General features: G+C 40.0%; 5 protein-coding genes and 2 pseudogenes across 8 annotated transcripts; 5 read left to right on the top strand and 2 right to left on the bottom strand.

The window, feature by feature from the left end:
* Positions 1-14,481: 14,481 nt before the first annotated feature.
* Positions 14,482-16,217, bottom strand: LOC148863022 (glutathione S-transferase U17-like). Its single transcript, XM_088974901.1, has 2 exons — positions 15,347-16,217; positions 14,482-15,083 (listed from the first exon to the last, which is right to left on the bottom strand). The coding sequence occupies exons 1-2, from the start codon at positions 15,668-15,670 to the stop codon at positions 14,700-14,702; spliced, it is 708 nt and encodes a 235-aa protein (XP_088831027.1). The 5' UTR covers positions 15,671-16,217; the 3' UTR covers positions 14,482-14,699.
* Positions 16,218-29,567: 13,350 nt separating this feature from the next.
* On the bottom strand, positions 29,568-31,122 carry LOC148863021 (putative sugar phosphate/phosphate translocator At4g32390 pseudogene; annotated as a pseudogene). Its single transcript, XR_016110526.1, has one exon. The product of XR_016110526.1 is annotated as a putative sugar phosphate/phosphate translocator At4g32390 pseudogene (transcript).
* Positions 31,123-34,851: 3,729 nt separating this feature from the next.
* LOC148863020 (protein EARLY FLOWERING 5-like) lies at positions 34,852-58,214 on the top strand. Its single transcript, XM_088980304.1, has 9 exons — positions 34,852-35,322; positions 36,995-37,088; positions 54,115-54,200; positions 55,864-55,913; positions 56,048-56,117; positions 56,206-56,287; positions 56,374-56,777; positions 56,922-57,455; positions 57,555-58,214. Exons 1-9 carry the CDS (start codon positions 35,242-35,244, stop codon positions 57,777-57,779), a joined length of 1,626 nt encoding a protein of 541 aa, XP_088836430.1. The 5' UTR covers positions 34,852-35,241; the 3' UTR covers positions 57,780-58,214.
* A 2,415-nt stretch (positions 58,215-60,629) lies between these two features.
* On the top strand, positions 60,630-68,775 carry LOC148863019 (HIPL1 protein-like). 3 transcript variants are annotated; one of them, XM_088980912.1, is made up of 8 exons: positions 60,766-60,896; positions 61,495-61,725; positions 61,835-61,992; positions 64,181-64,978; positions 65,062-65,278; positions 66,402-66,580; positions 67,867-68,108; positions 68,229-68,775. In XM_088980912.1, exons 2-8 carry the CDS (start codon positions 61,635-61,637, stop codon positions 68,632-68,634), a joined length of 2,091 nt encoding a protein of 696 aa, XP_088837038.1. In that variant the 5' UTR covers positions 60,766-60,896; positions 61,495-61,634; the 3' UTR covers positions 68,635-68,775. The 3 variants fall into 3 exon arrangements, with proteins under 3 accessions (XP_088837037.1, XP_088837038.1, XP_088837039.1); XM_088980913.1 differs by lacking the exon at positions 60,766-60,896 and adding an exon at positions 60,944-61,015; XM_088980911.1 differs by having other exon boundaries at positions 60,630-61,725.
* A 15,171-nt stretch (positions 68,776-83,946) lies between these two features.
* On the top strand, positions 83,947-101,646 carry LOC148863017 (beta-glucuronosyltransferase GlcAT14B-like). Its single transcript, XM_088977922.1, has 4 exons — positions 83,947-85,094; positions 85,210-85,285; positions 85,382-85,497; positions 100,693-101,646. Exons 1-4 carry the CDS (start codon positions 84,518-84,520, stop codon positions 101,205-101,207), a joined length of 1,284 nt encoding a protein of 427 aa, XP_088834048.1. The 5' UTR covers positions 83,947-84,517; the 3' UTR covers positions 101,208-101,646.
* Positions 90,529-91,804, top strand: LOC148863018 (uncharacterized). The gene is made up of 2 exons (XM_088977923.1): positions 90,529-91,079; positions 91,153-91,804. The coding sequence occupies exons 1-2, from the start codon at positions 90,654-90,656 to the stop codon at positions 91,744-91,746; spliced, it is 1,020 nt and encodes a 339-aa protein (XP_088834049.1). The 5' UTR covers positions 90,529-90,653; the 3' UTR covers positions 91,747-91,804.
* A 1,618-nt stretch (positions 101,647-103,264) lies between the features above and the next one.
* Positions 103,265-104,682, top strand: LOC148863016 (AAA-ATPase At3g28580 pseudogene; annotated as a pseudogene).
* Positions 104,683-126,775: the final 22,093 nt, after the last annotated feature.

Genomic DNA, 126,775 nt, shown 5'->3' with positions numbered 1-126,775 from the left:
AAATGCCCAACCAAACAGTGAGCATTTCTTCAGTAATAGATTTCAAACAGTGAGCATTTCAGACATCGGTTCCAAACACCTACTAGATACACCATAGGTCTTGATACTCTTTAGCATGTGACGTTTTGCTTGGTTTTCGTGTTGTTGCTCCATGCATCTTATATTCCATCATCCTGTGTAAATTGTTCGCTTTAGTAACAAGATGAGACTTTCTACTTGCTAGGGGCATTTTTGAAATAAAAATTTATTTTCAGAGATCACGTGATTGATATATAAACGGTTTCTAACGGCAGGTGGAGTAACTATTATGGGAGTTGTATGGGTAAATGACTCAAAAATTAAAAATACTAGGATAATTAAATTGCATTATTTGAATTCTAAACTTCTAATAAATATGACACTTTTTTATTTGAATTCTAAACTTCTAATAAATATGTATTTAAATCTAATTCCGTTAAACTAATGTTATAGTAAAAGATAAAATTACAAAATGCCTATATTTTGACCAACTCTTTTTTCACTGTTCATCTTTTATTTTTGGACTTCGGACCAATGTTTTAAAAACCAGCTTGGAAACAGAACTGTTCTAGCCACCGGTTTTTGGGTCAACGATTCAACTGTTTGGGTTAAATAGTTCAAACGGTTTAAATATTGTAACTACTGATATGTTATCTTATCCATTAGATTGGAATATTAGGGTAAAATGCATATATATATATAAGAGAAAAAAAAAGGTTTGACTGTTTGAGAATGAGAGATGTGAGAAGTTGTCGATGGCTGAGAGAGTTTAGAAGAGAGAGAGAAGAAGAAGAAGAAGAAGAAGAAGAAGAAGGAAAGGAGGAGGTCACTTGCATGCTACAGCGATGATGACGACAATGGTGATGAAAGTAGATCTTCTCTCTCTCTTTCTCTCTCTCTCTCTCTCTCTAGTAGATCTCAGATCTGAGAGATCTTCTTCTCTTTTTATTCTTGCTCTAACTTAATAAATTGCAAATTGTTCTTCGGGTCGAATGGTTCAATAGTCAAATCATCTGGGTCTTCATTGACTAGATCAACGGTTTTTTACCAAAGAGGCAAAGAATGGGTTTGGGGTAAAACCAAGGTTCAAAGTATCATTACATATCGGCTCGTATCGGTCAATACGTATCATTTTGGGACCCTTTCGATATGCCCCTACAGTGGGTGTATCGGGGGGTCTGACCGGTTCAGGGGATGGAGGGGTCCTAAAACGGCTTTCCTAAACCAGATTTGAAAAAAATAAAAAAAAAAGTAAAAAAACAAGTATCAAAATGCCTGATACGCCCCTACTGGCGTATCGATATTTTGAACTTTGGGTAAAATAGAACCAGTTGTCTGAACGGTTTTCGATCCAAATGGTCTAACCATCTGGGTCAACGATGGTTTGAAAACATTGCTTTGGACAGTAAGTTCATCCCCGTCTATATAGTCTCTTTTTAAACCGGATTTGAAAAAAAAAACTACTGATATTGCTCGATACATTCTTTGTAGGGGCGTATTGGAAAGCTCCCGATACGATACGTATTGATATTTTAAACCTTGATTTTTTTAGATGGTTACTTTGATGCCTTTAGATTGGTCCAAAGTCCAAATTAAATGAGTAGTGAAAAAAAAAAACTCAAAACATCGGCATTTTTTGTAGTTTTACTCTTCAATTTAACATTAGTCTACGAAGTTGAATTTAAATGCATATTTTTGAACATTTAAAAGTTTAGGCTGTAAAGTAAGGCTGTCCCCAAAGTTTAGGCCGGTACATTTGACAATTCAAGTATTCGGTTAGGTTTCTAATATTTCATTACATTCAGGTACTAGCACATTTGAAAATTCAGGTAATAAAGATCGGTTAGGTGCCTAAAATTTATTATTTAAGAGTCGAGGTTCATATTACTTGACTGAGTTGACTCGATTTGGAATTTGGCGAATCAAGCTTTAATTGTTCGCACATAGCTTGATTTGTGTCCACAGTTAATGCAAAATAAATCTTATCTGTTCGGATTTCCTGTGCACGAGAACTTTGTCCATGTCTACTTACAATATACTATCCCTGTGAATTTGGAATATTTCCCTGATGTTTTTTATGTGTGATTGCAATAATCGTGGGCAGGAGATCCGGACTCAATTCTTTAGGCCCTTAATAACTTATTTTCCATTTGTCATAAAAATTTATTATTAAAAAAATATTAGAACATTTTTTTTTTGAGAAATACAGATAGATCCGATGCAGATGTTTTATTGTTAGTGCAGAATTATAAACATTTAAAATGTCAAAAACTCTTACTCTACACACCAATGGATTTGGCACCCACCCCAACTGTACTTTGGGCCTAAATATTCTGACCCTGGGCTGAACTTTCATTCTCCCAAAAGTTTGTCTCCGTAACTTTCTCCTATCAACTTTGGGGATAGTATCAATTTAGCATCTTAAGTGTTACTGCAGTATTAAACTTTTGAAATCTATCAATGGTAAGTGGTATATAAAATGATGCAAATGCCCTTTTGACATCATTTAATTTTCTTTACATGGAAGAAGACAATGAACTGTGCATCATTTAAATAAATACTTTTACTACCCTTAAAGACATCTGACAATCATGTTACGTACCTAAATGAAGTCAAAACACGAGTCAGATCCTCTCGTTTGGCTTGGAGCGTATCTCACTCAGTCTCTCTAGATATAAAAATGGTTCCGAGGGACCAAAATTTCTCTGAAGTCGCAGAACTCAATACTTCAATTTTCTTCTGCATTTCTCTCTCTTTAGACGTCTGACCATGGTGTCTCTAACCTATGTGGCATCCGATCTCGTCCCACTCTTAAATGGCACCGCTAACGCCATCGTCGTCGCCGATTATATCTGCAACCAGTTTAGTGACGTGTAGAATAATTTCACAGATGCAGCTCATGCCGTCGACAATAGTTACCAGCTCTTCTCGACCTACCTCGTCTTCGCTATGCAACTAGGCTTCGCCATGCTCTATGCCGGCTCAGTTCACGCCAAGAACACCGTGAACATAATGCTCACCAACGTGTTCAATGCAGTCGTCGGTAATCTATTTTACTATCTCTTTGGGTTTGCCTTTGCCTTTGGTTTTCCTTCCAACCGCTTTCATCAGTCGTCACTTCTTCGGCATGAAGGTGTTCCCGTCAGAGTTGTTCGATTACAATAACTTCCTGTATCAATGGGCTTTTGTCGTCGCTGCTGCCGGGATGAAAATCTATACCATATAGACTGGGAAGACTATAATTATCTGGCATCTTCAATCCTAGAATATGACACCACTTGCTAGATTCATCATCGTCTCCGGTGATTCCAGCGGAAATTTCCGTGCAAACAGGAACGTATGTAGTATGGTTGCGAATAGTTTTTGAACTATTCCAGGCTCCACCATTACCATATCTTAATCTGTCATGCCTGAGAGAATTATGAGTTCTGCTCTCACTTCCGATACTCCATATGTATGGGATGCCCGCCTTGGCTCCATCTCTAGTTCACATTCGTGAGGGTCGTCGGAAATCGGAATGGATGACTTAACAAGAAAAGACACCACGAAAGGGCAGGTGATAAGTGTAAGAGGGATCGACGTGGATGTAGATATTAAAGAGGGCCTTTGGTTTCTGCTTGCTGGGTTGTTGCTAGGTTTGGTTTGGTGGAAGTAGAGTTCCCAAAATGGGGCCAAGGGGAGAGGGTGGTGGTTAGGAAGAGCACTTGATCATTCTTGGGGTTACTCTAGTTTAGTTTCAAGTTGAAGGAAGAAGACAATGAACAGCGTCTTCTTTAAATGGGTAATTTTGGAATTTCAGAATGTTATAAATCACATGTGACATCACGTGCATCAGTTAATTGACAGACTACTAATGGCCGGTATTACATTGACAGTTTTCGAAAGTTCGGGCACTATAGTAACACGTTTTGAAGTTCAGGTACTAAAGTGAAAGTTTCTTCAAAAGTTATTTATCCACCAAGAAAATTATTCGGGAACCAAAATCCTATTGGCTAGCTCTTCCCCTTCTAAAAATGTATTTTCACCCCTTCTTGTCGACTCAAAATCTAGTGCGTTTGGAATCGAAGAGATTTTCTCTAAAATTTTGACATGTCATTTGATGCTTAACTAACCGTCACCTACAAATGATTGAAACTTTATGACTGACAAAATTTGTTTAAAATAAAAATTTGATAAGATACAAAATCTTTATAAACAAAAACTAAGTGGGTGTTTGGCATTGATGTCGTTTTCTGAGAAAATAGCATCATGTAGGCGCCACATAAAAAAAGCAATGCTTCAAAAAAACATCTTATTTGGTACCATTTTTCCATAAAAAAATGTTGCTTCATACCATGCCTTGGAAATCAGGAAAGTGTGGTCTGAAGCAATGCCAAATTTTATGTTTTCTCAAAAAACAGCTCGTTGTTGCCAACAGTGCAATGATGTGGCATCAACTTGGGTGTTGGATAATATGACCAATGCTGAAAACGGTTCTACAACACTAGTACCAAATAAAACCATTGTTGCTTTCCCAAAAAACAGCCTTTGTGGCAGCACCGCTTGAAAAAATGGTGCTTATAACTCACACATGCCTAGCACCATTTTCATGAGAAAACTGTGCAGTGTTCCTAGCACCATGCCAAACACCTACTATGTGCCTATTTGGCATTGATGTCGTTGCTCCATAAAACGGCAACACATCATCACCACATTGAAAAAAACAGTACTCCAGGAAATGCCTGTTTGTTTGGAACCGTTTTTCCATAAAAAATAGTGCTCCAAGCCACACCTTGGAAATCGGGAAAGTGTGACTTAGAGAACCGCTGAATTTGGAGTTTCCTAGAGCTGAAGCTCATTGTTGTGGCACTAGATAATAGGTACCAGTGCTGAAAACGTTTTCTGGAACATTGGTACCAAATAGAAAATGTTGTTATTACTCCAGAAATGTCCTGCCTAACAACAACATTTCCAAACAAAAAAAAACACCATTTTCTGAGAAAATGGTGCTTACAACCAACACATCAGCAACACCATTAACTACATCATCGATGCCAAACATATGCCAAGTAAATACTGACAGAATACCCCATACTCGAGAGTCCTCACGTTCCTAGACTCAATCTTTGCTCCCCAAACCATTAACGACAACAAGCTTTCATCAACGGTGTTCAAACAGCAATAGAGCAGCAACCATGGATTTTAACGACAACGACAAACATCAAAGAGTGATTAAGGCTTAAGGGCGAACTACTGTGTCTAAGCTTTTTTGTCCTTCCTTCTTGAAAGACATTTTCTTTTGCCTAGATTATATATTCTGATGAAACAAAGCTCCCAATCTCCAATTCTATTTCTAATCTTTGAAAACCCCAAAATACATAAGCCATAAAGGGAGAACGAAAAAGCTAATGAACCCACCATTGATTTGTATCCAAAATACTTGTAATAGCACTTTTCCATACTAAAATTTGAAACCCTAGAATCTATTTAAAATAGAAATTTTGAGAGTGTTATGACACATTGACATGCAGAGGCTAACGTGGTCTTTTGCTCTAGGACAGCTGGTAGAGAGTAGCATAATTGAAAAGTTTGTTACAACAGAAATATTCCATGTGCATCATTAGCAATCATTAGCCTTTTTATTTTGTCTTTTCAATTTCAGTTGTAATGGACATCAAGCCTGAGCTCTATATATGTATCCAACCACAACTGAATGGGTATGAGAGATTTACCTTCCAACAAAACTACCTTTGTTTATTTTCCTTTTGAGAGTCGTGCCTGGCACTATAGCTTGAGGGAAGAAGCCAACCTTGTCCCGGCGATGGGAGGAGATCGATATCAATCTGGTATCAGAGCCAGACATCCCATCAGGAGAGGAGATGTTGAGTCTTGAAGATCGATATCAATCTGGAACGTCTGGGTCCTCCACCTCCGGTAGGAGGGAATCCAAAATTGAACACCAATCGATCTGTCTCAGAAGGTGCAGCAGACAGAGGCAACGAAATGGAAGCTTCTAACAGGACGGGGGGGGGGGGGGGGGGGGAGGGGAGATCAAAGGTGGAACTCCCCAAGTTCAGCGGGAAAAATCTCGATGGTTGGTTGGTGTTGTTGCAACAATAATTTTCTCTACAAGGCATCACCGAAGACCAATGGATTCAGATCTCTAGCTTGGGCTTTGAAGGAAGAGTAGTGGAGTGGTATTGCTGGTTCATTGAGCACTATCCACAACCCTCTTGGGATCAGTTTGTGGATGCACTGGATCATCGATACAATGGCGTATAGGGGACTAATATAGCAGGGAGACTCTTCAAACTAGCTCAGACCACCTCGGTACAGGAGTATATGGATTAGTTCCAAATCCTATCTAGTCGGGTTAAAGGACTGAACGAAGAATACCTTATGGGTTTGCTTCATTTCTGGCCTAAAGCCTGAAGTCTAAGCTGGAGGGGAGAAGTTCGAACCCACCTCTCTCACCCGAGCATTTCGCTTGGCCTTACTAGAGGAAGAAGAGTGGACAGTCAAGCGCCGACAAGTACGTGGTGAACCACTGAAATCAAAACCTCTAATAATAAATTCCTCTACTATCACTAAACCAGTTCTAGAAATCAAAAGGTTGACTCCGACAAAAGCATGGGATAGGAAGGAGCATGGCCATTGTTACCACTGTGACGAAAAATATGTCCCTAGCCACCATTGCAAGACTCAACGGTTGTATTGGGTTATAGGACTAATGGAGGGAGAAGACCCAAGCGATGAAGTTGAGGAAGATCCAAACGAAGGGGAGGTGTCAATTCCAGAAATATCCCTCTATGCAATCTTAGGGTCCAGTTCTCCAAAAACCATGTGACTCTAAGGACCGATAAACCAGCAACCAATAACAATGTTGGTGAATACAGGATCCACCACAATTTCTTGGATCCAAGGATAGCGAAGAAGGCAAGAGTGATTCCAGTGACACAAAAACAGTTCAAAGTGTTGGTCGCCAATGGAGAAAAGATACAAGGGATCGGGAAATGCCCACAGGTACCATTCAAAACTCAAGGAACCACCATAATAACTGACTTCTATCTACTCTCCCTACATGGCTACGATGCAGTATTGAGGGCCCGATGGTTAGAGACACCGGGACTAGTTATATGGGATTTCTCGTCTTTGTCCCTACAATTTGAAGATAGCCAAGGTCACCACACCTTGAAGGGATTACAGACACAACCCCCTCGCATGATTGAGGCCGCCAAGGCTGCTAAGGATGTTGAGAAGGGAGCCCTTCTGTTCTTGATTCAGCTAAAAGGAGGAGAGGAATATCAGATGAACCCAGAACCTCAAATTCAAAAGCTATTGGAAGAATATCAGGATGTGTTTGCTGAACCCATAGGACTTTCCCCTCCACGGCCAAGACCGGTCCTTTTTCATCCCTTGTTCTTTTGGTCAGGAAGAAGCATGGTGGGTGGAGAATGTGTGTAGATTACAGAGCCCTAAACCAAGTGACCGTGAATGACAAATTCCCAATGCCAGTAGTAGACGAACTCCTGGATGAACTACAAGGAGTTGTAATTTTTTCAAAGATGGACCAGAGGTCGGGTTATCATCAAATTAGAGTCAAACCCGAGGATGTTCCAAAGACAACCTTCCGCACAAATGAAGACCATTACGAGTACTTGGTTATGCCCTTTGGGCTATCTAATGCCCCCTTAACCTTCCAATCTCTTATGAATTCCATCTTCAGAGATTTTCTTAGAAAATATGTGCTGGTTTTTTTTATGATATCTTAATTTACAGTAAATCTTGAGAGGACCATGTTGACACTTGAAGAAGGTAGTGGAAGTTCTCAAAGAACACCAACTACATGCAAGAAGAAGCAAATGTCAGTTCGAGGTTGAAAGGATCAAGTATCTAGGCCACATAATATCACCATTGGGGGTAGAAGTAGACCCAGCTAAGATTGAAGATGCTCTTCACTGGCCCACACCCAAGGGAGTTAAAGGCCTTAGAGGTTTCCTGTGTCTCACTCGTTACTGTAGAAGGTTCATCCAGAACTATGGCATCCTAACCAAACCCTAACACAATTGCTTAAAAAGGGAGGATGGAGATGGAGTGATGAAGCCGAGGAAGCTTTCAGGAAACTCAAGAGAATCATGACTGCAACCCCGGTACTAGCTCTCCCCAACTATCAAGAACCATTTACAGTGGAGACTAATGCTAGTGGAATTGGAATAGGATTTGTTCTCTCTCAGCAAGGGCATCCAATAGCCTTCTTTAGCAAAGCACTACATGGAAAGTATTAGTCCTTGTCAACATATGATCAAGAATTGCTAGCATTAGTGACAGCAGTGTAGAAGTGGAAGTCCTATCTCCTGGGTCAAAGGTTTAAAATTTTGACAGACCACAGGAGTTTAAAGCATATTTTAGAGCAAAAGATTACAACTCCAAACCAGTAAAGACTTATTAGCAAACTTCTGGGTTTTGATTATGAAGTTTGCTACAGAAAAGGGTCAGACAATTCAATTGTAGATGCTCTATCATGCAAAGAAGCAGGGGAAGTAATGGCCATATCTGCTCTAGTTCCAAGCTGAATTGAAGAGCTCAAGAGAGAGATAGTAAAAGATGAACATCTATAGAAGATGATATCAGACGTAGCCAGGGAGCCCATAGAAAAATATTCAATTAAAAATGGGCTGCTTTGGAAGGGGGAGAAGCTAGTAATCAGTCCAAATTCAATATTTACAAGGAGACAATTTGAGGAAGCCCTCTCAACCCCAGGGGGAGGACATTCAGGGTACTACAACACCCTACAAAGATTAAGGAAAATTTGTTGTTGGAAAGGCTATCGAGCTGAAGTTAAATATTGGGTAAAGGAGTGTGAAATCTGCTAGAGAAACAAAGTAGAAAACCTACCGTGCCCTGAACTGCTACAACCTCTACCCATTCCAAAACAAGCATGGTCTGAACTCTCAATGGATTTCATTGAAGGCTTACCCTCTTCCAATTGGAAAACTACCATTTGGGTAGTTGTGGACCGATTAACTAAGTTTGCACACTTCATTGCCTTAGCCCACCCTTTCTCTGCTTCTGACCTGACCAAGGTATTCATCCAAGAAATTTTCAGATTACATGGAATGCCCAAGACAATTGTAAGTGATTGAGACCCTCTCTTCACCAGCAACTTTTGGAGAGAAATTTTCAAACTTCAGGGAACACAGCTACATATGAGCTCTTCATACCACCCTCAGACAGATGGGGAGACAGAGGTCCTTAATAGGACTTTGGAAACCTACCTTAGATGCTACACCAGTGAACAACCATAGAATTGGAGTAGATGGTTGCCTTTAGCAGAAGGGTGGTATAACACCACTTTTCATTCTGCCACCAAAACCACCCCTTTTTAGGCACTATATAGATATCCCCCCACCGAACTTGATCTCCTACATCCCAGGAACAACTCAAGCACCAGTAGTGGAGGCTGAATTACAGGAAAGGGAAAGGGTTCTACAAAAACTTAAACTGAATTTACTCTTTGCCCAAGACAGAATGAAGAAAATGGCACATCAGAAGAGAACAGAAAGGAATTTTAACATCGGAGATTGGGTATACTTGAGGCAGCAACCTTATCGGTAGAGCACAGTGGAAGTTCGTAAGTCTCAAAAGCTAGCAACTCGTTTTTACGGACCATTCAAAATAATAGAGAAAATTGGTCCAATTGCATATTGCCTGGCGTTACCAGAAGGCTGCCATTTACATCCTGTTTTCCATGCGTCTTGGTTAAAGGCTAAGGTTGGAGACAGCTCTCATGCCCAAGCCACTCTTCCACCACTAACAGCTGACGGCACACTCCAACCCCAACCAGCTGCAATTATTGACAAAATATTGAAACGACAAGACAACAAGGCAGTAACAGAGGTACTAGTGCAATGGCAAGGAACCCCGACAATAGATTTGACTTGGGAAATACTCACGGAACTGCAACAGAAATTTCCTCAGTCTAGCCTTGAGGACAAGGCTGCTTTCGAAGGGGGAGGGAGTGTTACAACACATTGACATGCAGAGGCTAACGTGGTCATTTGCTCTAGGACAGCCGGTGGAGAGTAACAGAATTGCAAAGTTTGTTAGAGCATAAATATTTCCTGTGCATCATTAACAATCATCAGCCTTTTTATTTTGTCTTTTCCATTTCGGTTGTAACAGCCATCAAGTCTGAGCTCTATATATGTATCTGATGTAACCGTTTTCGGCCACGTACCAATGTTTTGTGATGTAAAATTTTTTGGCTAAGTACCTCATTATTTGACCTGGTGGTGGCGTGCCTTAGTGATGAGCTACTTGGTGGTGAACTGCCTACTAGCGAATTGCTCAGTGGAGAACTGTCTGGGGGCAAACTGCCTGGTGGCGAATTTCCCGGTGGTGAACTGTCTGGTGGCGAACTGCCTGGTGGCGAGCTGCCTGGTGGCGAACTGCTTGGTGGTGAACTGCCTGGTGGCGAACTGCTTGGTTGCGAACTGCCTAGTGGCGAACTGCCTGGTGGCGAACTGCCTACTAGGCGGCCGGTGACTTAGAGAATGTTGGAGCTCCCTGGTGCGACGCAATCCGACTGCCCTCAGCATGAGGTGGTCTTCTTTCCTTTGTAGGCTGCTGGAGCTGAGGGACCTGTGAGAACTTCATCTTTTCCTCCTCTTTGTAGGTGACGGAAGCTGAGAGACCTGCTAGAACTCCATCTTTTCCTCCTCTTTGTAGGTGGCGGGAGCTGAGGGACCTCCGAGAACTCCATCTTTTCCTCCTCTTTGTAGGTGGCGAGAGCTGAAGGACCTGCGAGAACTGAATCAGAGGTCCCGGGAGTATTTTCCCGGTGGGGGCTCTCCGACGCTTAAATTAGCACTCTTATTGTAGAGAGCTTTGAAGATAATATGAGAGAGCTAGAGAGCAGGGGTTACTTCCCTTTTTTCATCCCCCTCCCCTTTGGGGGGTGAGGTCTTTATATATCGGAGTCCTCGCGGGTTAGGTGGGTGAAAAGCCTCCAAACGGTAAGACTCGTCGCATCCTGTCAGAACTGGGGTACGGTGGTGAACTTCTCGAGGTCGTCAGACTGGCGTTGGTGTCAGGCGGCCAGGTCGGCGCCTGGGCCGGGTTGTCAAGGGGGCACCTGCGTCAGTCGGCGGGTCAGTGTCTAGGCCAGGTCATCAGGTCAGCGCCTGTGTCAGTCGGCGAGTCAGTGTCTAGACCAGGTCGTCAAGCTGGCGCTTGTGTCAGTCGGCAGTTCATTGTCTAGACCAGGTTTGTCGATGGGCGCCTTATGGGCGGCTTGGCCGGATCATGCGCTAGGCGGGTCCAGGTCGACCAGGTCGTGCAAACCGCACGCAGTTCGCGCAAGCCGTGCGCAGTTCGCGCAGGACGTGCGTAGCTCACGCAGACCGCACGTAGTTCGCGGGCCGCGCATAGTTCGCGCAGGCCGCGCGCGCACCGCGTAGGTCGCGTGTGCCGCGCGCAGGTCGCGCAGGCGCGCGTCAGGCCCTGCGCAAGTCACGCCAGGCCGGCCAGACTGGTGCCCGGGTGGGTCACCAACTTCGTAAGTTTGTTGTTGGGTGTTTTCCTAGTTGTCACGAGGTGCCACGTGTCACAATTTCACTAGAGGGCCAAATCTGCCCTCATCAATAGCCCCCCACTCCCGAGCTGATAGTAACTCAGCGAAGGGAGTAGATTTCTTTTGGCCCGTAAGTCGATGAGCTAGTAAGTGCTGATCCAATTACTAGTGTGGCCCGTAGGCTTTGGGAGCGACTCGTAGTCTACTCTTCTTTGACTTTTGCCCGTGCCGAAGAGGTGACCGGGTCTTTAAGTAGTAATGTGGCTTGTAGGCTTTGGGAGTGACCAGTGGTCTACTCTTTTCTAACTTCGCCCGTGCCGGAGAGGCGACCAGGTCTTTAAGTAGTAATGTGGCCCGTAGGCTTTGGGAGTGACCAATGGTCTACTCTTTTCTAACTTTGCCCGTGCTGGAGAAGCGACCGGGTTTTAAGTTGTAATGTGGCCCGTAGGCTTTGGGAGTGACCAGTGGTCTACTCTTTTCTAACTTTGCCCGTGCCGGAGAGGTGATCGGGTTTTAAGTAGTAATGTGGCCCGTAGGCTTTGGGAGTGACCAGTGGTCTACTCTTTTCTAACTTTGCCCATGCCGGAGAGGCGATCGGGTCTTAAGTAGTAATGTGGCCCATAGGCTTGGCCTGCATCAGCTTCGTAATGCCGGTCACCTACTCCTACAAGAAGCTACTAGGGGCTCGACCTTTGGGGGCAGCACTACTAACTTTAGGTTGCCAGCTCACACGGGAGCCTTGGAAGGCTCGACCGGTAAGGGCGCCTATGTAGTCAGTTGGCCGCCAACTCCCGCGAAAGCCACGAAGAGCTCATCTTTGTAGGGGGGACCTTGCAGAGAGGACTGATGTGGCATTATCTGAATTAAAAGTAAGGTTGGTAGAGCTACTTAGTCCGTTAGCTCCCAGCATAGTCTCTGGGTTCATAAAAAACGTAAACTATAAAGCGATAGCTTCAATTTCTAAAAAGTGAGGACTTAGCTTTTGCAAGATGAGAACTTAGCTTTTGTAGGATGAGAACTTAGCTTTTTGTAGCGCGTTCCCACAGACGGCGCCAATTGATGTAACTGTTTTCGGCCACGTACCAATGTTTTGTGATGTAGAATTTTTTTGGCTAAGTACCTCGTTATTTGACCCAGTAGTGGCATGCCTTAGTGATGAGCTACTTGGTGGTGAACTGCCTACTGGCGAACAGCCTGGTGGCGAGCTCCCTGGTGGTGAACTGCTTGGTGGCGAACTACCTGGTGGCGAACTGCCCGGTGGCGAGCTGCTCAGTGGCGAACTGCCTGGTGGCGAGCTGCCTACTAGGCGGCCGGTGACTTAGAGAATGCTGGAGCTCCCTAGTGCGGCGCAATCCGACTGCCCTCAGCATGAGGTGGTCTTCTTTCCTTTGTAGGCTGCGGGAGCTGAGGGACCTGCGAGAACTTCATCTTTTCCTCCTCTTTGTAGGTGGCGGGAGCTGAGGGACCTCCGAGAACTTCATCTTTTCCTCCTCTTTGTAGGCGGCGGGAGCTGAAGGACCTGCGAGAACTGAATCAGAGGTCCCGGGGGTATTTTCCCGGTGGGGGCTCTCCGACGCTTAAGTTAGCACTCTTATTGTAGAAAGCTTTGAAGATAATATGAGAGAGCTAGAGAGCAGGGGTTACTTCCCTTTTTTCATCCCCCTCCCCTTTGGGGGGTGAGGTCTTTATATACCGGAGTCCTCGCGGGTTAGGTGGGTGAAAAGCCTCCAAACGGTAAGACTCCTCGCATCCTGTCAGAACCGGGGTACGGTGGTGAACTTCTCGAGGTCGTCAGGCTGGCGCTTGTGTTAGGCGGCCAGGTCGGCGCCTTGGCCGGGTTGTTAAGGGGGCGCCTGTGTCAATCGGCGGGTCAGTGTCTAGGCCAGGTCGTCAAGTCGGCGCTTGTGTCAGTCGGCGGGTCAGTGTCTAGACCAGGTCGTCAAGCTGGCGCCTGTGTCAGTCGGCGGGTCAGTGTCTAGACTAGGTTTGTCGGTGGGTGCCTTATGGGCGGCTTGGCCGGATCATGCGCTAGGTTGGTCCAAGTCGACCAGGTCGTGCAGGCCGCACGCAATTTGCGCAGGCCGCGCACAATTCAGGTAGGCCGCGTGCCAGGCTGCGCGTAGGTCGCGCTAGGTCGGCGAGACTGGTGCCTGAGTGGGTCACCAACTTCGTAAATTTGTTGTTGGGTGTTTTCCTAGTTGTCACGAGGTGCCACGTGTCACAATTTCACTGGAGGGCCAAATCTGCACTCATCAATATCCAACCACAATCCAATGGGTATGAGATTTATCTTCCAACAAAACTATCTTTGTTTATTTTCCTTCTGAGATCCATGCCTGGCACTATAGCTCGAGGGAAGAAACCGACCTCGTCCCGGCGACGGGAAGAAGCCGACCTCGTCCTGGCACCAAGAAAGAAAATCTCGTGTATGACTGTTTAGATAGATTTTTTATTAAAAGAATATCTTTGGAGCTATTGTTTTTACATGCAGAAGCTTCGTGTGGAGGAAGAAGAAGACGCCTCGTGTCTTCCAAATCCAAAGCCAGAACAAATATATTGCAGAAGCCTCGTGTGGAGGAAGAAGAAGACGCCCATTAATGGTTGGGCGAGCAGGGTTTGTGTTTTATTTGGACTGAGAACATGAGCGTTTTTTCTGATTTAGAATGTGAGGGTTTGTCTTGCAGATCCAAAGGCACAACCGTGAGGAAGGGTTTGTCGTCCGATTAATGGTTGGGGAAGAAGGTTGAGAACGTGAGAGTTTCGATGTAGGGGACGAAGAGAAAATCCCTTCGAGTCCAGACGGAGATCACTGGATCCGGAGTGCTTCTGACTTATCCGAGATAAAAGATTCACAATCGAATGTTAATTGTTAAAGCATAATGAATTCAATCTAAGTGTTCCAGACAGAAAAATCCCAATCCAAAAGTGTTTAGCTTTATTAGGAGACAGCAACCGATCGAGTACCACTTTCCCATTCAAGTAAGAACGATGCCCATTAATGGAGACAGCTAGGAGGATGTGAAACCATTAAAGCAAAGCGCGGTTGCAACTGACTAGCTAGGACGAGAAATTAATAGTTCAGAACCTAAACATGACCCCAGTTTTTCGGTCTAGTATCTCAGCTAGTATGTTACCCGTTGATTAATTTAGTTGGAAGGACAGGCTTATTGAACAGCATTTTAGCGAATTCCATCAGTTTCTCGGTCTGGGGCATCACATCCTTCACGGCAACATCCGAACAAAACCGCTCTGCCCATCCCACCAGCGCAGGCATCTTTTCTTCGTCGAGCAGCTTTATGCCATTGGTCTTCTCGACCACCTTGAGCCACGCCAAGAAACAGCCTAAAGCTATATCAAGGTATCCAATATGCTCCCCACCAAAGAACCCCTTGCCTCTGCTACACTTTCCGAATGCCTCCTCCAACAACGCCAACCCCTCGCACACTTGGCCTATTGCCGCTGCCTTGGCATCCTCTCCCTGCGCTTTTGGTATCCCAGATAGCGAAGGAAACCACTGCACCAACCCAACGACGTTATTTATATATATATATATATATATATATATTAATAGAACTTGCGTGACATGACATAAAGGAGAAACAAATTAAGATATGAAAAAATGGAAAGCGTACTGCATGCGGAGTTCAAATCAGCCCACCACAATACATCCCGCCCGTGTATTCTGAACATCTCGCAATGATGATATCATCATTTCTAGTATCATTAGGAGATGTTCTCAATACACGGCAGGGATTTATTCTCATGCATGCGGCGTACCTTATCGTCGATGTAGGCAGCCCAGAAGCGGGCTATGGCGCGATCGTATGAGTCGGAAGGGAGGATAGGGGGTCCAGAGGACCAGACCTCATCGATGTACTGAACAATGACGAGGGACTCGCAGATGGGCTTGTCGGAATGGATGAGAACTGGGATTTTCTTGTAGACAGGGTTGGATTGGAGGAGGAGCTGGCTTTTGGAGCCAAATGTCTCCTGGAGGAACTCGTAGTCGACGGACTTTATGTTAAGGGCGATCCTTGCCCGCATCACGAACGGGCTCGGCCATGCACCCAAAAGTTTGACGTCGCTCCCGCCTGCGGCCATCGAGGAACTAACTGCTGCTTGCTTGAGAATATATTGAGGATATTTGTTTGTTGAGGCGCTGATCAGCTTTAGCAAGTCAGTCAGTCTGTCTCGGTATGTGGATATAAATAGATGAGTCTGCTGTTAGATAAGAAAGTGGTTTTGGAGCTCCGGGCCTCTAGTTGTAGAACCAAACTAACTGACTATTCATCCCAAAGTCCCAGACATGGTTGGAAGTTTCAACGGGCTATTTTTGTTTTTGTAAATCATAAGTACCTCCCTGGCCGGCTCCCGGCAGTCCGGATGAGCTGGAGATAAAGTTATATACACCCGGCTGAACTATCTATCACGATTGAACACACCATGCTCATTATGGGCTCAATCTGGGATCAAGCTGTACTAAACACTGGCATAGCATATTCAACCATGATAGATAATTCAGCCTGGGTTGATCTTTGAACCAGTTAGTTGTTGGGCATTTATTCCGGTCCAGAGATTGCCGTGGCCGCTCGTCGCCACTTGAAGAGTTTGGTGGTTTATGTGGTGGAAATTGAGACAGGGCATTGGTGTAAAGTTTCAGACTAGACATGCATTAAATATTTTTGGAACTACTGAAGGACCACGGTGGTTGTATCTCATGATTTCATCCACCAACAATTATCGAACCGCAAATGAATATTACAGTGCTGATAGACTACGGCATCAATTCTCGGCGTTTCATGTGTGTAGAACTGCGAATGCAGCTAGTGCTCCCGTGCAAACCTACCTGATGGTTGAATGGATTAGCCAGAGGGCCCTTCTAAAATATGGTGTAAAGTAGGCGGTTTCAGATCAGCTACTAATACAAGGCGTAATTAATGTCCCAATCGGCCACTACAGCGTTTATTGGAATATTTCTTCATGAATTACAAGGGAAATGTGTTTTCGATGAATTGGGTTCTCCTGCCAATAAAATGCCTTTTAAAACCCTACCAATATGATCTGACACTACATATCTCAATCTCATACATGTTAGGTCCTGCTTATATGGTTATGGTGGGTCTCAATCTTTACTCGGGATTTTTAATTCACTTTTTCTACCCATTTTTTATCCATCATAAACTGGAGCCACATCTTTATTATGAATTGAGAGATGTATGGATTCAATTCACAATGGGTAGAGAGTGGGTAGGAAAAGTGAGTAGGAAATCTGAGACATGGTAAGATGTGTGGTGTCAGACCATGTTGCTAGGGTGTTGGGATGCATTTTCTTGGCAGAAGATCCCAATTTATTTTAAATGTGAGGTTGCAATTGCTTGTTGGGACATGATTAATAGTTTTGTTGGTAGCATATCCCAAACCAGTAGGGATGCAAATGGATCGAATGGAATTCGAATCTGATCTGACATTGTTCATGTTAGATTCAATCCGATCTGATAGGATTCGATTTGAATTTGAATCATATGAGTAAGTCAGATCTTTAGATGTGATCCCATCCGACTTGTTTTTTTTTTAATTAATAAATTAATAAAAGAAAAATAAAATATACTAATTTAAATAAAAATAAAAAATAATACAGTATTTTTTAATTATTTTATCATATATATAATATTTTTTATAAAAAATAAATCATATACAAAATTTATAAAAATATAATATAAAAAATATATTTATATATAAATAAATAACATATATATATTTTATATTTATAAATATATAATATATATCATATCAAATAGTGGGAGTAATCCAAATCCAATTCAATCCGAACATCCAAATAGGATGGTCCAAAATCGACCAAGTGGAATCGGATCGGATCCGACAATCCGATCCATTTGCACACCTACGTGGTCAGGCATAAGAAAAGGGCAAAAGTAAAAAAGGGCCCATCATATATTTCATGAAAGTTGGGACATAGGGGTATTCAAATTAAAAAGCATTTTCCAGATTCAGAAGAAATAGCCAAGTCGGTACATGACAAACAGCCCCACCAACTCAATGATCTAGAATAGAGGTGTAACGAGCCAAGCCCAAATGAATTTTGGCATGTCTTGGCTTGATTCGATTAAAATACTATTATTGAAATTCGAACTTGAATTTAATTCAAATTATATTTTTTCGAAGTCAGTTTGATCAAATATTATTAAGGTCGAATTCAACTTGAAAGCTTGAAAATGAAAGTAAGGCAGCATTGGAAGTTTCATAGAAGATAAAAAATGGAAGTATGATGCTTCCTTTTTCTTAAGCTGGCGATGATCTCACTTTTCAAAGAAATCTTGATGTGGCGGTGTACATGTAGTTGAGCCAGTGACTGGCTAGAAGGGCAACTGACCAATTAAGCCAACTGATAATCGTCTACCACTGTGGTGTTTGGAAGGATGCTTGCGTTTTTCACCGGAGTAAGTAAAGTTTTTTTTATAGGAAAATTTCTTATCAGTATCCTATATTTTGGCTTGAGTGACAATTTGGTATTTGAACTTTAAAATGCAATAATTTAGTATCTGAACTTTCAAAATGTAATAATCCAATATGCAAACTTTCAAAATATGACAATTCAATATCTGTCATTAATAACCAGTCTGTTAATCAGTCGTTAAGTAACATCTGAAAAGTCAAAATTGTCCTTTGAATGCCATCTAATTCTCTTTATCAAATATCCAAACGTTGACAAAAAGCTGAGTAGTCATAAATCCTAGCCTCTTCTATTCAAAAAAGTTTGTGACTGTTTAGAAGAATCTAGAATTTGGAACTGTTCATTTTATTGTCAATGTTTGGATGGTTGATAAAGAGAATTATATGGTATTCTTAGGGCATTTCCGACTTTTCAAATATCACGTACTAGCTGATTAACGGACTGATTAACGACAGATACTGGATTATCACATTTTGAAGGTTCGGGTACTGGGTTGTTACATTTTAAAGTTTGGTACCAAATTATCACTCGAGCCAAAGTACAAGGTACCGTTCGGGAATTTTCCCATTTTTTATAGGAATCAACCCCATGTCTCTGCTACAACTAGCAAAAAAAAAATCCTAGAAATAGAAATAAAAGTATGTTTTTCTTTCTGAAAGCATCATTTATTTTGTTTCACAAATAAAGTTATTTCCTGAACAATATTGAAATTAAAATTAATGTTTATTATTTTGTGAAAACATATATTCATAAGCATTTTTCTTTTATTGCTGATGTGACATATTTCAAAAATAAGAAAACAAAATAAGCATTTTGTTTTTTTTCCCCACCAAAGAGTACATATATTTAGTTTTTTTGGTAAGCAACACAACTATTTAGTTGAAGTATACAAATTCCTTCCCACCATTATGCTCTATCAAGAGCCTTTTGTTTACTAAAATGCAAGTCTTTATCCCAGATTTAAAATATGAAAATGATAAATGAATAACAAATAAATAAATTAAGATGAAACTTTAGGGGGGGGTGACAACATAGTTGGTTTTGTTTTGGTAAACAAAAACCACTGCTACATTTGATGGTTTAAGAAAACACGGGCTATTTTTGTTTTTGTAAATCATAAGTACCTGCCTGGCCGGCTCCCGGCTGGATTGATCTTTGAACCGGTTAAGGTCAGCTTGGGAGGAATATAAATACAAATATGTACGATGCATTAGTTGTTGGACATTTATTTCGGTCCAGAGATTGCCGTTGCCGCTCGTCGCCACTCGAAGAGTTTGGTGGTTTATGTGGTGGAAATTGAGACAGGGCATTGGTGTAAAATTTCAGACGAGCCGTGCATTAAATATTTTTAGAACTACGAAGATCCTGATGGACCACGGTGGTTGTATCACATGATATCATCCACCAACAATTATCGAACCGCAAATGAATATTACAGTGCTGATAGACTACGGCATCAATTCTCTGAATTCTCGGTATTTCATGTGTGTAGAATTGCGAACCTACCTGATGGTTGAATGGATAGGCCCAAGGGCCCTTCTAAAATATGGTGTAAAGTTGGCGATTTCAGATCAGCTACTAATACAAGGTGTCCTTAACGTCCTAATCGGCCACTACAGCCTCAGCCTCTATTGGGAATATTTCTTCATGAATGACAAGGGAAATGTCTTGAATTGGGTTCTCCGGTCGATAAAATGCCTTTTAAAACCCTACCAATATAATCGGACACTAAGTATCTCAATTTGTAGGTCCTACTTTTATGGTTATGATGAACCTCAATATTATGGTGAGATGCATGGTGTCAGATCATGTTGGTAGGGTGTTGGGACATATTTTGTTGGTAGAATATTCTAATTTATTTTAAATGTGAGGTTGCAATTGTTTGTTGGGACATAGATGGAGGGTGATTTAGCCCAACCTCGTAGCATGGGTACACGTGGGCGTGACCTTGTTCAAGTGATGATTCAGCGTGACAGCACAGCAAGCGTAGCCGCAACTCGGGGGGAAGGTCCCACTAAGTTCAGCCCGTCAATTCGATGGGATAGGCTATTCGTCGGGAGCCGCCTGGCCTGCACCTTCTCCCCGAGGCTAAGGCACCCCAAGCTGCCTCCGAGCTCGGGGCCCCTTGACCTTTCCTAATACCCGAGCTCCTCCCAGTGAATCTTAGGCCACTCCCAGATAGGAACACCCCGATCCGCCTCTAGGCACCCCGAGGTGAAGACACCTCGAGCCAGATAGAATGGCATAACTTGCCACAGGCAGCTCGCCGCTTGCGGGATAGCCCGACACAGGGTAACTCGCGAAAGAGCAGTTCGGCATATCAGATTAAAACTTGGGTCTTGTTTGCTTTTTGGTAAGTTATTTACCTAGGTAGTTAACTAGGTAAGTTTTTCTTGAGAAACACTTATTCTTGAGTAAGTGCATTTACACATATTTTTTTATTTCTCATGTAAATAGAGCAATGACTATTTTAGCTATAAAAATCTATTATTAAAAATGGCATTTTTGTCCCATTCAAGTGTTGATAGCTTTCCTTTAGGTGGAAAAGTTATTTACCCATCCAAGAGATGGATAACCCAGGAAAATAGGTCTCCACATAAATCTGAAAAAAGAACATAGGATTCTTGGTCAATGGGAACCAAAATCCCATTGACCAACTTTCCTCCTCTCAAAATCTGAAAAAAGAATGCCCCCTTAAGCTTTATTTCTAGACATTTAATTGGATAAATGATTGATTATTAAAAGAAAATATAAATTAAAAATAAAGAAAAATAAAAAACGCAATTTGATAGCGGGTGCGTCTGGAAGTATAATAAAAGGAAACTTAAAAAAGAACCCAATTCATCAAAATCTTTGGTGAAGCTCTCCCCAATAAGAATATTCTTGTGACAACCAATAGCAATTACCATTCAAAGTCCACCAACTCACACCCAACATCTCATAAACCCTTGTATTGCAATAATGCCCATCTCAATTTGCAAAACTGCTCACTATAAGATACCCTGTATCCTGTGCAACTATAAGAAAAAACGTTTTCCCCCCCGGCGGGTATGGAGGTCTATGCCGGCAGAAATTTATGATCGCCTAAAATTGCATCCTAATTCCCAAATATGTTCTACGTGCAATTGTTACTTCTTAGTTACAATGTGCGTTTTTGGGTTCAGCTTTAACTTTCCTTCAATATGGAAGTGGCTAGTGAGCCTGATCCAGAAAAGAAAAACAAGAACCTGGAAAACTGTCTTCTAACTGTATCATCAGTTTAATTCCAACCTCCTCATCAGCTTGCTAGGTTGGCTTCTTTTGTGCCTCCGGCTTCAAAGCTTGCAATTTTCTGTCGTTATAGAAGCATACGCCAATAAATGCAATACCGTACCTGATGGAGGCCCATCCCAAGGCCCATCTCACTCCTAGGGGCGGAAGTTCCTAGGATAAGGCCAAGAGTCCAAGATAATTCAAGAATTCAAGAATTATCAAAATTCAAGAATTCAAGATCCATCAAGAATCCAAAGAATTCAAGATCCATCAAGAATCCAAAGAATTCAAGACTCATCAAGAATTCAAAGAATCCAAGACTCATCAAGAATTCAAGAATTCTAGATAATCCAAGATTCATGCATGGATAAGATCAAGGGAGATCGGACGGGGGAGATCAAGTCAAGAAGAGTTCGATCCTATCTACAAGTTTGAGATGTTTAGATCAAATCTAATTTCTTTTCCTAGTTCTTTTATAATTTCTCAATGTATTATAAATACTGCTATTTCCCATAATTATTAATCAATTCCATACTTCAGATTTTCAGAATTTCTTCAAGTTCTCTTCTTCCTATTTTTCGCTGCATTTTTCTCTCTCCTAGAGAAATCAGTGTTTTCGCTAGGTGCTAGCGGACGCCCGGTGCTTGCATAGCCAGCTCCGGTTCTCATTGCTTCCACGCTGCGTCAGGTGGTATCAGAGCAGAGAATTCGCCCAGTCATGTCCAACCCAAACGGTAGCAGTCGCTACCCACCCCGTGACGGAGATCAGGGGTTCCCAGCTGTTTGGAGAGCAATCGAAGAGCAGCGTACAGCCACACGTAACATCGAACAGCAGTTGGCAAAGGTGACTGAACAATTGCAAACCTTGTTACGGGAGGTTGTCCCACGAATCCAGGAAAATCCACAGCAGATCGCAGGAGACGACCACGACAGACCATCCGTCGCTACTGCGTCCCGACGTCCAGTTCTTGATGACGACAGCGATGATGATTTCGAATTTGGTGGTTCTCCAATTCTTCCCGGCAACGACAAAAATGGTAGAAATTGGCACAATCAAGGTAATTTCAACCCCCGTAGGAATAATGATGAATTTAAACTCAAGGTAGATATTCCTACTTTTAGTGGAGATCTTGGTATAGAGGGACTTTTGGATTGGATCACAGAAGTCGATAGGTTCTTTGATTACATGGAAATACCAGAGGAACGAAGGGTAAAATTAGTAGCTTTCTGATTAAAGGGAGGCGCATCTGTTTGGTGGGAACGGATGAGAGAGACCCGAATGAGAGAAGGAAGGGGTCCTGTTCAAACCTGGAGGCGCATGAAACAATTAATTAGAGGTAGATTTTTACCTCCTGACTATGAACAATATATGTTTGAATCTTATCAGAGGTGTGCGCAGGGTCCTCATAGTGTTAATGAATATACATCTGAATTTTTGAGATTAGCTAAAAGAAATCAATTATCTGAAAGTGATAACCAGCAGGCAGCCCGTTATCTAAGCAGTTTAAGACCGTCTATCAGAGATAAAATTGGTGTACAGATGGTTCTTAGTGTGCAGGAAGCAAGGAACCTAGCCTTGAAAGCAGAATTAATGTTCCAGGACAAGGCACGTAGTGATAATTATCGCATGTACAGCGGGAGCGACAACAGACCGGCAACTATCGACAGGAACAAGTCAGTTCCAGCAGCACAACCTTCTCACCCGGCATGTACAAGTAACGCCGGTAAGGCTACTACAGGAGGACATACTCGAGGTAATCCTTCCAACCCTCCTAAACCCAATAACCCTTATGCAAAGCCTGCTCCTATTAAATGTTTTAAATGTAATGAGGTTGGACATAGATCCAATGACTGTCCCAAGAGGAAGGCAGTTAATATGGTAGAAAGGGAAGAGGAAGAAGATATTGAGGAAGATGTATATTGTGGACCTGATGGGGAGGATGAAGATGGTCCATATGAACATGAGGAGTATACTTGTGTGGTAAGAAAATTAATGTTGTCCTAGAAAAATAAGGATACTTCTCAACGGCACAGATTATTTCGTACCAGATGTACTGTCAAGGGAAAATTATTTAATTTAATTATTGACAGTGGTAGTCAAGAAAATATTATTTGTAGGGATGTCATCCAACAATTACAGCTGGTTCCTGAAAAACATCCCAACCCATACACAATTGGGTGGATCAAGGAAGGAGGCGGCGTACGAGTGGAAGAACGCTACAAGGTACCTTTTTCAATTGGTAAGTACCATGATGAAGCATATTGTGATATTATAGATATGGATGCTTGCCATATTTTATTAGGGAGGCCTTGGCAATTTGATACAGATGCAAGGCACATGGGTAGGAAGAATACCTACCAACTTGAAAAAGAAGGTACACGCTATACTTTGTTATCCATTGTAGAAAAAAATGTTACAAAGGCACATGAGAAAAATTTCCTTACCATCACCCATCATCATGCTGAATTTGTTAAAGAATGTAAGGATACTCATGAGATACATTTGTTAGTAGTAAAAGGAGAAGATGTTAATGATGAAAATACAATTCCAGCTGAAATACAGGGACTACTGGATGAATTTAATGATGTAGTTCCAGAGGAGTTACCAAATGAACTCCCTCCCATGAGAGATATACAACACCATATTGATTTTGTTCCAGGTGCTAGTCTACCTAACCTCCCACATTACAGGATGAGTCCCAAGGAGAATGAAATTTCACGTGAAAAGGTAGAAGAATTATTGAAAAAGGGACACATTCAAATCAGCATGAGTCCTTGTGCAGTACCTGCCTTATTAACACCTAAGAAGGATGGCAGTTGGAGAATGTGTGTCGACAGCAGGGCCATTAACAAGATCACCATTGGGTACAAATTTTCCATTCCTCGGCTGGACGACATGCTGGATCAACTAGGCGGAGCTGTAGTTTTCTCAAAAATAGATCTCAGGAGTGGTTGGTTATGCCCTTTGGACTAACCAACGCACCCAGCACTTTCATGAGACTGATGAACCAGGTATTGCGCCCCTTCATTGGTAAATTTGTGGTAGTCTATTTTGATGATATTTTGATATACAACAAATCTATCACTGAGCATGTGGGACATATTAGGGAGGTCCTAAAAACATTGAGGGAAAATAAATTATATGCTAATTTGAAGAAATGCATCTTTATGAATGATAATTTATTATTCCTAGGATTTATTATAAGCAAGGATGGTGTGAAAGTAGATGAGGAAAAGGTGAAAGCCATTAGGGAGTGGCCGACCCCATCCACTGTCACAGATGTCAGGCGATTTCGTGGGTTGGCAACCTTCTATAGGCATTTTATTAAGAATTTTAGTAGTATCATGGCTCCCATTACTGAATGCTTGAAAAATGGGAAATTTCAATGGGGAGAAGAACACGATCAAAGTTTTGCTCTCATAAAAGAAAAGTTATGTACTGCTCATGTTCTTGCCTTACCTGATTTCAATAAATTATTTGAAGTTGAATGTGACACCAGTGGAGTTGGCATAGGGGCTGTATTGTCCCAAGAGAAAAGACCCATTGCCTTCTTTAGTGAAAAATTATGTGAAGCCAGGAGAAAGTGGTCTACTTATGACAAGGAGTTTTATGCTGTGATAAGAGCCTTGAAAACATGGGAACACTATCTAATTGCAAAAGAATTTATTCTCTATACCGACCACCAGGCCCTAAAATATCTTAGTGGGCAAAAGCAATTAAGAAGTGATTTACATGCCAGATGGTCTGCTTTCCTAGACAAGTTCCCATATGAAATTGTGTATAAGACAGGACAGAAAAATAAAGTGGCTGATGCACTTACTAGGCGTGTAGCTCTCATCAAGACCCTCAGTGTTGAGATCATGGGTTTTGAGTGCCTAAAAGACTTATATGCCCGAGATGAAGACTTCCAACAGGTATGGGAGAAATGTGTGAATAAGCAGCCAGCGGAAGACTTCTTTATTTATGACGGGTTTCTTATGAAAGGGGAACAGCTGTGTATCCCTTGCACCTCCCTCCGCGAAAAGATCATCAGGGATTTGCATGGGGGTGGAATAGCAGGACACTTGGGAAGGGACAAAACAATAGAAGCTGTTAAGGGGCGATATTACTGGCCGAAATTGAGAAGGGACGTCTCTACCATCGTAAGTAGGTGCTTTGTTTGTCAGACAGCTAAGGGACAAACCCAGAACACAGGTCTCTACATGCCCCTACCCGTTCCTACTGCTATATGGGAAGACTTGTCCATGGATTTTGTTCTCGGCTTGCCAAAGACCCAGAGGAACATGGACTCCGTCTTCGTGGTGGTTGATAGGTTCTCAAAAATGGCTCACTTCCTCCCATGCAAGAAAACTGCAGATGCATCCGCAACAACCAAATTATTTTTCAGGGAGATTGTTCGCTTACATGGGGTACCCAAGACCATCACTTCAGATCGTGACACACGGTTCCTTAGTCACTTTTGGATGACCCTGTGGAGGTTGTTTGATTCATCACTTAATTTCAGTAGTACAGCCCATCCGCAGACAGATGGACAAACAGAAGTGGTAAATCGAACCTTAGGGAATTTAATTCGCAGCATATGCCGGGAATGGCCGAAACAGTGGGATTTCGCCATAGCCCAGGCCGAGTTCGCCTATAACAATGTAGTGCATAGTTCTACAGACAGATCCCCATTCTCCATCGTGTACATGAAGGTCCCTAACCATGCACTGGATTTAGTGAAACTACCCAAGGTACCCAGTGCCAGTATCTCAGCAGAACAGATGGCAGAACAAATCCGGTCCGTCCAAGACGCCGTGAAGCAGAAGCTAGAACAATCCAACGCCAAGTACAAGATGGCCGCAGACAAACATCGCTGACCTCAAGTGTTTGATGTAGGTGATGAGGTTATGGTCTTCTTAAGGAAGGAAAGAATTCCCGTAGGTACCTACAACAAGTTGAAGCCTCGGAAGTATGGTCCATACAAGATCGTGAAGAAGATTAATGATAATGCCTATATAGTGGACCTGCCAGATCATATGGGCATATCCAAGACCTTCAACGTTGATGACCTTCACCGGTACCTGCCAGACATAACACTTGTCTATCCTCATCACGACTCGGGGTCAAGTTCTCTCCAAGTGGGGGAGAATGATGGAGGCCCACTATCGGATTAGATAGTGGGGGTAATCTGAATCCAATCCAATCCAATCCAATTCGAATATCCAAACAGAATGGTCCAAATTTGACCAAATAGAATCGGATCGGATCCGACAATCCGATCCATTTGCACCCTACGTGATCAGGCATAAGAAAAGGGCAAAAGAAAAAGGGGCCCATCATATATTTCAGGGAAGTTGGGACATATACTGAGGAACTTGCAAACAACAACGTGGCAAACCAGAAAACAAACAAAGCAAATTCACCAAAAGAGCTAACGAAGTAACAAGCAAACCAACAAGAAACAATGACCAATAGAAACCACACATACTAGAGACTAAAAGGGAAAACACTACCAAGCCAAACCTAAAACCCTACGACAGAACGACACCAGCAACCACAAATACAGAAGAAAAGACTAAGGTTGCATTTGACATTCTTTTAGCAGCAAAAAAGAGAAAACTTCTACAACAAATTAAGCAACAGCAACAGAATCAACAGAAAATAAGCTTAAGAAGCCCCAGCTCCATCACCCATGAGGTCCTCGTCCAACACATCTAATTAGAGCGAACTAAGAGCTGAATTCACCCACAGGCCTAACAAATATGAGCCCAGATTTCCTATTCACTTTTTCTACCCACTTTCTACTCGTCGTGAATTGTAGTCACACATCTCTCAATTCATAATAGAGATGTGTGGCTCCAATTCACGACGGGTAGAAAGTGGGTAGAAAAAGTGAGTAGGAAATCCCAAGTAGACAAATATAGGCCTTTATGTGTTGCAATATGGGCAGCATGATTAGCAGAACGCTTCACATGCGAGAAACAAACATTAAAGTCACTTAGCCAAATAAACTCGGATATTGATGAGGGCGGATTTGGCCCTCCAGTGAAATTGTGACACCTGGCACCTCATGCAAACCAAGTGCAGCCTCTAGACAACTGGGCAGCTCGGGAAGCTGGGCAGAGCTTGCCACAACTTGCCACTTATAGACAACTCAGCATGGCTCGCCACAGGCAGCTCGGCAGAGCTCACCACAAGCAACTCGGCATAGCTTGGGGAGCCCGATATAGCTAGGGGCAGCTCGGCATAGGCAGCTAGCCACTCCGTAGGCAGCCTGACGTCTTACGAAGAGATCGCCACTTAGGGGTAGCTCGACACTTGGGCAGCTCTGCGTATCGCAGGAAGATCTCCTGCCTGATAACCATACCTGACAGATCCAGAGATCTGTGCCCATGTCTCTCGCTAGGTGGCGTCGTGCCTGCTAGTCCTGAGAGCTGTCCCTTGACTGGCAGGGCCATACTCTGTAGCACCCACCTGCACCCGCCACCTATGCTCTGGCAGTAACGGCTGCGACAGAGAGACAGGCAGTTATGCCTTACTTGACAGAGGCTGTTACGCCTGATTTGACAGGACACCACTATATAAGGACTCTGACCCCCAAAGACAAGGGGGAGAGAGGGAAAAAAGGATGGTAACCCCTGCTCTCTTGCTCTCTCATTTCTCTCCAAAGCTTTCTATAATCAGAATGCTAACTTAGGCATCGGAGAGTCCTCGCCGGGAAAATACCCTCGGGTCCTCTGATTCAGTTCTCGTAGGTTCCTCAGCTCCCGCCGCCTACAAAGAGGAGGAAAAGATGGAGTTCTCACAGGTCACTCAACTCCCGTCGCCTACAAAGGAGAGGAAATCACCTCATGCAAAGGGCAGTTGGGTTGCGCTACACCAGGGAGCTCCACCATCCCCTGAGTTACATGCCACCTAGGAGCAGGTCAAATGACTAATCCACCCAAGTAGCTCACTGCTAGGGAGCTCATCACCGGGTAGCTCACCACTAGGGAGCTCGTCACCAAGTAGCTCACCACCGGGCAGTTCACCACCAGGGAGCTCCATCATCCCCTGAGTTACATGCCACCTGAAAGCAAGTCAAATGACGAGGTACTTAGCAAAAAAAAAAAAATTGATACATCGCAAAAATTGTTACGTGACTAGAAACAGTTACATCAGATACCATGTGAAAGAACTGTTGGTAAGGTCCCTGAATATGTTTTTATTCTCTAACATTACTTGAGAGAGATTCACTTCTTTTTCCAATTTGATTTTATCTCTTCAAAAACTGCAGGGTTTCCACCTTCTGAGGAGAGAGCCAAAACAGGACCTCGTGGACATGGGTTGGTTACTCATCAAGAGAAATTTAGGCTCCGTTTGGGAAGAATACAAATACAAATATTTATAGTACAAAATCTTGTATAGTGTATTTATAAACCTTGTATTTGTAACCTCTCCTGGCTCAATTTGGAAAGTACAAAATACATACAAAATGCAAGGTTTTGTTCTACATGTGTGCATTTGTATTCCTTTCAAACTAAGCCTTAAAAGCAATTTCTTAAATGCAAATTAAAAAACAATAAAAAAGAAAGTTACAAAAAAAAAATTTTCAATTTCGTATTCCAATTTAGGATAGTGCACTAAGTCCTAAATCTACCATAAGCATGATTTTGTACTACTTGATATTTTTACTAGTTAAGAAAAGAAATATAAAAAGGTTTCTCTATAATCTTTCTCTTGTGATATTTAGATTAAAACTTGGGTCTTGTTCGCTTTTTGGTAAGTTATTTACCTAGGTAGTTAACTAGGTAAGTTTTTCTTGAGAAACACTTATTCTTGAGTAAGTGCATTTACACATATTTTTTTATTTCTCATGTAAATAGGGCAATGACTATTTTAGCTATAAAAATCTATTATTAAAAATGGCATTTTTGTCCCATTCAAGTGTTGATAGCTTTCCTTTAGGTGGAAAAGTTATTTACCCACCCAAGAGATGGATAACCCAGGAAAATAGGTCTCCACATAAATCTGAAAAAAGAACATAGGATTCTTGGTCAATGGGAACCAAAATCCCATTGACCAACTTTCCCCCTCTCAAAATCTGAAAAAAGAATGCCCCCTTAAGCTTTATTTCTAGACATTTAATTGGATAAATGATTGATTATTAAAAGAAAATATAAATTAAAAATAAAGAAAAATAAAAAACGCAATTTGATAGCGGGTGCGTCTGGAAGTATAATAAAAGGAAACTTAAAAAAGAACCCAATTCATCAAAATCTTTGGTGAAGCTCTCCCCAATAAGAATATTCTTGTGACAACCAATAGCAATTACCATTCAAAGTCCACCAACTCACACCCAACATCTCATAAACCCTTGTATTGCAATAATGCCCATCTCAATTTGCAAAACTGCTCACTATAAGATACCCTGTATCCTGTGCAACTATAAGAAAAAACGTTTTCCCCCCGGCGGGTATGGAGGTCTATGCCGGCAGAAATTTATGATCGCCTAAAATTGCATCCTAATTCCCAAATATGTTCTACGTGCAATTGTTACTACTTAGTTATGTGCGTTTTTGGGTTCAGCTTTAACTTTAACTTTCCTTCAATATGGAAGTGGCTAGTGAGCCTGATCCAGAAAAGAAAAACAAGAACCTGGAAAACTGTCTTCTGCCTGTATCATCAGTTTAATTCCAACCTCCTCATCAGCTTGCTGGGTTGGCTTCTTCTGTGCCTCCGGCTTCAAAGCCTGCAATTTTCTGTGGTTATAGAAGCATACACCGATAAATGCAATAACGTACCCAAATAGATTAACAGAAGTAATCGTTTTCCTGGTAACCAACAAAGAGAAGGCAATGAGAAGCCAATCCTTAACAACACTAGCCACATTCATCGCGAGCGCCGAGCTTTCACCAGCTAGTAGCAGAAAGACTGCCAGGTTGAGCGCGGCTACACAGAAAGAGTTGGACAATAAGATTGGGAAATCAAGAAGCAACGACGACGATTCTGTAAGAAGGGGGAATTCCACATAGAACCAGGGGATGGAGAGAAAAGCAAGGCAACATGGCGCCACATAGAAAAGAGATGTTATGGGATTCAGATTGATCCCTTTGGACGTAAGAAGAGCTTGAGTCAGGACCAATCGAGTCGCTTCAAGTGCAATGGCGGAAAGCTGAAGGTAGACGCCCCAGGTATTGAAGTGGGCTTCACCATAGGCAGCAATGGCAACACCGACTGATACAACGATCATATTAGCCATGACATGAGGGCTGAAAGCTTCTTTGTTGAGGCTGATGCTTATGGAGTATACAGCCACAGGCAATAGGGCCTTGAGCATTTGGATGAATGAGAGGGAGAGATAAATATAAGAAGAGTTGGAGAAGCAGAGGCTCAAGGAATACAGAGCAGCAATGGGCATGACAGAGGAGACGTAGATGTCTCTGGGCATGGAGACAGAGTCGACCAGTTGGAAGACTCGAACGAGGAGGAAAGCTAGGATGGAACAGACAGACATGTAGACCATGGCGAGGGAGATGGGGAATGGCCAGTTGTGAAGCTCTGGATCGAGAATGTACTTGTTGTAGATGATAACAGTGAAGCTTAGGAAGATCCAAATGGTAATGTGGTCGTAAGACAGTAGAACCTTGTCAACTGTGTTTGAGTTTAGACCCATCTTAGGAGACTCTGGTAGTTGCAATTGCAGCCTTGCAGGGATGGAGATTGAAAGAGGGATGGGATTGATAGATATTCAATTGAGTTGATGAGGGAGGAGAGTTTGTCAGAGGTTACAGACATGGGACAAAGATGGTGCACCAGCTTTAATGGATCACTAGTTCTTAAAACAAGAAAGCAGAAAACATGTTCTTGATTGTGTAATGCATCTTTTTTTCTCTCTCTCTCTCTCTCTAAAACTGAAACTAATAACAGGTTGTTGGATTTTTGGGTTCAAAAAACATGCTTTCTCAAATTAAAGATTCCGACCCAATTAATGGATATTAGGCCTCCCGTTTGGTTCGTGGGAATAGGGGTCTTGAAAGGGAATCGGAATGGACTATTTTGGTTGGGCGGATCCAGAATCCCATTCTCGTTGTTGCTGGAATGGCATTCTCCCATTTGAGGGAATGGTCATTCCCTGAAATCCCATTCCCACTGATTCCCATTTCCATTATCTCATTTTTGTTTGAACCAAACAGATTATGGGAATGGATTATTCTGATTTCGATTCCGATTCTGACTGCAAACTAAATAGACCCTTAATTCATTTTTCTTCTTTTATTTATACTCTAAACCCAAATAAATCCATTTAAACTTGGATAGGTATAATTCATGGAAGCAAAGTTGAACCAAAACTTGTAAAGGGTGCACAACAATAATCATTTTGGAGAGAAACCCCCTGATATAATCGACTATAACTCAGAACTATTTATGTGAACCACACAAAACCAAAATGCAAGTCTTTAGCTCAGATTTTAAATATAGGAATAAATAAAAATGAAACATAACATTTGATGGTCAGATCAGAACAGAACCCACCCAAATTGAAGCAAACTGCAAACGAGTTTCTGGCAAATTTAATGATACTTGCAAAATTTAAGCTTATTGTTTCCCATGTGCATCTACTTTGACGTGTATCCAGTCAAGGATATCAATGTTAGGGAAGGGACAGCTCTACTGGCTACTGCTCATCTGATCGTATTTAATACTACATAAATCCCACTGATGTCAAGAGTTAATATGTTCTTTGCTCAATTTGGAAGAATTCATATATATATATATATATATAGTATAAATAATACAAAATACAAGGTTTTGCATTCTATATGATTGTATTTGTATTACTTGCAAACTGAGCCTTTACACTTTCTATATCATCCTCAATTTGCAATCATCTTTTTTTTTTCTATGAAAAGAGAGAGATTGTACACAGCGCGCAGGGTAAAGTCCAACACCTAAATACAAGTTAAACTCAGCAACACAAACCTTGTTAAGTACCCAAGGTTAGCCAACCAGTCAGCAGTAGCACGCCCCACAGGCATCCCACCGTGCATTGGGAATATCTTCCCATCACAAGCATGGGAGATGTTCCTAGTGCACGGAGGGAATGGGCTGTGCAGCGTGCTCTGTGGGCAGCCAATCCAATCACCAATTAACGTCTCTATAGACCTGTAGCGCCTGCCCCACAGTACATCTCAATCATATATTAGGAACATCTTTCAATAACAAGTAGGGGAAATGTTTCTAATGCACCCTGAGATGTGCATATAGGGCACCAATGTAAATCCTCTGAAAGTGACTGAGCTTGTTCAACGGCAGATTTCAAAGCATTAAGGCTTGGCATTCTAAGGAAGTTGGTCTCGACCTTTTAAACCAGTGATATACTTGAATCCCCTTCAATAAAAATTCTGTTTCAAAGCTGCCCAACCTTGGCCATGTTTATGGAACATCTTCTAATATCCTTTTTTTTTTTTTTGTCGATATTTGAATGCCCAAACCCAAAGTAGCGTAAAATGCTAACTTAGGAGTCAAAAGAAAGACCCTTTCTATTGTAAAAGATCTTTTCCAGGAATTTTCAAAACTTCTACTCATGCATCAAATAATCACTTGAGCACCATTAAGCATTCAAAAGTGGGTCAAGACAGACTATACTTCAATTATCTTGATTAAATCCATTCCTTTTTTGTCAAATTAATGTACATACTGTGGAATATGAGCATAATAAATGTGTTTTTTTCTTTCGCAAAATCTACAAAGAAAGATCGGTATAAATACATGATTTTTTTATAAAGAAGTTTAATACACGTGGTATGTTCATTTTCAAACTTGCAAGGTTAAATTAAGAGATTCTATGCTTACCTAGACATATTACGATAAAATAAACGGATATATTATCTAATCATCATCATCTATGTCTTATCCCAACTGTATATGGACTCAGCTACATTCTTGTTTGTCATTTTGTTTCATTTAATGCCATTATCCAAAAAAAGTATATCATATATATCATATATAATATTAGTATAAGGGAAAGATTTAAGATGGCTTTATATAATCAAATTTAACTTTTTATGATGTGTACTAAATACCCACTTTATAATAATATAGATGCATGTTTTAGTGAGTGTGGATCTTATGCATAAAAAACATTATAAATTATAAATACATTTTTTTTGGGCATGTGTTCATGCAGTTTTATCCGCTGTACTGTATGTGGAGCTAGTGATATGTACAAGTAGATAACTCGCCTATTGGTATGTTTGAACTTGCACAGTTGCACCAACTGGCTTACTGGTAAAGTCACTAACTGATTGTAGGAGTGGCGTGGGGTCTAGTCCTGCCTTCACCAGGATTAGGGAGTTTACGGGTTTGGGGGAATTAGGGCTGCAAATTTTATCCTTTTGTCTGAATTTAAATTTGATCCCATCAAGGGTGATTTGAATTCGATCTATTTATAATTGGACCAAATATGGATCCACCCTATAATTGTTTAATTATTCTGTTTTTACTAAATTGTCACATGTTCAAGCTTCATACAAGTTATTTTTTATTCATTTTATTCATTCAGATAGAATATAAAAGTCATTTTTAGTTCATCTTATTAATAATATGATATCATGATCATTTTTTAGTTTAATTTATTTTACTAGTCGATATTAATTGAAAGTTGATACGATTCTCATATAAATCCAATAGATGATACCCAAATTGAATTCAAATATAAATAAATCAAATTTATACCTACCTATATCCAATTTACTTGGATATATATTATCTCAATTTGATAGCTGTTTTATTCATGTCCGCCATAAAATGCAAATGCAAATGAGAGATTAAATGGTGGTGGATCCCATACACTTTATGTTTATTGCGGAGCAAAATGATTAGTCCCACAATCAATAAAACAGCTACCGAATTCAGCTAATGCAGTGAATGTATAGTGGGCCATAGAAATATCTCAAATGATACCGCCACAGTCAATAAAACAGCTATGGAATTCATATGGTGGGCCACAGAAATCAATGATAACGCCAAACATCAGTCATGAAGTACATATAGCCTACAACCATTTAATCTCTCATTTATCATTTATAACCAGCATTGGGCATTATCATTTGTTCCAAAGCTTGTTATACAGCCATCGTGTAACCAAGATTTAAAATATTGATATGTCCGATATATCAGCAGGGGGTTTATCGGGTGATATTGATACTGTTTTTTTTTTTATTTTATTTTTCAAAATTGGTTCAGAGAGGCCGCTTTAAGGCTCCTCCAGTCTCTAAATTAGTCAAAATCCTAATACGCCTACTGTAGAAGTATATCGGGACATCTCGAAATTATACATATTGGCCTATGTATCGATACTTTGAACCTTGCATATAACTAATCTAAAACGCAATATAATACATAATACATACCTTTATACTAGGATAAAAAAAGTCTATACATAAAGTATAGTAGATACTTGGATAGATGGGATACAAAAATTGTATAGAACGGATGGGCTCAAGTTGGGCTTTGTACATCCTGATGCCTGAATCCAAGCCCAACTAAAATCAAGGTTTAACATGTTTTTAAACTGAGCCCATGCAAGAGCTCAGGTTGAGCCCATCCAATTGACAGCTCGAACCGCTGAGGGTGGATCATGATTCCCCCCAAATTCCCCAACACCGGACCGGAGTGCAGATAGCCCCGGAGGACCGGAGGTGGACTGCAGATCATTGATCATACGATACAAAGTGCTGTAGCCTCGGTTCCGGATCAAAACCGCCCTAATTACGAAGCGAAACTCGTCTTCCTCAGGACTCGAAAAAGCTTGCCTAACTGTCCTGTCACCCTCCAGGCTCCCGAGTCTAGACTCATCAGGAGGGAGAAGCGAGCGAATTGCCAGAAGAAAACGCACAGAAAAAGAATAATACATCGCTTCATCTTCGTTTTTGTTGTTTTCCTTGCGTTCTCCCGTCGAATTTGAGATCCGAAGGAACGAAGATGAAGACCACCAAGGGAGGGAAGGTCATGAACCCTACCGACGCCTATCGGAAGGAGCTTCGCAAGAAGGAGTTGAAGAGGGTAAAAGTCGCACCTTTTTTCTTTTTCCTAGGGTTCCTGTTTCTACATTTATAGTTGTTGTTAATCCCTTTTCTAGTTCGTTCTCATCACCTGTAAAACGAATTCTGTGATTTGTTTTGCATTGCAAATGATTATTTCACAGAATCATTGTTTGTCAATTGCCATTCGCGTCATCTTGCTAGATAAATTGCCGAATAAAGGGTTATTGTTTTTTATTGATTTAAATGATACTTAACACCATAATGTACTTTGGGATTTTATTAATTTTGCCAAAGAGGTGTACATTAATTTTCATACTTACATAGCTATGCAATTGCCTTTTTTTTTTTTTGTAGTTATTCTTTTCTTTCCCCTATTTAACTTTGAGGTAGGGAGAGGGTAAGAATGCAACCTTAGTTGAGTAATTAACCTTGGAAGTTACGTGAAAGGTTTCATCTCATCAACTAGTTGCGGTCCAGATCATTTCTGTTCTGCATATCATGTTAATGTTCACGATTCAGTTTTGTTGCCAATGGAGAATTTCTTGTTTTTTTAATTAATTTATTTTTAGTTTTATTTTCATCTCGTTCCTTTTCTTTTGAGTGCCATTATATGTGGGTTCGGCTTTACATAATTAAGTTCCACTAAAGAGCATCTGCAGAATATACTTCTCCACCTTGATTATGTTCACTATTTTCCTTTTCACGATTAATATCTGGTCTCTCAGGGTCAGGGACCATTACAAGAACTTTCCAGAGTATAGCAATATAGAAAGGTCCCAGAATACAAGGAACATCAACCCTCTGTTTTAACACATCCAGCTATAGTTTAGCCCAAAAAGGAGAAGGCCTATCAGCTACCTGTTTTGCCAGAGTGTCTGCCTGTCCATTTGCTGTCTTTGTAGTCCACCCAAAGGTAGAGTTAAAGCTCTTAGCCAGTAAATCAATCTCCCTGAATTCAAATCTATACTTCCATGGTTCTGACTTTACTTGCTTAGCCCAAGAGATGATCAACAGTGAGTCCCCTTCCACTTCCAACTCTCTAGCTTCTAATTATACTGCTAATTTCAAACCTTGCCAGAGTGCCATTATCTCTGCCTGAACCGAGTCTCCATACACGATTGGTCCCGAGAATAGAGCCACAATTTCTCCATGATGATTTCTGAAAACTCCCCCTATTCCAGCCCTCCCTGGGTCCCCAAAGGAGCTGCCATCACAGTTCAGCTTCAATTTATTTGGCCCTGGAGGTTTCCAATCCATCTTGATTATTTCTTTATGCATTTCCATTTGTGCCACTTTCTTCCATTTTCTTATTATGTCATTTGTTGAGAACAGAGGTCCAAGTCTGAGAGCAACCACTTTGTGCAAGAAAATGCCAAAAGTTAGGTCTATATCCCAGCCACCACTCCCAAGGCCCCAGAAATTGGGGCCAAGATTGGGTAATGACCCTTTTATTAATATATGATCCCATTTTAGCTTTAGGCATCAAAGTTGCTCCAAATTTAATGGTTATAGGCCACTTTACCTACTTGTGGTTGCAGAAAATGGTTTGCTTCCACTGAATGTTCATTTTGTCTTGTCTTCTTCTGCCAATATTTTGTATTTTGTCCTTTACCATATCACTGCATGCTTTTAAATACGTGACACTCAACTTCATTTGTTTTACTTATATTTACTCATCTTTCTTGTAACAGAACAAAAAAGAAAGAAGGAAAGTCAGAGAGGTTGGAATCCTGAAGAAGGACCCTGAAACAATCAGACAACAGATTGAGAAGCTGGAGATGATGAGTATGTTTCAATCTTCTTCTGTCATTTATTTTTCCATACCATTGCCCAGTAACTTGTCTCCAAGGTAAAATTGTTTATTTTTCTGCCCTTCAGAAATAGTTATGAACTCTCATGTATTGTTATTTCATTAGCGCTATTGGGTCTTAGAGAGACCTCTCTTTTCTTTGTTTATTTTGTAGTGAATGCATGAATGTAAGGGAATGCTATCTGAGTTACTAATGCCTCACAACATCTGCTCTGTGTGTTTCTTGCATGCTACTTAAAAGTGATTTGCTATGTATACTTTTTATTCACTAGAAGTTCTATATATGCATCTCTTGTGGCTGCATCAAGATCTAGAATAAGTAGGTACAATTTGTCGTTTAGAAGGAGATGAAGGAGGAAAGGAGTTAGGTTGACAGGTTTTGTTTTATTATGTAGAGGGTGTGCTTTTCTTTATTAGTAACACACCAATTTATTACTATTAAGGGAAGGAGGGATAATGGTAGGTACCGCCTACCTCGGTAGTCTCTTCAAGGGAGATCACCTCCTTGAATAGAGAAGATAGGAAGGGAAGAAGAAGTTTATTTCTATATTCCTTTATTACATGATTGCTGGCCTTCTATAATGGTCTACTGAGCTGATCATGAGGATCAGATATTCTCATGTGCAGGTGTAACCAACTCTGGCACTGAATCATCTGTAACGAATATAATATAATAGTTTCATATTTATGCATCTCGGGTATCGGGTACCGGATACCCTAAAGTCAAAACCCAAACCCTATAGGGTTTTAATCTAAAATCCCAAACCTTATAGGGTTTTGATAAACGGGTCCTATTAGGGTTGGGACGGGTCAGATACCCGAAAATTCCTGTGAAATTGCCATTCCTAGTTGCTGGTTGAGCACCCTTGACCTCCGGGCGAATGTCATCCTGTAATCCCCCAAGGAAACAACCTAACAGAGCTGGTTCTGGCCATCCGAAAACACGGGAGGGCAACTTCTCAAACTCCAACTAATACTCCATTACTGCCGGTTTGTTTAAGTTGAGTAAGCTATTCGTGCTAGTTCTCGAAGGCAGTAGGGCCGAACCTGATGTAGAGCGCCTCCGTGAACTCCAAACACATTACTTGAGGATGAGAACGGCGATGCCACTGGAACCAGAGTATTGCATCACCGTCAAGATGGATGGAAGCGATGGATACTCGCTGATGGGCCGGAACCTCATGGTACTCAAAGTACCACTCTACCTTGAAAATCCAAGGGATAGGGTCACTGCTGGAATACTTGGGAAAGTCAATCTTGGTGACCTTTCCTAGAAAAGGTGACTCCCCTCTTCCCCTTTATAGTTGGAGTCTTCCATATCCCCTTCTCGGCGGCTGGACTTCCCTGTTTGATGCTGGGAAGCCATGGCAGCCATGGAAGCTCGAATCTCTTTCAGCTCAAAAACCACCTGATGCAGGCTCAACTCAATCTGGTTGACCCTGTCGTCGACCGCATCTGCAGCATTGGGAACCTCGTCGGCTCTGGTACCAACTGGTAGGTATTGCCTACCTCGGTAGTCTTTTTGATGGAGACTCACCTCCTTGAATAGAGAAGATAGGAAGGGAAGAAGAAGTTTATTTCTATATTCCATTTCTTACATATTGCTGGCCTTATATAATGGCCTACTGAGCTCTAATCATGAGGATCAGATATTCTCATGTGCAGGCGTAACCAACTCTGGCACCAAATCATCTGTAACGGTTGGTGGTCCCTTCTGTCTTGTAACGAACCGGCGTGAAATGAGTGGCTTCTCTCTGGATCCGTCGTGGGCTGCTGGGCCTGGGCTCGAGTGGACTGGAATGGTCGTAACAAATAACTACACAAAGAAGTGCGCCAAGAACCCCAAATAGGCTAGCCAATGCTACCTACCCTTCCCCATCTATGTTTTAATTTTCAAGTTAAACTGCTTTCTCCTTGAAAATTAATCCCTCAAAACAATTGGTTCCTGTTAACCTATCTTGCCAAAACATCAGCCATACTATTGGCTGATCTGAGTGTCCATTTAAATGTTACACCCAGTTTCCCTGTCAGTTTTGTTATTGCCCCTATTGCTTGCCTATGGATTCAAGGGCTATGCTGTTTTAAATGAACTTGGACCATCATAACCTTAGAATCTCCCTCTACCTCTATATTCCTATAGTTTAGAAATCTTTCTAGTCTACGCCTGTGTAGCATAGCCAACAATTCCTCCCTTATTGAAACTCCATGACCAATAAGGCCCAAGAATAAGGCTATTACACTCCTATTAGTCTTCCATCCCCTGAAGCTCCTATTGCCCAAACAGTATACATCAATATTTAACTTGATGATGTTGCCCTCTGGAGGTAAACAAGTACTGTTGCTGATTGTTCTTTGTGCTGAAGATTGTGCTAGCACTTGCCAATTCCTTATAATGTCATCAACAGAAAAGTGGTAAAATGCCTCTTAAGTTTTTACCCAATGGGCCACCCTCACGGATATGTTCTCAATTAGTGGTGAAATTCCTTATTCACCATACCATCCCCAACACCGCTGCCCATAATATCTTACCTCTTCTCTTCCTTGATGATAAGAAAAAAGTATTGCATATCCACTGGAGAGAACTCCCAGATAGTGGATACAAAAGAACAAGAGATTAGTAAATTTTAGGTAGTTTTACAGTTTGTGTTTTTTTTTTTTTTTTTGATCATCAAAGGAAACCTTTATTTGAAATTGGATTTAAGAAGTTTTACAACAATGTGTATGGAACAAGAAGTCCCACACAAATACATATTTCTGTCCCTTTTACAATGCAACCCAAAACAATTGTTGCCTCAAAGCCCCTTGTTTAGCAAGATAATCAGCTAGCCCATTTGCACTCCTTCTAACCCATTTGAATTCTGCTTTTATCTCCCTTGCAACCTTTTCCACTTCCCTTATCACTTGTTTGAAGGTCCACGGAGTAGTTCTGTTGTTATTAGCCCAAGAGATGATCACCTTGGAATCCCCTTCAACCTCAATTTTCCTCATTCCTAGTTGCTTGGCTATCTTCAATCCTTGTAGCAATGCCATTACCTCAGCTTTTAGAGAGTTGCCCATTCCAATAGGTCCAGAGAATAATGCTAATATTCTCCCTTCAGAATTTCTGATTACTCCCCCGATACCTGACAATCCCGGATTTCCAAATGAACTTCCATCAAAATTCAGTTTAATTCTATTACCATTTGGAGGTTTCCATTCCAACCTTACTCTCTCTTTCACTCTTGAAGACTGTGCTACTTCTATCCAAGATCTTATAATGTCTGTGACTGAGAACTCTTGGAATATATGCAAAGAACTTACCCAATGGGCTACTTCAACTTTGATTGTGTCAATCACCTCCTCCGTGGTTCTACTCTTTTCTAAGAATATTCTGTTATTCCTTTCTTCCCATATCACTCAACAAATAGCTGCCTTTGTAGCTTTCCACATAACCTTCCCTCTTTTCTTTGATTGCCTCAAAAAGTCACGGTTAAAAAGACCTGCCACATGTTGAGGGGAAACCCACCTGCAACCAAAGAGAAGACGAAAAGAATCCCAAACATGATGCACAAAAGAACAAGATAAAAAAAGGTGTGTCAAGGTCTCACCACTTTCCTTACAAAGGGAGCACATGTGAGGAGAAAGGCAAGCAAAAGGCCTTCTTTTCTGCAGCATATTTGATGAGTTACCGCTCACCTCGGAAGCCCCTTCGAGGGTGGCTTAACCTCTTGAAACAGAAGATGGGAGGGAAAGGGGAAAGGTAGGAAGAAAATGACTCAGAGAAAGAGATGAAAGGGATATTCATTCACGCCACTTATTACATGATCAGGGCCTTATATAGCTGGCCTACATGTATGCAATCATGGAGAGAATATCTTCTGGTGGCAGTGTAACTAACTCTGGGAGACTCTGCCGCGTGCCACGTGTTAGAATGTTAGAGTGATGTTCGGCTGATAAGAGTTCTTATTAGCCCATACTTATGTTTATCTTATCTTGTAATTGGGCTTGTGCTAATGGGCCTAATCCTGTTTAATGTTTTAAGTCATCTGGGTGTCCCATCACTAATCAGGGGCATCCCAGTAATTTCTTGTACTTTGTACTACATTCATATATAAATAATAGCATGGTCGACTGACTAGTACAGTTCGACATTCACTGCATTTCAGAGTTTCTCTTCTCTCCTTTGCTACTTCGAGTACAGCTCCTAAGTTTGCATGGTATCAGAGCAAGTTCGAACCTAGGGTTTCAGTAGGCGCACTCTCTTCTCTTGCTGTCTTTTCATCTTCTCTCTTCTTTTTCTGGGTTGCTGCAGTAAAGATCTAGGGGTGTAAGAGAGTAAAGCAAGTTTGAACCTAGGGTTTCTCTTGGTTGTAGGACTCAAGGGAAGTAAGACCCAGAAGTAGATGTCCTACTAGGTTGTTTCCAGTAAGTAGTAGCTATTTGGCTACTAAGAGAGGTCTGTATAGGACAGACCTAGTTGAGGACTGATTTCAACAGTCCTAGCACTAGCCGAAAGGGGGAGAGCTTCCTCTACAGTTGCAGCTTCGGTGCTCCAGCAAGACTTGCGCAGAACAGTGCCCTATTTTCAGGTTGGTTACCAGCCCTACTTTAGCCCTGCACAACACAGTGGTAAAGACTTACATTGCACAGTTGCAGCCTTGATTTTTTACTTGTTCACAGGATAGTGTGCTACCAGCACTGTGAACACTTCTACCAGCACTGTGAACACTGTGAACAACTCTAGGACTGAAGTCAGGATGTCCTCACTATCCGGTGAAGTTTCCTCTAGAGATAACAGACCTGTCGCAAGATCCTCAAACCTGGAAAACCCTAATCTGCACAGTTTACATATTACAAGTGTGCTGTTGGATGAGTATAACTTCAGAGAGTGGTCCGTCTCAGCAAGGCTATTCGTTACCTCTTGTGAACTCACGGGCTATTTGGATGGAGACAAGAAAGAACCAGAGGTTGGCAGTCCTGAATACATTGTGTGGCGCAAGGAAAATGCCACGATCATGTCTTGGTTGTTGGCCTCCATGACTCCTCGGGTGGCCAGAACTGTTCATCATTTCCCTACAACCACTAAAATTTGGGAGAAAGTATCCAAGACATACGGCCAGAAAAAGAACAATGCTAGAATCTACAGGCTGAACCAAGATATTGCAGCCCTATGGCAAGGAGACATGTCCGTGGCAACATACTTTGCAACACTGGAAGGCCTCTGGGAAGAGCTTGACCATCACTTGATTTTGGATTGGGAAAATGCCAAGGATAAGGAGAGGCATGACAAGCAGATTGAGGAGAGCAGAGCCTTCAAGTTTCTGGCGGGCCTAGACCCTGTATATGAAGGTATAAGGTCACAGATTCTAAGGAGAAATGAATTACCTGAGCTTCACCATGTCTACTACCTGGTGAGGAATGAAGAAGTAAGGAGAAAGGAGATGCAAGTTGACTCCCAGACACAATCCACAGAACTATCTGGAGAACATTTAGCCCTAGTCTCCACTAAGGGAAATAGATTTTTAGACAAGAAGTCCCTCAAGTGTACCCATTGTGGTGGTGAGAAACACACAAAGGAGAAATGTTGGGTCTTGTACCCTCATCTGAAGCCAGCTGCTCTGAGAAAGGACAAAAAGCAACATAAGGGCCACACAACAAGTGGGAATCTTGCCACCAACAACAGCAGTGACAACTCACAGAGTACTCAGACAGTGTCCTCTTCCACCACAAGGCAGGCTGCCGACTCCTCTGGACCAAGTACTTTGGGCTTCATAGCTAGTGAGGTAGAGGTTCTCAGCCGAGCATTTGCCCGTCTGAAGAACAATCATTTAGCTTCCACATCTCTTGCCAAATCAGGTACAACCTCTGCATTTAGTGCAACTAGTTCCATTAATTCTACCTCTTGGGTAATTGATTCCGGAGCCACTGACCATATGACACATATGTCCTCATTATTCTCTTCGTATCATTTGTTGTATGGCCAGGATAAGATGAGAGTAGCTGATGGGTCTCTCTCTACCATCTTTGGAAAGGGGGTGATTGACCTAAGCAAGGATCTCTCTCTTAAATCAGTCCTACATGTTCCTAGTCTTACCTCAAATTTGTTGTCTGTTTCAAAGCTTACAAAAAATTTGAAATGCAGTATAACTTTTTTTCCTTCTCATTGTGTCTTCTAGGACAGATTGACGAGGAGAACGATTGGGAGTGGTCATGAGTATAGGGGCCTCTACTATTTTGATGCAGATATCAACTCAGCCCTTCAAGCTTCTGCTACTACTAGTCCGGAAAGTGTGGAGTCAATAGCTAGGCTGCACCTGTGGCATGCTAGGCTAGGTCATTTGTCTTTTTCTTCTTTAGCAATGTTGTTTCCCGAATTATGTAAGGGCATTCCAAATCAGAGTTTAATTTGTGATGTGTGTCAAATGTCAAAACAATGCAGATCAATGTATCCAGTTTCTAGTATTGAAATTCAAGCCCCTTTTGATTTGGTCCATTCTGATGTTTGGGGTCCTTCACCCATTGTTTCCATTGATGGCTTCCGTTACTTTATCAGTTTTATTGACCATTGTTCTCGGTGCACTTGGATTTATCTGTTAAAAGGACGATGAAGTTCCACGGATAACTATGATGTTTTGCAAGATGGTTGAAACACAATTTGATAAGAAGATTAAGCAATTCCGTTCAGACAATGCAGCTGAATACTTTGAAAGATCCCTGAGCTCATTCATGGAAGATGCAGGCATGTTACACCAATCATCGCGTGCTTACACCCCTCAGCAAAATGGGGCTGCTGAGCGCAAGAACAGGCACCTATTGGAGACAGCTCGAGCTCTGCTTTTCTAGCATAATGTGCCCAAGCAATATTGGTTTCAAGCTGTTCTCACTGCATCATACCTGATAAATCGGATGCCATCTAAGGTACTAGGTATGAAGACTCCTTTCTTTGTTTTGTGTCCCACTCTTCTAGAATTTCCTCTTCCTCCACGGGTTTTTGGTTGTACATGCTTCATACATGTGAAGGATCCAAAGCAAACCAAGTTGGATCCCAAGGCTACAAAGGGAATATTTTTGGGGTACTCTCCTACACAAAAGGGGTACAAATGTTATGATCCTGTCTCCAAGAAAAAGTATGTCACCAGAGATGTAGTCTTTTTTGAGTCTCAACCCTATTTCCAGTCTTCTCAGAATCCTCTTCAGGGGGAGACTAGTGGGTTGGAAGAGGATTCTCATTCCCACTTCTTTTTTGTTCCCTTTACATCACCTTCCACTACTCCTAGCTGTGACATTCCGGGTCAACCTAGTGATGCTCCCATTGTGCCAGTTACTTCTCCTGATATAGCAGATGCTCTTGAAGGTTCCAGTAGGCAAGAGAAAGAGATACTTACATACAGCAGAAGGAAGAAGGGCCCTCAACCTCATGATCGCAACCAGTTGAACTCAGATCAATCTGTCTCTACAATCCAAGGTAATTCTGATTCACTCAATTCAGATTTGGATCTTCCTATTGCTCTCCGTAAGCCTGTTCGTTCTTGTACCACTCGACATCTCATAGCTGATTATGTTTCTTATTCACACTTATCCCCTGCCTATCATTCCTTTGTGTTTGCCCTTTCCTCTGTATGTGTCCCTTCAAGGTACTCAGAGGCGGCATCTGATCCAAGGTGGAAAGAAGCCATGAATGAAGAAATGAAAGCCCTAATGAAGGCAAGAACGTGGGAATTGGTGGACCTGCCAGAGGGGAAAGGCACTGTTGGGTGCAAGTGGGTATTCACAGTAAAGCACAGGGAAGATGGGTTAATTGAGAGGTACAAGGCCAGACTTGTGGCAAAGGGATTTACACAAAAGGAAGGAATTGACTACAAGGAAACCTTTGCCCTAGTAGCAAAGCTCAATACAATTAGGGTTCTACTGTCACTAGCAGCAAAATTCTCTTGGGAACTCCATCAGCTGGATGTGAAGAATGCCTTCCTAAATGGTGATCTTCATGAAGAGGTATTCATGGAACCCCCACCTGGATATGATGTTGGAAAGAAGGTGTGTAAACTAAGGAAAGCATTATATGGTTTGAAGCAGTCTCCCCGGGCATGGTTTGAGAGACTTTGTATGGCCATGAAGAAAGTGGGGTACACTTAGAGCAGTGCAAATCATACATTGTTTACAAGGAGACAGGATGACAAACTTACAACACTCATTTTTTATGTGGATGATATGGTGATTACTGGAAATGATGTGAAAGAGATGAAGAGGCTGAAGGAGTTCTTAGCTTCAGAATTTGAGATCAAAGACCTGGGAAATCTAAGATATTTTCTTGGGATTGAAGTTGCTAGATCAAGATAAGGAATCTACATATGTCAACGAAAATATGTGCTAGATCTCCTAGAGGAAACATGCATGATGGGGTGCAGGCCAGCAGACACTCCAATAGAACCGAACCATGGATTACAAGAATCAATGGGTGAGGAATACTGTGATAAAGAAAGGTACCAAAAATTGGTAGGAAAATTGATATACTTATCCCTTACTCGACCACACATTGCTTATGCAGTGCATGTTGTCAGTCAATTCATGCACTCACCAAAGACCCCTCATATGAGAGCAGTGGAAAGAATTCTCAGATACTTGAAGACTTGCCCAGGGAAAGGAATTCTATTCAGGAAAAACAACAGACTTGAAATTGAAGCCTACATTGATGCTGATTGGGCTGGGTCTGTTGGAGACAGAAAAGCAACCTCAGGTTACTGTACATTCTTGGGAGGAAACCTAGTCACATGGCGCAGTAAGAAGCAAAATGTTGTGGCTAGATCAAGTGCAGAAGCAGAATACCGAGCTATGGCACACGGTGTTGCTGAACTCTTATGGCTCATAACTCTTCTTAATGAGCTTGGTATCAAAACTGAGGGTCCTCTTAGGCTGTATTGTGATAATAAAGCTGCCATCAACATTGCCAACAATCCCGTGCAGCATGACAGGACAAAACATATTGAAATTGACCGACACTTTGTCAGAGAAAGAATTATTTCAGGAGAACTCTGTGTGCCTTATACTCCATCAGAGATGCAGATTGCAGATGTATTAACTAAAGGGTTGTTAACAACAAAGTTCAGGGACTTACTTGGCAAGCTAAACATGATTGATATCCATGCTTAGCTTGAGGGGGAGTGTTAGAATGTTAGAGTGATGTTCGGCTGATAAGAGTTCTTATTAGCCCATACTTATGTTTATCTTATCTTGTAACTGGGCCTGTGCTAATGGGCCTAATCTTGTTTAATGTTTTAAGTCATCTGGGTGTCCCATCACTAATCAGGGGCATCCCAGTAATTTCTTGTACTTTGTACTACATTCATATATAAATAATAGCATGGTCGACTGACTAGTACAGTTTGACATTCACTGCGTTTCAGAGTTTCTCTTCTCTCCTTTGCTACTTCGAGTACAACTCCTAAGTTTACACCACGTTAGCCTCTCTGTCTTCTAGTGAAATGCTGCTCGGTGGTGGCCTTCTCCACTCCTATAGTTGGGTTCGGAGGGAGTGTTTAGGTCCCAACAATATCACACACATTAACCTTACCAAGGAAAATTTCCCAACAAAAGGTTTGAATTTTTGGGGGGATAGGCTTACTCCAAATTTTTTTTATAGGGAAGTTCCCCAGCCGAGTTACTAGGTGAGGCAAGGACATTAAAGAAAGAGGAACAAGAGAAGAGGCCATCTGTGGAGCCTTTCCAAATTCCGGAATCTTCCAAGGACGGGTCCAAAAGGACTTGTCCGAGAATATCCAGCAAGTGAATTAAAGATGCACATTCATTTTCCCTCAGACTCCTTTTGAAACCTAGATTCCAATTGATCCCACTTGGGCCAAGGTTACCCAAAAGACTTATTGTTTTCCCTTTTAAGTTTGACAAAGAGTATAGGCCAGGAAAAAAGTCTTTGAGTGGACTATTTCCCACCCTAAGATCTTCTCAGAAACGAACTTTATTCCCCTGGCCCACATCAAACCGAATGGAATTAAGGAAAGATGGGTAAATTTCATGGATAGCTTTCCAAGGAGAACAAGAGGATACATGAGGGGCGCCTTTTGCATCCCAACCATTCCCATCCAAACCATGGATACTCGCAATGACTTTGTGCCACAATCTATCTCTCTCAAAAGGGAACCTCCACAACCATTTTCCTAACAGAGTTGAGTTCCTAAGTGAAATATTTCCTATTCCCAAACCCCCTTTATCCTTGGGATTTCTAACTTGATTCCAATTTATCAGGTGATCCTTCCTCTCCTCTCCTAGATCCCAAAGGAAATCTCTCATGTATTTTTCTAACCTCCTTGCCACTCTACAGGGTATTCTAAAGGTTGAGAGGAAGTAAACAGGGAGGTTTGCCAACGTGGCTTTGATCAGTGTTATCCTTCCACCAAGAGAGATGTAATTCCTCCTCCAAAGAGCTAGCTTCCTGGCAAATCTTTCAATGACTGGCTTCCAAAAATCTTCTGACCTAGGATTACCACCTAAAGGTAACCCCAAATAGCTAGTTGGCCAACTTCTAATCTCACACCCCAAAATCTTTGCAAATCTATTAAGTTCCCCTTCCTCCAAATTGATCCCTACGATGCCTGTTTTGGTCCAATTAATCCTTAAACATGTTATCCTCACAAAGTTATCCAATAGCCTCTTTAGATTCACCACACCTTCCTCGTTACCACCCTCACAAAAGAAGATTGTGTCATATGCAAATTGGAGGTGGGTAACAACCTCTTAATTTCTACCTATCCTCCACCCCCTGAACAACCCTTGGGAGCCGGCTTTTGCCACTGTTAGAATGCTCGAGTCAGGGGTATTTTGGTCATTCTGGATTATCTGCTTGAGAGTGAAAGGTCTATTGTATCTGAGTTTAAGTTATGTGTCCCATCTTCTATGAGGGACAAAATGGTCTTTCCTGTAACTCTATGTTTTTTAATAAATACAAGTGGGTCAGCTAGGGGAGAGTGATTTAGACTCTCTTCTAGTCTGACCGAACCTTTCTTTCTTCTTCTTCTTCTTCTTCTTTCTCTTTTCTTTCTTCTTCTCTACTTCAACCTAGAATCTGCTAGAGTTTACTAACATAGTATCAGAGCTGTAAGGTCGTATCATCATTTCTTTCTTGCTGCTGTTCTCTTTCTGGGTTTGCCGCCAACTTTCACAGTCATCTTCTTCCTTTTCGACTGACCTGAGTGGAGGTTCGATAAGGGGCTGAAAAGGAGCTGTCGTTTTGTGGGCCTGGAGGTGAGGATGCCTCCGGTCGTTGTTGTGGTGGTCGTTGGAGTGGTATACTAAACCCTCTATTCAGTATCGAAGAGGGCTGAATGTGGACAGGTATGAACACTACTGTTGTTTGTCCAAGGGACTGTGAATGTTTCTTTTTTGTTTCAAAAGTTGGTTGTGGTGGTGGTGCTCAGTGTGACTGATATGCATCTCAGTCGTGTTCCTCTGCATTTCTCTTCGTATGTATGTTGAAAGAAGAGTTGTCGACTGCTGAAGTTCACAACAGCAGTAGATTGGTGGTGGTTGTGTCGTGGTGATTGGTGTATCTATGTTTCAAAAATATTTAAAAGTGATCTCCTATACCTTGTGTGTAATCAGTTCTGCAGTGTGTAGCCCAAGTGTTTGATGTGAGGACTGAGTGATTTCAGTCTTAGTGTGTTGATGGTGAATGGTTCTGCAGTGTGCAGCCCAGGTGTTTGATGTGAAGACTGAGTGATTTCAGTCTTAGTGTGTTGATGGTGAATGGTTTTGCAGTGTGCAGCCCAGGTGTTTGATGTGAAGACTGAGTGATTTCAGCCTTAGTGTGTGGTGTGTAATGTGTATTTAAAGAAGCTGGAATTGGTGGTGTTATAAGTGAGATAAGTCTTGTGAAAGAGTGTGAGGTTATGTTGTATATTTGAAGGTAAAATAATTAAGATGGCTTCATTTGAAAATGGGAATGATAACAAAACAAGTGTCATGCTTTCTCCAGACTATCTAAGTGTTCAAATGACATCCATCAAGTTGAATGGTGAGAATTATGTACCATGGGCAAAATCTGTGGAGGTGTTCTTGAAGGCCAAGAAAAAGGTAAAACATGTAAGAGAGGAGAAACCTCCCTCTAATTCCCCTGGGTTCAGTGACTGGGAACAAGTAGATGCACAGATAATGACATGGCTCTGGAACAGCATGGAACCAAAGATTAGTGTGAACTTCATGTTCCTAGATACAGCTAAGGAAATCTGGGATCATGCTAAGAAGTTGTACTCTGGACAAGACAATACAACTAGGGTGTATTAGTTGTACCAAGAGTATTTCAATTTGAAGCAAGGGAGTCAAAGCTTAGAAGAGTACTATGCAAGTTTGAGGAACATTCGTAATGAGCTTAATGTGTATCATCCTCTAACATCAGATGTTCAAATCCAACAACAGCAACGTGAGCAGCTTGATGTGACAAGGTTCTTGTGGGGTTGAAGGCTGAGTATGAGCCTGTCAGAGCACAAATATTGGGAGGATCTGCTCTTCCCTCACTTGAAGAAGTTTTTGCTCGTCTTAAGAGGACATCCATTGAGTTGGTAGAACATTCTTCTCTCTCTGACAGATCTGGTTTGGTAGTGACTAAAGGGGGTGGTCGTGGAAATAGAAGTGGTGGTGTCAGGAGTGGACTCTCAAGCAACCGTGGTGGTCACATGTTTAGCAGGGCTAGTGGTCGGACTGGAGGTCGAGACTCAGGGGGAGGTCGGGGAAGAGGAAGGAGTTATACTCAGAGAAAGTGTACACATTGTGGTTTAGAGGGGCACACAGTTAATTTTTGCTATGATTTGCGTGGTACACCCAACAATTGGGCTAACCATGCTAGGACTAAGGGTAGTGACACAATTACTGAAAGTCAGCAAAGGTTGAAGAAATTCTTACAGAATCACTTCAATACGAAAGATCTGGGGAAGCTGAAATATTTCCTGGGAATAGAGGTTGCGAGGTCAAAACATGGGATCAACCTATGTCAGAGAAAATATGTTCTTGATCTACTTGAAGAAACAGGGTCGTTAGGTGCTAAACTAGCAAAGACTCCTATGGAACTCAATGCCAAGCTGAGTGTTGATGCCGGTGAAGAGTTTGATGATCCTGGAAGATACAGAAGGTTGGTGGGCAAATTGAACTACCTGACCATTACCTGACCAGATATATCATTTGCTATGAGTGTGGTGAGCCAGTTTATGCAACATCCTCGGGTTCCTCACTGGGAAGCTGTTCTGAGAATTGTTAGGTACCTAAAAGGTGCTCCAGGTCGTGGTTTGTTATACCAAAGTGGAGGAACTCTTGAGATAGTAGGGTATACAGATGCTGACTGGGCTGGTTCTATATTAGACAGGAGATCAACTACAGGGTATTGTACCTTCCTTGGTGGCAATCTTGTAACTTGGAAGAGCAAGAAACAAACAGTGGTGGCAAGAAGTAGTGCAGAAGCAGAGTACAGGGCTATGGCTCATACCACATGTGAACTAGAATGGCTGAAGAACTTGCTTCAAGAGATGGGATTCTCAATTGACAAACCCATGAAATTATACTGTGATAACCAAGCTGCTGTTCACATCTCTTCCAATCCCGTCTTTCATGAGAGAACTAAGCATATCGAGGTTGATTGTCACTTTGTAAGAGATAAAGTAATAAGTGGGGTGATAACCACATCTTATGTGAGCTCAGGAAATCAGTGGGCAGATCTCCTCACAAAGGGATTGTCTCGGGGAAGAATAGATTACATTTGTAACAAGCTGGGACTATATGATATATATTCTCCAGCTTGAGGGGGAGTGTTAGAATGCTCGAGTCAGGGGTATTTTGGTCATTCTGTATTATCTGCTTGAGAGTGAAAGGTCTATTGTATTTGAGTTTAAGTTATGTGTCCCATCTTCTATGAGGGACAAAATGGTCTTTCCTGTAACTCTATGTTTTTGAATAAATACAAGTGGGTCAGCTAGGGGAGAGTGATTTAGACTCTCTTCTAGTCTGGCCGAACCCTTCTTTCTTCTTCTTCTTTCTCTTTTCTTTCTTCTTCTCTACTTCAACCTAGAATCTGCTAGAGTTTACTAACAGCCACCATTCTACTTAACACCTCAGCTACTACAGTAAAGAGAAAGGGAGATAAGGGGTCTCCTTGCCTAATTCCTCTCTCTGCCGGAAAGAAATCCCTCACTACTCCATTAATAAGAATTGAGTAATGGGCAGAATTCAGACATCCTCTGATCCAAGATCTCCACTTAGTTCCAAAGCCTTCTCTTTTACAGTTTGTTCTACAATGAAGGCACATTTTGGGAGATAAGCAACAAAAAAGCCTTCTCTTTTGCAGGTTATTAGTGGTATTTATCTTCATTTGTACTACTTCCCAACAGAAAATCCTCACCTTTGGGATCTGTTGGCTTTTGAGGGTGTGCTCTAGGTATCTGTTGAATTTTGAGGTTTGGTTTCCTCGACATTTTTCTTTTTGTTCTTTTTGATCCATTTTTATTAACCTTTATTTTTTGTTTAGAATTAAAAGGAAAATTAAAACATTTGTAAGGCCAGCTATGCTGTATGGAGCAGTGTTGGGTGGTCAAGAAACAACAAATCCAAAAAATAAGTATGGTAGAAATGTGTATGGTGAGATGGATGAATGGAAAAACTAGAAAAGGTAGGGTCAGAAATGAACTGATTCAAAAGAACCTAGGAGTAGCTTCAATAGGTGATAAAATGAGAGAATGTAGACCAAAATGGTTAGGTCACGTGCATAGAAGACCTTTACAGCACCCATCAGAAAAAGTGATCTGCTACAAGTTGAAGGGGCTAGAAGGGGTAGGGATAGATCAAAAAGGACATGGGTAGAAGTAGTAAGAAATGATTTAAGCACCAATTATTTAACAATGAAATTGAATTAAATAGGATGGATTTTTATTTTTTTTTTTGGTAAGGAAACAAAATTCATGTAGCCAATCCCATATAGTTGGGATAAGGCTTGGATGATGATGACAATGATTTTTGTTTGGATTCTTATCGTTGTGCTTTTACTAATTACAGGAGTAAAGTGATCAATGTCAAAAATGACGTATTGTAGTAGTCATAAGGTGGGATTTAAATTTTACTGAAATTGTTAAATATTGGGTTTTCTTTTGGGTTGTTGCTAGAATAAGATCTATAGAGCAGAAAACTTCGCTAATTTTAGTTGAAAATAGAGACATATAAGGGGTAGACATAATTTGTTAAGCTAGTTTAAGAAAATTAACAAACTATTTCTCTTGTTTAATTGTTTTGCCAATTTTGGTGGAAAAAGTGTAGAAATGGAATGTTTACTGTGAAGTCTTTTTATCTGGCACTGGTGAAGGATCAACTGGTTTCAGATCAAGTGGAGGGGGTTTGGACAGAATATTAACTGCAGATCACTTAAAAAGTAGAGGTCTCAGCTTGGCAAATTACTGTGTTTTATGCTGCTCAGATGAGGAGACAGTTCTCCATCTGTTCTACACCTGTAAGGTTGCAAACTTTATTTGGAAATTATACTCTTTACTATTTGGGGTCAGAGCATTTCAGCCAAGATCAACAGCAGAACTCTTCTCAGCCTTGTCAAGTATCAGAAGTAGCAGGAAAGCAAAAGATAATATGGAGTGGAGCTGCAAACCTTTTGTTGTTTGCTGGGTATCTGGAATGGAAAAAACAGAAGAGTATTCAAAGGTAAATCTAAAAATATTGAAACACTTGTAGTTCTGGTGGGGAAACTAGTGGTGGGTTGGGCTTGGGGTGCTCCCAGAATTTGCTCAAATCAGTAAATCAGATATGGGGGAGAATTTTTGGAATGCTCTTGAAATTCATTTGTAATGCCTTTCAGTTTCCAGTTTGTAGTTTTAAAGTTGTTATATATGATGAGGTGCCACCTTCTCACCTCTCAGATTGTATTTCTTTCTTTTGTTTAATGAAGTTTCTATTTTTACTCTTCAAAAAGAAGTTTTGGTACTGAAATATCAAATTTTCTATTTTGAGTCTTGTCAAAACCTAGTTCAAAATTCCAACTTCAAACCTAGTTTGAGACAACCTGAGTTCAGTTAACAAAGATATTTTTTTGACTCATTCTTCGGTAGAGACATGACCTTGGATTTGATAGTTCTGGGGAACACAATTTCTGCTATTCACCCCACAGTTGGAATAAGGTAGATAGTGATATGATGGTAATTATGTATGAGCTAAGTTTATTTAATAGAAAAGAATAGAAAGGGTGAGATGCCCAAAGGTTCAGGAAGTATTAAAAGAGAAATCCACAAAAGGTTTCTGAGCAGATTAAGGTGGTCAATGTCACAGCTTCTGGAATAATGAGGGAATATTGGATGTTGTGTCCACTCCCACTATGAGCTTACTTGTTTATTTACTTTTCGATGCAAAGGAAGCATGCTACAATAATCAGGTGTATTCCTTCCCACAAAATCATCCTTGATCACCATACAAGATTGTGTGGAGTGCCCTGGGGCTAATCCAATTGTTGACCAATTAGCTGGACCGGATTTGTGATGAGGTCCACCACTTGATTGCCCTGATGCCCTCTTTGAGCTTGAGGTGGAAAGGTATTTGGTTTTAGTATCAAAAGCTTAAGTTATATAATAGTTTTAGATTTTTCTTCACAAAAGGACTTTGACTTCTAGAATTTGATCTATTTGTCCTTCGACTTAATGACAGAATGGTAAATGCTGGAACTACTTTTCTTTGCCCTAGACACGTAAGCACAAACATACGTGTCTATATACACATGTCATATGTTTATGTGCTTGTGCATGTGTGTAAACAAACAATCATTGGAAGGAAATTTAAAACTCTATTCCAAGTTTTTAAGTATGAACGGGTACATATCTTCAAATATTTAAGGGTAGTTTGCAATAAAAGCATATTTTTCACCATCCATATGCTTTGTTCTTTATATTTGATTAATCACTTTATGTTCAAAATTCGAATAGGTTGCTTAGCTAGGGAGTTTCCTTTGTTGTAATAACTGATGTGTATTGTCAATTGATGCAGAGGCAGATGGTGCTCTTGACAAGGCAAGGAAGCACAAAAAAAGGCAACTTGAGGACACACTGAGCCTTGTTTTAAAGAAGAGGAAGGTAATACAGAATTTTATGCATTGATTTGCAATTTCATTTGGTTTAAAGGAAGGCTGATGCTTCACATTTTTTAAGTTTTAAGTTAGTGGTTTCCTGATCCATCATTTTATCAGAAGCAGTTATGTGATGGAACAGAATCACCCATTTGCAAGAGCCTTTTCTTCATTTCATGATATTCAAGTGTTAAATATCTTAGTTGCTTACCAAAAAATATACCTCAGTTTATCTTTTTATTAAAAGCTTAAAAAAAATTTGGCAATGCAGAAAGGAAGAGAGATTTCCAGGTGGGGCTGGGGTTTGCTAACCTAAGGGAGAACTTCTCAGATACATTTTTGTTTTAAACACAACAATGATTTCTTTCTCAGATACATTGGTTTTAATGATTAAATGTGTAGTGTCCAGAAACAGTGGGCACAGTCGTACCACCTAAGATATTGACTATATGTTAGGTTTGACAAGTTCTGATATAAAAGGGCCGTCTGACATGGTTTTTAGGATACAAAATAGAAAAAGTGGACTAGAAGGTTTAAAATAACCATGTCAGAATGATTTCCTTTGCATCCAAAAAAGGAATAGTATGATTGGGAAAAAGGACCTATACTTTGTTGTAGAAAGGACCCTGATTAGAACAAGGAAGTAAGTCATAGATGGGCATTGTGTACCAGAAAAATTAGAAGTTTGAAAAGTTTTCTGGATATAATGTGAGGGAAAAGGATAAATGGCTTTAAGCAATTTAAGAATAGTGCGTGGTTTGAGGCGACATTCTATAAATGTATAGTGAGAGGATGGCAAGGTTGTATGAACTTATCGTGACACAGACAGGTGCTTTGATACAGCTGGTTACCTCCCACATGATTCAATCTGAGTTCTGAGCATAGATTTTGGTCTTACTACAAGTCCTTAGGTTGATGCACTCTGTGTTACAATAGAGTGGTTAGGGTAGTGCATATTTTCATTGGATGGCATAGACATTGGGATCTTGGTGACTACATCAGAGGGGTTAGATTGCTCACATCCAGGGTTGACATCATATTCAAGTGATTCCCTGGCCATCCAGTTCATTGGTAGATGACATGGCAAGTGGGTTGTGAGGAGTTGCTTCTATTAGGTTGTTTGAACAAGTCTTTTACGAGTTTGTTTATTCTTTGCAGTGCTGATAGCCTCTTCTAGAGGTTTCTTTGGTCAAGTTCCTTGTCTTTGGAGTCTTGAAGATTGTTTTTGCAGTTTGCAGAATTCCCCCACCCCCCATCTCTCTCTCTCTCTCTCTCTCTCTCTCCCCCCCCCCCCCCAGTATTGTTTCACCTATTAGTTATCCATTAAAAGATTCCTATATATGCATATGTTGGTAGCATTTATTGATATATGATAATGAGCCAATTGTACTATGAGGACTTGTTTATGGAAGTTGAATTATCTCCCCAGAGCTTTTCATGGATGACCCATTTCTTCCTTTTTGGATTGTTGATTTTTTTTTGTTTAAGCAATTGTTATCAAGAAAACAGATAATTAGTAGCATTTGGATTTGATATATATATATATATATATATATATATATCATAATAAGGATCCTCTCTAGGAGCGCTCACACCTGGACCAGCATTTGCATTTGTAATCGATTACCAAACTGTGTGTGATAGAGTCAATATTGTTTGCTCTTGTACAGGACTATGAAGAGAAATTGAGAGAAAAGGGTGAGACACCAGTTATGTTTAGGTAGGGAATATTATAGCATTTTTCTTATTTGTAATAACATTTTATGTATTGGGTGCTGATTTAGCTTTAAAATTTAATATCTCATATATGATTCCTTTATTCCCAAACTATCATTTCTATGTCTTTTGCTGCAGCCACTTAGGTCCTCCTCATAGACGGACAACTGCGGAAGAAGAAGAAAGAGTGAAACATCCAAAACCAGAGGTATTTCAGGCCTTATTCATGTCAAATGATAATATTATACCTTCCCATCTGCTTACTTTGAGTAGCATTAATCAATTCATGGTTTCAGGATTCTGTCTATTATCATCCAACACTAAACCCTACAGGGGCACCACCTCCTGGAAAGCCTCCCATGTACAAGTCATCTATAGGTTATTTAACTTTGCTTGAACATTTGACAATGTTGTTTTCATTGTCACTGTTGTATAAATTATCTGTGTTGTTTTTGTTACTTCAGGGCCTAGGATTCCCTTGCCAGCAGCTTCATCAAGTAGTACAGCATCATCATCGAAGTCAGAGACAGAGGATGATGCTTTAGTAGTACCTCCTCCACCCCCTCCACCCTTGCCAAATGCTGATGAATTGGGTTCTAAAGATGGTTCTGTTCTGCCTTCATCTTTGCCTTTACCTCCTCCACCTCCAATGCCACCAAAGCCTGCTGCAGTGGATTTAGGTACTAACTTGCCCCCACCACCTCTTGGCCCCTCACCTAAAGAAAAAGTGGCAGTTCAAACTCAGCTTCCTCCTGCTCCACCAATCCAACAACCTACTCAGCCACCTCCACCAGGCACCAGTGGAAGCATGAGGGAAAAAGGTCAAACTGGAGCATCAAATGTCTCAGATATCAAGGAGTTGGATAAGGTAATCTCTCTTGGTTGGTTTTGGATAACAATCCTATACCAAATGAAAATGCGACAGAACTCGTATATATTGACACTCCATTTTTATTTCTTACTTATGTGTAGGTATATTCTATTTAGCTATCTGTTTGCTCTTTCCTTGCAGATACGACCTGTGCTCCCCCCACCTCCGCCACCACCTGGTTTGCCGCCACAATTGGGTAATCACCAACCTAAAGGCGCAGTTTCTGAGCCTGATGCCAGTATTTCTACGGGGAACAGTGATGTCCCTAAGATGATTCCACCTCCACCACCCCCAAAGCCACAAGCTGCAGTGCCTAGACCTGCCTTGATTCCTACTTTACAGCCTGATGTATTACCCCCAGGTATTTCACGATTCCCACCACCTCCTCCACCTCCAGATGTGCAGTCTTCACTATCTGGCCTTGGTCTTCCTGGCAGGCCTGCCCCACCCGGAATGGCCATCCCACCAATTCCAAGGCCGCCTTTTGGTCCACCACCTGGACCACCTCCAATGATGAGACCACCACTCCCACCTAGCTCTCTTCCTACCTTACGGGAAGATGATAATGCTGCAACTAGACCTTCTGTACCTCAGAAGCCATCTTATGTCAAGTCAGCAGCATCAACAGTTGTGAAGAGGCCACTAGCACAGCATACCCCAGAACTTACAGCTATGGTGAGTCTTGATCCTTTGTTATGGCACTAGGCCCAAAGTACAGGTACTAATCGGGAATTTTCCCTGGTTTTAATGACCCTTAATGTTATTATGAATTAGGTTCCTGCATCTGTACGAGTGAAGAGAGAGACTGCTGTTCCAAAAGCAAAACCAAAGCCATCATTGTCAACAGGGGCAGCAGTTACCCATGCAGCAGTAGTTCCTTCCATTCCTCAGAAGTCAGAATTGGTAAACAATTTATCGGCACCAAAGACACAGAGCATTGACGACTCATATATGGCATTTTTGGAGGACATGAAGGCTTTAGGTGCACTTGATGGCTGAGCTATACTTGTAGCTGGTGAGAAATTGCAGGGAGCACTGAGTGAAGAAACATGGAATGAAAAAAGAAATCGGGCGAGGGCTCTTGTAATGAATTGAGGGTCTTCATTAGTTACTGCTTTAGTTAGCCTTGATCGCCTTATCTAAGTGTGCCTCCCTTGTGCCATTGGGGCTGTTTTTTATTGCTTCCCAAGGATGGTGGCTGTTTCCATGTAATGATTGACCATAAATTTTACCTGGCCCAACTTGGAAAATGCATTACTTGAGTTGAGAGGAAGCTCATACATACAACTGCTACTTGTTTTCTCTTATATGTGATTTTACACTCTTTTCCAGGTTTCAGGCGAGGATATTGATGTAAATTAAATAATGTCCAATTATTTTACTCTAGTGGCCTTTTTTTTTTAAGAAAAAGAGAAGCAACTTCATTGATGATCAGAATATTTAAGCTGTATATGGTAGTTGGTAGTCCTGTTGCTTATGTACTTATCTTTCCTTTGCAAGCTACATATGCTAGAATATGAGCGGCTTGATTAGTAAACCTATTTACATGAATAAAATAAGTAGAACTGAAGTTTTGTAGTAGTTTAGTAGTATGATGCACATAGATATGTTCTATCCATTCAAAAGGCTTCCTGCTGTGAGAAAAAATCTACTAAACTTTTTGAGTCACTGTATACTGTGATACTAGGTATATCCATATGTGAAGCTACTTTGAGACCTGCGACAAGTGATTTCATTTCTTCATCGTAGCTAGACGTTGCCCGGCAAGGTGAACCTTCTGCAAGGGTTTCTCTTGTGGTGAGTTTGATGATGAATGCCCTTCCTGCATTTACCTGTACATGGATCAAAAGATCCATCGATATGTAAAGTGTGCATATTTGTGGATGTAGAGCTTGACCCCGTGGTAGTATATTGGATTTGGCTTTGCAATGGTTCACTATATTTGTCAGCTTTTACTATCACTTCTTGTGGATGCCATAAGATGTTCCCAAACACATTTATTTCTTGCTTTCCATTTGAAGTAGAAAATCAGGCAGCCTCTCCCAAATAGCTGTGAAAGACTTGTTGGCTTATCTGATATTGCTTTTATTGAGTTTAGCCATCCTATGGACAGGTTTAGACTTTGCTCTCTCTCGATTAAGTCCAATTTGTGCATGGCACCAAATTGTTCTGGCATTGGTGCAGGTAAAGAATAGATGACTTGTCTCCACTTCTTGTCGGCAGAATACACATTTTAACTCAGGAAGCCAGGCTTTGCGTTTCTCTTTTGTGAGGACCCCATTCCAAAGGAGTTTTCATGCAAAGATTTAGAAGCAAGGTGGTATTTTCGTATGGGGAAGTTAGCAGTTAGTTGCCTGTAACATGAACTTATTTTCAATTCCCCTTATGGAGTTTTCTTCCAAATGACCATGTCAGAATCTAGCTCTGGGTTAGGTTGTATCTCTAAGATTTTTTTAATATAGTTGGGGTCGAAGAACTCTAGAGGCCTTGGTCCCACATTCTGTGTAATATTAACCTCTCTGGATATGGATTGGATATAATATGTAAATATTGCTGTTCTAGCTATTAGTAGAGATAGAGATGTAGGCAAGGTTAAAAGTATCTTTGATTGTAGGCCTGTGACTGGCAGGACCCTACTTATCCGGCTGAATTAGGGAAATATCAAACAGTCCTCTTTGTATCTCTCTGCGCTCCTTGTATTTGAGGAAAATCAAATCCCTAGTCTTAACTATCTAATAAATAGGGGTTGGGATTGGTATTTTACAGATTAGCTTGGTTGGAGAGAGTTATTCACTCAATATGAAATTGCATGAACCCATAGTGTTGCCGCAGTAAAACGACGTCAGGCCACTGAAGTCCAAAGTAGCCGTAATGAGCATTCGCTTTTTGATCTTTGTAGGGAGACTGTGACTAGTACCACCACTGAATTGCTGCCCCTCTGGCATTTAAAAGGGTAGTGGGCCGTTGGCCGACGAGCCAGTTGCCAGTGACGATAGCTCTGACTCTATACATGCATCATAATCATAAGGGAAATTGTCTACTCATGAGTTTTCATGAAAAAAAAGTAAAAATTCAAAAAGTATTTTTAATTATAAAATATATAAAAACGTAAAAATTACAAAAAATTTTAAAATTTTTAAATAAAATAAAAAATATTTTCAAATTATAAAAGCTATAAAAATTGAAAAACAAAAGCAAAAAATAAAAATTGTAGAAAAAACATCAAAAATTATAAAAAACACAGAATATGCAAATAAATAACAAAAAATACAGGAAAATTATAGATTGTAAAAAATAGAAAAATGTGAAAAACAGAAATTATAAAAAATATTAGAAATTATAACAAAACACTAAAAATGCAAAAAGAAAATTGAAAACTGAAAAAAGACAAAAAAAACTTGAATAATATAAAGATTGGATAATGGTGCACCTTTTTCCTCTAAGGGCCTGTTCGTTTGCTTTGAAGTCTGACATCTGAAAGTGTAATAATTACATTAAGAGGTATATTTCTTTCCTCTGAATGCAGAAAATGTTCTTCTAAATTCTGAAAATTATCAAATATCCATTTTGATCCCATATATGAGAGTTTTTGTTTGTTTTTTTTTTTTTTTTATCATTAGAAAACAAGAAGTTATATGATCACACTTTAAGAGATAAGAGATAAGAAGAAACAAGCAACCATTTTTCTCTTAAAATCAAAAGATTCATCTTAATAGATAAGAATTAAGAGGAAGCGAATAGGCCCTAACTCATTTGAAGGTAATTTAATCATAAAAATTGTTATTTATGACAAGCCTAATTGCTCTTACTCAATTGATGCATTATAACAGAGCATATCCAAATCCAACCACACAATGTCATCTTTTCTGGAACTGGAAGGAAGGATGACGACCTCTTCTTAAATAGATTATAGATTATCTAAACAAGGGGGAGAGTCGAGAGATGCTATATAATATACAGGAGACAGGTTCTTTGATTCTTTCCTACCAAAAAATGAAAGCCAACTTCCAATTTCAGCTTGACCAACATGCATCTCTGTGATTCTTTCTTTATGAAGGGATGACTATGAACCATTACCATCAGTGTTGTCAGTGTTCTCATCTTTCTTCGCTTTAGGTAGGTTTTGTTTAGAAGAGCCATGTTTTCTAACTTTTTCTCGAAGACTGAAAGTTTGAAACAAGAACGAGTAAACGAATGAACAGTCCAACGACAAGCTGACTATTTAATAAATTCGGGTTAGACGACCATTTACCTCAATGTCTGAATTAGAAATTCTATTATATTGAGTTGTTGTTTTCTGTTTCTGAACTCCACTCCCCGGTTCCTTACCACCGCTATTAATTTATTTAAATTAATCCGCACCAGACATTGAAAGAAGACTCCACCATCACCAAGTTGATACTTGAGGGTCAACACTCTCGTCTGTCAATGGAGACCTTTATTTTATTTTGATAGATATAAACCTTTAAAATTTAAGCAATAAAACACTCACTATCCCCTTGTTTTCAGATTTTTTTTCCATATAAAATCTGCACTCTCTTTCAGCCATGGAGTACGTAGAAATTAAAAATTTAATGGAGAAATATACATGCGAAATTAATTTAAGACAGGCACGGGAAGATGAACAAAGGTTTGTGGGTACTGGGTAGCTATTAATCCAAGATGACATTGAAATCCTGGAAGGATTTGGATCTGCTATAATTTTATTTTGTAGGTGCCGCCGGTCAATTGTGCATGTGGAAAGCAGGAAAATTATTGAATTCCTGAGTTTCTTAATCCCCCATTGGAGAAGATACAAAAGTGGATTGTAGTTGTTGGCGTTTCCTCTTTGTCTCTGTGCAGGCTGCGGAAGACATGGCTTGTGTTCTTGCCAGTCTTCTCTTGTTTGCTTACTTGCTGCTGCTTCCTGGTCTTTCTTCTTCGCATCCCTTATGCACTGACTCAAGTGGGTCTCTCTTTCTCCCTTTCTATTCTTTGATTTTGTTTTCCTTAGCTTTCATACTTCTTTTGCAATTCGTAAAATGTATTTCATTTATTTTATTTTTCCTGAGTAGAGGCACCTGTTACTCCGAAGACGCCTCTGGCCTTCTGTCCCTACAGTGGAAATGTCTGCTGTGACTCTGCCAAAGATCTAGAACTGCAAAAACAGTTTCAGGCTATGAACATCTCGGATCCTGCCTGTTCTTCTATTCTTAAATCGATCGCCTGTTCGGTAAGCCCTAATTACTATGCAATTAGACTGTACCGACTACTAAGTTTCACACTTGGATTGTTTGGTTACAGGAAAAAAAAAAAAAAAGAACAGTTTATCTTGTTTGTGTTTGGTTAATCCATGTATTTCGTTTCGGTATCTGAATTCACAATGAGCATTGTCTACTAATAGATGTTACATATTGCTGATGAAATTGGAGTCTCATATTTGTCGAGGATCTTTGTTGGTTTTTGTTGTAAATTAGTGTCATTCACCTCATTTTGCTTTGTGAAAAAACTGGATCAAGTAATACTGGAATCTTACTTACGAAGAGCTTGTAATTAACAGGTGTATGATTTCTCTTAGTCATCTGTAATGTCATTAAATATCACAAATAATGACTTGTCTTAAAATTTACCACGCCCCCTCTAGGTGAGTTGGTATTGGCACTGGACTGAGGTCTCCTGTTTGACAGGGCGGAATTCCCCTCAAGGTGTATATCCTAATATGTAGACGCACCTTTAGATGCTTGTCTGACCTGCACTTTCCCCCTGGGTCTTAAATTGAATGTCTGTGATGCTGTAAAAGGCACTGCCCTCTCAAAAAAACAAAAGGAAAAAGAAACAGACTGTCTCAAAATTTCAAACTTACTCCCTTTCACCACATGTTTGCAGATACCATCATTGTAGGCAATCTAGTAGTTTTTGGGAGGAATCACTCTAATAGTAAGAATCACCTTATCCTGCCTAAGAGGGTGGGCTAATGGATTAATTCCTTTTTGTCTGTTCTTCTATTTAAGTCGTAAGGCCAGATTTTCTATTAAGGATTGAGCTAGCAAATCTTTTCTCACTGCCTGAACCAGGTTTTTATGGTCATCCACTTGATCCCTTAGAACCTTCAACTTGAAATCAGATAATTTCTTATCAAAAGTTCATAGCATGAAACAAAAGAAAAATAACAAGCTTCAAAGAACTGTATTTGTGAGTTTTGCCCACTGATTTGTTCAATGGTATCATGGAAAGCTCATTGATTTCTAAATAGGCATGATGGAAATTATTTTTAGCATATGGTGAGTGGTAAGAATTCTACAAGCCATCATAAAATGCTCTGGAACATAGAGAAGGAGGGTTTACAACTCTTTTATTTTTAGGGAAAATTTCCGATCAGTACCCTGTACTTTGGCTCGAGTGACAATTTGGTCCCTGAACTTTAAAATGCGACAATCCAGTACCCGAACTTTTAAAATGTGACAATCCAGTACCTGCCGTTAACCAGTCCGTTAATCAGCTGTTAAGTGACATTTGAAAAGTCAAAAATGCCCTTTGAAAGCCATCTAATTCTCTTTATCAACCATCCAAACATTGACAAAAAACTGAACAGTCCCAAATCCTAGCCTCTTCTATTCAAAAAAGTTGGTGACTGTTAAGAAGAATCTAGAATTTGGGACTGTTCATTTTATTGTCAATGTTTGGATGGTTGATAAAGAGAATTAGATGGCATTCTTAGGGCATTTTTGACTTTTCAAATGTCACTTAACGGCTGACTAACGGACTAGTTAACAGCAGGTACTGGATTGTCACACTTTGAAAGTTCGGGTACTGGATTGTCACATTTTGAAAGTTCGGATACTGAATTGTCACATTTTAAAGTTCGGGGACCAAATTGTCACTCGAGCCAAAGTACATGGTACTGATCAGGAATTTTCCCTTTATTTTATTGTTGTTATTTTTAAATTTTTATGTGTTTATAATTCCATCTCTTTTCCTTGGCCAATCTAAGGATCTTAATTCATAGATTGACTTTTCTCCACTCTTGTCTCTTATCTAAATTCAAGACGTTGCACATTAAGCATTTGAATTCTTGTTTATTTGAAGGATAATATAGTCTAGCGTTATGTGATAGGGTTCTTTATTTCTGAAATTAGTGTCTCAGTCACTATGCAATTTCATTTCATCACATGCCAAAAGTTTATATCATGCTAACTCTATTTCAGGCTTTCTATGGACACCTCATATTTCTTTCATGGGAAAACTAGTTTTGATTTTTCCTTGTTGTATAGGTTGGAATTGGATAACTTGATTTCAACATGACTGCTATCCAATTAGTAAACTAGTATGCATGCTTTACAAGAGAAATTAGTTAATCATTTTATATTTTGTATGTTGAAATTTGAATTCTTTCCTTACGTTCATGTATGCATGATTTGCAGATATGTGATCAGTTCTCAGCAGAGCTATTTCAAATTGAAGGTCCTCAGCCAGTTCCTGTTCTGTGCAACTCCACTATCTCAGCAAATGCATCCCAATCTAACGGTGCCACAAATGACTTCTGTGGCAAGGTCTGGGATACTTGCCAAAATATTTCTATATTAAATTCTCCATTTGCCCCCTCATTGCAAGGTAGAGCTGGTGTCCCAGGTAATTCAACTTATTCAAAGATGACCGACCTATGGCAGTCAAAAAGTGAATTTTGCAATGCATTTGGTGGAGATTCTGGCAATGGATCAATGTGTTTTGATGGTGAACCAATTTCATTGAATAATACTGAAACTCCAAGTCCTCCAAATGGCCTGTGCCTTGAGAAAATTGGAAATGGATCTTCGTATCTTAACTTGGTTGCTCATCCTGATGGGTCCAGCCGTATCTTCTTATCTGACCAGCAAGGTAAAATATGGTTGGCAACTGTTCCCGATGAGGATTCTGGGAAAACATTAGAGCTAGATGAATTAAATCCTTTTGTGGATTTAACAGATGAAGTTTATTTCAGTTCTGAGTTTGGTCTGATGGGTATGGCATTTCATCCAAACTTTGCACAAAATGGCCGCTTCTTTGTTTCATTCAATTGTGATAAGATTAAGTGGCCAGGATGTTCTGGAAGATGTTCATGTAACTCAGATGTGAACTGTGATCCTTCAAAGCTGGGTTCTAATAATGGGGCTTCTCCATGCCAGTATCATAGTGTCATCTCAGAATTCACTGCTAATGGTACCACATCAGAAGTTTCCTTGGTACATATCCATATACTTGTTGGCAGTATTTATTTCAGTCTAACAGAGGCCTAATCAAATTGTAATTTTGATCTGTTTTTCAGGCAACAAGAGCCAATCCTACAGAAGTCAGAAGGATATTTACAATGGGCCTGCCATTTACCAGTCACCATGCAGGCCAGATTCTCTTTGGACCCACAGATGGATATTTATACTTTATGATGGGGGATGGTGGAAGTACAGGCGATCCTTACAATTTTTCTCAAAATAAGAAATCTTTGCTGGGAAAGATTATGAGGCTTGACGTAGATAACATACCAAGTGAGTGTCAAGACAGAATAGTTTGTCTTCCCCCACCAAAAAAAAAATCTTGAGGAGATTGCTATGTTATGTTTTATATTTCATGCATAATTCTTAATTTTTCAATCCTTAAGACTATGTTTTGTTTTCTGAGAATGCCAGTTCTTTTAATGTATGTATATCTTTATATTATTCTCTAAGTATTGGATGATGGGTGGCAAACAGTTCAGTTAGTTGCCAAGCCCAGGTCTGGAACAAGCCTCACCAAATTCAGCAATTATAATATAGCTAGTGTCTTCATGAAAAGAAATTATTTATAATAAAACAAATGACAAGCAAGAGATGCAGTGAAACCTTGAAATTAGTGGTTATATTTCTTGTGCCAAAGTATGGAGGAAAAACCTACACTTAAATCTTTACTTCTTTTATGTACTTTTTTATTCTTTATGGGGCAGGAACCAAAGATATCATTATGGATCCTCATTTAGTTCAATCTATTTCACCTTTTCTTTCTTTCTTTTTTATCAGTAAGTATCTTTTTCTAATAATACACGTGTGCTTAGATGACTAAGTATGAATCTGATCCATAGATGCTTCTAAGGGCTGTTTTTCAGTTTTAGTGCCCAGTGTATGTACACTATTTCCAGGTCATTTCACTACTATTCCTTCTTTGTTTTGGTAAAGCATTTTCCAATACTTTATTTTCCATCTTCATGTGAATGGTTTGCTGTTTATGTAAATGCGTTGGAAACTGTTAAATATTTTCTCATAAATTACATTATTTAAACTCTTCCATTTTTTATCTGTCGTTGATCCTAGACTACTCCCTCTTTTGTTGGCTGTTCATAATCTTCTGGTTAGGACACATGAACTTGTTGGATTTGGTTCCACCTCCTTAAATGTGTTTTTCATTGTTAGTATATGTTAATAGGCTTCATTTCCTTGACGGATGCCTTAGAGTTCCTCTATGTTTTATGCTATGAGCCATCCTTTATTGCTTAGATCATATTGTTTTCTTTATTTGGAATGGAGAAACAGGATTCATGTAGCTTAACCCATATAGTTGGGACAAGGCTTATATGATGATGATGATATCATTTTCTTTATTGATCATTATTTTATCATTCCTGATACTTATTTCCAGGTGCAAAGGAAATTGATACCCTTGGTCTGTGGGGAAACTACTCTATCCCAAAAGACAATCCATTTTCTGAAGACACAGAATTGCAGCCTGAGATTTGGGCCCTGGGACTTAGAAATCCATGGCGCTGCAGTTTTGATTCAGAAAGGCCTTCGTACTTTCTCTGTGCAGATGTTGGTCAGGTAAAGATTTTCTTCTAGACTTTTTTTTTTTTTTTTTTGTAAATAAAGTACTTCATTAAGCACAACTGGAAACAGAAAGGATACAAAAGGAGCCTCCCCACATTATAAACAACAGTCAGTCTGTGGGAGGTTCAAAAAGAGTTAGTTTTTCCTGTCTAATACGAGCTCTATTAGCAAGAGAATGAGCTCTAGTATTTTCAGACTCTTTTACATAAGATATACTAAAATTTACAAAAAAAGAGATGATTTGTCTGCCTTCTTCGATTATGCCCTGTGTACTCCATCCAGATGCTAGCCAGTTGTGCTTCAAAAGACTAGCCACTTGATAGTTCATTTGTAGCTGCTTTAGGTTTGACATATATTAAGCTTTTTCGCTGCATTGGAACTTCAATGAATGATCTCTAAAGTATTCTTCTGTCAATGTATAGTCTCAGGTTAATTGCATCACAGTAGATTGTGCCATTGGGTTATCAACATGCCTAAATCTGCACCAATCTTAATCCAAAATCTGATCTGGTTAGCCAGATTTGGATTCCAAAACTGCATTTTTCCAGTAGATCTGGGTACTATATTTTTTAACCAAAAAATTACAGGCTTGGGTTGGTTTCCATTCCTTTTATTTTGTCCAGAATATATGGTTTTGGAATTATCCAAGTCTGATCTAGATCCAGTTAATTAGGTTTGAATTTTATTCTAAATATCTAGTTGGTTCAAATCTCTAGGTATACCCAATTCGAACCTTTTTATTGACAGATGTAAGCAATGCCTTGAGAACTTGTTAATGTGCAACCAGAGTTTCATGTTGTGTCAAAGGAAGATGTGTAAATACGATGGGTTAAAATCACTTAAACTGATGTCGCTTTGGGTGTTCAGTTGCAGTTGATGATAATCTGATAAAAATCACGCTGTAATTACTAATGGAAAATTTTCCCTGTCATATCATTCATAAGAGTAATTTGAACCATTAATTCAATTGACAGACTGTGATACTGATATGATGAATTGGACGCTGCAACTATATTATTGATAGACTTTGATTTTAAACCATGTAAGCAAGACTCCATATTCTTTAAAATTGTAAACAGCTGAGCATGGAGAGCTACTAGAGAAGAAAAGATGGAGTCCCTTTTCCTTGTCCTTTTGTATTAAATATGTACTTTGTGTTCAGTTTATATCCATTTTCCTTGAGATTCTAACAGGGATTTCATTGGTTCTGTAGTATCCTTATAAATTGAATATACAATCATTGATTAGATTTGATTCTCAGAATAATTTTGGCTTCATAGGATCAATATGAAGAGGTGGATATTATCACTAAGGGTGGAAATTATGGATGGCGTGCTTATGAGGGTCCCTATCTTTACAGTCCTCCATCGTCTCCCGGAGGAAATACATCTGTGAACTCAACAAATCCTATCTTCCCCATAATGGGGTACAACCACTCCACTGTAAATAAGAAAGAAGGATCTGCATCCATTACTGGTGGCTATTTCTATCGTTCCATGACCGATCCATGCACTTACGGAAGGTGAGTAGGATTAGTTCCACCCAATCTGAAAATTGGTAGTTCTTTACTGATTGATTATGTATGCATAGAAGCTGGAACAGATAGACCTGTTAACCATCCTAACCACAAATGGAGTTTCAGTTACCTGTACGCGGATCTCTATGCTGGTAATATGTGGGCTGGCATTGAAACCCCGCAGGATAGTGGGAACTTCAGTAGCCGCTCAATTTCTTTCAGTTGTGCTCGTGACTCCCCAATCCAATGTGAATCATTGCCAGGAAGTTCTCTACCCGCTTTGGGTTACATTTTCTCATTTGGGGAGGACAACAAGAAAGATGTATATCTTTTAACCAGCAAGGGGGTTTACAGAGTTGTTCGTCCAAGTCGCTGCAGTTATGCTTGCTCAAAGGAAAATGCTACAGCTGCAGGAAGTCCAAATCGTGGTACTTCTACCCCTTCATCTGGGAGTTGGTTGAGGGTCGCATTCAACAATGTGATGCTCTTTTTGTCTTCTTCATTGTTACTCATACTGGGTTTTGTATTCTGAGCTAATTCCCCAGGCCTAGGCAGTATTCAGTATTGTAACGTTATCCACATGGTTGGTTTCATTGCGGAGGTACTATTTATAGGTTACTACTGTGTTCTCCTTTGTACTATTGTAGTTTCCGGAGTGTGCTGCATTTTCTTATCTGGGTACTTGCATTGCATGAGTTTTGCTCTTCTCTACTGAAATAAATGGAGAAATCAGAGACTTGTGGTTAACATACATAAGAAGAGGGAGAGTCCCAGCCCCACCCTTTCGGTGGATGCCACTAATGTCTACTATCTAAAACAGATTGATTGAGCCATTTGATTCATGATCATAATCTTCATGAAATCAGATTTACACTCTGTATGGCAGAGTTAACCAAGGTTCCACTCCCCTTGCACGTGAAAACTGAGAAATGAACTTTTGAGTGGATCAAACACTTTCCACTCCCTCTGCAATTCATTCTGTTTAATTCAGATTAGAGGGGGCCCAGGCGCCCAGCTGCCGCTTTGGTTGGATTAATGGGTTGGCCATATGATATGTTCGGTTAATAACCCATCCCAACCAGCGCAGCATCTTATGTGCGACTGCAATGTAATATGAGGTTGGCGTGAGAAGCACACTGTGAAGAGCAAATCCACGGCCATATGCATATCTCAGTGTGCATCGGGAACGTCTCCTGTATTTGTGAGGCGCTGATGTGAACTCGTGGGGTTCCATGTCAGTCTCTGCTACAACCAGCTAGAAATTGGTGGTGAACGGGATTGAAGCGCTTCCGGCGTCTGCCCTGACCTTGTTGCATGCATCTAATTCGATGATAAATGTTATATAATAGGCAAGGCCAAGCTTTTCAGTGAAGTCCACCTCCTTTTCCTCCAGGAGATGCGAGCAGCGGGGGTTCCTCCTCTGGACATGGTCAGCAATTCCACTTACAACATTTGTAGGATTCGTTAAAGCGCACTGTCAATACTCTTACTCGATCTCTGAGATGAATTACGTCGGTCGGGTGCCGCTCGACTATTTGCGGCATTAATATACTTGATGTTTATGACCGGCTGGATATGGCTAAAGAAGCTGACCGCTTTTTCTGGAGCACGAAGAAGATGGGAATTGAGCTTCTCATGTCTGTCATCAACTAGGACACACTGTTGAGTCTTCAGGGTCTCTGGGGAGGCCAACTGGCCAAAACGCTATTTGGGGAAGAAGTGTCCACCATTTTTTCCGGCCCACAGATGCAGATGCAGAATTTCGAGAATATTTCGTCACAATTAATACAATGGTTAAGATTCATGCAAAGTCTCTAGAGGAAGAGGGGTTGAGCCGAATGCCATTACATTCTTGTCTTGACGATCATCTAATTTCATATCGGGGAAGGCGGGGGGATTGGATTAAGTAACGGTAGCCATGTTATTTCAAAAGCTGAGAAGCTCCGGACAGCCGGACGGGTGGGGTGACGATTGACCAGGTTCTTCACCAGATGATATGCCTGTGGCGTACGAGAGAGCGGGCTTGGTTGGACATGCCTAGCACTTGCGGGAGCCGGTTGGATGGAAGAGTCTACCTGGGTTTTCCATCAAGCTTCTGAATTTTGAATTTTGATGTTGGGGAGAGGTGAAGTATATCTCTGCTCTGTCCACGACTGTGCTTGGGGTGCTTGATTGATCTCTTTTCAATATATAGAAAGCGTGCAAATGCAGAGCCCCATTGAGAATGAGAATGGTTCTGTACGGAGAAAGAAATGATGAATCAAGAATAGTTAGCTAATTACAGTGTCAAGTTATTCACTAATCTCTGTATATTTTTCAAGCTAATGCTCCATGAATAAGTGAATAAGTGATGGTGCATATATGCAAGGAAGACGGAACTCCATTGGACACTCTAATATGAAGATTTACGCAAGAGTTAATTATGACCGTATAGAATTATATTTTTTAAAATAACTATTTTAGTAATTACAATTTTTTAATTGAACTTGAGCATGATTTGCATCTTAGATTTATCATTTATCTTTCTTCTAACATTCTCATGAATCTAATATATTTTTTTGATTATGGCTATATATTTGTAAGTACTAATTAATCAATAAATTTAAAATAAAAAATTTATAATATTTTTTTTTGTTTAATGTATATGTAGCAATTCATAAAAACCTAGTATATTAATATTAAGTTTTTCTTGGTAAAGAAAGTATTATTTACTAATTATTTTGGGGTTCCAACCGGACAATTTAATGTATTATTTCCTAATTATTTTTATTTATTTATAATGGTCAGTGAATCAATGGTTCAGATTTTGAAATAATGCATTAATTTATAATAATTTACCATCATATTTAGGGTGTCTCATTGAATTTTATTAAAGGGAAAATTCTCTATTAGTACACTATACTTTGGGCTTGCTGCCACTTTGGTTTCCAAAATTTAAAATGCAACAATTCAATACCCGAACTTTTAAAATGTGTTAATCCAATACTTGTCGTTAATCAGCCCGTCAATCAGCCATTAAATGGCATTTGAAAAGATACAAATGTCTTTCAAGTGTCATCTAATTTTCTTTATCAACCATCCACATTGATAAAAGATGAACAATCTCAAATCCTTGCCTCTTCTATTCAAAAAAGTTGGGGTTACTAGAATGCCCACTGAGATGTGACCCCAACTTTCTTCTATTCAAGAAAGTCGGATACTAAATTGTTGCATTTTAAAGTTTAGGGACCAAAGTAGCAGTAGGCCCAAAATACAGGATACTAATCAGGAGTTTTACGTTTATTAAATTGAAATTTGAGAGTTTGATTAATGCAATTTTAATGAAGTCGTGATGTAATATATACACTTACATAGGTGGCTTGTTGATATATGGGTAATGTATAACTTCATGCAAACTATTAAAGAGCCCAATTAATGGCTTCATGCACGTTATAATTTGTAAAAAGCATATGTTATTAACTCTTTTTCATATAAACTATAAAAGTATGCATTTATTATATGATCTTCATATATTTTATTGATCATCAGTACAATTGCACAACTATCTATGTGTCCTCTTATTGTTATATTAACTTATTTATATATAAACTATTAAAGTATGCATTTATTATGTGTTTATACCTTATCTATAGTTATTTTTATATTGGATTTAGTGTTATGTATTTATGTGTTTTATATAGGAGTTTCCTTAGGTTGTGTTTGGTCTGAAGAAGAAGGTAGGGAAAGGAAGGGTGTGTTTGTAAAGGATTTTTCTCTACATTTTCCCTTCCCTTCCCTACTTTTTCCTTCAAACCAAACATAACCTTAATGCATACCAATGTATGTGTATATTTTCACCATATATATATATATATATAGATATATATATATGTGTGTGTGTGTGTGTGTTTTTCTGAAATGTATTCTGAAAGACTTTTATGATATGTCTCTTAAAATTGTTGTTTCATACATTTTTGTGTTGTGATTCTCATAAGAAATACTAGCTAGAGGCTATATTGTGGTTTGTAAATTATTTATTTCTCTAACTTTTTTCACTCATTTTCCATCCCCCTTCCCAAAATAGGATGTTGGGAATTTTTTGCCAGATTAGATCCAATTTTTGAGATAATAAGGGCATGCCAAAGAAAATTGTTTTAACTTAATGCTTCTTCACTAAAGTTATAAGAAATGGAAATAACAATAGAAGAATGCCAATTTTGTCCCATCTTTGTTAGGAGATTGGGATGTGCTTCAACCTTTTGTAAGCCTTAGGACTCACACTTTTATAGAACTAGTTCTCAATAGGGTTGCCAACGACTCAATGGACTCTTATGATCAGTTTGAGAATAGCGCAAATACAAATATATATAGTGCAAAACCTTGTATTGTGTATTTCTAAACCATGTATTTGTACTATAGATTCTAGTGTAAAGTCACATGCTATGCATGTGTGCAAGTTTATGGTAAAGACTTAAATTGATATTGTACATCGAATTTGACTTTTATGACCTGCACTAAAACTAAGGCAAATATCCACTTTATAATAGTATAAATTTATGGTTAAAATACAAGTCACCCCTAAAGTTTTTAACAATCATAAAAACCTCCCTTGTAGTTTTATTTTAACAAAAACTTCTCCTAAACATTTAAAGATCTCAACAAAAACTTCTCTTCCATCAATGATTCAAACAAAAAGCTGATAAAGTAACGAAATTGCCCCTGATCAATTGTAGGGAGTCAATTAAATATTTAATGTTGGAATTGCCCCTGCTTCCACCTCCTCTCGCAATAGAAGGGAATAACGTGAAATCCTTCCCCTGCGTCCACTTCTTCTTCTTCTTCCCCACTGTCCCCATTCTCTTCCATCGAGTCGATTGAGTTGGAGCAACCCAAAAGGCACTGTTCATCTTCTTCACAGTGATAGAAACTATCAGCGGTGCTCACTCATTCTCTCACGAGAACTTCAGGTTTTAGCTAAACCTATTAAAAATTAGTTTCAAGCTGCTACCCAACATAAAGCAACAGAAATGAGTAGTGAACGAAAAAAAAAACCAACAATTGGCAGCAATGGCAACGAGTCCATTACTACTTTGCCCAAGGCCCTCCCAACTTATTAGCAATATACAAGTCCTCATTCCCAAGACTCTATTGCACTATATCTCTGTAACCCCTGGCCAACTCCTAAAGCATTTCAGCTACAGGCTTCAGAAATCCTTTAACCTGATCCTTTAGGCTCTCTACTTCAGCATCACCTTCGATCCCCTTGACACCTATAAAATCCGCCCTTCTCGTTTCCAGAGCAGCTAGAGTGGTTTCAATTCCGTCGCCGGAATATCTTATCCCTGTGTCCTCCACAAGGCTTGCAAGCTCCTCTCTTCATGACTTCGATGCTGTAACTTCTGACATTTATACAACATACACCCACAAACACCAAATTACAGGATCACAGCATCAAGTTCTTAGAATCCGCTTTCATGAATTTAACACAGAGACGATGCAGGGATGCCAAGTCATTCTCTAGAACTCATTTTAAAGCAGAAGTCGTACATCAATCATCGTAGTAGTTCCGTTGGCGTGATCCGAAAATACATATTGCAGAAACCCTAGCTGACTAGCAATTAATTAATGTACTAGATCCCTCCAAGTAAGTCAATACAAAACGGCTAAAAGGCAAAAGTATCATCACTCTTTTTCTTCCCTTTAAACAGATGGACAGAGACGTGGATGCTGAAATCGTTGCTGGCTTGTGCAGGTCTATTTGGACACTTTAACCGTCATCGCCATTAATGGTCGTTTAAGCTCTTCAACACTCTGATGATCAATTGCTGAAACTCTATTCACTGCCACCGTGAAGAAGATGAGTAGTGCCTTTTGGTTGCTCCGACTCAATCTGCTCGATGGAAGAGTGGGGACAGCGGGGACGGAGAAGAAGAAGAAAATGATGATGATGAAGAAATCAACCAGAAAAAGAAAAACCAGTGAGGGGAGATCTGGGGAAGGATTTCATGCCATTCCCTTCTATTGCGAGAGGAAGGGGAAGCTGGGGGCAATTCTAACATTTTAAAATATTTTATTGACTCTCTAACAATTAATCAGGGGTAATTTTGTAATTTTATTGATTTTTCGTCTGAATCACTGGCGGAAGGGAGGTTTTTGTTAAAATCTTTAAAAATTAAAGGAAGGTTTTTACTAAAATAAAACTATGTGGAAGGTTTTTATAATTTTCATAAACTTTAGGGGAGGTTCTTATATTTTACCCTAAATTTATGTGTTCTCTTTCCAAACTAAGGGAGGAGCACAAATGCAGATGTGTAAAAAACCACATATATGGTATTTCTAAGCCTTGTATTTGTCCTCTTCCCAAACTAACCCTTATGTCTAAAACCCAATCTGATTAAGATCTAAATGTAATTGAAAATTATATAATTGTATATAGGTAAATTCAATATTTTATATTGACTTATATATATAAAGTCTACAATTAATGAATTCAGTATTTTACATTTATATAAATGTATTATATATGTACAATTAAAAAGTAATTTATCAACCTTTAAATTTTCTTTATTTTAATAACATTAAAGCTAGTTTGGATTTTAAGTTTCAATAACTAGATTAGATTCGGATATGACTGGATCTAATCTGAATCTAACCCGATTAAAACCCTAGCTCTTAAGTTATTTGCTGATTATACAGTTAGGCTGTGTTTGGTTTGAAAGAAAAGGTAGGGAAAGGACTTTCAAACCAAACACAGCCTTAAGGAATATAATTTTGTAGAAAAAGGAAAGAAAAAAAATGGAAATGAAATACTGAATGCACCCAGGAGGTATTAATCTCACTAGCTAGTTTTCTTGAAAAGAGTCCTGCTCGTAAAGGAGGTTGGAGACAGCATATTAAACCACTTTTGTTCTTATCATTATGATACCTTTCTTCTACATTTTGTTTTCCTTTCTCGTGCATATCCCCATTGGTTATTTGTTATTTAGTCTCTTGTTTGTTTGCAATGCAATTTTATTTGCATTAGTACAGATAATGCAAATTTTGATTTACTTACATTTTGGGTTTTATACTTTTATTTTACCTTGTTTCAGGCTTTACTTAATTTACTTTATCTGTAATGCAAACAAGCAAAACCAGTCAAAAAGCATAAATCAAAAGAGAATCAAAATTTGCACTTCTATACTTTTGTATCAGTGCAGTTGATGCAAATTTTAATTTACTTTCACTTGGGGTTTTATTTTACCTTGCTTCAGGCTTTATTTTACTTTATCTGCAATGCAAACAAACAAAATCAGGCAAAAGCATAGAATCAAAATTTGCACTCCTATACTGTTGTATCACTGCAAATAAATTATAAATGGTTTCATGAGTTAATGTATCCAAATGTGTCATATGGTATGCATGATGTCCATGGTTCTATGGATGTAGCTATATAATAATAACTAGTGGTTGGTTTTGTTCCAACCATCTCGTCATTAAAAGCATACTCCTTACCTAATAAAAGTTTTATAACTGAAGTCTATCTGTCCATAAAATAATCATTTTATTTTGGTATTAAAATGCAGTTTTGGTGGGTTAGTGGGGTTTGGTGGGTTATTTTGGTATTAAAAAACGGGACCCATTGACACAACCCCATGAATCCTCTGCTTATTTGTATTTTGAATCCCATCCCTATAACCAACTCAATTGAGAGTAGAATGGCAATAATAACATAACAAATTGTTTATAGTTGAAACAGGTATACCTAAAAAATCTAACCATTCTAACCGGAGTGTCTCTCATATGTAATGTAATCATGGTTTTCGAACCGTTGTTGACCCAGACAATCAGACTATTCAGCCTGGGAATCATTTAAACAATCGGTTCCGTTTTATTCCAAACCTGATTCCTGACCAAAAATCATTGAATCAGTCAACGATCCATTAATCTGGGTGGTCGAACTGTCAATTCATTCAACGTTTTGTAGCCATTTTTTAATTTTAATTATTTTATTTTATTAATTTTTTGCCAGAATGAACTATTCGTTCGAACCGAACAATCAAACTATTGAACCAAAAACCAATGGCCAAAACAATTCCATTTTCAGAGTCATTTTTTAAAACCGTGTGTCTCACCAATTTGTATTGATCAATTGGGCAAAATATATCAAAATTCGCATGAACAAGAAGAGTGTTGATTGGTCAAAATCCTTTTCATATAATATTTTTTTAGTTCGAAACTGCCTCCCATAATACTGTGCCCCACAACATTTCAAAACACATCTCCGCCACATATTGGGAATAATGAGATATTTCCAATACAATCGAGAATGTGCTGTAGGACGTTGCGGCTTGTGGGGGCTGATTTGATCTCAAATCTTTCCGGCAGAATAAATATTTTTTTCCCTAGTTGAGAATGATGATTAGGAACAACTTTCGGCCATCAAACTCACTTGAAGTCATATGATTTGAATATCGTTTTTATTTTGACTTGAGTCCAAGTAGTCGTTGTACATGTGAAAGAGTCCACCCCAGAGAAAAATGCAAAGGTATCTGATTTTTAATTTATTATTGTGGGTGGACAGATGTGAATGAGATTCTTATTCCTTAATCCTTGCAAAAGACGCGGAATGGTGTTTAGGTGGGCCACACGTAAATTAATTACCGACACCCATCAACTGATACTGATTAAAGGGATAATTGTTATTTTATTTATTTAATCACGTTGGTTGGACGTCTCCAATCGTCACATTGAATAAATTACTCTTATTTGGGCTTTGGTTATTCAATATGGTCAATCAAACTGATGTCCCAACTCTCAACCAAACCTTCTAGTAGAAGCTTAGAGTACCCTATTGATTTCAACTATTTCTTTGGAAACTACTATGAAATGGGTTATTCATCAAAGATAAATGTCACAAATGGCTGAGTCATTCAGCTTTGCAAGGAGCAAAAAGAAATAGCATAACATTTCATTTATTCTTTCAATGTTCATTCGCAAGAGCTGTTTGATGTGGTTCACAGATCGGGTAAAACCCAACATCATTTACAACTCAACCAATACATATCATCATCAAGCTCTATCAAGCTCTGTGGTTCGCAGAGATGCTTGATGTGATTCGCAGAGTACTCTATCGATTTCAACTATTTCTTTGAAAACCACTATGAAATGGAAAGCCATGCATTAAGCTGCTTTTTGAAAATACCAGCTCAGATGTCAGATCCACTTTCGCTTTTGCATAAGGCTTTCCAACACTGCATTCAAGAATCACCACCCTTGATCTCAACCTCACACCTTAAATTCATTACACTCACTTACTCCCACTTTGCATATTGATGGTTCATTTAATCCAGTTATAGGGAGTGCAAGACGATGATTCATCATCAAACACCCCACTGCTAGATTACATATTGCACAAAAAAGTTCATGTTGGGCCATCAATAGTTATGATGCCAAAATATGAGCGCTCTTAATGGGCCTTCAAGCAGCAATATCCAGTGACATCAGACATCTTTTGGTATTTTTTGATAGCTCCAACTTGGTTGATTTTGTAAATATAGATCGACAAGTTAAGCATTTGGTGGAACAACTAAATCGCAGTAGACTAAGGCATCTTATCGTGGTCCAAGGTTCAAAATATCGATACGTCGGTAGGGGTGTATCGGACAAATCAATACACATTTTTATTACATTTTTTATTTTATTTTATTTTTTTTGCAACTGGTTCAAGGGGGCAGTTTAGGTCTCCTCTACCCCCTGAACCGGTCAGACCTCCGATACACCCACTGTAGGGGCGTATTAGAGGGGTCCCAGAATGATACATATCAGCCAATGCGGGTCGATACATGTCGATCGATACTTTGAACCTTGTCACGGTTTTTTTATCTATACGTTTTGTACATATTAATAGACAACATAATCAAATTACTCATCTTTTTGCTTATATGTCGTGCATGGGGCAGCTACATATACAATATGACTCTAGACGATCTTCTCATGTAACATTTTCTATGATCAATTGAAGAAGGTCTCTTCTTTTTGACAAAAAAAAAAAAACTCCCAACCAAACCTTTTTTTTTTTTATTTAGCGACTTTGAGAGAATCGGATATCTCAATCCTAGCCTCCTAGGTTTTAAATGCATGGTGGAATAGAAGGGCTGATTCAGCCAAGGTTTTAAAAATCAGACTGGATATGGAACCGTTTTGGCCACTGGTTTATGGGTCAAATAGATGGTCCATTCTAATTAAAAAATAATTAAAATAAAAAATGGTCAAAAACCATTATCCAAATCATTGTCTAGATTAATGGATCACTGACCAATTCAATGATTTTTGGCATACGAACGGCTTTAGGATGAATAAAACTGATTGCCTGACCAATTCCCAGATCAACCAGTTTGGCCGTCCAATCAGGTCCAGTTTTCAAAACCATTGTTTCAGCAACACTCTTACTGTGCTCACTCCAGGCTAACGGATTCGAGTTGTTAACCAATCATGTAATGGATCCGGATGTAGTAGGCACATTAGGTAAGTACGATGAGTGAACACGTAATAGCTGTGTGACACATGTCCCAGTTAATGTGCCTTTCATTCAAATGTTTTTGCTCAGTTAAATCGAAATTATCCATTATTTTATTATCTTTATCAAATTAATTAAAAATACGTGCTCACTCACTCATTGTGCTTAGCTAACGTGCCTACTACATCCGGACCCTCATGTAACATGCAAATTGTATACGGATTTTTCCAATAGCAATTACGGAGTATCGGTTTATCGGTGGGAAAATTTTGACTAGGGATGTTCATAAGAATGCCCAACCCGACCAAACCGACCAACCCAGACCGACCCAACCCAAGTCGGCCGAGTTTTCATTCGTACTGGTCGGTTTCGGGTTGGGCACATACAAAAACCGATATCTCGGGTCGGTTTCGGTTTTCACATAAGAAAATTGAAACCGACCCGACCCGACCCGAACTAGTCTTTCTTCTACTAGTTTGGTAGTTCCTACTTCCTAGTTTGAATAGTTTCCTAATTCCTACTAGTCTTCTAGACTTCTACTAGAAATAGAAGGTCCATTAGGCAATTACAATTAGAATTCAATTAATTAGGTGTCCTTTTTTAGTTTTTTACTTAGATTAGGCAATTACAATTAGAATTCCTACTAGAACTAGAAGGTCCATTAGGCAATTACAATTAGAATTCCTAGTTTCCTACTAGTCTTCTAATTTCACTTTTGTCTTCTCTTAAAATCTTCTATTCTCTAACTTAATTTGGTTGGTCCGCCCCCCTCAACTCAAGTCCTCAACTAATTCAAAGTTTATTCGGCTTTGTATAGGAGCAAAACCGAAACCGACCCAACTTGACTCAAACTGATTAGGTCGATTTGGCTTATTAGTGGGTCGGTTTTGGTTCCCACCTCTGGTAACCCGACTAAGTCAGGTCGGTTGGGAAAATCTCATGAAACCGACCCAACCCGACCCGAGAGCACCCCTAATTTTGACCATCGAAGATTCAAGTGTAGCCAATAAACATTCACATGATGGACTGACAGTCAATTTGAGTTATTTGGATTTTTTCCACCAAACATAACTTCATGTGGGGTCCATTTCAAAAATCGAAAGGCACTGAGCTTCTCAGCTTCAGCCCTCCCAACTCCCAAGCCGGCACTAAATTCAACAGCCTGTATTGTCAAGTGTCAATAGGGTTTTTGGCTGACTTAGTACTCAAAAATACATTTTTGCCCTAAATACTTATAATTTAGCTTGAAAGGACAAAATGGATCAGTAGTTAGCAATAGCTGCTTGGTTTAAAGGATATATGGCAATGGGAGAATTCAGAGAAGGCATTACAAAATTTAGAATTCTAAGTCTTCACCATACACGAAAAATCGAAAATGTAAAACCCTTTCCCACATTTAAGGGTGAAGCGGGTCAAATCCAAAACCCACATTTAATTTTTTATTATATATAAGCGATAAACAATCAAAATAATATTAACAATTATCAAAATTTCCAATCTTTTAATAGAAATATATAAAAACTCATATGAATTGGGTGAACAGTAAGGGTTACTCGTGATAAAGACCCCGGGCTTACAATTTAAAATGTATACAAATCGCTTGATATAGTAGTAATTTAATTATAAGCAAGTTTCAAAATATTGACATGTATCAGCCTATATTGATGGATATGTATTATTCTGGGATCTCTCCGATATGCCCCACAGTGGATGTATCGGGGGTCTGACTGGTTCAGGGGTGGCGGAATCCTAAACCGGTCCCCCTAAACCAGTTGTGAAAGAAAAAAAAAGGCATCGAAAGCTGCATCGATTCACCTGATACCCCTATACCGACGTATCAAATCTATCGATATTTTGAACCTTGATTATAAGTATTAGAGATATTTTACTAAATTTAATTTACAAGTCAAGGACTATGGAATTTAACCTAACTGCTGTTAAATATATATTTGTGCATATGTACAATTAAAGATAAAGAAATAAATTAACAATGTATTATCAAAACCTTAGCAAGCATTGGCTTTATAATAATATAGATACTATGCCCTAACCATACCGTAGTGGCAGGTACCCTAGGACAGGGTGGAAATTAGCTAATTGCCATCCCTAGTTAGTTTCGATATTTAGACCTTCAAACATGGAACAGACGGTCCAGGTTGATGTTTGGATCATAACGAACCATATGAATAAGCAACATCAATTTTAACAATAAGGTCCGTAACTCACCACATCAACAATAGATATTTGGCAGAGGTTAAACTATTATTGTATATTACACTATTTATTGACTAAATTAATATACTTTTAGTATTTATTGTGTTTTCATAATTATTATATTCATTGTATATTTATTACTTATTTGTTGTATTTTCATTATAAATTTATTTTAAAAAATTGTTTATTTTCGCTATAAATTCTCAATAATTTGTAGAGATTAAACTATTTGTATTTATTAGAGATTAGACCATTAATTTTGCTAAAATTAGGAGTGCTCCTGGGTCAATTCGGTTCTATTGAAGGTTGTTTGGCCAATTAAGCCCGGCCCTAGCCCAACCCAATAATATTGTATATAGTAAAAAATATAATATATATTAATAATACATAAAATATATATTATATAATAATAAAATCAGTAGTGAAAAATGTATTATTTATTATAATATATAGAATATTATAAAATATATAATATATTATTAATAACGTATAATGAATATAATATATAATATTTGTCTAGATCGGGCTTCGAACTTGGGCTCAAGATCTAGGCCAAGCTTAGGCTCAAGCCTGGTCATTTTCTATTTATAAAGAGGAAAAGTTCGCCCCGGCCTACTTGTGTACAAGTCTACCTGAAACTAACTGAATTTTAAAATTCTCAATAATTTTAAAATATCTAAATATTTTAAATAATGAGATATTTAATATGACTAATTTTTAAATAGTTAGAATAACGAAATTATGTAATAAATTTAAAAAATTCTTACAAGTAGAAAAGTTAACTAGATTTCATAATATTTGAATTAATAATATAACAAAATTATATAATAATAGTATACATTATAATTTTATAGATTATTAAATTCAATAAATAATTAATATTTTAAAAATATAAATAAGTACATTATTGGAATAACTAAATAATATTGTAAATAACTAATTTTTAAATATGTTAAATATAAAAAAATAATATCTAAATCATATTTTGAATATTAATTAAAAATAGATTAAATAAGGAAATTATGTAATAACTTTCAAAAAATAATATTTATTAATAATAATTTTGAAATATTTATCTATATATATTATATGTTTTCAATAATTATTGAAGATCAAAATATTATTATTTAAATTTTAAATTTAATTTATTGTACTTATTGGGTTTTTGTTATAATTTATTGATTAATATTTGTAAGAGATTAAATTATTATTGGATATTTCACTATTTTTTGACTAATTTAATATATTTTAGTATTTATTGTATTTTCATAATTATTGTATTAATTGTATATTTGTTAGTTATTTATTGTATTTTCATTATAATTTTATTTTCAACAATTGAGTATTTTTGCTACAAATTCTCAATAATTATTAGAGATTAAACTATTGATGTTTATTAGAGGCTAGACTATTAATTTAGCTAAAATTAGGAGTTTTCATGGATCATTTTCAGATTGGTTGAAGGTTGTTTGGTCAACTAAACCAACTTGGTTGGGTTGGGGAGTTGGTCACTCGAAACTAGATGTTCATGGGTCAAGTAGCCCAATGGGTTGGCTTGCTTGGTCCATTCTAAATTGGGCTTGGACAACACTTTAATCCCACAAGCTTAGGCTCGGGCTTTCCCAAATAAGCCCGTCCCAAGCCCGACTCGATAATTTTATATAGTAAAAAGATACAATATATATTAATAATATATAAAATACATATTATGTAATAATAAAAATAGTAGTGAAAAATGTATTATATATTATAATATATAGAACATTATAAAATATATAATATATCATTAATAATGCATAATTAATATAATATAAATTATTTGTATAGATTGGGCTTCCGGCTTGGGCTCAGGCCTTGTCATTTTCTATTTATAAAGAGGAAAAGCCCGACCCGGGATTACCCGTGTATAGGTCTACTCGAAACCAAGCGAATTAGTAAAACTCGACCAACTCGAGTTATATCAATTTGGTCAATCCACTCAAAAGATTTAAACTTAAAAGTTAATTTTAAATTTAAAAAAGTAAAGCAGTATTATTAAAAAATAAATAAATAATTAAAACTAAGAAATATGGAAAATTTCCCACTTTTCGTATTAAAAATTATATTTAAAATAATATATATATATATAAATAAACCTTATGTCGGGTATGGCCAAACCGAAACTAACTCGACCTAATCAGGTTGGAAAATTGCTAAACCAAAGTTGACCAAAAAATACTAGAAAATCCACCAACTCAAGTCAAGTTAGGTCAGGTTGATTGATTTCATCATTTTGATGAACCATTCTAGTTATTGTTATTTTTGTATTGCAAAAAAAAATAAAAATAATATATAAAATATAAAATAATTATTAATTATTTAAAAAATTGAAATATAAAATAATTGTATATTCATATACATTTATATTGTTTAGCTCTCTTAACAACTTTTGCATCGCATAGGTCTTAAAAAAACCTTATGCATCACTGTCATACAATAAAAATGACGGGATAGCCTTACATTTTGGTGATGTGGCGAGAATCCGACGTTTCAGTTCTCTTTGTGGGTCCTCCCTCTTTCAAACCATCGGTGACCTAACGCCTACCAAACTTACGTGATGTGATCTTTACTCCTCCTACAGTCGTGGGTGAGATCGAACTCATCATAGGTGAGACCACATATCATCTTCCCTCCACGTCAGCTAAGTGAAGCAGCTTTAGCTGAATTGCTTTAACTGAACTGCTTCGAAGAAATTATGGCGCTGTTTGGTGCATTTTTTTGCATGGTCTTTCGGATGTTAATAAGCTGGGGAGACTGAAAATTGGTCTATTCCCGTTTGGCATATGGAAGATCTAACTGTCAAAAGATGCAGCATTGAAAAGACATGTAAAGCCCATTTTTGGCTAATTTCAGGAAGCTTCAAATAAAGCTTTTCACGTCTTTCACGTTTTAATCTTATATGAAAAGACCCAAAACGATACACAGAAAGTCGTGCATCTGCCAAGCGGTCTTCGGACTGCCCAGATCTTATGTCAAAAGATCAATATATCTATCAGAACTACAAAAAGATCTTCTAAAAAAAATTTACCAAATAGGCCCTATAAAAAAGCCACCTTTCCGAATTTTTTCTTCACTAAACACGTAAAGCCAAAAGCCGCCCCGTGAAAGCTCTTCATCGCTCTCGGAGCGAGTTGCTTCTTGGAAAGCTCTATGTATGAATGTATCTTTTTTTTTGAATTCTGGTACATGGTTATTACTTTAATTAATTCTTTGTTATTTTTACTTATTAATTAATTATCATTAACTTTCTTGTAACTAATGTCTCCGTTCCAACACACAGAACCTCTTCAGTCTTCTTTATACAGCCGCAGCTGCATATCTCTCTCTCTCTCTCTCTCTCTAAGAAAGAGAGCCAGAGAGCGGAGAGGTAAAGAGAGACAGATAGACCACGAATTCCTCCATTTCTTGTATTTTCTTAATTTCCAATTAAAATCGAAGAAAGAAAGAGAAATTCAAAAAAGTGACAGAACCCAGTTCTCTTTGCTCTTTGCTCGCTTTCTCTGGTTGTCTCTTCTCTCAGGCTCAGATCAACTTCTGATTTCTCATTTCAACCCCAGAAAAGCTAGCTAAATACCAACTTAAAAGGAGATCAGAGGGATACCCAAAACCATTTCAACAAGCACTATTTCTCTCTCAGTTCGTCTTCTCTCCCTAACACAACGGGAAAAGGAACGAGAAGAATGAAATGAAGAGATTGAAGAATTATCTGCACATGAGGCAATCACCAAACATGGAGAGAAAATGGATCTTCCCCTTGGCCATTGGCTCTTTAGTCTCGCTCTTCCTTCTATTCCTTACCACCTTAACATCTTCAGATGGACTTCTGTTCTTACCACTTTACCACTCCTCCACTGTCTCCGACTCTATCTTCATCGAGTCCAAGCTCCATCCTTTGCCAGTCTCCTCCCTCCCTCCCCCACCTCGCCTCGCCTACCTCATCTCTGGCTCAGTCGGCGACGGTGAAATGCTCAAGCGTACCCTCCAAGCTCTCTACCATCCTTTCAACCGCTACGTCGTTCATCTAGACCTCGAATCCTCTTCCCAGGAACGTCTCGATCTCCACGACTACATTAAGAATCATCCCGTCTTCTCCTCTGTCGGCAATGTGTGGATGATTACCAAAGCTAATCTCGTCACTTACAGGGGCCCTACCATGGTGGCCAACACTCTACACGCCGCTGCCATCTTGTTGAAGAAGGGAGGCGACTGGGATTGGTTCATCAATCTCAGTGCCTCTGATTACCCCCTCGTTACTCAGGATGGTCTGTTGTTCTTGGATTCCTTTCCTTTTTAAGGGTTTTGGTTTTCATTTTGTTATTTTTTGCATTTTCTGATAAACGAGTTTTGGTTTATACATTTCTTCTTTCGAGTGGTTAGATCTGTTGCACACATTTTCTCATTTGCCACGGGATCTCAATTTCATCGACCATACGAGTGATATTGGGTGGAAAGAGTAAGTGAATCTCCCTTCATTTTCTTTACCGTAAAAAAAAAAAAAAAGCTGTTTTTGCCTGGATGTCTGTTTAAGTTGGGCGTGGTTCTTGCTTAGGTTTCAACGAGCAAAGCCAATTATCATAGATCCTGGGCTTTATATGACGAAGAAAGCTGATGTTTTCTGGGTTACCCAGAGACGAAGCGTTCCAACTGCCTTCAAACTCTTTACAGGTTCGATGCTGTAACTTGTTTATTTTTGTTTTGATTTTCACTTGTAATTCATTGTAATTGCAGGTACTTTCTCTTTTCTTTCTTTCCCTTCTTTTTTTGCTCTTTCTTCCTCTGTTCTGCCATTCTCAAATCACCATTTCATCAGTCTTCTTGTTCCATATTCCATGAGGATAAAGGCTTCATTTTGGTGTCTTGAAAATTTACATCTTTTTCCTCCACGTTATATACTCCAGCGGAACTAATTCTTTTGTTGTCTGTGAAAATGAAGAACTTAAAGTAATAATGCTCAAGTCCTTGTGTTTTTCTTTTTCACATGTAATAGGCAATGAAATCTTTGAAAATCACTGACAGGCGATCCTTTTTTCCCCAAATGGGGATATAAAATAGACATGAATTAATAACAAAAGGAATAATCTAGAACAAGTAATATAAATATGCATCTCATAGATTTCAACTTATTACTTTTAATAGGAATAGGAGCTACATTCTTTAACATTCGCACAAAATGCATATCTTGGAAATCAGAGAATATCGTAATTTTGTTTGAAGGCTTGCGGAATCCAAACTTAAGCAGAAATTTGTTGAAACAAAAATAGAACCTGAGGAGGAAGTAGAAAATTTCACTACTCTTGCAAAGAATGCAAGTTATGGAAGAATAATAGGAATTCTATAACGTACTGAAGTATCTTTCCTGCAACTACTTCCATGGTAATAGGTTTAGTATGGCCAAAGTCCAGTATCATGTGGAGCTAATCTAATATTATTATTTGCAATACTTATAATCTGTTTCATGAACATATATAAACTACCCTCATTTCTTGATATTTGTTTAACTAAACTTCTGCATATACAATATTATGTCTTACAATTAATATTGCATTAGTAAGCTTGCATCGCTTGAAAGGTGAATAAAGAACTTTATTTTGGTGAAGCATAAACTGCTTTTGAACCTTATTGACAATATATGACAATGGTCTTTATTTGAAAATCTTTTTGAAGTAAAAGTGTAAAGTATTTCATTAATAATTTGAAAACCATCCGGAAGAATGTATTTTTTCACCTTTTAGATATTGGTATGATGATATACTTAGAGGAGCCTTCCTGTAAACTACCTTGAGTTTATGAACAAGGGGGCATGGATTGTTTATGAGAAATATTGTGTTGCATCATAAATTAGAGAAATATTCTTGAAATGGAATCTATGTGCTTTTCATCACTTTATACTGATTTGTTATTTCCACTATTAATAAAAAACAAAGTTTCCCTATTACCCCTTCACAATCAATGGCCTCTGAATTATCAAGCTTGGAATTGAAAGTGAAATTTCTACCAGAATAAAGCAGTAACTGATGGAAATCAATGGTTTGATTCTTGTTTATCATTTGAAAGAAGCCAAGTGAATTGGATACTTGTTCATTGTCAAAGAGAAGCAATGCCTTTGAGAATCTTGTAGACAAGCACTAGAGGTGTATTTATAACATATTTTGGTGCAGTAAAACATATATGTCTGTTTATTCTCTGGTGTGTGGTATTATTCTGATTATATATGAAGTCCAACATCTAGGCATAGACCCAAAATAACAAGAGTCTCAGATTCATTGGTCTCTTACTTGGGATCTTACAGTTAGTACCAGAAACTTGTGCTGGAATCACACATAAACCACAATGTGGTTATGCTGTGTTGACCTGCAAAGTGTCAAAAGCAAGAAAAAAGTACCTTCAAGATCCTTTAGGTGTTTTCCAGTCATAATGGTTCTTGATGTTATGTGGCAGAGTTGGGCATGACCATAGTCACAGCTTGTTACTTTTAATGGGAACTATTGGATACGGTTTCTTGGCTCCACTTATTGAAGAAATGCATGATACCTTGGTGTGATTGGTAGTAGATAACCTCACTGGGCGCAAGCTGAAATATCATAGCCATGAACCAACCAATACTGTAGAAAAGGAGTCTTGCAAAAACACAAAGAGAAATTTTAAGATGGTCTACCATTACCTGCATCCTTAATTTAATTTTACATTCTTTGCCCAACTACTTGGAAACAACCTCTCCGTGTACCTGCAGGGATAAGGCTGCATGCATCTGTCCCTCCCCAGACCCTGCATTGGTAAGAGTCTTGTGCACTGGGCTGCCCTTTTTTATTCTTGGCCAACCATTTCATGCCAATATTGGATTTGAAGTAAATAGAAATAGAAACGGAAGTACATCTGGGGACCTGGGGACTCCTATCAGTAGATTTGGAGCTTGAAGAGGTCAGTAAAAAATGTAGTTTACATTAGGAAATTGTTGAACATGGGGACATTGATAAGATGATTTTTGACTTGTAATGCGAATGTCTTTCCTATTCAGGAAAAGAAATGGCATATGCACTGATTAGGCCTCCCTAGTGTCAGAAGTATGAAGTCCCAGCAGCACAGATGGCTGAGAAATGCAATTGCTCTTGTGGTTGCTCTGCATTGTTCAAGATATATATAATCCGTCCTAATCATTGATGAAATTTGATAAAATATAATACCACAGACTTTCACTGAACTTAAATTGAATGGTTTGTCATGTAAATATATTTCTTTGTTTTCAAGTTCATGTGATAGTACTTTATAGTTTTTTTTTTTTTATCAATATGATAGTTGATGGAGCGCGATCCGGCCGGTCTTAGCTGTCCGCTGCCTTGCTTCCGAACGGGGTAGCAGGGAACCTGAAACGGAGATGGGGAAGCTCCGGGGGGAACCCGGTGTAGAGGCTCCGAAGCTCAAGTTAGAATCCTTCAAAAGCAAGGTAATACCAAATAGCGCAGAGTTTGCATACCTCTGTTGTTGGGGGGCAGGGGGCTCTTATAATCACTTCGTGCACTCGTCCCGGGGCCCTTGTCAAGTCAGGTATGATTACCCTTGTGCTTGTCAATTCGGCCGTCGTCCTTTCTGCTGAGACAGAACCGTCACTGCCTAACCGTCATCTAACTAGAGATGACGGTGTCAGTGGCGGTGGCAGGTGGCCGTTTAGGGTGCTGTCGCCAAACGTCAGATCCCAAGTTAGTTAGGCGCGACGCCTTTGGGCACGAACTTCCTTAGTGTCAGGCGTGGTACGACTTGTTTGGTTTTGGTGCCAAGTGATGCGAAGTGCTGAGCGAGGCGGTCTTGAACTTGGAGGTATCTATAGGGCAGGTCAGTTTAGCGAAGTGTATCCCGAGCTGTTACAAGGTGGGTCAGTTCGACGAAGTGTATCCCGAGCTGTTACAAGGTGGGTCAGTTCGGCGAAGTGTATCCTGAGCTGTTACAAGGTGGGTCAGTTCGGCGAAGTGTATCCCGAGCTGTTACAAGGGTCAGTTCGGCGAAGTGTATCCCGAGTTGTTACAAGGGTCAGTTCGGCGAAGTGTATCCCGAGCTGTTACAAGGGTCAGTTCGGCGAAGTGTATCCCGAGCTGTTACAAGGTGGGTCAGTTCGGCGAAGTGTATCCCGAGCTGTTACAAAGGGTGAGTTCGGGCCCCCGGTAGGGAGTTCAGTCCGCTCGTGTCCCCTTGTTCCCGCCTAGGCTTGGCCCCTTTTGCTGAGTTGTTGTTTCTGCCACGTGTCACGTAATAGAGAGGTCGGGCCAAATCTTCCTTCATCAATTGCCCCCCACTCCTTGCGCCGGGGGTCTTGCCATGGTGCGGGGAGTTTCGCGAGGTAGCAGGTGGATTTGTCCCGTCCTTCGAACCTTCACTGCGCGAGATGCTTTTGCTAGGGTTCTTTCGGTTTCCGAGAAGGCTGAAAACGTGCTTACTCAAGAACGCTGGTGGTTGTGATAGCGCGCGTTTTAAATTTCAAACCAATCCGCGCCGCTGGGACGTGATAGCGGGTCATTTCAAAAAGGCATGCCACTGCTTTACGTGCGCGGGCGACTGTCAGGGAGACGTGTGGCGCGTCAGTTTCGGAAAAGACGCGTGTCGAAGCGCGTCGGTTTCAAAAGGACGTGCGCTGACGTTTCGCTTTTTTTGGAAAGACGTGCGCCAATCACGTCTCGACCTTAAGGGTTGTGCGGTCGATAAGAACGTGGGCCGTCGGATCGTCTTCGGTCTGCACGGTCGATTCTTGGTTACTGTAGCTATAAATAGTGGGGGACCCCGGTTGGTTTGTCACTTCTGCAGTTTGTCTACTGAGTTCGCGTCCAACCTTTCAGCTCGCGTCCAAGTCTTTTCCAGCTCGCGTCAAGGCTGGTTATACAGTCTTCACGGTTCTTTGGCTTGTTCTTCAAACTTTCCGGTGAGTACTTTCTTGAATCCATCTTTTCCCCAATGTCTAGCTTTGATAGCTCAGACGATTCTTCGAGTAGGGCCGACGTAGGTTCCACCAACCGAGCCGTGTCCCCAGATTGCCTTAGTGATCCTGAGGTGGAGCTTGAGGACTATGAACCAGTAGGCCGAGTCGCTTCGGGCAGTTTGGCGTCTACCTCCTGCCGAGGTCGGATGCTAGACAGGTTTGGTCCTTCGACCATGACGCCTGAGGGGCTTCAATCCATACTTCTGTCTTACAATCTTCCTGGGAGGTACACATATTTTATTCCTTCGGGTAGCTTTCCTTGGGAACACGGTCCTGACGAGATCGTGATTTTTCGAGAGCAGCTCGCTGCGGGGTTGCGACTTCCTTTCCATCCCCTTCTCGTCGAAGTCATAAACCACTTCGGTGTCACCATTGGCCAGCTTCATCCGAACTCTATTTGGAACCTGGTGGGGACAGTTTCCCTTTTTTGCGAGCAGAACTTCCCCTTGGACTTAGAGATATTCTCCTCTATCTTGATGCTCAAGAGACAGGCGGGTTCTCTTCCTTGGGGGAGACGGGCGTATTACCTTTCTCCTCGCCAGGGTTTTAAGCTTCTGCACGATCTTCCTAACAAGGTCCCGGCGTGGAAGCGGGACTACTTCGGCGTGCGAAGTGCACAAGGATGGCCTTTTCAGACTGGGTGGGGTGAGGCCGCTCCCGATTTAAGCGTGACTCTCGATAAAGAGACGGTTAAGGGCCTCCGGCAATGGGTGCGACAAGGCTTAAAGTGCCACCACTACTTAACGGAGGCCAAGCTTATTGCAGTCGGCATGAGTTTGGGTAGGTTTCTAGCTATGCGGTTCTTGCTTGCTCTGTTCTTTTCGTTTTTTCTGATGTCGAATTCGTTTCTACAGGTGTCATGGACGCGGAGAGAACTCGTGGGGGGCGTTTGTTCCAAGGTATGAAGAGGAGGAAGCGGGTTGCCAAGCGAACTTGTACCGAGCTGCCCCTGGATGAGGAGCCCCAAGTTCCAGACCATACGTCGGAGGATCTGCCCAGGGAGCCCGAAGTGACTCCACCGGTGCACGAAACTGTCGGGGCGCCTTACGCTGAGACCACTCATACGGGCGCTCCTGCATACTCAAGTGCTCCTGCTCACTCTGGGTCTGCTCATACGTGGGTTGGGCCCTCAGGCTCGGGAGCTCAAGGGGAGTTTAGGAGTGTGTTGACGCCGAACTACGCTCTTCAGAAGAGTAGGGACGCTACTTTCCCTGAGGAGGTCGCGGCGTGGACCGATCTTCCCTTGAATCAGGTTGCTTGCCGCGCCGTAACACATGCCATGGTGGTAAGTTAGATTCCGTCTTCCTTTTTTATTATGTTGCTTCTGCTGTTATTTACTCACTTGTTTCTTTTGGTAGGTGAATTCTTCAATTCATGCCTTGGCGGCCCAAGTGGAGAGGAGCTCGCGACAGGCGCGAGCTGCTGAGGCTGCAGCTCATGCTGCTGAAGAGGCTTTCCGTGTTGCAGAGGCAAATACCCGGGCTGCTGAGGCGGCTGCTTACGCTGCTGAAGAGGCTGCTCGCGTCGCGATGGCCAGGCAGGCGAGGTCTCAGTGTGACGCCGAGGCCATGGGGGTAGTTGTCAAGCATATGGCGGACTTGAAGTTGGATTTGCAGCATCAAGTCGAATATCTTCAAGAGGACATCAGGGAGAGAACACAGATTTTTTCCCAAGGCATTGAAGACGCCAAGAAGAAGGCAGTTGAAGACTACATTGCCTCTCCACGTTTTGACGATATGATGGTGGACTCTTACAGGAGGGGGTTCAAGTTGAGCCGGTGGATGATCCGGAATACGTACCCCGACCTCGATGTAAGTGCCATATCCACTTCGCGTATAGCTCAGGAGATGGCCAATGCTGCCGATGGCGAGCCGGACTCTGAAGGAGAGGCAGGGCCTTCGGGTGTTGTTGAAGTGCCTTCCGATGGCGAAGAAGTGGCTCCGGGCATGTAAAATTTTTTTTTTTTTGCTAATGTACTGTTTCTTGCAATGGAGTATGTCTTTTTCCCCTTGCTCATCTTCCCCGAACTGTTTCTTTGTCTGCCACTGTCCGGGTTATTAAATTTCTGCGGTCTTTTATGCCGCGAACTGGTTTTTTGCCGAGCTGATAATATGCTCTTCTTTGTTTGTCTACGCCGAAGTTCCTCTTGGCTTGCCTCGTGGCACATAGGACCTGATTTCGTCCACTTCGCTTGGTGGTTTATAGGTAGTATCGCCTTAAGTTCACGATGTTCTACGCTCGAGGTACTCGTTTGCCTTCCAAGGTTTCGAGTTCGTATGCGCCCTCGAGCGCTCTTTTTACTTTATAGGGCCCTTCCCAATTAGGTCCAAGCTTGCCCATGCCGGGTTCGGGCACCATAATCTTACGAAGGACCAGGTCGCCGACTCGGAAGCTTCGTTGCTTTACTCTGCTATTGTAGTAGCGAGCTACCTGCTGCTGGTATGCCGCTATTCGGATGTGCGTGAGGTCCCTTACCTCGTCCAGTAGGTCGAGGTTGGTACGTAACTCGTCTCCGTTTGTCCGATCGTCGTATGTTTCTAATCGCAACGTTGGTATTTCGATTTCCGTCGGGATCACTGCTTCAGTGTTGTAGGTGAGGTTGAAGGGGGTTTCTCCCATGGCTGCTTTTTCGGTAGTTCGGTGAGCCCATAAGACACTTGGTAGCTCTTCGGCCAACAATCCCTTAGCTCGATCCAGACGTGCTTTCAGTTCGCGCAAGATGGTTCTGTTCATTACTTCCGTCTGACCGTTTGCCTGTGGGTGCGCGACTGACGTGAAATTTTGCCGAATCCCCATGTTCTGGCACCACTCTTGGAACTTGATATCCTCGAATTGTTTGCCGTTGTCGGAGACTAGTACCCGAGGTAACCCGAACCGACATACTATGTTCTTCCAAAAGAAGTTCTGTATGTTTCGAGCCGTAACAGTTGCCAGAGGTTCGGCTTCTATCCACTTCGTAAAGTAATCTACTGCAACAACTAAGAATTTTCTTCCGCCTGTTGCTGGTGGGAATGGCCCTAGTAGGTCGATGCCCCATTGTGCAAAGGGCCACGGGCTGGCGAGGTATTTGAGGTCGGAGGCAGGTTGATGGTGGATATTGGCGTGCTTCTGACACTTGTCGCATTTTCTGACGAGCTCGACAGCTTCTGCCTTCATCGTTGGCCAGTAGTATCCTTGTCGAAGTGCCTTTTGGGCGAGTGCTCTGCCCCCCAAGTGTCCGCCGCATAGGCCTTCATGAGTGTCGCGGAGTACGAACTCGGCTTCGGTAGGTCGCAGGCAACGCAAATAGGGGAGCGTGTACGACCGTTGGTATAACCGTTCGTCTATTATGACGTATTTGGCTGCCTGGCGCTGCACCCTCTTGGCCGCATTGCGTTCTGCAGGGAGGGTTCCGTCTATCAAGAAGCTCGCGAGTGGATCGATCCAGCTCGGCTCTGCCTCCAAGACGGGAGCAACCTCCTCTGTCCCCCCGAGAATACTAGGCCGAGGGTTCTCATATTGTTGTGACTTGTACTGGCTAACTGGGACAGGGCGTCGGCCTCAGTGTTTTCTGACCTCGGGATTTGCCTGATGATGTGTGACTGGAAGTTGAGCAGGGCTTCTTTTACTTTGGCCAAATATGCGATCATGGAGAGATCGCGTGCTTCGTACTCGTCGGTAACTTGGTTCACCACAAGCTGAGAACCGCTGCAGATGACCAAGTGTTTTGCCTTTACCTTTTGCGCTAGGTCCAGCCCGGCGATCAGTGCTTCGTACTCTGCCTCGTTGTTGGATGTCGCGAACTCAAAGCGTAGTGCGTATTCTAATTTTGTGCCGCTCGGGCCACACAAGACTATTCCAGCTCCGTTGCCTTGCCGGTTCGAGGAACCATCCACGTGAAGGATCCAGGGCTCCTCATCCCAGTTCGCGCTTCGCCTAACCAAGAGAGATGCCACACTGGCTGCTACTTCACGGGGTTCGGACTCTATGGGCTCAGGAGCTCCGGGTTCGCCCGAACTGGGGACCTCGGGCTCGACCTGTGGGGCTTCGTGGCTGAAAGTGCACTCGGCGATAAAATCTGCCAAAGCTTGGGCCTTGATAGCGGTTCTCGGTTTGTACTGGAAGTCGTACTCGCTGAGTTCGATGGCTCATTTCTTCAGTCGACCGGAAACATTGGGTTTGAGTAAAACTTGTCTAAGAGGCTTGTCAGTCAGGATGATGACGGTGTGAGCCTGGAAGTATGGGCGGAGTTTCCGAGCTGCTATTACTAGGGCGTATGCTAGTTTTTCTATCTCCGGGTACTTTGCCTTTGCTCCCTGCAAAATTTTACTAACATAATAGATGGGTCGCTGGACCTAGTCTGTTTCTTTTAATAGTACCGAATTGACCGCCTCGTCGCTTGTCGAGAGGTACAGTTCTAAGACCTCGCCCACTTCGGGCCGGGCTAAGGTCGACATACTAGCGAGGTAACCTTTTAGTTCGTTGAACGCGAACTGGCAGTCCTGGGTCCAGTCGAACCCTTTGCCTTTGATTGCCTTGAAGAAGGGTAGGCAGCGGTCTGCTGACTTGGACAAGAAGCGGCTTAGAGCGGCTATGCGGCCATTTAGCCTCTGAACCTCTTTTACTTTCCGAGGTGGTCTCATATCTAGAATGGCTTTTATTTTGTCCGGGTTGGCCTCAATACCGCGCCGATTGACAATGTACCCTAGGAACTTGCCCGATGTGACACCGAAGACACACTTGTTGGGGTTCAACTTCATGCTAAACTGACGTAGGATTTGGAAAACAGAATCTAAGTCTTGTATTAATTCTTGTGAAAACTGAGTCTTGACGACCATGTTGTCTGCATAGCACTCTATCTTCGTACCAATCAGGGGTCGAAATAGCCTATTTACAAGCCTTTGGAAAGTCGCCCCGGCATTTTTTAGTCCGAAGGGCATGACCTTGTAGCAATACAGGCCGAACTCGATTATGAAGCTGGTTTTTTCCTCATCGGATGGGTCCATCCTAACTTGGTTGTAGCCCGAGTAGGCGTCCAGGAAGTTTAGCAACTCGTTTCCTGAGATCGCGTCCACTAGGCGGTCAATTTTGGGGAGGGGGAAGCAATCTTTCGGGCAAGATCGGTTCAGGTCGGTATAGTCGACGCACATGCGCCACTTGCCGCTTGCCTTTTTTACCAACACCGGGTTGGCCACCCAGCTCGGATAATGGACTTCCCTTATGAAGTTTGCTGCGAGGAGCTTCTCGACCTCCTCGTCGACCGCTCTCCAGCGTTCTGGGGCTAAGTTGCATTTCTTCTGTCTAACGGGTCTGACTACAGGGTCAGTATTAAGTTTGTGAGTTATCAGTCCGGGGCTAATGCTGGGCATGTCGGCCGCGGACCAGGCAAAAATATCTAAATTTTGAAGTAAAAAACTCATCAGTTCGGCTCGTAGGGGGTCCTCGATGGAAGCTCCGATGGAAGCTCTCGGGGGCATCTTTTTCGTGCTCCCCTTGCCGACCAGCCTTATTGTTATTATTGTTGTGCTGTACAAAGTTTCTCAAGCATCCGCGACGAATGAGCCCCTCTATCTCGTCCCGGAGGTTATTACACTGTTCGGTGCTATGACCATGGTCTCCATGGAAACTACAATACAAATTCTTATTTCTCTCGTTCGGATTTCCCTTTAGGCGAGGTGGCCACTTAACGGGGGCGTCTTTGATCGTCATTAAGATCTCCGTCCGCCTCGTGTTTAACGGCGTGTAGTCCGTCCAAACAGCTAGGGGTGCCCAGAACGACTAGTTCGGCTTCGGCTCCCGGGTCGGGTTTTTTATATTCACCGGGTTCGAGAGCTCACCTTCTCTCTTTTTTTCTCGTTCCCGCCCTTGGTTCGTTGATTGATTTCTTCCTCTGTCCTCATGAACTTATCCGCGAGTTTGAGGAATTCGGCCACGGTTGCGGGCTAGTTGGCCACCATGTGCCATTTGAATTCTTTGTGCGTCACCCCTCTTTTGGCCGCCGCGAGCTGTACTGCAGGGTCCAACCGCGGGATCTGCAAGCATGCTTCGTTGAATCGCTTGATGTAGCCCAGGATGGATTCTCCTTCTCTTTGGACTACTCCGAAGATGCTTTCCTCTGTTCTGGGGCATTGTTGGCTAGTGACGAAGTGTGTGGTGAAGACTTGCACGAACTGGGCCCAACACTTTATCGACCCGGGGGCCAGGTTCCTGTACCAAGTGCGGGCTACCCCCCTGAGGGTGGTGGTAAAGGCCACGCACATGCACGATTCGCTGGCCCTGGTGAGGTGCATTTGGGACTGAAAGGCGTCAACGTGGTCGTTGGGGTCGAAGGACCCGTCGTACTTGTCCAGAGGTGGGAGCTTGAAGTCTCTGGGTAAGGGGACCGCCAGGAGTTCCGATGCGAGGGGGGAAGGAACCGAGAGAACCGGGGCAGCCCCTACCTCGTCCGAGCTCGTGTCTTTGCCTCTGAATTCCGACAAGGCACGGGTAGCGGCTCGGCGACTTCGCCGGCGCCTTCGCCGTTGAGCGGGCCTTGTGCTGGCGCTGCTGGCCTCCGTGTTACCGAGCTCGATGGGCCCGGAATGCTGGTAGTCTGCTGCCAGGGCGCTGAATCGGTTTTCGGTGAGCGGGAGCTCGGGCTTGGAGCACCGGGGTGCCGACCTCGCGGGCGAGGTTCCCGACCCACCTGCGGGTTGCGAGGTGGGGATGACATTTTTCTCTCTTCGGCCTGGGGACGAGGCCTGGCTGTTGGGGTGGTTCTGGGGCCGGGAGGCCTTCGCCTGGTGGGGGCGCCCATCCTGCGGGGAGGCCTTGACCGGCCTCGGAGCGAGGTGGCGAGGCGGAAGTAGTGGTTGGTTCAGTGGCAGTTGGGGGAACTGCTGTTGATAGTGATACTGGGAGATGTTGTGCAGTACTTGGTGCTGGTGAAGCTGGTGCTGCTGGAACTGTTGCATTTGGGTAGCTGCCAGGCGGACGGCAGTCGGTTCAGTGAAGGTTGTCTCAATGGGGAGAGGAAAGGGGATGCTTGTGGTAGGAGGGTTTACGGGTGCCACTGCTTGTGGCGCGTTCAAGCTGGGGATCCCATCCGCCGAAAGGGGGATGGTGAACTGTCCAACGCACACTACGGGGACTTGAAGTTGCTCCCCGGTGGCGTTTGTCTCCGTGCCACGTCCGGTGTTGCTGGAGGAGGCCATGAGTGTTGGTTTTTTTTTTTTGAAGAAAAGGGGTTATCGAAGTTTGGAGGGAGGCTTTTTGAAGCGTTTTCCCACAGACGACGCCAATTGATGGAGCGCGATCCGGCCGGTCTTAGCTGTCCGTTGCCTTGCTTCCGAACGGGGTAGCAGGGAACCTGAAACGGAGATGGGGAAGCTCCGGGGGGAACCCGGTGTAGAGGCTTCGAAGCTCAAGTTAGAATCCTTCAAAAGCAAGGTAATACCAGATAGCGCAAAGTTTGCATACCTCTGTTGTCGGGGGGCAGGGGGCTCTTATAATCACTTCGTGCACTCATCCCGGGGCCCTTGTCAAGTCAGGTATGATTACCCTTGTGCTTGTCAATTCGGTCGTCGTCCTTTCTGCTGAGACAGAACCGTCACTGCCTAACCGTCATCTAACTGGAGATGGCGGTGTCAGTGGCGGTGGCAGGTGGCCGTTTAGGGTGCTGCCGCCAAACGTCAGATCCCAAGTCAGTCAGGCGCGGTGCCTTTGGGCACGAACTTCGTTAGTGTCAGGCGTGGTACGACTTGTTTGGTTTTGGTGCCAAGTGATGCGAAGTGCTGAGCGAGGTGGTCTTGAGCTCGGAGGTATCTATAGGGCAGGTCAGTTTGGCGAAGTGTATCCCGAGCTGTTACAAGGTGGGTCAGTTCGGCGAAGTGTATCCCGAGCTGTTACAAGGTGGGTCAGTTCGGCGAAGTGTATCCCGAGCTGTTATAAGGTGGGTCAGTTCGGCGAAGTGTATCCCGAGCTGTTACAAGGGTCAGTTCGGCGAAGTGTATCCCGAGTTGTTACAAGGGTCAGTTCGGCGAAGTATAACCCGAGCTGTTACAAGGTCAGTTCGACGAAGTGTATCCCGAGCTGTTACAAGGTGGGTCAATTCGGCGAAGTGTATCCCGAGCTGTTACAAAGGGTGAGTTCGAGCCCCCGGTAGGGAGTTCAGTCCGCTCGTGTCCCCTTGTTCCCGCCTAGGCTTGGCCCCTTTTGCCGAGCTGTTGTTTCTGCCACGTGTCACGTAATAGAGAGGTCGGGCCAAATCTTCCTTCATCAATAGTACTTTATAGTTCCCAAGGTATGGATACATTTTCAATTAGCAAAATAGATTCTTAAAGAATATTGGCTATAGTATTAAAGAAAAACAGGTTAAATTGTAAGGCACCAATACTATATATCTTAAAATATCTAAGCCTTTTTTATGTTTTAGATTAGTTGCCTGTACTGGTTCCTTAGCTTCCTTTAGTTGGGCTCATAATTGGAAGCAATTTGTTCTTCCAATTTCTTGACATTTAAGGAATTTTTCCATCTATTATGGTTGATCCAAAAATAAATAATTAAATAAAACATCATGATATCCATCTTATGAGATATATCTATCATTTCTATTATGTATGTACTAGTGTGTTTGATTTTTTTTTTTTTTGATCAGTAAAAGAGGATTTTTTCTGCAGTCCAGAGTATAGCAAAATACAAAGGTCCCAGATTACAAGGATCATCTCCCATCTGTTTTAACACAGCCAGCTATAGTTTTGCCCAAAATGGTGAAGGCCTATCAACTCCCTGTTTTACTAGTGTCTGCCAATCCTTTGCTGTCCTTTTAACCCACCCAATACTAGTGTTTGATTTTCCCTGTTTAGTAGGTTGAAATATGATTTGAAATACATTAAATATTAGCAACAACATTTGTTTCATGGAGAATATGATTGTTTTGGATTGCAACTTAAAGGGGGAAAGGGGCAAGTTATGGACTCTATATTTATCTCTAGTTTTGTTGTGAAAAAGTAGAAGCAAAAGTAACTTTTACGAGGTTAATCTTAAGGAAAAGTCCATTGCCTTGAATTTAAGAATAAAAATAAATGGTTTATCGAAGGAAAAAAAGAAGAAACAGACAAACAGACAAAAATCTTTAGTTCTCCACCATTAGTGTTTGACCTCCCTGAAGATTGATTTTGGATCCAAAACTTCCTTTAATCGGCCTACCTAAAAGCTTAATGATCATGACTGTTATAATGGATTCCTTTCTGTATGATCTCTTTAGTTTTGTAAGTGGACCATGTGCGGTTGCTGAATTACTTAATTTTGTAATGATGAGATCAGGAATTTGATCCTTGATTGTTGATCTTTGGGTTTGTGTCATCCTAAATTATGGTGTAGATGCTACTGACCTATGGCATAACGAACTCTAAGTGTTGTTGAAAATCCTTCCAAATTAGGATATAGATGCCTTATTCTTGAGCCAGTATCATGTGGCCAGTAAGGGAATCAATGGATTGGTTTTGGATTGGACCCCGTCCAGTTCAAAATCAATTTGGATGGACCAACAAGACATATTGGATTGGACCAATCTGGTCCAAAATATTTATTAGATTGGATTGGACCTGGTCCGTCCGTAACAAAATTATATTGGATTGGGTTGGATTAAGCCAATATCTGGTCCATTGTTATAAGATAAGAATATATGTGTCAATGGACCGGGTTTGGGTTGAAACCAATCTAAATCAAAATGAATTTGAACAGATTGGATGGTCCAGACATTGAATTGGACCGGTCCAAATTGGTCCAAAACATTCATCGGATTGGATTGGACCTGGTCCATTTATAATGAACTCACATTGGACTGGATCGAATTGGACCAAATCCAGTCCAATTGACACCCCTAGTGGCCAGGTCCAGAGAGCAAACCTATGCCCAGGCCTGGAAATTTGCAGGTGGATGGACCAGGTTAGCTAGGAATGACCACCCCTGCATTTACTTGTGTCCAAGTTGACATAGGCAGCCAACATTTGGTTGATTGATGTCTCAATAGTGTCAGACTTGCTCCGGTGCTTTCTTGTTGGGACAGCTAGAAATAAGAACATGTAGTAACCTTAATATAATAGACTACAACCTCCTACGTTTATGGAAACAAGCAGTCTATAGCCTTGGATGTCTATAGTTCTGACCTGCACCTCTTTTTGATCAACTTAAACAATTCCAAATTTCTCCTGTGGGTTCCCCGCACCCCGCTAACCATGGTCTTTCTATATAATGAGGTCATTTTGATGAACAAGATGCTCCTCCATTATTCTGTACAGAAGATGCCAATTTTCTTAAATTGAAGAAAAAAGATTTTTATAGCTTGAACTTTTAAGCCATTGTAAAGGGATATTCTTTGTGTTGAAACCATGATAGCTTTGTTCCGATAGCATCCTATTTAGCTCCCTGGAAAAAGAAATAAAATGAATTTGGTTACTTTTGTGGTGGTTTTTCTGTTATTGATCAGCTTGAATGGTACATTAACTTTGAATTTTGCAGTGCACTGGAACAAGCAATAGCATGAAAAATTGGTTCAGTGTCGGTGATCATGGTTATTACAACTATACAAGTAGTGGTTTCCCATATTTAAACATGTGGTTTAAGTTATCATGGCTCCATTTGGGAAGAGTACAAATACAAATTTGTTCAGTACAAATACATATATGCAGAGCTCCTACACAGGCTCCATTTGTGCTCTTCTCAAACGGAGCGTATGGGAAAAGCTTTGTTGTTCCTGGTTGTTTTGAATGGTTATGTTGTCCCACATTTAAACAAGTTGAAGGAATTAAAGGAGAAGCACGGGGAGCATAAAATTCACCAGTTTCATGTTGTAGATGTTCTATTGAATTGTTTAATGCTTACCTTGATCCATGAGTCTGCCTTGTAATGACTTGGGCTTTTCATGTTTTCTATGACAGGCTCTGCCTGGATGGCACTTTCTCGGCCCTTTATTGATTTCTGCATATGGGGATGGGATAACCTACCACGGACTGTCCTCATGTACTATGCAAACTTCATATCCTCCCCAGAAGGCTACTTTCATACTGTCATCTGTAATGCTCCGGAGTTCCGTAATACCACTGTTAACAGTGACCTGCATTTCATATCATGGGACAATCCCCCCAAGCAGCATCCCCATCACCTTACCCTCAATGACATGTCAAGGATGATAGAAAGCAATGCCCCATTTGCTAGAAAGTTCCACAGAGATGACCCAGTCCTCGACAAGATAGATGCTGAGCTTTTGTCCCGAGGCCCAGGCATGCTTGTTCCAGGTGGATGGTGCATGGGGAGCAGGAAAAATGGGAGTGACCCATGCTTGGTTGTGGGGAATTCCACAGTCCTCAGACCCGGTTCCGGTGCAAAAAGGCTGGAAACTCTAGTCGTCTCTCTGTTATCAGATGATAATTTCCGGCCAAGGCAGTGCAAGTAATATGAGCTCAGTTGAGGAAATACATCTGGTGCCAGCCTATTAGTTCACATCACATTGGATGCATGGCATTGCCATCGTGATCAGGTAAAGGTTATAAACTTGATCTCAGGGGCTCTCAAGTTGATTGGCAGCAACAAGGCAGAGTAAGGGAACTGCTACTCTTCTGCTAGAATAATGTGAGATATGGTACTGAAAGCATTCACCTGGTGCTGCCGATCTGCTGAGTCCTTGTTTCTTATACTCTCCCATGAATATATATAAAAGAACCAAAACCAAAAAGATTTTTGTTTGTAATCGTTGATCTTCAGGCATTGATTAATGTTATGAAATGCTGCTGCCGTGCTGATGGGAAGGGAGAATGTGCGGTTTTTACTGCCAAACATGAAGAGAAAAAGATGGTGGATGAATGCAAATTTAAGTAACGTTACTACTTGGCCTAGTGGAGAAGTGCATTCACACTTTTGCACCAGTACAAATGAGGAATTTTCCTTGAGACTTGAGAGTACACGCAATTATCATGTTTACAATCTTCACTAGGGGTGCAACTCACTCAGGTTGGCCCGAGTTTGCATTTTACACTGCTTTGGGCTCGGGCCTTTGGGCCAGGCCCATTCAAAATTTGACAAAATCTCAACCCATTCAAATCTCGACTATTGAAAACCTAGTTTTGTTTTTTCCACTTCCAAAAATCCTCAGCCCCATTTTTAGTTGTTCCGAAAGTGAAGTATATTTATTTATATTCTTTTATTTCCCAGGTAAATAAAACAATGACCATTTTAGTCATAAAAGTCACTATTAAAAGGTATAAGTTAGTCCCATTCAAGTGTTGGTATATCTGGAAGATGGGGTAAGTGATATCCATTCATGAACTCCACCTAAATCTGAGAAAAGAGCATGGTATCTCAGATCTTTAAACAGCAAACAACTAACGGCATTTAAAGGGTGGAGCTGTCACCGTAAGCAATGTGTTGGGTTTCAGGTTGAAGATCCATGAAGTGATCTTGGTGGAACGGCATCCGAAAGTCCGATTTCATATTTCAGACTCGATATAATCAAATTCAATTCGGGCCATCCAGTAATTCTGGATTTGAACATGAGACTGATATAAGCACGTAGCCTGATTTGATTTATAAATATTTAAATCAATTATTAGTATTAACATACACACAAGATTATTTAAATACGCTTTATTTGTCTTGACTACGATGAAGGGGTAAAATGGTAAAATAATTCAATTAGATCCGAGTCAAACTTCGGATATTCAAATTAATTGGTCGACTTCAAATCAAATTTGAATATTTGAGTGCCATATCAAATTCGAATTCAGTCGTCCTCTTTAATCCGTCGGTTATCAAATCGGATTCGGATCATCAGTTTCTTCCGAATTCGGATAGACGGAGACCACTTCGAGTTGGCGAGTTGGCTCAGTTCTCACATCAGATTTGGCGGGGATCCTTTGCTGTATTCCTAATTTGAACCCACCTCACCTTCGAGCGTGTAAAGACAGGACCGTGGATTTACGTGGCACTGGGATCGTGGATTCGTGGTGTCGTCCCTCCTTCGATGAAAACCGTTTGATTAGCACTTCTTAAGTTCTTATGAGATTGATGCGGCGCTCCGCTACAGTACAACAATGTATTTCCAAATCCATCCACGCACCGACTCTTCATTAATTCCTTATTGGATTCGGAGTTCGGAGAATCGGCGCTCAGAGTTCAGACACCAAGCACTAACAAGAATTTCCAAATCCCCGGCACTGACTACAAATCCGTGTACGCTTTCCACTTCCACTGCACTAACAAGTATAGTTTCTATATTGCATCGATCCACAGTCCACAGTTCCATTCTTCCTTGTTGAATTCGGAAACTAATTTCCAAATCCGTGTCTTCCACTAACTAACTGTTCCACAATGAACCTCTTTTCTATTTTAAACATGTCTCTCTGTCTCTGTTTCTCCTCACTGTATTAATCGTCTTGTTTAAAATTTGGGAGCGAGTTAATCGATTTACTCTCTTGCGTTGTATCAAATTTTAGTGTATTCCGTAAGAAAATATAATCCAGGATGTTTGGCAGTTCTCATGGATCGGATTCATCATTGGCGACTCTCCTGTTCTTATGGGCATGGCTTCCCAGTTTATCAATCTATCTCCCATACAGCGACTGATATCGAAGATTAAATCCAAGCTATTCCCCCACATTCAGATTAACATCCCCGAGCAATCTCGTAATGTATACTACCGTAACAAAGCATACTCCTCCGTCGAGACCTATCTCTCCGTCCCCACCTCTGAGAAGTCTTGCAAGCTCAGAGCCTACACTGACAGTAGCAGCAAAAAGGTTGCCCTCAGCATGGATGACTACGAGGAAATCACCGACGTCTTCAACGGCGTTGCCTTCACGTGGTGCTACTACAGCTACACCGTCAAAGGTCAGCGAAGTGGTTGCGCACCTGTCGGCGGCAACGAGAAGAGATACTACGTCTTAACCTTTGAGCGTAGGTACCGCTCCCACTTGAACCCCTACATGCACCACATTATGGAGACCTGCTGTGCCATAGAAGCCAAGAACCGTCAGCGGAAGCTCTACACCAAATTCTATGAATGTTGGGGACGATGGTTGGACGAGCGTCGTCTTCAAGCACCCGGCCACGTTCGATACCTTCGCTATGGAGGCGAAGAAGAAGAAAGAAATCATGGATGATCTTGTCACGTTCAGTCAGAGCAAGGACTACTACGCCAAGATTGGTAAGGCCTGGAAGCGAGGATACCTTCTTAACGGTCCTCCTGCCACAGGGAAGTCCACGATGATTGCCGCCATCGCCAATTTGTTGGACTACGACGTCTATGATCTCGAATTGACGGCAGTCAAGTCCAACACCCATCTACGTAGTCTGCTAGTTGAAACCACCAGTAAGTCCATTGTAGTAATTGAAGATATTGATTGCTCGCTTGACTTATCCGGTGATCGAAAACTCAAGGATTAGAAAGATGGTGGGGATCGGAAAACTAAGAAAACGAAGAATGAAGATAGTAAGGTGACTCTCTCTGGCCTCCTGAACTTCATCAACGGTCTGTGGTCGTCGAGTGGAGGGGAGAGGATCATCGTGTTCACCACCAATCACGTAGACAAGCTTGACCCGGCGCTTATAAGGAAAGGACGTATGGACATGCACATCGAGCTATCTTATTGCAGCTTCGAGGCATTCATGGTGCTTGCCAAAAATGATCTAAATATCGATGCACACCCACTGTTCGAGACCGTGCAACAGCTGTTGGAGGAGAAGCAGATAACTCCGGGCGACGTTGCAGAGCAGCTGATGCCCAAGACAACCGACGCTCTTGCAGACAAGGCCACGGCATTTCTTCAGGAATTAATCGAAGTGCTTGAGAAATGTCCTAGCAGAGAACGGGAAAAAGGATAAGAGTGGTATTAGCGATCATCTTAATTAGGGATTGCTTAATTGTCAGCGTCAGGAATCTCGTTGTTATACAGTTGTTACATTCTGATACTAGTTTCCTTTATCTTTTCTTATATTTCGGTTAGACAGGGATTTGTAGGTTACGGTATGGAAATTTTGGGATTTACTTAATCTATTAAATTCAATCTCTAAGTCCATCATATATGTTTAAAATAGATGAATATGCAGTTTCTGTTCATAATCCCTGGATCAAATCATACACCAATATATCTGATTAGCAGAAAATAAATAATTCTACAAGTGACCCTTGTATGAGTTTACTATTCAAAATTCAGCGTCGACGGACTCCCTGTTAAAAAATATAATCTACTTGTGAAATGTCTTCTGAAAGAAGTTGCTCGGATGGGTTTTTCAGTAAACTCAGAATTTGATAGAGCTAGGGTTAAGTGTTCGACTCTTCTAGTTGGTTGTAGCCGGTTAATGGTAATTGATCCCAATTTACAGAGCCATGCAAACCAGTAAAATTGTGTTTGATTTGTAATTTGTAAAGGTAACAGCGTTGTTGTTTTGTATTTAAATGGAATTGGGTTTTGTGGAATAGGTCAGTATTGTAAGTTCTCTTTGCCTCATTATGTCTTGTAAGGGTACTCAGGTTAAGAAAATAGTGAGTCTAACCATGAATAAGAAACAAGTCCTCCATCAAAGATGAGATTCTTTCTGGCACGGGTCGCCCTTTGGCAGTAAACCCTTTAATTTACTCTGTAGCTTTAAATATAAGTTGTCCTCGAATAATAATCAAGTCAGTCTCACTACCTATTTGTTGTTTATATTTTCATGCTTGCTTTGTTTTAATTTAGCAGAATCTGAACAATCTCTGAAGTATTGGCATATATAAAAGAACTAAATTCAAGTGCTAGTTATATTACTAGAGATTCAGATTCAGATGGGAGATCTTATGGGGCTTTTGCTGCTGCGGTTCCCCCAGTTGGGGTCTTATATCATGAGCTTCCAGCCATCAAGTTCGGGCTGCGTGAAGCAAGAGAAAAGGGGGCTAACTAGAATTTGTGTTCAATCACTCCCAGTTTGCTATTATCTCTCCGAACCATCTTTTCTCTTGGCCGAGGAAGGTCTGCTTGTAGACATTAAGCTTTTGTCGTTTTTTTGACGAAATTTCTTTCGTGCATATTTTTAGGGAGGGAAACAGAGCTGCTGGCTTTCTATCTAGTGTATTTTGTTGATATAAATGAATCCAAGTTCTCTCCTTAAGTTGTTGTTCTGGTTTAGCTGTCCCGGATTGATTGGGACTTGGGAGGATGGTCATGGTTTCTGGGTGCTTCTTTTGTAAAGCTTCTTCTGCTTATCTCCCCCCCAACAACGGGTCTATGCAATTTTGGGACTTAGGAGTTGCAGGAATTACATGCCTGACTTTTGTACAGTAATTCATGATTCTATCTTTCCAGACCTTGGGGCCACGCCACGTGTTCTTTCTCCCTGCAACCAAAAATAACAGACAGAAAACAGAGCCAAAGGACAGCTTTCTTTGCAATCTCGTGAGCAAATTTAAAATTTTGAGGTTGAAAAATCCCAGAAACCAAGGGGAATATAATTTATAGTAGCTGGTGAAGGAAGAAAGATGCTTGACCATGTTGCTGACCAACTCTAGTGCTTGCGTCAATTAAATTCACCTTTATTTGCCCTGCTAGCACTTCCAGCTAGACTGCTTGCAAGGGCAGAGTTGGACCAGACCGGATGGGTTGGACCATTGTAATTAAAATTGTTTTTAATCTGTTCAATTCTCAGAAATCTACTTCAATTAAATTACCTCTATTACCATCTGCTTTAACCAATCTTCTCAATCCTATCCATCCTTGACTGGGGCACTTTGGACCAGTACGTAACATGGTGATCCAGTCATGGATCGATATCCATGACTGTTCAATCCATGCATGGCCCATCACATGCATCTCTGTCCTCTCTCCTATATGAATATATCGGTGGAATGATATAGAGAGAACATGGATCACATCTGATGATGAGAGGATAATTATACAGTTTCAGCTATACTCGATCACATGCATTAATTAGTAAGAATTACTAATTACTAATGAATGAATTACAAAAAAAGAAAATGCAAGATGATATCTAGAACGGAGTGGTTGTAGTTAGGGGTGATCATTTTCGGTCCAACCCAAAACCCAGTCCGGCCCCACCCACCATGATCACCTCTAGCTGTAGTTGGCCACCCGAACTAGGGCCTACGTTTCAATATCTAGAACTTGTGGTTGCTCCACGGCAACACCTAGCTAGAGCAGTAAATGGGTTGAGTCTAGGTCTAGTTGATAGAACCGAAATTGAACCGACCAAATTAATTATATACGCAGGAGGTTTCGGTTCAGTTGTGGTTAATTTATGACCCAATATCTGAATTGATATAATGATTCGGTTCCGGGTCTATTTTATAGAACCGATTAATGATCATGATCGGTTTGGGACAGGTCCACCCTGTCGGCATATCCTGAACCCCGGACCCGATCCATTGACGGTTCTCCAGATGAACTATATTTCTTGTTTTATATTCTGAAATTTGAGACGATATTGCGATGATGATTAGTACTATCTATGACTAATTAATTATCGACTAAAATACAAATTAAAAGTAGTAAGTCATCATTTGCAGTTTATAGAGAAGCAGCTACGTTATGTATCATTCCTATTCTTTGTACACTTGACATATTAGAATAAGCTAAAGTTGAAGACTTTGAAGGTTTTAGCAGGTGATATAATTCTCAGATTCAGAAACTGATCCATGGAATAAAACTACTTTTGCGTAAACTGATAATATGTTGAAGAATATATACTACCTCTATCTCTTTGCAGCTGGAGTTGATGCTTGATGCTAAAACTGAAGTATTGTCACAGTGAACAAACAGAGAGAGAGAGAGAGAGAGAGAGAGGAATTCAACACCTAAGAAATTAAATTGGAGAAATGGAGAGCATAAAGAATTTGAAGGGCCATCGTGTCAGAGAAGAGATGGCACGCGCCATGAAATTAAAAAGCGAGCAGGATACTGCGCGCGCGCCATCTCTCCTGCGACATGATGACCCCCACATTCTTCTCTTTCTTTCATTAATCCTAAACGTTTATGATGATTTCAGTCTATACAACCCTCCAATTTATAGAAGCTGAAAACAGGGTTAAAGAAGGTTGTTCACCGAAACAATCCAATTCTAAGATTAATGCGTCTGTCTCCATTTCTTTCCGCGAAGTAGTCACCGCGTCACGAAACAATTGATCTGCATGCATGCCCTAAAACAAAATGTCTTCGTTTCAACTATTCACACTACATGTTCAACTATTCAGCGCAATTAATTGCAATATATTGACGTCTTCTTCATCGATCAGAAGATAACTAAACAAGTCTTAAATTATTTTAATTTATTTGTTCGTCAACCATTAGATACCTCGCCGTGCCGGTGCTTTGCATTCTTGATTATTAATTGAACGAAGTTTCATGGAAGAAGACAGGAAATCAAACATGAATTTGGTTGCAGTTTCAGCACAATCTGTCCCACGTACAAACTGATGATCGAGATGTAATTAAACATGCATGAACACATAATTAAACTCCTTCGTAAAATTAACACTTTAATTTCTTGAAAATTACTGCAGAATGGCTTGGTCAACTACTACTTTCAATATTTTTAATTCCTCAGAATTGAGAAATCAATCTTTCCACTATTGATTTGTTGTCTTATATTTGGCCTCATGCGTTTAATTTGCAACTGGTGCAACCAAGACACTCGGATCATCAAAGTTTAGCTAGAAATACATTTAATGGGTCGCGCGTTTGAGCCACAATTTTGAATTTTCTTTTCCTGTACTGATTTGGATCGATGCAAATGACTGGTCCGAGGCTGTACGTAGGACCAAGCACTACCTTGACTTTGATCTTTGAACTTTGAACTTTTAATTAAGCTAAAGCTGTGTTTGGTTTTAAGGAAAAAGTAGAGAAAGATAGGGAAACCTATACATGATTTGTAAAGGTTTCCCGTTTCCTACATTTTCCTTCAAACAAAACATAGAATAAGTGTTGGCAGATCAGAATAGGCCCGGCCGGGAAAGTTACTTCACCAAACAAAGCAATAATGAATATATAATTAAGCTAACTGGATGTGTTTATGATGAGAGTAAGTAAAGGAATTGTTTTGATACATAGAAAGAGAATAGGAAACTATGGCTTAAGTTCATCTAGATGAATTCCCGAAATAAAGTTAATACTACGGTTAGAGATATATTAACTACCTAGAGGTATGCATGATTTTTAATTTGGTAAATTTGGTTAGGGCTTTAAATAATTAAATGGATCCCACATATATACTTAAATCCAAATTCAATCTTAATTATCAATATTTGAACTCAATTGAATTTCATCCATTGGATTCATATCAGACTCGGATATCATATATCATCATTTCAATAAAAAAAAAACAGAATATCATATTGTCTCCCTAAACTTGGTGTTTTAGTTTTTCCCTTAAAAGTAAATGGTATATTAATTATGTATAAATTATGTTTACAGCTTTACTCCAAAATTGTAAATAGCAAATTAATTAATTTACAAAAAAAATACCTAACCCTTAAATTAATTAAATTAAAGTGAATATCAAATTAACTTCTCTTCTTATAATATTTTTCCATCTTATTCTAGATTTTGGTAATACTCTCTTTTAGAAGACAAGTTGATTAAAATAGGGTTTTCTACAAAAAAACATAAACAAGTTGATAAAGAGAGGGCATCATAATAATAATAAAAAAGGGGGCATGAGGCCTTCCCCGTGTAAGACCACCATGCTTATTCCCTGTATGTGGTAGGCTTCATTAGTTATTAATAGATTTAGTTACAATAACTTCATTAATAAGACTTAAATATATGATCCTTTAGTTATACTAATTAATTTAATTTTTCCAGTATATATTTTATCTACATATTTTCTTTTAATATAATTTTTGTTTATTACCAAAAAATATATAACAGATGATTTAAATTTAAAACAAAGGGATCAAGTTTGTTTTATTGACGATCATATATAGGAAAAGGTTTACATAGTGACAGCAAATGTGTGAGCTCGGCCTAATATTGTTTGACGCCAATCGAGCTTGCCAAAAGGTTACAGTCCTGAGTCCACAATTCAGATAGTGGCAGCTATTCCATACCGGTCTTTCATGTACGAGAAATTCTTCTGGCGGAAATTGGTTTAAATTAGAGTGAAGGAATTCTTACGATTTTCATGCAGGAGAGAGACATTTTCTTAATTCTATTGCAATATACACGAGAACTTGCTTAGAAGTTCTACTACCCAAATCGATTTTCTCTGAATCCAGACTCCTACATAGACTTGTTTTCTGATCCATTATCCAATTCTGCAATCAACTACATCCGTGGGTATTTTAAGCCCTACTGATTGAATTTGATTAAACAATGATAATCAATGTTAAATATACATAATTATCACTTGGAATAAGATAATATACAGAAATAAATGGAGAATCTTCTGCTAGCTGGTTCCTTTTTGAATCCATGGTAGCTGTTACATTAATTCTAGGCTTTCGTGTCCTGGGGAGTAAATTGGCAGTGTCTTTAGCCTCTTCTTTTTTTTTTTTTTTTTTCTCTTTGTGGATACAACTTGTTTTAAACTTCGTTTAATATATAAAAAAAAAAATACAGAAGTTGACATGGCTTATTGGGTTGAGGTGATGCGGAGATGTTGCTTTCGATCTCTTGCTTCCTGCGTCTTCTGTGTGTCCTGTGCTGGAGATTCTTCCGATCCTTATGGGTAGAAAAATTCTTCCATGTTAAAGCTAGCTTCAACTCTTCTGCAATCACACACGAAGCTTTCTTGGTATTACTGCTACAGCATCTTCCTGAATTGGTTGGTCCTTCGTTTCTGATCCCTGCTCCTAGTAGAATATATAGGTTGTTCAATCATCTCTGATCTTCTTTGTCTTCTCACAAGACATATTCGTTAATTCATGGCATAAATCTTCAAGCAATTTGATAAATTATGGTAAAAAAATCGAGTAATGATCTTAATGACATTTTTGCTAGCAATACCTACACAGGCATGCACAAAATACAGACGAAGAAGAAACAACAACGTGTATAACGCAAAGAATATATAATCATATATCACGAATCAAAAAAGAAAATAATCCAACAATTTCTGTCACAACCGAAAAGAAATTAAAGGCAGCCAAAAGAGAAATTAACCAAAACTGGGAATTTGTAACCAAAGAATTTGTAGGGTCGTCGAACCGCTGAGAGAGAGATGACACATGCTATATACTAGCTATACCCCAAAAGTACTGAGAAAGCTTCATCTCTCCTGCGACATGAATACCCCAAACTCTTGTATTGGAGATAAAGCAACTGATGAAGAACCGCCCAACTCGAAACTGGAATGGTGATAAAAAAATTTGCAGGGTCTTATTGCCGCAGGGGAGATAGAACATGCTTCACGTACCCCGAAAGGGAGCAGTGCCATCTCTCCTGCGACAAATAGTACCCCAAACTCTTGCTTATCTTCTGTATGGTCTGAGTTTGATGCTTCACTTCCAAATTATGGGGTATATATAGAGATTCATGACTCAATACTTCGGATGAATGGCTAACGTCGGGCGTTAATTAGGGCTGTTCATGGGTCGGGTTGGGCCAGTTTACTGAGATTTTTCCAACCGATCTGGTCGGTTTGAATCGGGTTAGATCGGTTTCGGCTCTAAGTTCAACCATGCTTGAGAGTCAAATTGTATTAGAGATTGTAATTGAGTTGAGGGGCTAAGGGAGGTGGACCAAGTTAGAATATAAGTTATCAAGAAAATAGAAAGTCAAAATGAGAAAGAAGACTAAAATTTGTATATTTCGAAAACCTTCTAATCTAAGTAAAAATAACATCTAATTATAATTGTAATTGATTTCCTATTTGGTGTAAAAGACCATAGAAACTAGGATACTTTGATTCTTTTCTTTAAACTTTTCCAAAAAAATTCCTTGTCTAGTTGTCTTACGATACTTGCCATTAATGTCATTCCTAACTAGAAGACTATAAATTAAGTTAGGTTGTAACTAGGACAGAAACAACTTATTTAAGTAGGAACTAAGTAGGTTGTAACTACTAACTACTAAGTCGGTTCGATTCGGGTCAGTTTCAATTTTCACACATGAAAATTGAAATCGATCCAAACCATCGGTTTATAATTTTTTACAACCCAAAACCAACCGATATTGAAGAAAACCCAACCAACTCGGATTTGATCGATCCGAATTGATCGATTTAATGGGATTGGGTCTTTTTATGAACAGCCCTAGCGTTAATTATTAGTTAGACAGCCCCCAACACAACGCGAGACGGTTTCCTTCCAGGAAGCAACTCATCCATTCTAAGAAAAAAAATCTAGCTATTCCATTTTCCTTCCATGAAGGAATGCATTATTTCCAGGAAATAGTTGGTCCTAAAATTATTCCCTTCATCTTTTCACTCTAGTAATCAAAATAACTTATAAGGAAAATAAGAAATATACAGAAGGGCAACTCGTCGGAAGTTTCAATTCGACGACCCATTCAGAACAGAAACAAATACATAAATATCTATTTCCAACCCATCATCTATCTGGCATTCAATTTTTGTCATTTAGTTCAGTTTCTTTCCTTCTTTCTAGACATAAAGCAGATTGAAAGAATTGGGAAGTCCGATTACCATGAAGTTTTAAGTCGATCGTGACCCTTTTCTTCATGCAGCGGCCAGCGAGAACAGACATGGGCACAACAAATTAAAACTGCTTACTATTCAATATTGTTGTATATGTTTGTTTTATTTTGTTGACTTTGACATTTAAATTTGAATGTAGGGCATGAACATCTGGCTAGAAGTTTCATTGATGCCACAATCACAAGCTTTATAACAAGATTAATTTGGTAAAAAGGACAAAATTCCTAAGAACTTCCCCTGAGTTTACTTTCAGGATGTCGACTGTACCAGATCCATTTTATTTTGATGATTGACATTCAGGATTTTATCAAATTATCAAGTGGTGTAATCACATGGGTCGTCCTTCATTTCTCACCCACCAACCCAAATGACAAGAATAAGAGAATATATATATATATATAACAGATATGGCACAGGCTCGAAGAGAGTTGGGTTACTGCATTATGCAATCAGTGTGTGGCGAGTGCCCAGAATATCTAGTTTCTTTACCGTCGCACATATGGATCTTTGAACATGAATGGCAACAAATAATAAACGATCAAATCTAACAAAAAAAAGGTTAAATGAAAACTATAAAAAGTTACTACTCACAATGCTGTTGGATAACTGTTCCATAAATGATCAAAATGCCACCAATAACTTGCAGATGAGGGATCCCCTGAACTAACAAAATGCATGAGCGTAGAGTCAGATCAGTAGTGCAGGTTGGGATGAGCTACAAACAAAGTTGTGCACACATTCTGTGCATATATAAGGCCTACATCTTATGCGTAGAAAACACTGCATGTTCACTCCTGATTGGTCTCTTACCTCCATGTGCACAAATGGACTAGTTAAGTGCTTAGGGCCTAGGCCTTGGTGCATTAAATGGACAGTTTTATAAACATAGATCGATCTTTGCAATTACATAGAGTAGCCAGTTCACTGTTTAGATTTTACCATATAGATGGATATAGCCAGGTCACATTGTTTCTTTGCTACCTTAAAGAATACCATACCAATTCATGCCCCTATAGATGGAGGACCCAATATTGTAGTTTTGAATTGAAGCAGAAATAAGAAGCACGTGACCATGTAGTTTTAAAACATTTTTTGAGAGAAAATAACATATTAAATATAAGCAAATATATTTGATATATTTTAATATAAAATTTATTTGTGTACTAGGCATTTTTATTGAGAAATATGTTTTTTTTATCAAATTTCTATTGTACACACTGTTTAAATATTTTCTTTCAATATATGTGAAGTTAACAATAAAGCCAAATATTATAAGCAACAATTTCATCATCAAGGAAACTTTGGGTCCGTTTGGTTTGTAGTCAAAATTGAAATTGGAATTGGATTCAGAATCAAAATCCTTTGGAATCGGAATCGGATTTCCATATTCTGTTTGATTCAGACAATAATGGGAATGGGAATTAGAATCAGCAGAAATGGGACTTCATTCCCAAGGGAAAGGGAGGGAATGGCCATTCCCTCAAATAGGGGAATACCATTCTAGCAGGAATGGGAATGGGATTCCGATTCTGCCCAACCAACCACTTGGAATCGAAATAGCCCATTCCAAATCCAATTCTAGACTTCTATCCCTATGAACCAAACAACGCCTTAATGAAATTAATTAAGCTAGTCCTTATCTTGTTTCTGTAATGGGTTTTGTACTTGACTAACAAGGGAAACATGTTACTAGAGGTGTCAATCGGATTGGATTTGGTCCAACCCGATCCAGTCCGGTGTTAGTCCACTTACAAAACCCAATCCAATCCATTAAAATGTAAATGGACTAGATTGGATCCAACCCAAACCGAATGAAATATCAAAAATTATATAAAAATAGAATATATAAAAAAAATACAAAAATATATTAAAAGGAAAAAATCTGAAAATTAAAAAATATAGTAATGTTAAATTTATATTATGGAATCAATAATGTTAAATTTATATTTATTAATATTTTAAATAATTATTAAAATTTCAAAAAATAGCTTTTCAATAATTATTAGAATATGGATTGAAAATGGTGGTAATGGGTTGTGGGTTGTGGCATCAATTTCTTAGAAAATGTCACATGTCTAGCTTTATAGAAAAATGAGAAGGCCATGTGTTTGAATGGTGGGGAATTGTAGCCTGGTAGTGGGTTGTGGGATTTAGTAGGAATTTCTCAGAAATTGTCATATGTCTAGCTTTATAGAAAAATGAGAAGGCCACTTAGTGGGTTGTGGGCTTTAACAGCAACTTCCCAGAAAATGCCATATGTCTAAATTTGAAAAAGCCACGTGTCTAAATGGTGAGGGTTGTAGCCTAAAAGTCTTCCTTTAATATATATATATATTAGATTACAATATATGTTTCCAATGTACAGTTGGACCATGTTCTGAGGTCGGTGTGAGTAGTGTTTCGTGAGGAGTAGATCTAGACTCGTTCTAGGCTTCTTCTCAATTAATGACTGTATTACATGTTATTATTATCCCTTCCATGCCTTATTTTAAGTTAGGGAAAATTCCCAATTAGTATCATGTACTTTGCGCTTAGTGCCACTTTTGTCTCTAAACTTTAAAATGTGACAATTTAGTATTCAAACTTTTAAAACATGACAATTTAGTATTTGCCATTAATCAGTCGTTAACTTGTCATTAAGTGACATTTGAAAAGGTTACAAATGCCCTTCAAGTGTCATTTAATTATTTTTAACAACCATCTAAACATTGAGAAAAAAATTGGTAGTCCCAAATTCTTGCTTCTTCCATTCAAGAAAGTTGGGATTATTGTTTGAATGGGCATTTTGATAACCCCAACTTTCTTGAATAGAAGAGGCAAGGATTTGGAACTATTAATTTTTTGTCAATGTATGAACGATTGATAAAGAAAATTAGATGACACTTGAAAGGTATTTGTGTCTTTTTAAAATGTCATTTAATGGCTGATTAACAACTAGTTAACGACAAGTATTAGATTGTTACATTTTGAAAGTTTGGATACTGAATTATTGTATTTTAAAGTTCGATGACCAAAATGACATTATACTCAAAATACATAGTAATAATCAGAAATTTTCCCTTATTTGGCCTATTTTAACGGTTAAAAGCAAAATAATTAATAGAATCAATTCAACTTATAACATCCAGCTTGGATCTACTGACAACATCCTGTTGCGTAAGATATCACAACCGTACATTGAAAACATCATATCCACAACATTTTGTGTGGTTAGTAGATCTTCTCCTCCACTGGCCAGTGAGGAGAGGATATAGTACTGGTCTTATATGATATCAAGCCAATTTATCGAGTAGGTAGCAGTTAGTGGGAATGAGTCTTTTAACCAATCCCCCCCTCCGGTTGAATTTTGTGATGACTACTTTTACTTGAATGCGCTAACTAAAAATCTGTTGGCATCCTATCATTAGTAGATGATCCCTCTGGGCTGTGAATGACTAGGGCCCGGCCCATCTTGAAAGTTGTAGGTTTTTACTGAGTTGAAGGGTCAAATTCGACGGTTCAGACTGTTCAGTCCATATATGGCCGGGTGCAAACGATTTCGAATTGGGTCCAAGTCTGACAACAACTGGCATCGTCCCTTATCTTTCTTTTCTGAACTTTATTAGCAAGCGGCTTAGTTAGGACAAATAAATAATGAAATAACATTCAGATTAAAGCACATGAATCACATATGATGATAAGAGCATAACCATACAATTTAATTTAATTTCTAGTTATACTCATGACATTTGGAAGATTTATTATGAATGAATTACAATAAGAATATGTAAACCGGATATAGGTCAGCTTTGCTTCATATAAATATAAATCACCGGTACTAAGGATATCTACCAGCCCAAAAGTCTCACTCAGCTCAGTCTAGAAATTTTCGAATTTGGCCCTATCTAGCTAGGTTTTTGTGTTCAGGTTCAGGTCAAAACCTGGCACGGCCAAGCCATGACCACTACTGGCTGTAGTGGACCATTCTAACTTGGGCCAGCGTAAAATTTGGCATATTGAAGCTCAACAGAGAATGCCAAAGAAGAACATGAACAAAGACATTGAATAGTAAGCGGTAGACTCAAGTCATCACATTCTTTTCAAATGCATGTGCAGAAGGGAGGAACATAATAGAAGGAAAATAAAAAATGAAAAAAAAAAGCTATCTCATCAATCGGCACAAACTAGATAGAAGTTGAGGTTTCTCCGAAGCAACACACCTATAGCTGTCAAAGGATTGGGTCAATTTTGATTAAAAAAAGAAAAAATTTATTCTATCAGCGTATAAGTATTTTACTATTTACTTTCATTTTTCATTAAGCTTATATTATCAAAAATATAATTAATTTCCAAATTTTGATTATCATAAATAATTATAGATGTCAAGTATAATTGAGTCTAATTGATCATTATAGAAAGGGATTAATGATCGATTTGGGACTGGTCCACTCTGTTGGTCTGTCCTGAACCAGACCCACCCCATTGACAATTCTAATAACATCTCAACGTCACAATCGGCTATACAATCTAGTACTCCAACTTTTAATACCTATTGTTAATCAGCTATCATGGGAAAACCTTTCAAATATCGTTAAATTTTCTTTATCAACCATCAGCAACAACTGTGGTTTTGACAGAGAGACCATCAAATTTTCTTTTAACTCGCTACGCCAGAAGACCATCTCTTAGGTTTTGAAGAACGTCTGGTTGTCTCGCATGCTGCGGCGAACTGAGGAATGAATGAGTCTGGGGAGAAAACTGGGATCTTATCAGATTATGAGGAATCAATAGACTGACATTTTGAAGTGGCTTGAGTGATTTTGCCTTTATAAAACAGTCCAAAAGTGTTAGCATCCCATCCCGAGTTGCAGCCAAACCTCCCCAAGGGTGAACTGAAGGATCTTGAAAGTCATCATGGCAGCTCATGAAAGGAGAAATATTCAATCCACCATCACTCTGAATTTTCAAAGTTCCTGCTCTGCTGCTGGGAAGGTGTCCATCTGCACCTTCTTGCTGCAAAGACTTCCCATACATGATAATCTACGAAAAACTTTCCAGCAGAAAACCATTGCATCTAGAACAGTAAAGGTTCTTACAAGCTTGTTCAAAGAGTGTCTGTTTATCAATCCTCAGGAGTTCTTGCCTCGCGTGAGGGGGCAGCTCAATCTAGAACTACACTACAAGCAGAGAACAAAGTGTTAGTGCATAGTCCACTTCAGAACTACATCATCTCTTCCACGAGCTATCCATTAAATAATTCACGAACAAAAAGGTAGCTTATGTAATCAACCCTGCATTAGCTCTAAAACTAATCATCGCAGATTCTCCACTTCGAATCCAAACTGTAGTTGTATATTTGAGACATCAATATAGGCAGAATCAAAACAAAAACTAAGCATCGAAGATCTAGTCCTCGATCATCTCATGCTTCTTTCAGCTCCGCCGGGTTCACCGCTCGATATAGATCGAAAACCAAGCGATGAACCAACAGGCCATGCGGATGCATGCCACAATGCACGGTTCAACACGCGAACGCCGATAGAACGTTGCGGAGATCGGAATCCAATTATTCCAGATTGAAACAAATCGATCCTGAGCTGAATCCGATTGCTTTGTGATCAAAATCCAACGAGTTTGTCAGATCGGAGGCCCGGGCGATCAAGATGAAATAAAATTTAGGGGAAATATTGAAGGAAAAAAGGGAGGCGACGGAGGCGTCTTTTTGTCGATGAGATTTGGTGCTGTGTATTTGTATCATACAGGGGAGAGAGAGAGAGACTCTTATTGGGGTTAAAAGCTAAAGAGAGATAGAGAGAGCAGGAGACAATTGTTTTATTAAGGGAAAATTACCGAGGTGCGGCAAAGACAAGCAGACGTTCATTTTGTTGAGAAAGCCACATGTTCATTCCTCGTTTGGTGGATGGAGGCTTCACCTCTATCAACAGATTTGAGTTTCGTATCTTCATTTTCTCGTGAAATAAATGATGAACAGTGTTTAAGGATAATTTTGACATTTTCAAAATATTAAATCGTACATGAACTCACATGATATAAATAACTGACGGTCGATACCTGCTAGATTGTCATATTTCAAAAATTCATAGATTATTTAGATACTAAATTGGCACTTCACTTAAAGTAAAGATACCTATCAACAATTTTCTTATAGATGTCAAATATAATTGAGTCTAATTAATCATTATAGAAAAGGATTAATGATCGATTGGGGACTGGTCCACTCTGTTGGTCTGTCCTGAACCAGTCCCACCCCATTGACAGCTCTAACAATATCTCAACGTCGCAATCGACTGCACTATATTTCTTGTTTTTATTTATTTATTTATTTTTTTTTTATATATTCTGAGATTGAATGACATATTCTGGGCGATAATTTACAGCTTACAAAGAAGAATCTATATGCATTTTTATCCCTATTCTCTCTCTTTTTTATCTCTAGCTAGCTAATACGTTAAGGCGCTCAATTTGGAAAGAGTGTAAATAACTAAAAACAAATAAGGACAGTGCAAATGAAATACTGTAAACAAATAAAGGTTTTTGCATTTGAACAAATTTATATCTGCACTCTTCCCAAACTGAGCCTACGTAATAACGAATTCCGTTGTACATACATTTAACATACATGTTAGAAGAAAGTATAAGATTTTGAAAGTTTCACAAGGTAATATAATTCTCAGGCTCAGAAACTCAGACAAGTAAAACTAAAATATAATATATACGAAGAATAGATGTACGTATCTCTCTTAATACGCGCTGGAGTCATTGTTTGATGCTAAAGCGTAACTGAAAATTTGTCACAGTTAACAAAATAGAGAAGAAGAAGAGGAAGAAGAAGAAGGAAGAGGAGGTTGGAGAATGATAAATGGAGACCGTATATACATGAGAATTTGCAGGGACTTCTCGTCACAGAAGAGATGGCACACGCGCCACGCAAAGTGAGCAGGATCCTGCGTGCCATCTCTCCTGCGACAAGATGACCCCAAATTCTTCATTCTTCTCTTTCTTTCGCTCCTAAACCTTATGGTTTCAGTGAATACTTAAGCTCCCGCATGCATACGTATATATAATGTTAATAGAGAGGTGCAGGAAAGGGTTGTTCATCACCGACCGGCCGGAACAATCGAGGGAAGTAGTCACGAAACTACCATCCCTATAACAAATTTCTTGGTTTCAACTGTTCACGTTAGATGTTCGATTATTATTAAAAACATAATTTGAAGTTTCAGCGCAATTAATTGTAATATATGGATGCCTTCATCGATTAAAAGATAAACAACTCCTAAATTATTTTAATTTATTCGTCAACCATTAATTCTCGATTAATTGAAGTTTCATGGAAGAAAACTGGAAACCAAGCATGAATTTGGTTGCAGTTTCAGTTTCAACACAATTAGACTCATCATCAGCACCCTTTTCTTCATTTTTGCAAGCACGCACGGCGACAAATTAATTAGCCACCTGCACAAACCTAAAATTTGTCTCACATTGGATTTGGTACGGGTTTGCCTCAACCCTAACTCGATCCAACCCGCCTTAAAATATATAATTTCCGAACCCAATTTGATATTATAGGGTCTAACCCAATATCGATTCGACTCGACTTGATCGGTAGTATTTTAATTGTATTTTTTTAATACGTTCTAAAAACTTAAAATCTATTAATTTAAGTTAGGAAACTGTCTTGTGGAATATAAAATGTCATTTTTTTCATATAAAAATGAAAAAAAAAATCAAAATCAATATGTAAATAAATTTTAAACTTTAAAACTATAAAATTAGAAGTCAAAAATTGCAATAATACTTTGTATATATGTCATGTATGTGTATCATGACCCAACAGGGGCGAGGCAGCCAAAACCCAAATCCAATCCAAATCCAACTCAGATTGAATAATCAAAAACCTAACCCGACCCACATTGAAATCCTACTGATGAGATGTAAACATGCATCAACACGACGTAAACTCCTTCGAAAATTAGCACTTTTCTTAGAAATTACTGCAGAATGACTTGGTCGAACACAGTCAACTACTTTTATTATTCCTCAAAAATGAGAAATCAATCTTTTCACTATTTATTTGTTGGTCTTCTCTTAACATTAATTTGGCCTCATGTGCGGTATTTCCTTTTTCAGTACTGATCAATTTGGATCGATCCAAAATGGCGGGTCTGAGGCAGTAGAACCTGGCAGTACCCTTGGTTGTCTTTGTCTTTGAACTTTTAAGCGAATATTGACAGAAAGTAGGTCCACGGCCGGTCGAAGTTACTTCCCCAAATAAGCAATAATAAAGCTAACTGGATGTCCTTGTGACAAGAGGCAATAAAGGAATCACTAATTGTGATACAAAACAAAGAAATTGAATTATTGGAAATTATGGCTTAAGTTGATCTAGATGGGTTCCATTATAAACAAATTCAATACGGTTAGGGATACATTGACTACCAAGAGGTATAGTTATTAATCTGGTAAATCTGGTTTAGGGTTGTAAATGGATCCTACATACTTAAATCCAAACTTGATCCTATTAATATTTGTCATTTGATCTGATTGAATCTTATCCATTAGGTTTATATATATATATATATCAATACAATCTAAAAAAAAACAGAGTATATGATATGTATATACAATAATATTCTGCCTATATATCCTGTTTGATAATTTTGATTGTCCCTCTAAACTTGGTATTTTAATTTTGCCCTTCAAGCATAAAGTACGTTAATTATACATAAATTATGTTGACTACTTTAATTTACTCCACAATTGCAAATAGAAAATTAATTAATTTACAAAAAATACTTTACCCTTAGGCTGTGTTTGGTTTGAAAGACAAGGTAGGGGAAAAGGAATGAAAAGGTACGTAGGGAGCTTATTTAGAATACAATTAAGTAAATATCAAAGAAACTTCTATCTTATGTATATTTAGTATATTTTTTCCATCTCATTTTAGATTTCATTTAGAAAAAAAAAATTATTAAAATAGGGCATGCATATTCCCTGCATGTGGTAAGGCTTCATTCGTTAGTAATAAATTGAGTTACAATAATAACTTCAATATAATGAGACTTAAAAATTAACTAATATGACCTTTTAGTTAAAATGCAACACTTATACCAATAACTTTTCCAGTAAGCATATGTTAATTTTATATTGATGTATGTATTGAAAGGGGTCATGTCTGTTGTAATGAAAGTCGCAAGAAAATGCTACAACCATAGTGACAGCAAATGTGTGAGCTCGTCCTAATCATGCTTGCCAAAAGGGTTACAGTCCACAATTCAGCCGGTGGCCAACTAAAGTATATATTAGAAAAAATAAGAAGAAAAGGAAGGAGAGTTGTCTTCTGACGGAAATTAGCTTAAAATCAAAATAGTACTGTGGTTGTAAAGGAGTCATTACAATTTTCATGGCGGGTTGATCGGTCGGCAGTGTCGCTAGCTAGCCTTTTCAACTCATGGGGTTTAATTAATTAATTTGTTTCCGGCCAGAAATGCTATACACCAGCTGTCTCAAAAATTATATGGTTGATGAGATGGTGTGAAGATAATTAAGTTGCTTTGATCTCTTCTTCTCTTGCTTCCTGCTGCTTCTGTACGTATGCATGCCCTCTGTGTTGTGGATTCATTGGCAGAAAATTTCAACCATGCACAGAGAGATTCTTAATTATGGGTCGAAAAATTAATTCTCCCATGTTAAAGCTTCAACTCTTCTGCAATCACCCAGCTGCACTCAACGTGCTCCGAAGCTTGGATGAAATATACTACAGCTTCTTCCTGAATTGGTTGTTCCTTCGCTTCTGCAGACCCCTGCTCCTCGTCCTCGTAGAATAGGTTGGTCAATCATCTCTTGTCTTCTAACAAGATACATTAATTCGTTAATTCATGGGATAAATTAATCTTTAAGCAATCTGATAACTTATGGTAAAAATCGAGGATTATTTATCTTAATGACAGTATTCCTGAAAATACCTGCTGCACATGCATGCACAACAACACTCAGTCGACGAGGAAGAAACTGGTATATATAAGAAGTTAAACAACAACATATATATATATATACATATATATATATATATATATATATATATATATATGTATATCACGAATCAAAAAAGAAAATAATCGAACAATTTCTGTCACAACCAAAAAGAAAAAAAGCAGCAGAAAAGGAAGGCAAAAAAAGAGAGAAATTAATCAAAACTGGGAATTTGTGGCCGGCCAAAGAATTTGCAGGGTCTTCGAGCCGCAGAGAGAGATGACACATGCATGCTAGCTATACCCAAAATTAAAGTAGTGAGCAAGCGTCATCTCTCCTGCGACATGAATACCCCAAACTCTTGTCTTGGAGATAAACAACTGATGAAGAATCGCCCAACTCCAAACTGAAAAGAAATTTGAATGGTCTTCTTGCCGCAGAAGAGATGGCACCTTCTGTAGTAGTTACTAGTTAGTACCCCCAAAGAAAGGGTACTCTTGTTTGTTTTTCTTTCTGGGTGCTTAACTTCCAATTTATGGGGGGTGTATATATAGAGATTCATCATGACTCAATACTTGGGGTAAATGGCTGACGTGGGGCGTTACTATTGGTTAGGCAGCAGCCCCTAAGACAGCCATCAACGGCAGCTAATCAGCAGTCGAGTCAGACGGTTTCCTTCCAGGAAGCAGCTCATAAAAAAATCTATTTCATTTTCATTTCATGAAGGAATCCATTTCCAGGAAGTAATTCATCTTTTCACACTAGTAACCAAAATAACTTCCGGAAAATAAGAAATAGAAGGGCAACTCGTCGCAAGTTTCAATATAATTCGACCACCCATTCAGAACAGAAACAAATACATAAATCTTCATTTCCAAATTCCAACCCATCTATCTGCCATTCAGTTTTTGTCATTTAGCTCAGTTTCTTTCTTTCTTTCTTTCTACTTTTTAGACATATATAAAGCAGATTGAAAAAACTGGCAAGTCCGATTACCATGAAGTTTAAGTCATGACCCTTTTGTTCATGGCATGCAGCGCGGGAACAGACACAGGCAAACAACAAAACTATTCATTGTTATCTTGGTTTTATTTTGTTTACTTTTACATCTAAATTTGAATGCAGGGCAAGAACATCTACTTTGAATTTTCAGTGATGCCAAAATTACAAGCTTAACATGTAACAAGACTTGGTCAAAAAGGACAAAATTCCTAAAAACTTTCCCTTGATTTTTCTCTTATGCTAACGGAGGGGTGACAATGGTTTCCTAATAAGAAACTTCTAATTATAATTACTCAAAGTATTAAAAATCATGAAGACTATCAACATATGTTCATTTTTTAAATATTGTTTCAATAAATCATCTCATATAAAAGAATACAATCATATAGTGATAGTTCTTAGTTCTACTTCATATTTGTCCTTTGTTTTACATCGAGAACTCCCAGTTGATCCGGACAATAGGACCATCCGGCCCGAGAACCGTCCAGGCAATTGGTTTCATTTTACCCCAAACCCAGTCCTTGCCCAAAAATCGTTGAATTAGTCAACGACCCATTGACCCTGGTGATTGAACCATCAACCTGTCAACCCGTTCAACGGTTTTGGCCATTTTTTATTTTTTTTTTAATTTTTGATGTTGGAACAGGCCATCCGTTTGAATCGGACGGTCAAACCGTCAACCTAGAAACCAGTAGCCAAAACGATTCCGTTTCTGGGTCATTTTTTCTAGATGTTAATAATTAGACGAAATAACTTTGTAGTCATAGCCATGGGAAGGTTGGACATTGCAAGGGATTTCAAAAACTTGAAAGATAAATCCAAAGTGACCTTAAACACAAAAAAAAATGGTGGTAAATCTACCAAACTGGAAAAGCCAAGAAAAAAAATCAGAAAATCAAGTCCAAAGCTTCGCTTTGAGATGGAGCTAAACATTTCAGCCCAAGAACGGTCCAGGCAGCTGATTCCATTTTACCCCAATCCTGGTCCCTAGCCAAAAACCATTGAATCGATCAATGACCCATTGACTTGGGCGGTCGAACTGCCGACCCGTTGACCCATTCAATGGTTTTGACCATTTTTTATTTTTTAATTGGAAACCATCCAGGCAACTGGTTCCATTTTATCCCAATCTCGGTCCTTGGCCAAAAACTGTTGAATCAATCAATGACCAATTGACCTGGGCGGTCGAACCATCAACCTGTTGACCCATTCAATGGTTTTTGGTTGTTTTTATTTTTTTTTTTTTTTTGTTAGAATGGGCCATCCGTTCGAACTGGACGGTCGAACTGACAACCCAAAAATCAGTGGTTAGAATGGTTTCGTTTTCATGTCGTATGAGTCACATGCTTAAATGACATAACACGTATGGTACTACTTAATGGACCTCACACACTCAATTTTTTTCTTGTAATTTTTGTTGCCAAAACGGGCCGTTCATTCGAACTGGACAATTGAACTGCCATTTTTTTATCTTTTTAATTGGGAATCGTCCAGGCAACCAATTTCATTTTACCTCAATCCTAGTCCTTGCCAAAAACCATTGAATCGATCAATGATCCATTGACCCGAGAGGTCAAACCATCGACTCGTTCAATGGTTTTGGTCATTTTTTTATTTTTTTAATTTGTGTTGTCAATCTTTTGCTTATATTTTTTATTGTTAGAACAACCATTCATTCAAACCAAACGGTCGAACCATCAACCTCAAGCCAATGGCAAAAAGGAGTGACCACCCCTATCCCATTAATATATATATATATATATATATATTTTAATGATAGGGGTATAAATGAAAGAATAAAATCAGGGTCCTTTGACGATAACATTGAATCATTATTATTTTTATTAATGGGTAAGATATTTTTCTATCAAACCAGCAAGCATAGCCTAATTTTTTTTCTTAGTTCTAAACCAATCTAGTCATTCTAATTATTAGAGGATTGATACCCTAAACACTTCTATAGAGTCGGTCCTTAAAATAGAACATAGAAATAAAAATATAATAAACAAACCACCCCTTAATTAAAGTTTTATAGTGTTTTGGGTGTTTAAGCCTCTGAGTTTTCTTGCAGGAACCGATTGTACCAGATCCATTCTTCCTGTTTAATTTAATTTAATTCAAGTTATGGTATTGGTTTGCTGGTAGACATTCAGGTTTTTATCAATTATCATTTTTTTAGTGAGGATAAAATATATTAAGAAGAGAAAGATAATTAGATAGAAAAGGATCCAAACAACTCGGTGGAGCAATAACCCACCAAGCTAACCTACCTCTATACACTTTGGCCTCACACGCCACAGTATGAACACAAATAGTCTGAGATCTATTCATATATCTGGTACAATCACATGGGTCGACACGCTTTTGGATCACAACTTCCCTTCCTTTCTCACCTCACCGATCCAAATGGCAAGACTAATAGGTATGGCAGTTGGGTTCTACACCTACTCGTTGTGTGGCGATACATTCGAGCTCAGGGCTTTGGGCCGGACTTATTCAAATTTTGACAAAAGCCACAAGTTCGAGGAGATGGGCTCTACTCTACTGCATGCAATTAGTGTGTGGCGACTGGCGAATAGTGGTGCAATCAGTGTGGGCCGGACCCATTTGAATTTTGACAAAAACCACAACCTCGAAAGTTGGGTTCTACTACATGCAATCAGTGTGGGGCTGACTGGCGAGTGTCCAAATTTGGGTCTTTCAAAATGTATAACAGACATCCATCACATACTAATTGCATGTACAATTCAGGTGCTCACTGGTTACTTGGTAAGGTCCTAGTTGGTTGTAGCATAGGATTGGGATTGATTCCCTCCTTCACCAGGTTCTTGACGTCTTGGGATGTTATGGGTTAGAGGTAGGGCTGTCAATCGATCAGATATTGGTTCAACCCAACCCGGTCTCATATGCGTCCATTACAGATGGACCAACGCCAATCCAATCCAATAAATATTTTGGATCATTCTATAGTGGTCCACTATTTCAAAGTCTGGACCATCCAATATGTTTAAATTGGTTTTAATTTAGACTGGATTCAATCTAAACCTGGTCCGTTGACACCCCATAATCAGATATTGGTCCAACCCAACCCGGTCTCATATGGCCCATTACAGATGGACCAACTCCAATCCAATCCAATGAATATATTGGACCATTCTGTAATACTCCACTTCAAAGTCTAGACTGTCCAATCTGTTTAATTGGCTTTAATTTAGATTGGATTCAATCTAAACCTGGCCCATTGACACCCATATTATGATCTTTTGTTAATGGACCGGGTATTGGTTAAATCCAATCCAATCCAATATAAATTCATTACAGATGAATTAGGTCCAATCCAATCCAATAAATACTTAGGAGTTTGGACCATTAAGTTTGGACTGCTTCAATTCAATGTCTTATTGGTTCCTC

The sequence above is a fragment of the Nelumbo lutea genome, chromosome 3 (assembly GCF_056320005.1).
Source record: "Nelumbo lutea isolate HS-2025 chromosome 3, American lotus-T2T, whole genome shotgun sequence".
NCBI lineage: Eukaryota > Viridiplantae > Streptophyta > Magnoliopsida > Proteales > Nelumbonaceae > Nelumbo > Nelumbo lutea.
The sequence above is the reverse complement of the archived record's forward strand: the minus strand, read 5'-3'. Positions and strand labels throughout refer to the sequence as shown.

Bases quoted from the DNA above. Each gene is read 5' to 3' on its own strand.
- LOC148863017 (XM_088977922.1), top strand. From the start codon at position 84,518: ATGAAGAGATTGAAGAATTATCTGCACATGAGGCAATCACCAAACATG. The intron at 85,095-85,209 runs GTCTGTTGTTCT...TCGAGTGGTTAG, and splicing joins CCCCCTCGTTACTCAGGATG to ATCTGTTGCACACATTTTCT. The intron at 85,286-85,381 runs GTAAGTGAATCT...GTTCTTGCTTAG, and splicing joins AGTGATATTGGGTGGAAAGA to GTTTCAACGAGCAAAGCCAA.
- LOC148863018 (XM_088977923.1), top strand. From the start codon at position 90,654: ATGGACGCGGAGAGAACTCGTGGGGGGCGTTTGTTCCAAGGTATGAAG. The intron at 91,080-91,152 runs GTAAGTTAGATT...TTCTTTTGGTAG, and splicing joins CCGTAACACATGCCATGGTG to GTGAATTCTTCAATTCATGC.
- LOC148863022 (XM_088974901.1), bottom strand. From the start codon at position 15,670: ATGGCCGCAGGCGGGAGCGACGTCAAACTTTTGGGTGCATGGCCGAGC. The intron at 15,084-15,346 runs GTACGCCGCATG...GGGTTGGTGCAG, and splicing joins CTGCCTACATCGACGATAAG to TGGTTTCCTTCGCTATCTGG.
- LOC148863019 (XM_088980911.1), top strand. From the start codon at position 61,635: ATGGCTTGTGTTCTTGCCAGTCTTCTCTTGTTTGCTTACTTGCTGCTG. The intron at 61,993-64,180 runs GTAAGCCCTAAT...CATGATTTGCAG, and splicing joins TTAAATCGATCGCCTGTTCG to ATATGTGATCAGTTCTCAGC. The intron at 65,279-66,401 runs GTGAGTGTCAAG...ACTTATTTCCAG, and splicing joins TGACGTAGATAACATACCAA to GTGCAAAGGAAATTGATACC.
- LOC148863020 (XM_088980304.1), top strand. From the start codon at position 35,242: ATGAAGACCACCAAGGGAGGGAAGGTCATGAACCCTACCGACGCCTAT. The intron at 37,089-54,114 runs GTATGTTTCAAT...CAATTGATGCAG, and splicing joins TGAGAAGCTGGAGATGATGA to AGGCAGATGGTGCTCTTGAC. The intron at 55,914-56,047 runs GTAGGGAATATT...CTTTTGCTGCAG, and splicing joins GAGACACCAGTTATGTTTAG to CCACTTAGGTCCTCCTCATA.